Here is a 126,913-nt window from a genome sequence, read left to right on the forward strand (position 1 = left end):
CTGCATTCCTTTTTGAGGCCAGCCGTCTCTTCCTGCTGGCAATAGATTTTCTCAATTTGGCGATGTCTTCTCGCAATTCCTGCTTGTCTGAGCGGAGTTTGCTGATTTGCATCCTTCAGGTTCTGAATATCTGTCTCTCTCACCTGCTTCCGTCGGTCCTGGCTACTTACGCAAGTGGCTTAACGTGGTCCATCATCTTTGCGGGCCGGGAGAAGGTCTTCTCCTGGTCGGTACAAAAAAAATGCATTGCGTCTTTTCCCAGATAAGGGGAAAGAGCTCTGGATCTGGAGATAATTCGCTCCAAGAATACTTTAGGGAGGGGGTGTCATTAGCAGACTTGACGATGACAGCACTCAAAGAATAACGAAGTTGAAAAAAGTTTAAATAGATTTGCTTATTATCTCTCTTCTATTTTCTTCTTATAGAATTATATAATGAATAGAGTTTCATATTATATTAATTATTCCAATAATAAATTGTGAGATCTACTTAGCCTATTACTAAAAGGCAAGTCAAGTAAAAAAGAAAATATTAAGAAATATATTTCTCTTATAATCTTAATATTAATATAGTCTATAAGCTAAGAAGTATATTATATTCTTCTAGAAAAGTAAATATCTTTTAAAGAAATAATTAAATCCTTTATTAAAAGCCCGAATATTAAAATACTAAACTCGAAAGTACTTCTCGAGATTATTAAAATAAGAGAATATATAAGTATACTTTTATAAACTTGCTTCTTTATTATATTACTTATGAAAAGGATAATAAAATACGGGATTTATTAGTTATTCTTTTAATTTTATTATAGTAGTAGAATTTAAATCTAGTTTATGGGGGCTATTAGCTACTTTTTTAATTATATTAGAGTTATAAAATCTATCTTTTAATTAATAATTATTTGCCGGCTTTTTATTACTTTTATATTTAAAATAATAATATTTTTATAAAGAAATTTATATTATTTATAAAACTCGATATTTAATTATATATTTTGCTTTTTTATTTATTTAATATTATAATTATATGTTTTATAGCTATTATATACTTTCTATATATAATATACTAGGCTATATTAGATTAGACTAATTCGTATACTTATCTAGTATTTATATACTTATATATACTTCTCTTTTTAGTTTAGTATTATTAAAATAAAGCTATTATAACTTGCTTTTTAAGACTAAAGCTTAGGCCTTATAATATTTAATATTTTATATAAATAAAACATTTCTTGCCGCTTATTAAACTATATAAGGTTTTAAATAAGCCTAATTTATTATAGCCCTATAAAAGAAGCCTATAAATAAGATATTTATAAAAGAACTATTTATTAAGAAAACTAAACTAAGAAGAAAAGAAAGTCTCGAGTTAAGTTCTTTTAAATATTTATAGTTTCTTGCTTATAATTCGGCCTAATAAGGCTTAGTATTCTAAATTTCTTAGAATATAGCTTTCTTTAGCTTTATTATATATAATTATTATATAATTCCAGATACTAGATATTAAGCTCAAATACTAAATATTAGATATTAAATATTATAGAATTATTATTTAAATTATTATAATTCTCTATTTTATTCTTCTAGGCTTATATCTAGTTAATTGGCTTTCCTAATAGACCTGGTTATTATTAATTAGTCAAGTAATAGTCTTATAACTTATAAGAAAAGTATTTCAAATTAGAGGCCAGATACTAGTTAAGGTTTTTATTATATCTAATCTAACTAATCCTATATAAGAGTTTATTTTACTTTGCTTTTAATACTAGAATATCTTATATTTTATATTCTCGGTCTATTATTATTTAATTAGTAATAGTAATTCGTTTTTCTGGCCAGATAATAAATTATTAATTGCCTTATATAAATAATTAAAAAGAAATATATTATAATTTTTAATATTTTCAAATAATTCGATTTTATAAAAGTTCTAATTTAATATAAAATTAGATAAAGCCCGGCTATTTAATAGTCTAATTTATAGCTAAAGAATTATATCTTTTATTTTTTTATTAATATATATATTTTATTTTCTATTTTAAAATCTATAAAATAATACTTAATATTAGTATATTTTTCTATTTTCTTTTATATTTGTTTTCTATTTTCTTTATTTCTTTTTATAATATTTTTTACCTGGCTAGTAATTTATTAAATCTTTATTTTATTTAGCTTATTTTAAGATATAGTTATTAGAATTAATTAGTTAAAAGAAGTTTATAGAAGTCTATTATTAAGGGATTTATATAAGAATATATTAATAAAGCTATATAAAAAATAAAATAAATATAATTAATTATTTCAATTATTTTAATAATATATAATATATAAATATAATTATGAATTAATATATTAGTTTATAATTTTCGTTTATTTATTAATTTATAAGTAATATATTATTAATAACTTTAGTTTTATATTTAGAATTCTATTAAATTTCTTTTAAAATACTAATATAAATTACGGATTATAATTAGAAATAATAGAAGCTAAAAGGCTATAATAATAATAAATAATTTAGAAATATATCTTTATTATATCCTTTATTATAATTGTTTTATAATAAGAAATAGAAATAGCTTATTTACTTAATTAGTTAATTATAATATATATAATATTATAGCTGGGTTTCGAGTTAGATATTAACTTGAAATCTATTATAATATATTATTATAAATAATTCGGAACTAGTAAAGAATAAAATAAACCAGAAATCTTATTTCTTAGAATATTTATTTATTTATATAAGTAATAGTTATAGATATATTAAATAATATTATATTACATATTCTTCTAATAATACTATAATTATAATAGCTTATATATCTTATTTTTATTAGAATATATTATAAAAACTTATTTATAATATAGTAATAACTTATTTTTTATAATAAAGTTAATATTATTTCATCTAGTTTATTTATAGAGAACTTATAAAAAAAGGTTTTATAATTATTTTATAGAATTTATTTAATTAAAGTTACTATTATTATTTTAGAGAAAGAAAAGAAAATTAACTTTAATATTAAGGTTCTAAAATATTTTTAGATTAATTTAATTTTAAAAGAAAAAGGCTTTAATATAATATTCCTCTTTTATTCTATTTTATTATATAACTTTATTATTTTAATATATTAGAATATTAACTTTTATATTCTATTTATCGGATTTATATTAGATAATAAAATAGTATTTAGCTAAAGCTTTAGCTTATCTAGCTTATTTATTAATAAGCTTCTTTATTATTATAAAGTATTCTAATATATAATAGTTTATATAAATCTAAATTTAGTAAATAATTCTTTAAAGTTCCGGGTATTATTAATCTAAAAACTATATAATAATAAGTATTTCTTTATTATATATCTTATGATTATATTTTATAAATACTATTATCTTTAAAAAAATTTTTTATAGAATATTATTTATTATTACATTATTAAAAGAAAATACTAGTAATAATACTATTCGAGATATTAGTTTTAATTATTAATTATTATTCTAGATTATAATAATAGAATAAATCTAATAATATAAAATAGGCTTTAAATTTCTTAAAAGTATTCTAATAAATCTTATTAAATAAAAAGAAAATAATTTTATTATAATTATAAATAAACCTCTTATAGAAATTATAGAACCTTAAAAAGACTTATATTTCTTTTATAATTCAAAAAGCTTTCTAATTCTTTATAATAATAATCTTTTTAAAATTAACTTTAATACTATTTATAGAAATAATAAAGCCAAGATATTTTATATATATAATATAGAATTCGTATTTTTTAAGATCTATTTATAAGCCTATATTTTAAAGATATTAAAGAATTTTCTTTATATAGAATTTATATTCTAATTTATTATTAGAATAAATAAAAATATTATTAAAATAAGCTATATAAAAGTTATTGAAATAATTAAATAAAATATTATTTATATAATACTAATAAATAACTAGTTTATTAGTTAATTCGAAAAATAAAACCTTATATTTATATATTTTATAATATATATAAAATATTATTAATTCTTTTAATTTAGAATTTATATAGATTTAGTAAAAAGCCTATTAGATATTAAGCTTTATAAAGATTTTGGCTCGGCTAATTTTAGCTAAGATTTTATTAATAAAAGAAAGAAAATAATAGTTTTTATAAGTAATCTAGTTAAGCTTTTAGTAATTAATATTAAACTATAAACTTTTATTAGACTTTCTTATAAAAAGAATAGAGGTTATAAATAGTAATTAGTTAAAAATAATAAAGCCTTTATTAAGATTCTTTAAAAGATATTTCTTTATTTTCTTTTTTAATTATATTTTATAATTATATAATTAAAAAAAAAAGATTAAAGAATTTTTTAGAAAAGATATTATTAAACTTAATATAATATATTCTGAAATAGTAAAGTCTTTAATATTAGCTTTTAAAGAAAACTTTCTTTATTATTTAAAAAAGCTATTAATCTTATAAAAGCTTATAATAAAGGCTTTATTTTTGAATTATTAGAAGTTATAATATATATCTATAAAACTAATACTAGTAATCTTAATAATAAAAGCTTCTATTAGTTTTTTTTTTATATATAGTTTCTTTTAATATAAGATATTTATAAAATAAATAATATTAGCTAAAGAGTTTTTAATTTAGTAATAGCTATTTTAAGTATTTTATTTATAGAAGTATTTAATCTTTAGTTTTTAAGAAATAGAAATAACTAATACTAGTTAGGCTCTTTCTTTAAATCTAATTCGGAATTAATAGAATTATATTTAGAAGTAGTATTATTAATAGAACTAGTATATAAAGAGAAATTAATAATAAAGTTATTTTCTATATTATAATTCTTAATAAAAGCTTATTTTCTAATAGTTTATTATTAGTTCTCTTTATTAAATCTATAATTTCTGGCTTTAATATTTATTTAATAATTAGAATAAAAGATATATCTCGAAATAGAAAACAAAGTTTTTTAAAATCTAGGAATCTCTTATATAACTAAAAGTAATAAAAAGAAAATCTCGGGTTATATTAAATATTAGTTTCAGATATTAAAAAGTAAATTAAAATATTCTAGGTATTTGTAGCCGAGAATAAGATTATAAAATCTAAGCTTAAGAATTAATAAGGAAATATTATATTATTATTTCTAGTTAATAATAAGATATATTCTTAAGAAATAAATAATACGGGTTTCTAGCTTGTTATTATATTTCTTAATACTAATAAATTTAAGTAAATACTAGAACTTAAAATATTAATAAATATAAAACTATTTATTTCGGAATTAGTAAAAAAAAAGACATTAATTAAATATCTATTATAAAATAAGCTATAGAATAGAATTAAGTATAGTTCTTTTATTAACTAATTTAGATTAATTTCTATAAAATTAATTTCAAGTTTATTTAAAAAAAAAGCCTTTTTCTAGATATTCTTATTTCCTAATATATTATTTATATTAGCTTTTATAAGCTTATTATCTTTTTCTAGTTTCTTAATATTAGTAATATACTTTAGTATTAAATAATTATAGATTATATAAATAGTCTAGAAATAGTTAAAATAAGTTAAAATAAAAATAAAAATACTTTTTCTTTTAATAACTAGTTTATTAATAATTAGAAACATTCGGGCTAATATAAAGATATATAAAGTTATTATATAGAGCTTAAGAGTAACAAATATAAAGACATTAAAAATAATAGAAATTAGAAAAGAAATAATAGCTCGAGCCTTAATATATTTTCTAAGGCTTTTATAAAACTATAATACTTTTATTTCGGAATTAATTAATAAAGCTATATAATATAAATAATAAAATATATAAATATAATAATACTAGCTTATAAGTTATTTTTAAAGAAGAAATATTAGCTTATTATATAGCTTATTAAAATAGTTCTATAAATAGATCTAAGCTTTATTTATTAAATAAATAAACTTGATTTTAAATTTATAAAAGATCTAAATCTTATTTATTTATAGTTTCTTATATTTATATCTAGCTTTATATATATAATAAAAGTTAATAAAGTATTTACTAAGATAATTAATTATTTCTATAAATATTTCGAAAAAATTAATAATATTAGACTTATATTAAATATTATCTTTTATATAATTAAAAATATAATATATATAAGTATTCTTATTTATATAATAGTTTATATTAACTTTGAATTTATTAATAATTTGAATTTACTAATAATTATAGATTAGGTTTTTATTATTATTAAATTTCGAGAAATCCGGAACTTTTATAAAATAGAATTTATTATATTTAGGAACTTTTCTGGCCGGATATATTTATTTAATATAAGGTATTAGAAAGTTAAATACTATATTATAGTATTTAAATTAGAAGTATATATTATCTAGAATATAATTTCTATTAATAAAATATTCTCGGGAAATTTTCTTTATATTAAATAAATAAACTAAACTAGTAGTAAAGCCATTTAGGGTTATATAATTAGTTTAGGTATTTATCTAAATCTTAATTTAAACTTATTATAATATAAGTATATTAAAATAAATATTAAATAAAATAAAAGATTCTATTTTAAAAGTATTTTTAATACTAGATATAAAAAGAAAAATTACGAGATATAGGTAAAGATTTTTAGAAAAGCTATATTAAAGAATTAGATATATATAATTTATATATAAAGAATTATTCTTTAGAAATAAATAATTATTTCAGAAAAGATATTCTAGAGTCTTTTTAAATAAAAAAAAAGAACTTAATTTAATATTATAGTTCTATAAAACAAGCCTATAAATAAGATATTTATAAGAGAATTATTTATTAAAAAAACTAAACTAAAAAGAAAAGAAAATCTTAAATTAAGATTTTTTAAAGATTTATTATTTCTTACTTATAGCTTAGCCTAATAAAGCTTAGTATTCTAAATTTCCCAGAATATAGCTTTCTTTAACTTTATTATATATAATTATTATATAATTCCAGATACTAGATATTAAACTCAAATATTAAACTCAGATATTAAGTATTAGATATTAAATAAAATATAGAACTATAATATAATTTATATTTGAATTTCTTGAGCTTTATTAAAATAATAGCTTATTTTTCGAATTCATATTTAATTATAAATAATAAAAATAAATTAAAAGCTAAAAAAAATCTTATATTTATTAATTTATTTTAAATATATATATTATTTTATAGACCTTATTAATAGTTTTATTAAGTAATTTAATATATAATATTTATTATAAATTATTAAATTCGAATTATATTTTGTATTTTTAATTACTTTAAATATAAAATAGCCTCAATTTTTAATTTTTATATTATATTTTATAAGGCGTTTTTAAAGCTTAATATTATATAAATTAAATATAAATTTAAACTTTTATAAATTAATTAAATATATTAGAGTTTATTTATAATATTTTAGGTAATTAATAGTTTATACTAAATTATTTCTCTATATAATATTAATATAAATAGCTTAATAATTTATATTAATAAATACTACCTATAGTAAATTAAAACCCGGTTTTTATATTTATTATATAATATTTATACTAGATTTTATAAGATTATTTTTATATAATTATATTTCTTTATTTCCCAAAAATTAGAGCTTGCTTTTAGCTTTTCTTTTTAATAAATTCTTCTTATATTAAGAACTACTAGTTTGTTTTATATTAAAGGCCTGGCCCGTAATATTAATATATAATATTATTTATAATTTATTTAAAAAAAATTAAAATTAAAGTCTTTATTATATTTATTAATAAATCTCTTACTAGTAAATATATAAATATAAAAAAAGATAAGAGCTTTTATTATTCAGCTTCTATTTTAAAGCTTATTATAAATAATAAAATTCTAGTTTTAATAAAAGTCTAGTTTTGACTAATATTAAAAATACTTATTTAAATAATATTTTAAATATAATTTTAATACTTATTAAAGCTATAACTAAATTATAAGCTAAAAACTACTTTATTATATATTATATTATATTTGAAATATATAAAATATATAATAAACTTGAAATTTTTAAAAAAGAGTTTAAAATAAATCTTTTTTTAAATTCTTTTTATATTATTATAACTAGGCTTCGAAAATATTATTCTAAAATAAATACTTTAAATAATAAAAATATAGCTTTATATTTAGTTCTTATTTTTAATTCTTATATTAAATAAAAAGAATTAATTAGTATTAGTTTATTTAGTAATATATTTTTAAATATATATAATAAATTAATAATTAGTTCTTTAATTTAAATTTAAATATATCTTAAGCTAAATCTAATTTCTTGAATCGAAATATAGCTAATTTCGATTCTAATAACTTAGATATATATATTATTAATTTGTTTTTAAAAATAGAAAATAAATTAGTAATTTATTTTAAAGAAAAACAAATAAATAAAAGAATAAATAAAATTTATTTAAATTCTATTAAATAATTATCCGAAATTTCCTTAATATTCTTTAATATATTAGTACTAATATATATATATATATATATAAATTAAGCTATTAAATTATTAGAAGTTTAATATAGCTAGATTTTTTATTTTAGCTTTAATAATTAGAAAATAATTAGAAATTCAGGCTTTCTCGGCTTTTAATAAAAGATTCTTTTTCTAAAATACTTTTATTATTATTAAATTATATAATAAATCTAATAAAAGTACTTTTGAAATAATATTTTGCTTAACAAGATAGAAGTTATTTAAAAACAAATTAAAGAAGGCTAAAAATAAAATAAAAAAATAAAAAAAGAAGAAAAAGAAGAAAAAGCAAGATTTTAAGAAGAATAATTAGTTTATTATTATAGAAAATTAGTATTTAGCTAGTTTTATATAAGTTCTATTTATTATTTATTATAGCTACTTAATAAGTACCTTAGTTATTTAATAATTATTAAGTAAACCTTGATTTTATTAAAGTCATGTAATAACTACTGATAAGTATATACTCTTCTCTACTCAAATTTTTTGGGAATTACGCTACTCACGAATATTCATGAGTAGTATGAGTAGTGTGAGTAGTTCTTTGACACACTGCCCACTCCCAAGAACTATACACCACCTACTTCAACTGTCTCGTTAACTCTAGCCCCATAGCCGTATGCCAAAGCCTGGAATCAACCTTTTTCCCCTCCTCTGAATACTTCACAAGCCTTTTATACAACTCCCCCAGCGGAACAACCACAACCTCAATATCCTCGCCCTCTTCCAATATTTGCTTCGGCATTTCCACTTCTCCTTCCCCTTCAACATCCACCTCCACGGTAACAACACGCATATTCCCCGTGCTCATCCCCGGATTACTCACCACCGTAGGACTGCACCCAACCACCTTCCCCTCAAACCCGGTTTCCTCCATCAACTCCCTCAGTGCTGCCACCTCAGGTGACTCGTCTTTATCAATCAGTCCAGCAGGGAGCTCCACACAGATCGCGTCGACCGGGGGTCGGTATTGGAGGACGAGGATGGTGGACGGTTCTTTGCCACGTGATGATTTGAGCAGGGCAAAGATGGCGACGGCGTCGATGCCGCTGGCACCGCGCGTCTTGCGTCCGCATGCTTCCCACGTTCGAGGCACGCCACGGGAGTCCGTGTAAGTGAGGTGGAGGAATTCGATCCATTTTGCCGTGTTCGGAGGGAGGGGCGTGGTGGATGTTAGGTGGGGGGTCGGCATTTTGGCGCGTTGGTGAATGTGTTGGCGATGGGAGGGAGAGGTAGTGGTGTGGAAGAAGGTGAGTTGGTGGCTTTTGCGACGGAGGGTTTAAGTCTTGTTGTTGCTTTGGCAAAGAGGGTTGGCATGTTGTTGTGATGAAGATGAATGGATGAGAGGAGGTAGTGATAGGGCACGTCGAGCAGCTAGTTACTCGATCTCCCGCTTAAATGCACGGCCCGCTTGAATGCACGCCTTACTAGAAAACTAAAATATTTAATTATTAAATAACCGTAAATTATATTTATAAACGGTAAGCTATTATAGAATTACTAAGTACTCTATTTCTATACTTTATATTACTTTTATAACAATTTCATAATTTTACTAATAATATTTATACTTTTTTAAGAAATAAATAATTTATTAAAAAGATTAATAATTTTTATAATAATAATAAATCTTATAAAGCCTTTATATAATTTATTTTAAAATAATATATATTAAATTTCATAGCTTAAATATAGCTTCTAAATGCCTTATAAAATAAGAAATATAATTTTAAAGTTTTGATTTTTTAAATATTAATATAGCTATTTCTTTAAAAGTTATATATATAGTTACGAGATACGAGATACGGGATATAGTTATATAACCTCATATCCTATTAGTAACTCGACTAGTAGACTAGATCCCTTTAAGCTTAGTAGATTTAGGAATTATATATTAATATTATAATACTATAATTCTTATTTCTAAATAATAATAATTTTACTAACTAATATAACTAGTATTTCTATACCTATATAATAGTACTATGTATTACGAGTAAACTAATACTAATTAGTTTATATATATAGATTAGAGAAGATTTTAGATTAGTTCTAAAAGTATTTAGTAACCTAAAACAAATCTAGTCTATTTTATATTAAAGGAGGAAACTACTTATTAACTTTATAAAAGTATTTAGTAGCCTACGGAAAAGATACCTAGATCTTACTAATTAATAAGTAGTTAGCTATTTATCTATCTATTTATCCAACTTCTATTATTCTTCAAAACTAACTTCTTTTGGCCCTAAAACTACTTTCTTAGAAACCATCTTTTCTACTTATATAATACCCGTATTTATAGGACCCTCTCTCCGGAATATATGCCCTATATATGCCCTTAAAGCTCTTTAACTACTACTTCGATTTTACTATTAAAAATCGAGTCCTTCGAGCTTTAGACCCTCCCGGAATCATAATATTTCACTTCCTAAATTTCTTGTTATAGACGAAATATTTACTTTAATATCCCACCAGGCATCTGGCATCTTAACTACTAGATATCTGGTATCTCAATAACCAGGCATCCGGTATCTCAACCAGGTATCTAAACCAGGCATCTGGTATCTTAACCAGGTATCTGGCATCTTAACCAGGCATCTAAACCAGGCATCTAAACCAGGCATCTGGATACCTTTACTACCAAACCCTTTCCACGAACCTACCACGAACTACCTTACCTTCAAACCCCTCCTGCCACGAACTATATATACATATATACTAGAGAGAACCTGAACTCGGTTTAGTATAGATGCCGACGAGGGAAAGGAACTAATTAAGAAATAAGAGAATAGTATTAATCCGGTAACTATAATAAAGGCTAAACTTCAGAAATATATAACTACTAAGATATATTAGTATATTTTATATAAGAAAAGTAATAATAATTTATAGGATCTATTTCAGAATAACTTTAAAAACTTTAATACTATAATATATAGTCTAATTAACTATATACTTATATAAAATCTTCGAGCCCAACTTTATTATAATAGTATTTATATTAAATAGAATTATAAAAACCTTACTATTATATAATTCTTTATTAATCTTATCTAAGAAAAAATAAAGAATATATAAAATAAAGCTAATATTATTAATAATAATCTAATTAGAATAGATCTTTTTCAGGGACCTATTATATTAGTTTATCTTATTCTAGATAAAACTAGATATAAGGGAACTAGATAATCTTAATCGAGTAATTAAGCTATTTATTTACTTTTTTCAAATTAAGGCTATTTACTATTTCTATCTTTATTATTACTAGTATTACTACTAAACCCGAACTACTATTAATTAGTATCTATTATTTCTGCTAGGAAGCTTATTAGGGAAATAATAAAGATATATTCCGAAATATAGAAATATAATAGAACTAATAATAGTTTTAATTATAAACTTACTATTTTCCTTAATATTTACTAATATATAAAGCTTCTAGAAAAGATATTAGTAAGAGCTTTTCCTACTATATTAAAGGAACTAGTATAAGACTACTTCTATAATAACTAGCTCTCGAGCCATATATATAAAAAGGCCTATATAAATATCTATAGCTTCTTTAAAAGCCCCGGTTTCTATTATTGAAATTTAGATAAATAGAATACTATTACCTTAGTAATTATAATAGTAAAGAATTCTAAAAAGACAATATTTAAGCTTATCTAAATACTAATTAATAATCTATATAAATTATAGTATAGCCTTATTTCTGTCTTATAAAATATTAAATTCTTATATAATAAGATTATTACTTTCTATTAAGGCTTACTAGTATATTAATATATAATCTCGGATTCTCCTAATAATCTCGGCTAGCTTATTAATAAGCTCTAATTATCTATTACTACTTATAAGAAAAAATAACAAATTATTACTAAAACCTATCTTATTAATTAATAATACTATTCTTTAAATTCTTTAAATTACTATCTGTCCGGAAATTATTAATATAGACCTAGCTATAACTTCGGAACCCGTAATAATTATTTCAAGTCTTATAATTATAATAATTATATTCTAAAGTCGTATTTTATATATAAGAAACCCAAATACTATTTATAGAAATATATATTAGAGAAATAAGAGGCTAAAAAGGCTTAATTTAAGAATAGAAATATTTACTAATTTAGATTCCGAAATATTTATAACTTTAATAAATACTTTAGTAATACTTATATATAATATATTATTAAATTTAAAGAAGTAAAGAATAATAAAAGTAATAAGAATAAACTAGTAAGTAATGCTTTTAAAGCCTTACTAATAGAAATAAATAAAGGAAAGAAATATTATTCTAATTTCTATTTTATTTTTATTAAAAGCTTTTTAGCTACTTCTATAGCCCTTACTTCTACTATTTCTATAACTAATACTTTATAAATAATTTTGCTTCTCTTTTCTTTATACTAGATAATAGGTAAAAACTATATTTTAAAGCTTATTAAATAAATAGAAAATACCTAGATATTTGTAATTAATAATATATTAAAATATAATACTTATTACTTTTATAGAATTATAATTAATACTAAAGCTTCTAGATTCTTAACTACTAGTTCTAATTAATTCCAAGCTTTATAGTAAACTAATAATAGTATTAAACTTAATAAAACTACTAAAGATTAAGTTAATATCTAGTTTAGTATTAGATCTATATTCTTTATTAGATTTATAATACTAAGAATACTAATTAGATAAGTATAATTCTATATTATATTTATAAAAACTTTATTTCTATTTAGTTTAGCTAATATAAATAAGCTAGGAGTTTATTTAATAATCTTACTAATTATCTTATTACTTTTAATAAATGCTTTATATTTATAGTATAATGTTTTAGATATGTTTTCCTGCTTTAAAATATTATTTTATAAAGCTTTATTTCCGAATTCTTGCTTTCTTATAGAAATTAAATTATAATATCTGTATTATTATTTTAGTTATTTATTTATTAATAAGCTCCGAAATATACTAAAATAAGTAAGCTATAATATTAATATAGAAGCCCTTAAATATCTTATAAAATACTATAAGTAATACTAGAAATTTAGATAATTACTAGAATAATTCAAGTTTAATCTAAGAAATAATATTAGCTTTAATTACTTTATTATTATTAATATTTTCTATATTTCCGATAAGTCTATACTTTATATTATTAATAAAGGCACTTAATATTAAGCTAGCTAATAGCTTTAAAATATTAGTATATTATATATTTGAAATACCCTAAAGTAATATTAGATTAATACCTATTTAGGCCTTTTTAATTAGATTATAGCAAATATTAGAAAATAGTTTATTAATAAGAAGTTTACTTAGCTTGCAAATATTGTAGAAACTAAAATTAAAATCATTTTTATAAAAGCTTATAATTTCTTCGGAACTATAAAATACTATTATAACCTAATTTAATATATTTACTTTATTATTATAGCTAAAATTAATAGAATTAATAAGAATATTATATTTTAAATAGCTTTTAAAACTATTAATAATTTTGCTAGACCTAATAGTATTATTCTAATTCTTTTAGTCTATAGTACTTTATCTCAAATAACTAAATATAATATCCTATTACTAATTATATTATAGCAATTAGTAGTACTTAAGAAGGCAATAGTAGAAATTCAGAAGTTTTAAGCTAAATACCAGATTATAAATGCCCTAAATGCCCGAAATAGTTCTAGTACTATTAATATTTATAAACTTTCCTTGAATTCGAATATTCTTATATAATATAAAGGAAATACTAGTTATAGTACTAGTTACTTAGTTCTCGTATTTTGCTGTTTTTACTATAAAAGTTACCTGATTCACTTCCTAGTTTTACGGTAAAGGCATTAATTTCACGTAACGCCCAATTAGCACCTAACTAATTCGAGTCTTCCGTACATTTTTATCTCTTTATATAGCGCTTATAAGCTAAGTTTATAGGTTAATTCAGGAGTAAATCCTAGGAATAATATTAAATTGTGATTTTATACCTATTTTCGCTTAATTATACTACCTCGTATCTTTACCTTTATTAAACCTTTCCTATATTACTTTTAATTTTAATTTCAAGGTAATAGAACAATTAGAATTGTTTGAAATAGTCTATGTTTTAATTCTTAGATCTAGTTCTAATATATTTTCGTGGAATAATAAGTTGGTATTTTTACTAACTTTTAGTACAATTTACTTAAAATATAAGAACTAAGTAATAGTTACTATAATCTAGTAATTAGAATAGATTATATAAGCTAGTAGTTATTAATAAAGAAAACTATATACTAGTTCTATTATATAGTAATATTACCTTTTACTTAATCTCTATAAAGCTCTTTTATATAAGGAATATTAAGATTATTACTAATAGCCCCGAACCTGAATCTATTTCCGAATTCTATAATAAGACTAAAGATAATATAGGTATAATTTCTCTTATTATTCCTGTTATTTTACTAAAGTATAATAAAGAATACTCTTATAAGAACCCGAATATTATAGTATTCCTATAAGATAATAACCTATATAAGAACTCCCGTTAAATTAAAGTTATTAGTTTTCTAGAAAAGAGTATATTTAAGATTACTTCTAGATTTCAGGTATTAAAGAAAATATATATCTTTAATTCCCGGTTTATTAATAAAATTAAGAATAAAGACATAGAAAAAGAATTTAAGAAATTGAGACTAGTTATCTAGACTTATAATAATAGTAAGAAATATATAATATTAATATAATTATTTACTATTTAATATATTAGCCAGAGAATTATTCTTAGTATTACTATTATAATAATAGATATTATAGAACTATATTTATATAATATCTTATAAGCTTATATTTAATTAATAACCTTATTTAATTATAATTTTTATATTAATTTACTTTATAAGCTTATTAAAGAACTAAATCTAAATAATAATTTAGTTCTAAAAGTTATAAAACTATTATATAGTATACCGGAAGCTAGGAACTACTAATTTAAGACTTATTATTCTTATTATATTAATAAGCTTTCTATGAAATAATTAACTTATAACCCTTATTTTCTCTATAATAAGTAATTCTTCGGAATTATTAGCCTTTAAACTAATAATACTTTATTTATTAAAAATAATAATTTTATAAAACAGAGTAACTAAAGCTTTAAGAAACTAAGTTCTTAGCTAAGAAGTATAAATGCCTTACTATTAATTATAATTTCAAGTTTAATAAAAGTATTATTTATATAAATACTACTGGAATTATTTTTATATAGAAATACTAATATAAAAACCTCCGAACTATTTCTATAAAAAATATTACTATTATAAGTAATAGAAGTACTATTTATTAAGATCTTTTTATTAAGAACTAATATATTACCTAATATACTAGAAAAATATATATTATATTAGTTTATTAACTAGAAGCTTTATATAACCTATTAATTATAGCTTAGGCTATTAAATTCTCGGAAACTAATATAAAAGTACTTAATAAATATATTTAATAGCAAATTAAGAATATTACTAGAGAACTGAGATTTATAAAACTAATAAAGAAGTTCTTATATTTAATTATTTTTATAAATAATAGAGATCTCTTTTCCTAAATCAAATATATTCTAGTTCTAGTAAATAAAACTAGATATACTAATATTATTTACTAGTTCTTTACTAAATATAAGAAAGTTATTAGAAGTATTCTAGTTTTAGAACTTTATAGTATAGCTTATAGTTTTAATATAGGCACTTTAGTTAAATTTATAATTAATAAAATACTAGAAATAGAACTACTATTAATAGTCTATATAAATTCAAAGTTATTATATAAATGTCTTATTAAATTAGGAAGTACTCGAGAAAAGTATCTAATAATTAATATAATATATTTCTATTAGATATATAAATAATAAGAGATTATAGAAATTAAATAAATTAAGAGAAAATCGAATTCTATTAATTCTATAATGAAATTAAAGCTAATAAATGCCTTTAAGTATCTAATTAATATAAATACTATATAATTAAATATAGAGAAATAGATTAAGTATAAATAGAATAGGAAATAAATATATAAAATAGGAAAATATTATAAGAGAGAAAGTTATATATAAAAGGCCGCGGCCTTTAGTATATAACTAAAACCTTAGAAGTAATATAAATATATAAAGTATTTGGGAAATCTGGTACTAGACCGGATTAGGGAATTTATATATAATTAGTGAGAAATACTATTTTTCGTGTTTTTAGAGAGTTTCTAGTATTAGTATAGCTATTTCTTTAGGAGTTATATATATAGTTACGAGATACGGGATATAAGATATAAGTAATAAAATATAAGTAATAGAATATAAGATACGGAATATAGTTATATAACCTTATATCTTATTAGTAACTCGACTAGTAAACTAGACTTCTTTAGGCTAAGTAGATTTAGGAATTATATATTAATATTATAATACTATAATTCTTACTTCTAAATAATAATAACTTTACTAACTAATATAACTAGTATTTCTATACCTATATAATAGTACTATATATTACTAGTAAACTAATATTAAAAAATTAAGTTTTAATTTTAATTTTTTAAAATAATTACTTAAGAGTAATTTATTTTAAAAAAAATTAATTAATTCAATTTCTTTAATACTATTTATAAAGAAGCTTAAGCCCTTAAAAGTCTAAAAAATATTTATTATATATATGAATTTAATTTTTAATATAAGTTTTTAATAATTATTATAATTATTTAAATTCTTATATACGAATTAAAATAAAAATAAATCTTAATTCTTAAATATAGTTCTTAATTTATAGAAAGCCTATATTATTAAATAAATTTAATAAATACTTATTTTATTTACTAATTTTAAAACATATTAAAAAAAACTATAATATTTTAATATTTTAAAGATTAAAAATTAAATAAAAATATTTCTAAGTTTTTTATATCTTATATGAGTAATATAAGTAGTTTTTTTAAATTTAATTAATAGCTTTTATATAAAACTATTATTATTTATTATTTTATAGTTTTTAAAAAAATTAAAATTTCAATTACTTAATAATATATAAAATATAAATTCTTTATATAAATATATATGCATTAATATATAAGATTCAAAAAAACTTAAATTTTTATTTTTAGATATTTTATTTCTAAATAAACTAATTTTTAAAAATATTTTTTTAAGAAAAAAATTACGTCTTTTATAAGCCTTTAAAATAAAGTACTTATATTTACGATATTATTACTTTTAAGGTTATAATATATAACTATTGCTATTTTTATATATTATATTTAAAAAGTAAGTTTTTTTATTAATTAATATAAAAGTTATAAAGGTATTAAAACTATAAGTTTTCGCGATTTTCTATGCAATTCGGCCGTGCATTTAAGCGGGGCGTGCATTTAAGCGGGAAATCGAGTACGTGAGTCGGGAAAGGTGGGATTAGTACAGGGCGCGAGTCAGGAAAATTAATATAACAACTCGAACACGATAAACTAATACCTACCTATAGCAGCAGTAGTTTAAAGGTGGGTCTTCAGATGGGAAGGATGAGTAATATCAGCAAGTATTGAGGTTCATGTAAGGAAGCTACCGCCTAAGTACGCCAATAAAGCCAAAGCTGTCGGAAAAACTAAAACGCCCCCTCCACCCTTCCGTTAGCTCAAATTGTTCGCTCGGAGCAAGTATCCGGTCTTCATCGATGAGTAGAAATAGAGCATGGCGAAATTCCTGTGGCAAAGCTCAGCCAAATCCGAAATTCTATCACTTTTTATTATGATATTTATGCAGGTAGAAAGACATTGTCTCAATTACACATTCCCCTTCCCCCCTTCCGCAACTCCTTAGAAATGTAAATTCTTGATCCTCGCTCCTATCATCCTATTTTTCTGGAGATGAAAGCCGATGCTGAGTTTCGATGCACACGATGGTCCAAACGCCGCGTGCTCTTGGACTTGGAGCCTTCTTGCTCCTTGTATTTGTAGTCCACTGGTTCTACAATTCTTCTCTGGAAGGGACGAAGCTTGGACTCTGTCCAGCACCAGAGAACCATAATTTGGTTGCCGCAGGTGAAGATGTGTGCCCGCAAAGTTGCTTAAAAACGAATTTGGAACTCGAGAAGATATTGGAAGTGCAGCAGCTTTGCAGTGGCATCTGGAATTTGAGAAGTGGCGATGCTAACGAGAACACTGGAGAGGAGGATAATGGAGAGGAAGAAGCAGGAGAACAATCCATGAGTACTGCACAGAGAATCAACATCAGTGAGGAGCAAGCGTCTCAAGCGACGGGAGGGCTGTCGAACTACTCCCTTGGCGTATTGGATGGGAATCTGAGTGATGTGATGAACGAAACACTTGGAGTGAGCCCTCACATATGAATTTCGAATACGCAGGCTTACTTTGGTGCCCTAGTTCCAAAAAATTCTTCTGGTTAACCTCCCCGAACGACATGATAAGCTAGATGCTCAAATCGTTTCGTCTTCAATCACAGGATTCGAATTCGAAGTCATAGCAGGAATAAGTGGAATAGACATCTCTGAGGCATCATTACCCCCAACATTCGACCCTAAAACGATCAACGAGGGAGTACACACAATTGGAGCATGGAGGGCGGAATTGAATGCAGTGAGAACAATCATTAGGGAAAGATTATCGTCCGCTTTAATAATGGGTAAGGACACTTTCTTCTGCGCGACCTTGGTTGCCAAACAGCATCTAATGTTGAAACAGAAGATGATAGTGATTGGGATTTGCACCTGAAATATCAACTCCTTGATGTTGCTCGGGGGAATCGCTTCCTTTCTCGCCCCAAAGACAACCCTTCTGCCGAAAACACCGAAGACGAGCCACAAACAGGAAAAGACAGTGCCTCAAGTCCAACCCACTCACCATACGGCGCGAACTGGGACATCATCTGGCTTGGGCATTGCGGAAGTCATTCGGACCCTGGCACACGCCGCTTCGTCCTCAAGAACGACCCAACCGTGCCTCGAGAGTCAGATATACATGTCCCAGCTGGCTCGCCGGAGCCGGCAAGTTTGTGGAAGGAACCCGGCACTCGAATCATGTATAAAAGCGGCCACGGCGTATGCAGCTGGACATATGCAGTCTCATTTATCGGAGCACAGAAGCTTGTCAATGCTATGTCTATCGAGCCTTTCAACCAGGGATTTGATCAGGGATTAGGACGCCTTTGTAGTAGTGGTATACTAAGGTGTACGCACATATTCCCCCCAATCTTTGGCGCTCATGCACCGGCTGGCAGTGCCAACCGAGAGAGCGATATTACGGGACACCGGGCTGGGACCGAGACAAGAGAAAGAGGACGAACGCATAACGTTTTGTGGAGTACGAGGTTGAATATCAAGAATATTTTGGAGGGAAAGAAAGTTGAGGCGCAATGGGATGGGATCCCGGATTTGAAAGATGGAATGAAAAGGGAGTTTATAATGTGACAGGAAATGAGGGTCGGATACACGTTAACATCTCCTGATTTTATTTCATGCTTGGTGTTACAATTGTTCCATTCCTGTCTCATGCTCCTTTAAAAAGTTGCAAGAGGCATGCCTTGTCAGAGGTACCCCAATATTATTTCCTTAGCTTGACCCTCACCTTATAAAAACCCTGCACAAACCAAGGAGTCGTAGCGATGATCTCCGGGCAGTTCGAATCCACAGTGCCCACTGTCCGCAATTCTGACAACCTTAACTTACACTCATAGCGAGAGCTACACTTCATGAAACCTCATTAGGGGAGTGTTTCAAAACTCAGGCTTTGAGCTTCTTCTAGCATGTTCTATCAGGTTAAGATCAAGTAAGTAAGGTGGCCAGTCGGAGGTATCTATGCTCTTATCCTCAAATTATTTTCTTAACCTTATATAATACATATATCGGGGTATTATCTTATATAAAATATAACTTGCTATTATAGTATTATAATACTATTATATTAAGTACTTTAATATTAGAAGCTATAAAGTAATTAGATTTCTGTAATTCAAAGTTATACTTTCTTATATAAAAATTAAAATAATTTCTTTTTTTCTTGAAATAATTTAAATTATTATATAATAATTATTTTCTTTTATATATATATATAGTAATAAATATAATTTTTTATTTATTAAATAATTTATTTTAAACTAATATATTAAAAAATAATTAAGGTAAATAATTATAATTTAATTATTAATTATTTCTAATTATTATATTAAAACTATATATAATAAATCTCGAATAGTAATTAAAGAAATTAATAACTCTTATATATTATTATTATATTACTAATAATATTACTAATAATATTATATACTTTAGGCTTATATTTCTTTAATTATATATATATATATTATTAAAGCTTCTTATTTAAAAAAAAAATTAAATTTTATAAAAGAAACAAAAATTAGTTTAATACTAAATCTAATATTATAATATTATAATTTATTAATTTACTTTATTATTTTATTATTTATTAATAAATATCTTATAAATATAACGAAATTAAAAGTTAATTAATTTCTTTAAAAAAAATTAATATATTTCGAATTTTATATTATTATATTATATAATAAAAAAATAAAGAAAGCAAATAAAAGTAAAATATTAATTAGTAAGTTTATTATAATAAAATAAATATTATTTTTATAACTATATATAGTATTATATATTTAATTAAATTAAATTAATTAATATATTATTTTAAATTTAAAACTTCTATTTATTTTTATTTATTTTTATTAAACTTTTATTATTTTATTTTTTAATATTATTATTTAAAGCTTTAAATAAGTTAAAAAGTAATTACTTTAAATATAAGATTTAATAATACTTATATATATATATTTATATCTTTTTTTAATATATAAATTATTAATAATATATAAATTATTAATAATATATAAATTATTAATATTATATTTAATTTAATTAATTATAAAAAAATAAATAAAAAAATAAATATTAAAAAATAAATATATTTATTTATTATTATTAAATAAATAAACTTTTAATTAAAAAAATTTAATTTGGTTTTTCAAAAAGAAATTCATATAATTATATAATTATTAAAGACTTTAATTTAAAATCTCTAAAATATTATAAAGGTCTTTAAATAAAGAAATCGTTTTATTAATTTCTTCTTTTATATAGCTTATAAAACAGTTATATTAGTAAGCTATTAATTAGTAATAAGTAGCCTTAAACTAGCTTATAGCCTTTATTTCTTTAAAGCAAGAGTCTTTATTTATTACTATAAAGGCCTTGGTTATATACTCTTTATTATTTCTTAATTTAGGTAGTATTTTGAGAAATAATAAAAGTAATAAAATAAATATTTATATATTAGTATAATTTATATACGAGATCTGGGCCGCTTTACCAAAATTAAAGCCTGGCGGCCTTATATAAGCTTCGGGGCTAGTCTTTAATTTTGCTCTAATCTCGATTCGAGATTAATTAGATATCTTAGATATTTATTTAAGGGATATTAGCTTTACTAACTTTAAATTCACTTTAAAAATTCACTTTTTAAAGACTAAAAATTTTCTAGATAAGCTAAATAAGATAGGTTTTAATTTCGAATTTCAAAGCTTCTTTTCTTTAATAAATATATATATATATATATAAGTTAATTCTATATTTACTATAGGCCTATCTCTGGCCTATAATACTTCTTATAATTTATAAAATGTCTTTTTTCTTATTTATTTCTGCTACTTTAGTAATACTAGTACTAGCTCTAGTTATAGCTCTAGTTTTAGTACTACTACTATTACTACTACTATTATTACTATTATTACTACTATTACTAATAGTAATAGTAATAGTAATAATAATAATAGAACTAATAGTAATAATACTAATAATAGTAATAATACTAATAATAATAATACTAATAATAGTAATAGTACTAGTACTAGTACTAGTACTAGTCTTACTTATCCTACTTATTTTACTTGCCCTGTCTATTTATCTAACCTATATTATAATAGTATTTTCTTTATTAGCTCTATTATAAATACCTGTTTTATAGCCTAGCTATATTACTAATTATATCCGGCTTACTAATCTAGAGGCTAAGCTTAGCTAATTTATTAGTTAAGTTTATATTACTAGATATATATATTATATTAATAAGTCGGGTATATAAATAATATATATAATTATAGCTAGTTAGTTTAGAGAAAGCTATACTAATTACTATTATAGTAATAAGAATATCTATTATTCTTTTTATAAATATTTTTTATATCTATTTACTAATCTTTTATAAATTATAACTAATCTAATAAATATTTATAAATATTACTATTACTTTTTTTCTTTTTCTAGTTCTAGTTCTAGCTCTAGCTCTTACCCTTATTACTACTAGCTTATATTCGCTTTACTAGGTTATTTCCGGTAGTTATATAAGTAACCGGATTACTTCTAGTAAATTATCTTTATATATATATATATTTACTATAAATTATTATAGATTATAACTAATATATAAATAGTTTATTACCTTATTATTTCTTATTACTATTACTTATTTACTTTTTCTTAGAAAATATACCGTTTTACTAAGCTCTATAAGGAGCTAGTAGCTTTTTATAAAGAAGAGGTAAAGATACTAAAGGAAAAGAAATAAATAAATTATTTAGTACCAGAGATAGAAAAGGAAAAGAGAGAAAAGGAAAAGAAAAAAAAAAGAAAAAAAAAGAGGAAGAGAAAGAAAAAGAAAGAAAGAAAGAGAGAAAGGAAAAGAGAGAGAAAGAGAAAGAAGAGAAGAAAGAGAAGGAAAGAAAAAAAGAGAGAGAAAAGAAAAGAAAGAAAAATAAGTAAAATAAGGAATTATAAATCTTATAAAAAGTTATTTAGAAAAGATATATATTTTTAATATCTAATAATATAATATTCTTAGTCTATTTAAGCCCTAAAATATTTAAAGTAATAATTATAAGTTATTTATAAATAGATATAAATACTTATAAATAAATATAAATACTTATAAATACTTATAAATACTTATAAATACTTATAAATACTTATAAATACTTATAAATACTTATAAATACTTATAAATACTTATAAATAATTATAGATTCCTAAATCCCTTAATCTAATTTATAAGGCTATCTAGTATTTATAAAGTACTTATAAGAAATAAAATACTAAAGTAAATTAGCTAAGATTTTAGAATAAGTTATATTAAGTATTCTAAATAGGTTTTTATATAATAAAAGAATACTTAAGCTTTTTATAAATAATATACGAGAAACTTCTATATAAAACTATTTATAAATAAATACAGGTATTTATAGGTTTAAACTAATAATATAAAAGAATTAATCTTATAACTTATTAATAATTATTATAAAGTATAAATAAACCGAGAACTATTTCCGGAAAAGAATAATTTCTAGACTAGTATTTATAATAAATAGCTTAATCTATAGAATTACCTATAACTGGCTATTAAAATTTCCTCTAAATAAGCGGGCCTTAATATAATATACCTATAAGCTTATAATTACTATTTGGGTTTTATTATATAAATCTTTTTATAAATATAGGTTTTATAAAAATAGTACTAGAGTTCTAATCTTAAGAGTAAGCTAAAATAGTAATAAGAAAAAAAGATTAATATTTTATAGCTATTTTATAAATAGCTTATATAAGTTATTACCTAAAGACTTATTTATATTTAGGAAATCTACTAATTAGTATATTTGTAATTAGCTTAGTAAATATCTAAAAATATAAATATTAAGCTTTAAAACTATAATATTTAATATAATTAAGAGATATTACTTATAGAAGATTAATAGATTTATAATAGTCCGGAAAAGAAAATCTAAGAAATAAATATAATTAATTAGATCTATAATTAATACTAGCTAGTTTATATAATCCGGAATTACTATTATTCTATTAAGGTCTAAATTATTAGGTAATTTACTAATCTAGTAAATAAACTCCTAACTATTCTCGCTTTTATAAATCTATATATTAGTTTATAAGTAGAATTACTTAAGCTATAACTAAATAAATAATTATTAAAAATATATAATAATAATATTTATTTATAAATTATATAATATAATTAGAAGAATCTAAATAAAGTTCTTATTAAGAATTATAGATATCTTTCTAAAAAGAATATTATTTATTATAAATTATAAATTTACTAAGAGCTAGTAAATAACCTTAAAGTAATATTTATATTATATTAGTATCTTATTTTAGATAATAAGATCTATAGACTAGAGAATTTATTTAAAGATATTTTATTTTATAATAGAACTTATAAACGATTTATAAAGCTTAATTAGAATTTTAAATTAGAAATAAAACATATATTTATTTAGTAATAAAAAAGTTATAATATTTATAAATATTATATAAAAAACTATTTATTCTTATTTATAAAAGTAATAGTAAAGTACCTTATATAAAAATATCTTACCTATATTTCCTAGTTCTTATAAATAGAAATAAGCTATTTATAGATCTGATTTAATAGCTATAATAATTTTTATAAAGTATAATTATTAATTAGGATTAAGCTAGGCTTATATTATAACTATAAATAATATCTAGTTCTCGAGAATATATAATATAAATAAGAAATAGTATTTACTAATCTAATTCCAGATAAAAGACAGGAGCCTATAATCTATAAGTAATTACTACTAGTCTATAAGCTTATATATAAGTAAAAAGAGGCTATAATTATAATATAAATTAAGAAATAGAAATAGAAAATTATTATTATAAATAAGCTAATACTAGAAATTATTATAGAAATAGTATTTCTACTAGTTTCAGATTACTAATAGGTCTATAATTAGCTATTAGTAAAGGCTAGTTAAGAATAATATTTGTAAATTACTTATAGATATAAATAAAATAGCCTTATTAAAATATTAATACTATTTCTGGTTATTTTCTACTAAGCTATAAATAATATAGGTAGCCTAGTATATTAGATAATAAATACTCTTAACTAAATATAGATTTATAAAGAACTATAAATAAGAGCTATAAATAATACTATTTGCCTAAAATAGGGCTATAGTAATATATATAACTAATTTGGTTATTATTATTTTACTAGTAATATTTTTATATATAAGTTTTTAGAACCTATATAAAATAAGTCAGAAACTTTAAATATAAGTATTACTAGTTATTCTTATATATAGTATTATATTTAAAGAAAGCTATTAAGATTAAATAAGTATTCATAATTTTTATAGCTAGGGTTATAAAAGAGATATTATTCGGAAAATAGACTATTTACTTTCTTTTAAAATAGACTATAAAATACTAAATAGGAAAGAATTCCTAATATATAAAGAATTTAAATAGCTACTAAATAGCCTTATATAGACTTATATAATAGATATATATATATTAGGTAATTTTATTATTTATAGCTATAACTATAATTATTATATAGTTTATTTCTTTATATATATACTTATAAATATATTTAATTACTTATACTAAAATATAAATCTTAATATTAATATATAAGTAAAATTTCCGGAAAAAATATAAATTATATAAAATAATCTAGTAATTATTATAAATAATTTCCTAGCCTAAAAAGCCTAGTTTATAAATTATAAATATTTGTCTATTATTCCGGTAATAGTATTTAGGATAGCTATTCTTATAAATTATAGTATAGTTTATAAAAGCCTTTGGGAATTTCTTAAAATATACTAATAGGCTATAAGCTTTTTTATAAATTATATACGGAATTTATATATAGTTTTCCCTATATAGACTATAAGTTATATTACCTGTAATTAAGGCCAGGAACTTACCTATAAAATTCTATAATAGATCTAGTAGCTTAGTATATATAATCTTATTTATATATTTAGATATATTAAACTTTTTAGATATTTATAGAAATAAGAATAAATATAAATATAAGAGCTCTTATTTCTAGTATTTAATTATATAAATATAGCCTATATATTATCCGAAAATATAGTTTTTTAAGTCTATAAAAAGCTTTTAGATCTTAAATTGAAATATATAAGTAATTAGATTTAGCTAGTATATAGGTTATAAGCTATATAGCTTCTGAATAATCTCTAGCTATTACGGGTTTATTATAAAAGTAATAAAGAAAATAGGCTTTCTAAAATAATAAATAATAGTTATTAAATCCTGGAAAAGCTATTATATAAACTAATTTCTATTTATAAAAAAGAATAAAAGAATAAATTACTAACCTAGATTAGCTACTAAAATATTCTTATAAATAAAAGTATTTATTAAACTATTATATATATTTATACGGATTTTATCTTAGTATAAATAAAGCTAATTAAGAAATATAGTCTTATAAGTAATAAAAGCATTTATAATATATTACTAAAAGAGCTAGTAAATATAAAAGAAAGAAAATATCTTATAATTACAGATATATAAATGAAACTAGTAAAAGAACTACTATTCTAAATAGGTCTATTAATAAATATAACAAGTATTCTATAGAATTATCTTATAATACTACTCGTATTTATTATATAAAAAGAGAAATATATAATAAAGTAATATATATATTATATAAATAATAGTTATCTAATAAAATTATAGACCTTAATAACTAGGCTTATAAACTATAAGAAAAATATTATATTAATTCTTATTTATAAACTTATCCGGGAGAATTCCTACTAGTTCTATAGTTATAGGAAGGTTCTTATAATAATAATCTGCCCTAGACTAAAGAATTAGATATATTTATAAACTAAGGAAAATTCGGAAATAACTCATTTAGCTAGCTAATTACTTCCGGACTATTTTATAGATTCGTATAAAGAAATTATTATAGTTTATAAGTATCTTATAAAGGCTATAAAGAATTATATAATCGAGTTACGAGTAGTACTATACCCGGAGATTAGTTATATAGTCTAGATTATAAAAAAATAACTAGATAAAGGCCAGAACTTATTATAAGCCTGGCTTTAAAAGTCTTTAGTAATAAAAGAGCTTTTTATAGATCTAAAAGTAGTAAAGACTATAAAAGAAATTAGTATATATGTTTTTAGTATAGCTTATAAATATAAAAGCAAGTATAAAGTTATATACCCTTATATTTTAATAAAAGCTATAGGCTTATAAATTAATTTTTTTTAAAAAGCACTTATAAAAAAAACAAAAATACTTGTAACTTTATTTATTACTATATTTCTTTTCTTATAATAGAACTCAAATTACTAATTTATACCTATAATTACCTCTAATATCTAATATCTTATTATATAATTCTTATACTTAATATTTATTAGGCCAAGATTATAAGCGGGCTAGTCCTAAAACTATAAATAAAAGCTAATAGATAAGATAAGAGAAAGAGGAAAAGAAATAGCCTTTATAGGCTAGCTATAAGCCATATCTAGCTTATTATAGGTTTAATAGATCTACTTTCGAGATCGAGAGTTATTATTACCTATAAGAGGCTATATAGGTCTAATACGGGTCTATTAAGGAGCATTCGGATTAATATCTATAAGAGGAAAGCGCCTTATAGCCCGTTTGGCCTAAAAAAGATTAGTAATCAAGTATATAAATCCGGATATTCGAGAGAAAAGAAACCTTATATTATAAATATATCCTATACGAGTTTTTATTAAGATTTAGGAGAAATCCGTTATATTAAAAGTATTATTTATAACTATAATAATAGTATAATAGGGAAGAATTCATATATATATAATTATAGGCTAAATAAAAGGCCAAGAGATATATAAGAAGTAATAAAGAACTTTAGTATTTCCGGAATAAGTAATATATAAGAACTTAGGCTCAAGTTTTAGTATTTCTTATATAACCCGTTTTTTAACTAGATAGTTCAATTATATAATAGTATTATATAAATAAGTTTAGGGCTACTTTACTAAAATTATTAATTAGCGGCCCTATATAAGCTTCGAGGCTAATTAATAATTTTATTCTAAACTTATTTCAAGTAAGTTTAAAATATAATAAAGGCTTTTAGCTAAGTATATAAATTAGATACGGATTTTTTATAGACTCTTTATAAATAGTATAAAAAGAAAAATAGCCTATAAATATATAAAGTTAGTTATAAGTAAATTAAAAGCTAAATAAGACCTTATAATATTTCTAGATATACTATATTACTTATATAATTTATATTAGGGAATAAAAGAATATAAAGCCCTGTCTATAAGATTACCTATAAGGCCGCTATATAGAACTAGCTATAAGAAAAGACTAGTAATTATAAATTTACTTCTATTATTTCAAATAACTAGCCTTATAACTTATTAATAATTATTATAAAGAATAAAGCAAGTAAAAACTATTTATAAGAAAGTATAAAAGATAATTACTAATCTATAAACTAGAGCTTAATTCATAGAATTATTTATAACTAGCTATTAAAATTACTATTTAGTAGCTATACCTGAATTAAAAAATTTCTAAAGTTATATATTAATATTTATAACCCGTTATAAAGCCTTTCTTATAAATAGAGATTTTATAAAAGTATTATAGGTATACTAATTTTAAGTTATAGCTTAGAGAGAAGTAGATCTAATAAATAGATATTTTATAAAACCTCTAGAAATAATTCTATAATCTTAGGATTTGCCTTAATTATATTAGCTAAATCTATTATAAAATATATTTATTTCTAGCTAGAAAATATATTCAGAATTATTTAGTTAAGCTTATAAACTATATTATTTAAGGTTAATAGAATTACTTATTTACTAAAGGCCTAGTGATTATATAGGGCCTATAAGAGTTACTTTTATAAATAGATATAATTAATTAGGTCTATAACTAACTAGATATATGAAATAAAAAACAGAAGTATAATTCGCCTATTTAAGAACGGGTTATATAATAAATTACTAATCTAGTCTATAAAATCTTACTCGAATAAATTATTACGAATCCGTATATTAATCCGTAATAATAACTAATAGAGCTATAGCTAGATCTATATCTGCTATAAGTAGGCCCGTATTATATTAGTCTATAAATTATATAAGACTACTAATAAGATCTAAATAAAGTTTTTCTTAAAAATTACAGGTATTTCTTTAAAGAAAATATTATCTATAACTAACTATAAATTAATTATTAGTTAGTATATTACCTTAAAGTAATATTTATATTATATAAATACCTTATTCTAGATAATTAGGTCTATAGAATATAAGAGAGCCCCGAGCTAGCTAGTTTTAGTAATTATACTTATAAATAACTTATTAAGCTTAAATAGAATCCGGAACTAGAAATAAGATATATATCTATTTAGGAAAAGAAAAACTATAATACTTATTAATACTATATATAAGACTATTTTATCTTAGCTATAATAATAGTAATAAAAAGTCTTATAAAAAAACGTCTTACTAGTTCTACTAAGGCCTTATAAGTAAAAGCAGGCTTAGTAATAATTAGTATTTTATATTATTAATAATAATTAATACTATAATTATAAGATATTAATTATATTAATAGTATAATTAATTATTTAGTAAGCTAATTCCTATATATATATAATTTTATTTCTTTTCTAATTCCAGAAGATTTAGAAGTTTAGTAAAGTACTATACTATATATAATAAAGAAAAGGCTTTCTATTATTTACCTATTTAAAAAAAGTATCTAGAATTCTAGTTCTTTTCTAGTACTTAAGGTACTTTTATATCTTAATTATCTTGGCTTCTAGCTATCTTCTATTTTAGCTTATTATATAACGAGTCCCTAAAAAGACTCTTTCTAGTTTATTACTTATTAGTACTATTAAGAGAATATTAATAGCTATATAAGAGAACTTAGGCTAATATTACCTTTATATATCTTAGTACTATTATATAAGGGCCTTCTTTTTACTAGAATTATATAATTCCTCTATATTAAAATCTATATACTCGTCTCTACTTACTAGCCTAATAGCTAATTAAAGGGCTAAAGCAAGCTAATTATAAGTATCGAGTACTTCTGGCTCCTAAAAAAAGCTAGTAATTAAAATAATTAGAGCTTATAGCTCTTTATTCTAATATCTTTCCTAGAGCTTTTTTATTTTTAGTAGAACTAGCTTTATCTACTTCTTTAGCTAGTACATTTTAATATATTTCATATAATATATAGGATTTAGAATTAAAGTAGTAATATAAATAAGAGATATATTTGTTTTTATATAATACTTATTAAATACTATATATATAATATTTAGGTATTAAAGGAAATCTTGGTTTTTTTTATTCTTTTTCTTTTTATATTTAGCCTATAAAAGTTAATTAAGTAAAGATAAAAAAGAAAGAAAAAAGAAAGAAAAAAAGAAATAAGCTTATAGTTATTTCTTGCAAGTATTTAATTAAAATATCTATTATAAAAAATATAGTATTAATAGATATAGAATCTCTCTTTATAATAAAAGTAGCTTATAAGAAGGAACTAAGGAATTCCTTAATTATATAAAGCTTTTTCTAGTTTAAGTAGCTTAAAAAATCTAGTTCTAGCTCTTTCTTATAGTCCTAGTAATACTTTTCTATTATAGGCCTCAAATTAAGAAATATAAAAAGTATATTATACTAGCTATTTTATCTCATTTAATTATTTATTAGAATTAGCCTTTTTATAAGAGCTTTAAAAGCTATTATATAGCCTAGTAATTTATAAATATAAATAATAATATTATATACTTGGCTAAATAATCCCAAGAGCCTAAACTTGGCCCTAATTACTTCTTTATCTATAAGCTCTCTAGTCTCTTTCTGGCTATTATATAATTCAAGCTTTTCTATTCTAATTATATTTATAAATAGAAAGGCTTAAATAATAAGATTAATAATATAGCTAATATAGTAAACTTGCTATTTCTTTATATTTTACTTTCTATTATATAACTCTATTAAGAAGGCTTAAATATATTAATAAAGAATATTATTTAAGAAAGTATTATTAATAATAATAGCCCTAAGCTTTTATATAATACTATAATTCTTAAAAATAGAATAAAGAATAGAGAACTAATTCTCTTTATTATAGCCAGGTATTCTTTAGAGAATAAGAAAAGCTTTTTGTCTCTTATAATTATATATAGTAAAGTATATATAAATTACTAGAAGAAGTAATTAATTTAGGAAAATCCAAATATTAAGTAAAATATAGATAAGTAAGACTACTAATTAAAGAGTCTTTTATATAATAATCTTATACTTTCCCTAAGCTTCTTTAACTTTATTATAAACTCTAGAATAAGAGGTTATAATCTTGCCCTTATAAGCTCGATTTAGGACTTAGTAAAAGGTATAAAATTCCGGCTATTTAATAAGAATAAAAGACAGATTTCATATAATAATTAGAGAGATTAAAGTTTTAGTAATAACTACTATATTAAGGCAAGTTCTAAGAATCTTATTATTAAATTCCTTAATTCCATTTCCCTTTTTAGTTTAAGCTTTATACTAAAGTTATTTAAGTTACTAGTTTATAGTAATTTGGCTTTTACTTTTAGCCTTTAATATTATAATTTAGTAATAGTAGCTCAAATAATTCCTTATATTTATTAATATTTATATATTATATAGTTTAGTTTTATAAAAAATATAATAAAGAATATCTTACTTAAGATTATCTAAAATAGAAATATAATAAAATTCCTAATAAAATACTCTTAACTTTAATATATCTAGAGTACTTAAAGTAAAATCTACTAAAACTAATTATATAAATAATGAATCTGGTTTAAATAAAAAAGATATTTTAATAATATTTTTAGAAAAAATCAATATATAAGGCAAAGAAAATAAAAAGAAGAAAAGAAAAAAAAGAAAAAAAAATAGAGAAATACGAAATAAAAGTAATAAAATAATTATTTAGTAATTAATTACTAATTAATTATAATTAATAGCTAATTAATTATAATTAATAGCTAATTAATTATAATTAATAGCTAATTAATTATAATTAATAGCTAATTAATAGTATATATAATTAATTACTAATTAATTATTTAGTAATTATTACCGAGTCTAAATAAAAGTAAATAGTCTATAAATTATTTATAATTACTATTATAATTATCTAAAAGTAAGAATACTAGTTTATATTTAGCTAGATTTATATTATAGTTACTAGTAATATCTTATAAGTATAATTAACTTATAAATTAGCTATATAATAGCTTATAGTCTAGTTAAAGGTATTCTCAGGTAAGGTAATATCTATAAATATTTACTAGAGATTTATAAGACTAAAACCAAATAAAAAAAGGCTATAATTATAATAAGAATTAACTAAGAATAATAGGAAGTTAATTAACGGGTTATAGGCTAGCTTATAGGCCAAGTTATTATAGAAATACTTCTTATACTAGTTCCAGATTATTTATATATTTATAATTAGCTACTAGTAAATATTTATAAGAAAGAATATTTATAAACTATAGCTAGTTATTAATAAAATAGCTTTATTAAAATACTAGAATTATTTCTAATTATTCTTTACTAAGCTATAGGTAATATAAGTAATATAATATATAGAATAATAAATGCCCTTAATTAAATAGAGCTTATTAAAGAATTACGGACTATATATAACTATTAATAAGAGCTATAAATAGAACTACTTATCCGAAACCAAGCTATAGTAATAAATATAGCTAATATTATATCCTTACTTATAGGGCTTCTATATCCGGGTTTTAGTAACCTATATAAAGTATTATAGAAACTTATAATAAAAATACTAGTAGCTATTTTTATATAATATATTATACTTAAAAAAAGCTATTAAAATTAAACGAGTATTTATAGCCTAGTCTATAATTTACTTAGGTAAGAGGTTATTTATAAAATAGACTATATATTATCTAAGAAAATAGATTACTAAATACTAAATTAGGAAAAACTTCTAGTATATTAGATATTTAAATAGGTACTAGAAAGCCTCTATAGGGCCTATATATCGGGTTTAAAAATATTAGATAATCTTATTATTTATTTCTGAGACTATAATAGTTATATAGTTCATTTCTTTATAGATATATTTATAAATATACTTAATTACTTATATAGAAATATAAATCTTAATATTAATATAAAAATAAAACTTCTAGAAAAGATATAAGTTATATAGAATAATCTAGTAATTATTATAGATAATTTCCTGGCCTAGAAAGCCTGGTTTATAGACTATAAATATATAGCTATTATTCTAGTATTAGTACTCGGAATACTTATTCTTATAAATAATTATTATAGCTATAAATACTTTAGAGAACCTTTTCTAGTATATAAGCGGAACTATAAATATCTTATAAACTATATATAGGGCTTTTGAATTATTTTTAAAGCTATATAGTCTATAAGATATCTAACTAGTTATTATAATTATAAGTTTACTTATAGGATCCTATAATAAGCCTAGAAGCTTGGTATAAATAACTTTATTAACTAAATTAAGAATTAAGAAAATAGCTTCTTTCCTAAGAAATAAAAGTAAATATATATATAAGAGGCTATATTTCTAGTATTTAATTATATATATATAGTTTATATATAGTTTAAAAAGGTAATTCTTTAGATTTATAAATAGCTTTCTTATTTTTAATATAAAGACCTAGTAAAAGAAATCCGGATAATTAATAGCTTATTACTTATTTAAAAGATAATCTATAATTTCAGGCTAATATAAGTTAATTATAAAAGTAATAAAGAAGCTTAGCTTACTAAAATATTATATAATAGCTATTAAGTCTTAAAAGAGCTATTATATAAAATAATTACTATTTATAAAGCTTAATAAGAGAATAAAATAATAGCTAATATTACTTATATAAATATTCTTATAAATTAGAGTATTTATAAGTCCTATATATATATTTGTATAGATATTTTACTAATATAAGCAGAACTAGTTAAATAAAGTAATTTTATAGATAATATATATATTAATAATATATTATTAAAAGAAGTAACTAGTATAAAAAAGCAGAGAAAAGACCAAATAAATATAGAAATAATATTAGTAAAAAACTCGCTACTTTAGTTATATTTACTAATAGGTCTTATTATAGTCCTATAACTATAAACTATAATACTAGCCCGGGTTATTATATAAAAAAATAAGATATAATATTAATTATATATACTATATATATAATATTAATTATATATATTTATAGATACTTATAGCCTATTTTATAAATTATAAATACTAGATTATAGCGGCTTATATTTATATACTTATTTGGAATAAGAACTATAATTTTATTATTTATTAGAAGGTTCTTATAATAATAATTAATATCTAATTTAAGAATTAAATATATTTATAAGTTAAGTAAGATCCGGAAATCGGTTTACTAGCTTATAAGATACTTATAGGCTATTTTATAGACTATAATAAACAGATTATAATTCGTAAATATATTTATAAACTATAAAAGAACTATATAATCTAAATAAGAGAAGTTAGTAGCCTATATATTAGTTATAAAAAGCGGATTATAAAAGAAGAGCTATATAAAAAAAAGTTTAGTATATAAAGCAGGCTATAGTAAGTCTTAGAAATAAAAGAGCTTACTATAAATCTGAAAGTACTAGATCCTATAAGAGAAGTTAATCCGGGTATTCTTCTTATAGCTAATTAATATAAAGGCAAAAGTATAATTATATATCCGGATATTTATCTAGAAGGCCCGGTAAAGCGGGTTATTACTTATAAAAAGGTAAGAGAGATATAGAGAAGGCTTATAAATTAGAGGAAGTATTATATTATCTTTCTTATAATAGGCCTTAAAGTAATTATCTATATAGCCAAAATAGAGGGCTCTGCAAGCTATATAGTAACCCGTAAGCAGACCGGTTATATATACGGGAGCTGGCCGGAAGCGGGAGAGAAAGGCAGGAGGCCGTATAGTAAGTAGGTCGGCAGGAGGGTCCTCTATAATATAAACTGGGGCCATAACGGACGGTTAACGGATCCGTCGCTAGCGCCATAGGGCTGGCTCGTCCGCAGAGACGTCTGTAATTAACCGTTATTATCGCCGGGAGGGAGGAAGGGCATTTGGATTAAGTTCTTGCAAGGCAGGGCGCCACTGGGTATAATTAGTAGCTGACCGGGCCTATTAACTGGTTAGTTAAGCCAGAAAAAGGAGGAAATACAGACTTGATAGTAATTATAGCTCTTATATATCTTAGCCCGTTCCGTAATAAAGTCAGAAGCAGGCCGATTTTGCTTATAGGTAGTACAAAAGCGGGAAGGGTCCATAATATAAGTAAAAGGGAGAGTAATAAAGGTAAGAGTAATAAAGAGAAGAAGAAGAGAAAAGTAAAGTAAGGCCAGGGTTTTTTTTAGTATTCCTTACGTGACCTGTATTTTTAGGGAGCCCCGAGAGCTAGCTAAAGCCTTAAGAATTCCCTTTCCCTTTTCCCGAGTATTAAAAAATCGTAATAAAAGCCCCTTGTATTTTAGAACTACTAAAATTACTTGAAAGATACTTGAGCTTCTTCTCTATAATCCTAAGCTAAGCCCTAAGAATTTGGACGTAATCGCATTCCGATGCGCGATTCCCTAGAAAGAGAAGATTCTGGTGTTCCTCACGTGACCCGTATTTTTCAGGAAGCCCCGGGAGCCAACCGCTTAAGGGTGGTCCAAACGTACGATAATATAAAGAAGTGAAAATATAAAGAAGTGAAATATAAAGAAGTGAAATATAAAGAAGTGAAATATAAAGAAGTGAAATATAAAGAAGTGAAATATAAAGAAGTGATGACTGGTGGCTATCCCCCAGTGAGCGTGCTAAGCGAGAAACTAGGTGGGAAGCGCCGAATGATTGCCCGAATCATGGGTCAAGAACCCCCCTCATTGGCAACTATCCTGCGCTAAAGCCTCGACGACAAAACCATGCTCTAGAAAAGACTCAATACACGAGCATCCCGGAAAATAGAGGGTCGAACTCGTGTTATAGATGAAGAGATCCGCGCGCATACGATTGATATGTTTGAATGGCGGCCGCTGTAGATGGACAAGGGGCGGGTAAGAATATAGCGTGAACCATCCAGGGAAACAGACTGCCTCCTCGCAGCATATACCCCCGCCACGCATCCATCACCTTTCCACCTTCCTTCGCACATCGAATAGCTTCTCTAGTACCTCCACACGGCAATCGCATATCTCCAAGATGGCAGAAATCCAGGAGCCCACCAAAAAAGACGCTTTCACTCTTTTCGAGGAGATCCAGCGCAAGTTCCCCGGCGGGACTCTCGGAGATGATAAATGGTACTTGGTTACAGTGGGTTGGCAGACCTCAATAGACAAACCTTATTGACATCTACCAGCTCTCTGCCCTCGTGGGAGTCGAACCCGAACATGCCGCCCACCTTTACACCTATCTGATCGACAAGCCCGAATTCTCCAGCTCTGAATCCCGACAGGCTCTCATACGACGTCTGCGCGAAGTGTTGGTGAAGAATATATCAGTACAAGGCGTCTGCAAGCCTCTCGAATCATTGTTCTCGATTGCAAAGATTGAGCGGCCGGAGGATAAAGACTATTCGTTTTCTCGGTAGGCGGGATGATCCAGGGTACGGACGAGGCTGATATGTTACAGGGAGGAATGGCAAGCGGGGCCAGAGAACCTCGAAAGGGGGGAAAAGTGGTTGAAAACAATTTATGCCGGGAATTTATCGACAACTACAGGGCCTTTCAAAGCTCACAAGGACTTCGATTTCATATCGAGGCAGATCACATACGGATTCTATCTTTCGGATCATAGTATTCTTGGGCCTTTGGATACGGAGTTGGTTACATTGGCTGGGATTATGATACAGAATCTGCCATTGGAGACGGCTTGGCATCTTAGAGGGACGAGGAGAGTTGGAGTGAGCGTGGAGGATGTAGAATTGGTCCAACAATGCGTAAGTAAGCTGCAGATTAATCAAACTTTTCTAATGACTGCAGGTCGAGATGGTCGCGAAGTACGGAGGTGCTCGATTACACAAGATCCCCCGAGTTGTAGATATCGAGCATGAAGTTACAGGATCCGACGAGGCTGAATAGCTTTAGACAGGCTCGGCAACGATTGCTGAGCAATCGATTAGTAATCGATTGTGTGCACTATTGATTAGCTATCGATTGTAATCGATTGGTAATCGATTACTAAACGATTATTACCCCGCACCCCACGAAAGCTAAGCACTAAATTTTTAGTACCTATAGCCTATAATTTAGCGATCGTAGCCCTAAAATTTAGCGATAAGCAGCCTATAATTATAGGGCTCCCTTTTCCTCGCAACCCACAAGCCTCGAAGCTCACTTCTCACTTTCTCTCTCCACTTATTGCTTTTTACTTTTATATACTCGCCCTCTTAACCCCTCCCCCATTAAAAGTTGCCAAGCTTATGGGCCCAAGGCAGCCAGTGTATGGGAGGGCTAGTAGGAGACTAGTGGATTTGTACTATATTAAGGGGCCTTTCCCCGCCTTTAATAATGAGAACCAAGGCTTTTAACTACTTGAATTTAATATCCCCTAATCCCCCCTTCTACTTTTATACTTTTATCCGATCGGCTGCCGCCAGCTTTACACTTTACGACCAATTATATGCGCAAAATCGCAGCAAATCAAAACGCTCAAACCCAAATTTCGGCCTTCTGATTTGCTCGATTTGCTCGCCTTAAAGTGCACGGTCCAGTGTAAAGCTGGCGGCAGCCGATCGGATATATATAGAGAGAGAGAAGAATTAAAGAGAGAGTAAATATTTTAAGTAATAGTAAATGCTGAGAGAAAAGGAAGGAGGGGCAGTAATATGTGAGTGCGGCCGATTTTTGGTAGGGTAAATCGTGACAGACCCCCTTACTAGTATGGACTATGTCTTACCGGATGCAGGAATAGCTATTAATATCATCTCAATAGTACTAACGAGCGATAAGCCAGAGGGAGTCTTTTCAGGGGCTTGTCGTACGGTAAGCTACCTAGAATAGGGGGCAGCTTGAAGCCGAGACAAGATGCAGGAGTACCTTAAGTACTAGAAAAGGAGCAGAGTTCTAGATACTTTCTTTAAATAAGTAAATAAGAGAGAGCCTTACCTTTATTATATATAGTATAGTACTCTACTAAACTCCTGGATCTTCTGGCATTAGAAAAGGGGTAAAATCATACGTATGTAGGGATTAGCTCGCTAAACAATCGATTGCACTATCGATACAATCGATACCTTACGATTGTGGCATCGATTGTTATCGATAGTGCAAAACGCCAATCGTTGCCGAGCCTGGCTTTAGACTTAGATTACAGATCTGTTAAATAGACAAATAGATAGCTGGGCTTCAAAACACCCCATTCCCTGGTTTGTTTCATTCTGGGGGCAGAAATTACCGAGGCCGATAGCGATCCTCTTGCCAAAATCCCGAAAAAATATCGCATACGGAAGGCTTAGTTAGGGGAAGTCAAGTCCATTGTCAATTGTACAGAATCAACTACGAAAGCGTGAGGCCAGATATAAGGTCCACGAGTGCGACGTGCTTGAAAAACGCCAGCCGGCAGCCTTAAGCTGTCACTGTCAGGCAGGTACTACCGAGGCCCTTAACCCCTGTACTGCCAAACCCCGATTTTTCATGACATTGCGCATTCGCACGTTGCACTTGGATTTTGAGATTTTTAAAATAAAGCAATTTTTTAAATTCCTATTAATTCATTAAATTCTCTATTAAATTCTCTATAGATTTATAAAGGTTATTTTTAAAATTCTTATATAGGTAATTAAATTTATTAAATAAAGGCAAAGAAAAGTCGAGGCCGTACGAGCCTTTGGTATACGAGCCTTTGGAGTATACAAGCCATTGCGGCCGTTTTGCGGCCGCTTTACGGCCGCTTCGCTTAAATCTTACTAGGATTTTCCCAAAATCTTTCTCTTATATATTAAGCTTATTAAAACTCTTATTACTCTTATAATTATATAAATTATAATTAATATATATATAAGAATTTAAATGGCTTTAAAAGGTTAAGAACTATAAAAGTTATACTTAAATATCTCAAGAACTTAGAAAATAGCCTCAAATTTCTAAGCGAGAAAATAATATTAAGAACTTCAAAATTTTACAAATAAAAAAATTCTGATTAATCTAAATCAAAGAAAATACTTAGAAAAGTATATAAGCTATTTGCAAGCTTATAAATATCTTATACTATGAGTAATTTATTATATAAGAAGTAAAAAGTGAGGAAAAAGTCAAGTGCAATGTACGCAATGTCGTTTGCAATGTTTTTTTCGGGAGTTTTGGCAGGAGCATTGCTATCGACCTCGGTACTATCAATGAAGAATCGATTGGCTTAGAATCGTTGCCAAGCCTGGTCTCACCCAACATTTCTCTATTATCCACAACAAGGCTTCGATATAACCACGCCGTCTACTTAAAAAAATCGAAACTGAAACGAAAACATCACTTTCCGTCATGGCCCAAAAAACGTTCCGAGCCGGTTTGGAGTTTATTGTCGCAACTCCAAGCAGCATTGGAGACTTTCGAGCTCTCCCTTTAACGCGAGACCAAACGGTTGAGATCGTGTAGCTCATAGGATCTGCAGGCTTCGCCCTCCAGAGATCAAGAAATTATTCTACTCATGAGGTCTCCTATAATAGATTGGGCGTGAGTTGGGGCGAACTCGTATTTGTCGACAATGACCTCGCAACTACGGGATGGCCAGATGAACACATAAGGGTAGCATTGACAACTGCCGTCTTACCTAGCAACAACCACTCTGCATACGTGAACCGAGAGGTCAGTGACTTGACTAAAAGCAATTACAAAACTTCCTTCGACGATCTATGCTTGTTCAAAGTCGGGATTGCTACAGATGGTTACTAAATAGCTGACGAAAGACTTAAACAGTTATTTGACTTTCCTTTGGAAATTTTAATCTATACTAGATAAGCCCCATCTGCACTACGTCTGCGGCAGCAACGGTGGAAGACTAAGACGGAGCCTGGGTGATTTATGCCTATGCCCAAATCGCTCATGCCCACTGTCACGCAGGATTTAGAAAGCTAAGAATGCAAGCAATCAACTGCCCGCTGGATGTGAACTGGAGGAGATCCCGGAGACCCGAAGTGGAAGCAAGGCCGTCGGTTTAGTAACTCACGATCATATAAGAACTTCGGCTATTTCAACCTTGAACCGACATATCTCTTACAACAATCAGGCTCAGTCTGGAGAAGATCAAATGCCATCCGGAAGGATGCTTGGCTCGAGGTCTGCTATGCGATCGTGTTGAAATTGGTACGCTACCATAGCTAGCTTACCAGTCCTTCTAGTACCAGGTTCAACCACTAATTTAGGGTTCTCCACCCTCATTTGTCATGCGTCACTCGCCGAGCTTACCAAGCTTACTAGTATATCGTCATTTTGATTACCTTTGATTTATTAGCTGATTAATAATATATCGGAGAAAGCGGGCTCGGTATTACCAGTATCGCCGAAGGGTAATGGGAATAAATCCCTTACTTTGGACACTTTTCCTCTGTTTCTAGAACTCACTCTCTTGTATCTAGTCATTCTGCAGACTGTTAACCTCCAATATATCGATCATTTTCCAATAGATCGTCCGCTTTATTTTATACAGTAATCCATTGGCTATCGAGGAAGTCCTTTCCCGCAATATGGAAGAAGCATCCCACTCACCAGAGCAACTTCTTGGCTGCCACACTTGGTTGATTTCTTTGTAACTCGATTCAAAGACAGCGCTGTCTACAAAGTGCTTCATGCACCTGACGAGCTTCTGCAAGAGATGAGTCCCCTGGCTCTGTTGGCTTACCGTTCACACCACGAAGCCCTTCACGCACCGGACGAGGTTCTGCGAGAAACGGATCCAATGGGTCTCGTTGAGTTACCGTGCTGAAAGGCTTCCGCCTCTGGCCAAGCTTGATAACGGCTGGGTTTCGGTGGTTTACAGACGCCGTCGTTGAACACCGAGGAACATTCCCGAACTTCTTTTGATTTAATTCAATATCATTATTCATTGAAACTTTTGTGTATAAACTTACGTGAGCTTTGAATTGTTTTCCTCCCCCGTGCTGTATTAATATCTGCAGCGAGTAATATGTCTTATGCTGTTAATAAATGGCCCGCGTCATGCTGTGGAGCTAGAACCTACAGAGCTTCATAACAAGCAAGCTCACATCGAGATGTCCAAGTGAGCGGTTCCCATTTTGCCTTTGGCCCTGAGCTGTTGCTGCTTTTGCCTGAGCCGAGTGAATGTTTCTGAGCATGGCTTGAGCACATGCTAAGTAAGCTTAAGCATGAACTGAAAAGCTATTTTGACACCCAGAGGGGCTCGCTCTGGCTCCCCTAAGGCCTGGTTACACCCCACACCCCTCCTCCTCTCCTCTCTAAGGCAGTCCTATTTTGTCCCCCGAGAGGGAGTCCTCTAGAACTTATTTTAGAACACTAGAAGAATTTGAGAGTACACTATAGTAAAAGAAACTTGATTTTTTTTAAAGACAGACTAGCTAAGTTCATTTGTATAATAAGACTGATTATTTAAAGCTCGGAGCTATAAGGTTATTGAATACACGTGGTACTAGTTATACCCGAGGAGAGTCTCAAGAGCGAGCGCCAGGCAGCATACAGTGGCAATAATACCTAGTTTATTCCCATTGCCTCTCACGCGCACGGCTGAATTCGTCTTAGAAGTACTCGATGCTGTCGAACCCCTTGCACTATCAGAAGCCTGGTGGACCAGGATGAACATGTCATTAACCGCGACCCCGACGTATGAAGTCGCTTCCGAGGGCGGAAACGAGGTCGTCACTGTTGATAGCGGTGCCGTTGCGGTGATCGTTTCGAGGCCCCCGGTGATGGTCTGTCCAGCAATGGTCCATGTGCCGTTTACGATGCCCACGTCGCTGTCGGGTAGGAGTCTCTCGCAACCAAAGGTCGGACTAAAGACCGAGCTCGGGAGCGTCGAGTAGCACGCACCACCGATGGTCGTGTAAGAACTGGAGAATACTATTAGATCCTGTGCCATTGACAGAGATGAGCATGAGCTGCTTGGTTGGAGGGAAGGGTGCGAACCTAGGGCAGCACACGACGGCAGTCTCGCCAGGGTCAAGAGCTTCCAGGAAGACGTCTAGCTCTGGCTCGAAGAAGCCACTTTGGTAACCGGTGGGGATCGCAGCAAACTGGTTGAAAGCCCCAGAGATGCTAGTCGATGTCGGGTTGAGCTTGGCTGCCGCACCAACGGTAGCCCAGCCGGAAGGGCAGACAAGTCCCGGCGAGTGATAGACGATGATCATGCCAGCAGTTGGGTTGCCCCCTTCTCCGGAAGAGTCGATGGACTGAATAGCGGAACCGGAAGGGTTGCAGTCCGCCGGTGGGAGCCATTCGCATTGAGCTTCCCATTGGAGAAAAGTTGGGTCTGTCGCGGCACCGAGCATGGTCTCATAGGCAGTGGAACATGATGCTGGTGCAGTGAATGTTGTAGTCAGCGGGCCGTTGTTTGTTAGGCTATAGCCTGAGAGGGACGTTGCTGTCGGCATGGTGTTTGCGTGCCAAGACTTCGAAAGAGAAAATGGACAAGCCGATGTTGAGCAGAAGGGTCCCAAGCCTGACAGGGAGGGGTTGTAGGGGCAACGGATAAGTTGTTTTCCAAGTAAGCTCGGAGAAATTCTAGTCCGCCTCCTTCACGTTGGCTATCTCCTGACATAAAATTAAGCGTCGTGCTTGAACTGTGCCTGAGCCGGCCGAAGCAGAAGCGGCGCTGGCATCGTGTGAGAAAGCGTAGTGTTCCGCCCTGTTCGTCGATACGAGCGATCAATCAATCAATCTGGCGTCCCGATTACAGCGCCATCCTTAATAATCGCCAAAATTGCGTTTAAAGCGAGTGAGGTATAAAACTCCCCAAACGTGCTCTCCAGCTACTTCTATAAATTGTCACTTCTGAATTGCTGAACTACCACCTTACCAAATCCTCTTGAAATTGCATATCCATCTTGGGAGGAATGCCTCCTGTCCGTTCCTCGCGCCGCGTAAGCGGCAGATTACTACCGTCTATAGTGTGTTTCACGACATGAATTACGCAGCCCCCTTTTTGGCAGGTGCAAACATCCCGTCCGGTTTCGTTCCTCGGGGACTTTCACATATTTTGCCGCATCATGTCTGCATTTTCAGCTAGCCACAGAAGATAGTTAGAGAGATTGTGAACGTGGCAGTGCCAATGATATAAAAGGTTGGGCTGATGTTATTTGCTCTTTAAGTGACGTTTAGGCGATGCTTTGCGTGGCGTTAGAAAATTGGAGAGACAGCATGCATTGTTTCCACCTTGAGATCGCCACTTGGACGCGGCTTATGCCAACGATTAAAACGTAGAATTATGGGTTTTCACGGATTAACGTCATAGTGAAGGGTTCTCCAGAGTTCAAGCTAGTCGTGCTGCCGCTACTCTAGAAGATGAATTGCACGCACGGAACTACATTCCCGGCTTGCATTTCTACTCTCTGTCCTTTGCGCTCCACAATTTCCACGTCACCTCTCGTTGTCTCTTCTTTTCCCACAATTAAATATTGGCAGATCCTAAGCAGTGGAGCTGAATAAGATCTTTTGGCCATGAGGCGGGTTTCTTCTCCAGCCGGAGAGCAGGTCGAATAACCGCAATAATAAATAATTCTACAATCTTTATTGAGTTACTTCAAGATTTCAATTTAGTTTTAATCACAAACAGGAGTCCCGGGTGATCAAATTACCGGAAGAGGCAATATCGAAAATACTTCACTCCGAGCTATGAGCGTTGGCAGAATAACAACTCTACTCTCTTGGCCGCTCACCAAAAAAACACAGGAAGCGTGGCAGAAAAAGTTGAATCGTGTGATTGAGCTCTTGAGATGTGGATTGTTAGTTTGTGAAAGCAACGAAATCAGTGCGAAAAGTTGGCCGTGTCAATAGCAACCACCTTCCCACCTTCCACCTCAGTGCCGTTGACAGGAGCAGCCATACCTCCCGAAGTGACAAAGTACAGAACATCAGCATCCGATGTAGTCCTCCCAAATTCGCAAGCCGTCCCGCCAGCCAAAGTCAGCTTATCAATGCTCCCACCGGCAATAACAACTCCACCAGCAGCTTTTACCACACCCAATGTGTTGACGGTATGACATGTCACCCAGGCGTTCCCCTTCCTATCAAAGACAAAGTCATCAACAATGATTTCTCGTTCCAGCACCTCGACTGAACCAGAAGTCTTCCCTTCATCATCAATCTTGATCCGACAGAAGAATTGCTGGCCCGTGTTACTCCAGTAAAGATAACCGTCACGGATCTTGACTCCATTGACACCCATGGGCATCGATGGTGGAGGCGGGGATTTCATCTCTTCGACATCAATAAGTTTCTCGACTTTTCCATCATTGACGTTGAGCTTCCAAACCACCCCGGCATCCGAGTCTGCGATCAAGACCGTCCCGTCTTCTTTGGAGAGCAATTCGAACCCATTCGCAAGTCCGCAACCTGGTAAGTAGGCGATCCTCTTGACCTTTGGTTTTGAACCTTTATCGAAGCTGGTCAAGTCCACTTCGAAGACCTGGTAGGTATCCGCTCCACTCGACCAGGGTTGAAGAGTGAAGTTGCCGCCCCCAACATAGAAGACATCCTCCTTGATTTCGATGATGCCAGTCAATGCCGATACTTCGTCGAATTTGTGGACCAGCACCGGCCCGTCTGGATTGGATGGCTTGATGAGGTAGAGCTCTGGAGTCGTCAAAATAGTAAGCAGGAGATCACCATTAGAGCGGACAGCAATGTTCTCGATCCACGTGGGGAATGGGAATTGGTGAAGCACTTTGGACGGCAGCGCGGGATCAAGAAAGAGAGGTTCAGCCATGATGAAATACAAGAGTGCTTTGAAGCTGATGAGTGGGATTGGAAGGCGGACTAATGGGTTGTGAGATGCTGGTACTGCAATGGTAAGGCCGAGGCGTGAGTATGAATTGTTGTGCTGCAACGGTGATCTAACTCCGCTACACCTTGCATGGTAGAATCCGAGAATAGCTTCTGGTAAGCCACATTCCATACATGTGACTTATACGAGCCATTCTCGGACTGCATTAAGCCGTGTGTGATATTCATGTCCCCTCATTCGTTCGCGATGTTCAACAATGCAAGAGTCTCATTGGAACGCCAAATGATGGCTTGGCCAATTGAAGCCCCGCGATCTGGAGCTGCAATGTGACACTGGGATATTAGGAAGTGTGTACGACAATACTTATTGCCGTGAATGGTCCAGGACCGTGAGCCAAGGGTGGTTTTCCGCAAGATAAATCCTTTTCACAGAGGTAGTGATTTGTAATTAGGGGCTCATCCTGCTGTTTGTTGGGCTTCAAAGGGCAAGCTACTAAAGAGGGTACAAGCGTGCAATTAAATGTAAGGGGCGGACATCAGGAGGCCGTTGCAGAAGGGGCGCGCGGCGATAGTAAGGTAACGGGGGGGGCTCATTGGCCATGGCCCTAGGCAGGCACCAGCATTCAATGACGAGGTCTTCAGCCTTGTGGAGATACTAACGAGCTGCATACCTTTCGGGGCAGGAGGAGAGGTGCTGAAGGCAGGACGAAGAACTCCGACTAACCGATGCCCCGCACCAAAACACGCGAATTCGCATTTCGCCCCGAACTTTAATAATTAATTACTCTACAACCACTTATCCAAATAAAATAATATTAAATTACAGGGTAGAGTTAATTGAGATCTTGAACTTATATAATTCAGTTTTTTTGTCTAAAGCGTTATAGTAGCGTAATTATATATATACTCGTTTTCGCCTATACTACCCCCGATATAACTACCTTACTAATTTGGGCAATTACCTCTTGCTATACTACTACCTTTACAGGGCGCCTAGCTTTAATAGGTGCTTTCTGCTTAGTTAATACTACTAGAGTAGCTTTTTTTGCCTTGGGAGTAATAGAAACTGGCTGCTTCTTTAGTGCTTTCTTGGCGGGCTTATTAGCTAGCTCTAGGTCCTCTACTAATTGCTTCTAGATAGCCTTAGCCTCCCTATCTGCCGTTTTTTTTTGCCTTCTCCTATTTATTTCTAAGGGTATTCGCAGCCCTTTTAATCTTTCTTTCCAATTTAGCTTCCTTCTCTGTAATTCTCAGTCTTTCCTTCTCTTCTTAATACTCTCTAGCCTTAATAACCTTTCCAGAAGAATAGTAATTAATTAAGCCCTTATTTGCCTCGCCAGTAAGATTCAAACGAATGCCCTATCGACCCTTCTTCTTTTAAAACTCGATTACTTTATATAAACCTCGATTTTCGTATTTCATAACAGAGACTCATATGGCGAGGTAAAGTATAATTAAAAAAATCGTCTTAACCTTATTAATTATGGGTTCTTTATTATATATTTAATAAAATCGATGAATCGATTTTGCAGACCTTAAAGGGATATAATCCAGATGGTTTTTCAGGTAATACAAGTATAGGGCGAGTAATAGTCTTAATAATAAGATTATTATTAATTAGCTATATCCCTGATTTGCAAAATACTAATTAGATATTCTTTTCCGTAAATGCCTTATTTCAAGATCTTTTAAACTTTGGCCAAAAGAAGCTTTTACTTATTTTAATAAGCCCGCCCGATTTATTTATTATTATATTAAGTTCCCAAGAGTATATAGTTAATAATAGTTAAAAAAGTCCGATATTAAAGAACTAAAGCTAATAAGTTATATATAGAAATAAAATTAATAAAATTATACTATATTAATTAGCCTAATTAATAAATACTATATTAATATAACTTAAATATCTATTAATAATAAGAAGACGTTTTTAAGTTATATATAATAGTTTAATATATTATTTAAATATATTTTAAAGCCAAAATAGCCTAATTATATTATTTAATTATTTATTATACGAAATTATAAAATAAGCTTTTGAATTAGTTATAACTTTATTAACTTATATACTTATAAGATCTTCCGATTCGCCTTAATATATTAAAAGCAATAGTATTTGTTTTCTAATTATAGATATATAAGCTAAAATACTAATAAATTTACGGCTTCTGTTTTATTTTAATTTAGAGATTTAATCCGATTCCAGAATAGCTCTAATTATAATTCTTTTTAAAGATTACTTATATTCTATTAAGAATTCTTTTTTATTAAAGTTATATATATTTTCGGCTATAATTCAATATTTTTTAATTACTATTATAAGCTAATAAAGCAGATATATATTAATAAATACTTAAATAATATATATATATAAAATAATAATAATAAAATAATAAATTATATTAAAAAACTATTAAAATATTAGAGTATATTTAGTACTAATATATAAATTATTAATATTTTATAAATAAAGGCTTTCTAGTCTAATAGAGTAATATTTTATAAATTAGCTAATCTAGTTTTTTCCTAATATTCCTCCCTTAATTTCCTCTATAAAGTTTTTAATAATATAACTAGTTAGTAATATTCCTTAATTAATAAGAATATTAATTTAATAAATTAAATACTTCTCTTATTTAATAGTTAATATCTGAATAGCTATAGCTATTCTATTATACGTTATGTAACCTCGCGTTATATGCGTGACTCGACTAGTAGACTAGTTCCCTTTAGGCTTAGCAGATTTAGGGATGGTATATTAATACTATAATATTATAATTCTTACTTTTGAAAAACAATAACTTTACTAATCTTATATAAATAGCATTCTATAATTACGTAATAGTATTATATATTACTAGTAAACCAATAGTTAAATATTAGTACTAAAATAATTTCGCTTTCTTTTTTAATTTTATAAAGTAATAAATTTGTTTAAAGATAATATTATAATTATATTTAAATTTCCTAATTATATTAGTATAATAAATAAATTTCCTTCTTTGAATTATAGCTATTACCTTATTAATATAACTTGATTTAATAAATTTAATATATATTTTAGTAATAATATTAAATATATTTTTTATATATTTTAATATAGAATATATTTTAGTACGGAACTTTAATTATAGAAGCTCAAAGCGAGATTATAATAATATTAGTAGAAGAACTCACTAGCTAACCATTTATATCTCTTAATTACCTATTTCGAAAAAAATTAATTTTTAATTATATCTTTATTATAATTATAAATCCTATTATATGTTAATACTTTATAGTATTCTCGATATCTAAATAGCTATATATTTATTTTAAACTAGTAATATAGCTAAATTTGCTTATAAAATAATAATTTTATTATTATTACTTTATTATTAAATCTCTTATTTAAGTTTACTAAAAATAAAATACTAAAATTTTATATTTTTTTTTAAAGTATTAGAAAAATTCTAAAAACTTCCTGAATTATTATATTAAGGTTACTAATTATAAATATTTATTTAAAGTTTCGATTTTATATTATTATTATATTAAAAAGAAATAAATAATTAGGGAATTTAAATAATTAAGAAATGAATTTCTTTATTTTATAAGTAATTCTAGTTATATTATAAAGTTAAAATAAATATATAATTATTAAAATATTAATATATAATAGAATTTATAATTATAATAAAGATATAATTAAAACTCGATTTCTTTAGAATAAGTAATTAGCTAGTAAATTCTTCTAATAATTATCTAAATTATTTTTTAAATAAGAATATAAAAAGTATTAAAATTATTTTTTATAATTTCTTAATAATTATTACCTTAGTTAAAACAGTAATAAGCTTAAATTAATAAAAGTATTTAAGGCTTTTTTAAAAAATAAAAGAGCTTTTTAGTTAAAAGTAAATTAATTATATAAATTAATATAAAATAATATTAATTTACTAATTATATTTCTAAATCTTATTAAAATAGCCTAAGCTTCTAAAAAAAAAATTAAGAAAATATCTGAGGCCTTTTTTAAATAAAAGAACTTCTTAATTAAAACCGAATTAATTATATAATTTAATATAAGGTATTTTTGATTTTTGATTTTAGTATAAAATAATATTAATTTACTAATTATAATTTCAAATCTTATTAAAATAATACAAGTTTTTAAAGAAAGTAAAAAAACGCTTATATAATTTATTTAAGTTTTATAATATTATATCTAGAAATATAATTTAAAAGTTATTTAAAAAAAAAAGATTAAAAGAATACGAAAATTGAAAATCGAAAAGAATTGAGAAGTTAAGCTTAGTAAAACTTAATATACAAAACTAGAAAATTGTATTTTTGCCCGATTTCAAATAATTTAATAATTATAAGTCTAGAATAAAATTATAATAGCTTAAATTAATTATATTAATACCTTTATTTATTTTAATTAAATTTATAAAGTTCTATTAATAAATAATAATATAATTAATATAATTAATATTATAAATATAATATTTTTAATTCTTTTTATTATAAGACCGGATTTCTAGACTTGAAAAGCAAGATAAAATAGCTTAATTCCGAGAATTCTAAATTAAAGAAAGAAGCTCTTAAGTATAAAAGCTTTAGTATTATAAATACTAGCCTAGCTATATATATTATTATAGTTATATAATACTAAATTTGCTAGTAAAGTAGTAAAGTATAATACTATAATAGGAATTTAATTATTATACGAATTTCGGACTATATATAGATATTAGATATATAAGTAAAGATAAAGAAAATAGGAAGCTAAATAAATAGAAGTAATAATTTTAAGACTCTTAATACTAGTAATAAAATAATATAAATAGTTAAAAATAAGGAATTCTAAAGATTAATATATTAGGAAAGCTAATTATATAACTTCCTAAACTAGTATTAGTATATCTAAAAAGTAAGATATATAATAGTAGTTATAAAATAAAAGAGAAAAATCTCTATTATAATACTTTTTATATTTATATTTAAAAATTTTTAAATAATTATTAGAAAAATATATTAGCTAATTACTTATATTTTCTAATTATTTATTTTAAAAAAATCGATTTTTAATTATATTTTTATTATAATTATAAATATTATTATATATTAATATTTTATAATATTTTTAATATTCTAATAATTATATATTTATTTTAATCTTATAATATTATTAGAATTATTTATAAGATAAAAAATTCATTTTAATTACCTAAATTCCTTATTTCTTTTTATTATAATAATAATATAAAACTAAAATTTTAAATAAATTTTCGTAATTAATAATCTTAATATAATAATTCAGGAAGTTTTTAATATTTTAATAATAAATATTACTAATAAGGCTTTAGTAAGGCTTTAGTAAGTTTTAAAAATAAGCTAAAATTATAAAATTATAATCTTATAAGTAATTTTAGTTATATTACTAGTTTAAAATAAATATATAGCCATTAGAATATTGAAAATACTATAAAGTATTAATATATAATAGGATTTGCAATTATAATAAAAGTATAATTAAAAATCGATTTTTTAGAGATAGGTAGTTAGGAGGTATAAAGGCAATAGTATAAAGTATCGGGAATACAAGGCATTAGGAGACTTTCAGGCTCTCTAGTATACAGATCAAGGTAGCAAACTCACTATAAGGTCCTATATTTCCAGGCCCTTTCCCTAAAAGCATATTTACGCCTTTAATAAGGGCTACTATACCTTTTCAGGGCTTCTTCCCTGTACTTATAAGGGAGCCTTCGCTAAAGGGGCCTATAATAGTTGCTTGTTTAGTATCCGAGCGCTATAGTTACTCTACTAATAGCGCTATAACCCTAGAAGATCTACTTACCCTATGCGAATGTCTTATAGCGCCTCTTTACGTAGATTTAGGGAGTACTATCTAGAGTTATAGGGGCTTATAGCGAGCTTTTGCCCTAAATTCACACCCTGTAGAGCGCTGAGGGTCAAAATGCCCTGTATTCCCGATACTTTATGCCGTTGTCTTCGTATGGGCGGTTGGCCTGTGGATTCTTCTACTAATATCGCTGTAGATCTTCATGAAAAGGTTACCTCGACTTCAAAACAACGAGTAAGTCTTGTGTATGGTCCTCGATGAAAGTGCCCCAATGGCAAGTATTCGTTTTTGCCAGTGGATCATAGGACGCGGGCGTCTTTCAGCCCCGTTGAATCATTCCTGGCTCACTCCGAGGCTTGTGTACCCTCACTGAACATGTGGTCCTCCGAGCTCCCTTTCTCTTCAAATATTTCCACATTGACAATTGTTCGCCAAGCAAAATCACCACACAGGTTCTCTGCCAAAGACTCACCCCTCTCTATGCCTCCCACCGATGGTACTACACCCATCGGTGACCCTTTCGATCCGACACTCTGCAACAACATCTCCCGCGGCAGCGCAGCATTCATCCTCGTCGCTCTTGCCCTTGGCGCACTTACCCAACCTCCTGGTTCCCTCCTTATTTCTCCATCAGTAAGACACCTGCGAATATGGCGCCTCTCACCCTTTCTCTGCGGTCCCGAGGGCTTGACTATTCTCTGCTCTCTCGTCCAGGCCCCGTTCGCTCACATGTCCCAACGGAAACGAGCATTCGACATCATGGCAAAGCGCACAACAACTACAGATGGTGACACGAGATCTCTGGTGGAAATTTCGCAGAGGCCAAAGCTGGAGTTGATACTTCCGATGATGTTGCAGATTGGAAAGGTGTTCTTTTTGCGAGCCTCGAGGTTTACAACCGCGATGGCTATCCTATATTGGATAGATGGGGCTGTGGTGGAGTACTGCCACTGTTAGGTCTATTTCGCACCTGTTACCAACGAAAAATCTAGGTGCAGACAGACAGGACAAGTAATAGATACTGGCGATTCGATCTGTGCACGGGATTTGGATACCTAGGAGATGCCCCAGGAATCTCGACATGTTTGCAAATTATGAGACGCCCAGGCCATGGCCGCTGATCATTTGGGCATTAGCAGTCCTCCTGCTGGAGCCATTCCCCGCATTGCCTCCCTATGTTTTTCCCTCCATCGCGTTAGCTTCTTTCTCTCTTGCCGCTTTTCCCTTCTTCCTTGGACTCGTCGGTGGGCGCTCTCTGATCTGCACCATTTCATGACAGTTAGATGGGCAGTGTTTACTGCTTTTCCTAGTCCGTTTTCATTTGGGCTCCTGCTGGTCTATTTTAAGTTTGTGTACAAAGAGGCCGGCACCTACCAGCCTGCATGGTTAGATTGGTTTGGGTAGTGACTTATCGTTCGTATTATGGGTTCAAATATCACAGCTGTCAGGCTTTGGGGGTACAGCGGTGATGCTTCCATTTCTGTATGGAGGGAGAATTTGGCACTCTAGGAGCAGAACCCTTAAACAGTCACTCAATCTAGGCTCACTGTCCCCCCCCCCCCCCAAGACGACCTTCTATGCAGAACCAGATTCTTGCCCGAGCTTCTTCTTAATCCTTTCCTTCGCCATATTTCAACGCCTTCCCCGATTTGTCAAAGCGCCTGAAGAACGGGCACTCTCGTTGACTCTTGTGCCAACATTTCTTGGGACCACCTGGGCATGTGGGATTGCAACAACCTCCTAACATGCATTCTGACTTCTGACTTCAGCGCCTTTCTGTTCTTCCTCCGAGTTCGTTTGAAACTCGGTTGGTTCTTGGGCGGCTCTTTGGGTGTCTCCATCCAGGGTCTGGCCTTGCGCGTGGTGCATGAAGGGGATATGATGTTTAGTAACTTCGATGCAACTTGGAGATTGTGAAGACTCTTCTGGGCGTGGAACTCTATTCAAATATTCCCCCTTTAGGCACATAGCGTTGAATGTTCTCAAGACCATAAGTAATCTTCCAGTCACCATTCTGCGTATTAGAAGAGGCAGCCTAAGCAATTTTACCCCATATGATAAACACCGGCTCATTGTTTCCTCCCATATTCACATCACTGAGGCATCTAAGCTTTACGGCAGCCACGATTCGTCAAAGATATCCAAGCAAATGCCACAGTTACACAAGCGGGCCACTCTACCTTCTAAGCGAATACGAGACTCCTGCGCCTTCACTGCAAATCCACTTTGATGCCCCACAGTTCAGTGTAGTTACACAGAACTTCCCCACTTGAACCCTCGAGCTTTCTCCAAATTCTCTGGCCACGTCTCATTATCTCACATCTTAACTAGGCCTGAATCTGAATACGTTCTTTCTGACTGAAGAAGCAACGAAACAAAAATAATCGAGAACCAAATCGCTCGAAATGAAGGTCTTGATCCTTACGTTGTTTCTCCTGGGCTGCAGCTCAGCAATCCCGATCACTAGCCCCGATAGTAATGGTGGAACCCATCTTGGAGCGGATGTTGCGCATTTGGACGGTATTTCGTGGGCTTTCTTTTGTTCATTTTATGATAATGTCTTCGTAAGTAAGTCAATTTCTAACATTCAATCACTAATCGGTGGCTTTAGCTGAGCCGGATGCTACTGCTATTGAATACGGTCTCTTGAGATGAGGAGTATGAGAAGCTCCGAGCACAGCAGAGTGCTGCACTGATTTCCTAAAATGGAAGAATGGAATGGAAAGCTTTACGGGTGTGGGTAGGTCACAAAGGGTGGTTCTACTAGAATAGCGTAAGCACAAACACTTTGAGCGCTCAGATTTGAACTTGCAATAGTACTGATATTCCCCCCTTTAAGTTTGAATGATGACCTTCCACAAGTTCACGACTACCACTGTACTAGAATATCCTTATACTCGCACTTCGATTATTTAATGCCTTCCATTTCTCCAATATCCCCTTCAAAGGTTCATTCTAGAACAAACAATTCACCTCAGAAACCCACAGACACTGATACCACCAAAAACAAAAGCCAACTAGCTAAACATATCTTTCTAAACCCCCCTACGGAATTCCCAACATGCCAGGTATGGCGCAGTGCCCAACTTGATGTTACTATGGGGGGATCTAGGCCGAAGAAAGTTCTGTCCGCGGTGCCAAACTCCCCTCGGCCTGCCATTCCAACTTAATGACCTAGCCCCGCTGTCCAGGATTGGATGGATCGTATCAACGGAGGGTATAACTTGAGACAGAGACTACGTTCGCAGTTTCCATACTATCATGACTATCGATGATTGGCAAAGATGGCCATGTCTAGGGAATGGGACTGGATCTCTGGGGTTCGAGGCCTTTGGTCAGGAGTTAGATAGAGAATATGTACGAGACAAAATCTTTATCTAGTGATTAATATGTGAAAGCCCTGTGGCCTAAATATAGACTCAAACTGTGCGTTTGAAAGCCAGTCTGTGATATATATTCACGTGTCAGGGAGGCAACAACCGGCTTATTCAGCACCCTGGACATTGTAATGTTGTCTCTAGTCATACATCGATGCAATGCCTTCTCGTTCCCAAATATCATTTAGTTCGCAAATTCTGTGGATCATGGTTCACTAGTTCCACATTAGTTCTGACTTCTAAGTATAGAGGAGAAGCCGTGAACTATGAAGGTTGTGACGTGGCTCATTTGAGTGAGAATGTTCTCACCATGAAGGAAATGAAGTTCTCTCGTGCAGGAAAAATCAGTGTGTCAAATGAATAGAGTAGAATAGAATAACGGCCGTTACTCTTATTTTATTCATATATTATTCAAGTTATTCATGAATAATCATGAATAATTCGAATAACGCACGTGATCCGTGCACGTGATTGAGCTAGCCTAATCGGGTAAGGCTTCCGGGGGGCCCGCACCTAGCGCCACCTCGCTACCCAATCAGGTGGTAGTGGCGCTTGGTAAGCGGATCGAACTTTAGCGATAATCAGTTTATATATTATAGAAAATCTGTATTTAAGTAGCCTTATATAATTATTAGCTTAGCTTATATAAGGCTGCTTAATAAATACCTTAGTTTCTTTTTTTAAATTTAAATATATGTCAATTTACTATAATTAATTGACTTCCACGTGACTTCCACGTGGTTATTCATGGTTATTCATGTTATTCATGAATAATTAATCTATTTTACTCAAATTATTTAAGATATTCGTTACTCTTATTTTATTCAAGTTATTCATGAATTATTCATGAATAACTCGAATAACTTGAATAATCCTTTGACACACTGGGAAAAATTAAGGAGCATAAAAAGGAACTTAGGGAAAGTAGTCAACATGAAGTGTTATTGAGGTGACAAGCCTGCATAGATGCTCATGACCTGGAAGCGCTTCGAGATGACATCCTGTCGATATATTACAAATATTCAAACCCCGTTCGGTAAATCCCAAAGGTCAATCCTTGGAGGAGAGTGTAAGGTAGAAATACGGCTGCATTCGTTCCAATCTCCGTTTTCGGTCGACTACTTACAGAGACGCCTAGGGGTTGCTTGTTCAGATCTCATCCCAGGCGTTAATGTCGAGGAATAGTAAGAGCCGCGAGTCTCTATACGCTTGAATCTCAATTCGACCTTATTTCTCCGCTTTCTTATTCCTTTCAATACCAACCTTCCTCGTGCACGTGACACGGAATGCATCCGGCGGATGAGTAAGTGGTACGGTCTGCACCACCCATCTCACCCGGATCCCCCGTAATCTTGCTTTCTGGGGTAAGACATTCCGAATTCAAGGTGGAAAATCCAAAAGTGTAGCAATGGGGTGCAGAAATGGAGTGAAGAACGCATATTTACGCTTTTCAACCGGGCTTCCCTAACCCCTAACATTAAACCGCCAAAAAAACCATCGAACATCAGCAACGATGTCACCGGCTCGAATGGCTGACTGCGGCTGTGGCTACGGCAGCCCAGGGAAATCAACCCGTAATTCGGAGAAGATATCTGGAGCGTCACTCTTTCGAATCGACATGCATACCCACATCATGCCTCCAACCCTCCCAGATCTCTCCCCATTCTCTCCTCCCGACTCACCGCGACCATGGCTCCAATTGAAACCAAGTCCCAAGGATCCAGAAAAGGTCGATATGTATGTGGGCGATTCCTTTTTCCGAACAGTGGAACCGAATTGCTTTTCTGGCGCTACGAGATTGCGAGAAATGGACGAAGCAGGAGTGGATGTCCAAGTTCTCTCCACGATCCCGATTCTATTCTTCTATGACGAAGCCCCTGAACCAGTTACAATCCTAGCGCAGTATTTAAACAATCATATCGCCTCCTTATGCAGAGAGTATCCCGGACGATTCGTAGGTCTGGCTACCGTTCCGCTTCAGGATGTAAATGCGAGTGTGGAAGAGTTGAAAAGAGCGGCACGCGGGTTGAGGCTCGAAGGGGTAGAAATCGGGACAACGATTGGAGGCAAGAACCTCGATGATCCATCTCTAGACCCGTTCTGGAGAGCATGCGAGGAGCTGGATTTCCCAGTCTTCGTACATCCGCTTGGGTACTCGCTGCAGAAGGAGAATCCGGAACGATGGGGGAAGTATTGGGCAAGTTGGCTGGTGGGAATGTAAGTTATCCCTTTCTAAATCATGTCAGAGAGTTGATGCTAGAACAGGCCGTCCGAGACGGCATTGGCGATCCTTAATCTGACATGTTCTGGGGTTCTGAACCGCTTCCCAAACCTCAAGTTCTGCTTTGCTCACGCAGGCGGCTCTTTCCCCTCCTTGCTTGGTAGAATCGAACACGGTTATGAGTGCCGTCCCGATCTCGTCGCGCTCCACGCAGGTGGTATCTCTCCGAAGCATCATCTGGCTTTTGGGAGCAACATCTGGATTGATAGCTTAGTCCATGATCCTGATTTATTGGAGTATATCTGTAAGAAGATTGGCAAGGATAGAGTGTTGATGGGGAGTGACTATCCATTCCCACTAGGGGAAGTACCTGTTGCCGGGCAGATGTTGGCCGAGGAGGAAGAGCTTGACGGGTTTCTAAGTTGGGATGAGAGGGCTATGATGTTGGCAGGGAGCACGATCAATTTTCTTGGTCTTGAGGACGCGTTTGGAGGTGTCTTCATAGAGAGACTGGAAAAGTTTCGGAGGATCAACGGACTGGATAGGAAAGGGAAGAACGGAGTGGCCACACCACCGACGACCGGAAACCCTGGGTTTTCCACCTTGTCATCTAGCTGAATGCGGTCTGATTTTGGTTCATTTTGAGAAGTTTGATGTGCAATCGGGTGATTTGTAAAATCGACATGAAGCAATTTATGGCGGGCCAAGTATACAATGAAGAACAAGCATGATGATGATGATGATGATGATGATTATTTTCGTCCGGGAAAACTAGAAGAAACTAGCTTTCCTCTAAACCTCCCATGGGGTATGGGGACGTACTAAGCTTATAGGATATTTATATACAGAGTCCTACTTGTAAAAGAAGCCAAAAACCACGAGGGGTAAAAAGACATCCTCTATAAGCAGCCCCGGGTCCCTAATCCCGCGGTGTTTCAGTGCCCCCGTAAACCTTATAGAAAGCATTTCTAGTATGAGCGAACATACCAAAGGCTTGTAACTATCCACCTCCCCGGCCATTTGGGGTGGCGATCAGATTCCATTCAGAGCACTCCAGGTAGCCCAAAGCTCCCTTAGACAAGTGCATCGACGCCACACGAAGGCGCAATACCAAGTCTCCTCTACTTCTCCCCCTCCCCCCTCCCCTCCTTCCCCCTTCCCACAATCTCTCCCTCGTATCTGCCACGTTGCATTATCAGGCCTGCCTTTGCAGGAGGATTCCTCCACCATATAGCCCCCTCAAGAGAGTAGGCAAGTCGAGTAGGCCACGGTGTCCACCCCGATTTCCCTCCGCAATATATATAGAACAAGTCGTGCCGTCGCGTGTCGAGGAGAAGAAGGAGGAGGAGGAGGAGGAGTCGTAGAGGATCGTCGATAAGGGAAAATCTCTTCGTGTGACGCTGTGCGAGCGTTCGAAAGAAGCATCGCTTTCACAGCGTATCGATAGTTGACTCAATCTTGGCCCTATGCTCCGGAGAGCATAGGTTGACAGCCTGCACCACGAGGAGGTGTTGAGTCGTCGCAGGCCCTGTGAAGAACAAGCAGAACGATTCAAAGACGGAATTTTTGTACGACACCTTTGATAGACGGTCATGCTTTCATGAAAGCTATGGCAATTTTATTCCTCCCTATCTCAAGATTCCCCAACAACAATAGCAGTACACTTAATCTCAACGCACAGCTTCTCACTCGGCAATGCCGCGACCTGTACTGTCGTCCTGGCTGGGGCTCTATCCTTCACCGGGAACACCGTATTCCAAACCTCATTCATGCCAGAATAATCCTTCATATCCGTCAAGAAAACTGTCGCATCAACGACATTTTCTAGCCCCCCTTTCCCCTGCGTCGCACCCTTGATAATCGTACCAATGTTCTCGAGGACCGCAGCAGTTTGTTCACGTATGTCGAGGGTGAAGGAGCCAGATGGTGAAGTAGTGCAACCGGCATAAGTGCCGTCACCCCTACGAGAAGAGGTGCCTGAGATGTATATAGTCTTTGATGTAGAAGAAGCGTGAACGGTGCGTGCGTGGGGGTAGTTGGCGAGACCTTGTGCGGACGAGACGGGGAGAAAATAGGGTTTGCCGTTTGTGGACATTTCGGAAAGAAATTTGATTTGGAAACAGAGGTAAGAAAGAGTGAGGGATGCAAGGCTGAAAAATATTTTCAAGGGTCTGATTCTTGCTGGAGGAGGAATTGTAGACGAGGCTGTGAGTGGATTGTGAAGGCGGCGAGAGTGGGACACGGATGCGGATGTCGATCGCCGGCTCGCTTAGCTCAGCGAGTAAAAGGGGTATTTTTGAGGCGCGGACCGAGGCCTGGAATTTCTCATCACGAGTTCTTTGGGAACGTAAGTATCTAACAAACGTTCTGCAAGGAATTGTATACGAGTCCTTGAAGTTTAATCTTGTTAAGTACAAACATTTAGAAGTATACTATAAATTTTGTTGAATTTTCCCTGGATACCTCTTGGAGTTGATGCACGATAAGAGTGGTACGGAAGCGGACCGGAGATCCTCCAAGATGGGGAAGGTGGGGTTCCACAAAGTCCCATCACGTGTCTAGTACAACAACTCCTCTGCTCTTAGCCACGAGTCAAACGAATTGACATATGCCCCGGCGATTCGAGCTTTTGTTTTCACTCGGGAGATTCTGCATCAGCATCCCTGGAAGTACCCCCACCACAAGAAGCATGGCTTCCCTACTCTGTTCAGCATTATGGGAACGCAACACCCTGGAAAAAGCACACAACTTTCTCACAACCTGGAAATCCTTCCCTCTGGTACTGGAAAACTATGTCTCCAATACTTTTGCCTCTAGTTCTTACTTCGAAAACATCCCATCTTTCAACCCCCAGACCGGTCAACTCTACGCTCATGTCCCACTCAGCACGCCCGCAGCCGTGGACAGCGCCGTCCTGGCTGCTGAAGCTGCTTTCAAAACCTGGAGTAAGACGACTCGAGCAGAACGATCCAAGTATTTGCAGAGGATTGCCGCGTTGATACAGGAGAATCGGGAACTGTTTGCAGTATGGGAGAGTATTGACCAAGGCAAGACGTTGGAGCGAGCGAGGGTGGAGGTTGATAGAGCGGTTTCCAATTTCTCGTAAGCACTGCTTCGCCGCCCTTTCAATATAAGTACCTCATGTTGATTTATCAGTTTAGTTACTTTTCCACTTATATCTTGCACGAGGAATCATCAGTCAGGATGATTGATGGTGTGGCATTAACGTATGAGCACCGATCTCCGGCAGGGGTGTTTGCTCTGATCTCTCCTTGGAACATGCCTCTCTACCTCCTTACTTGGAAAATTGCTCCATGCCTTGCTTTTGGGTGTACAGCGGTAGCCAAACCAAGTGAAGTAACAAGCATGACCGCACTCTGTGAGTTTTATCAACTATCAAAACTATAGAAACTGATGCCCACAGTACTTGCGGAGGTAATACGGCAAGCCGAACTCCCTAGCGGCGTTCTGAATATTGTCTTTGGCGATGGAGCAACAACTGGATCTGCGTTAGTGAAGCACGCCAAGGTGAAAGGAATCTCCTTTACCGGCGGAACGGCAACAGGCATTCAAATCAGGAAAGATGCCGCTGCGCATATCTACAAGCATCTGTCTTTGGAACTTGGAGGCAAGAATCCAACACTTGTCTTTGATGATGTTGATTTGGAGAAAGCCGTCGCAACCGCCGCGATGGCTGCATTTGAAAATCAGGGAGAGGTAATCATCTCCTTTTCTTCGCTTTGGGGTTAGCTAATGATGCAGATTTGCCTTTGTGGATCAAGAATATATGTTCAGTCAACGATTTATGAGACTTTTGTGAAGCAGTTTACAAGTTTTATTTCAGAGAACTACAAACTCCGCTCGAAAGTCGGCGCAGTAGTTTCCTTGCAGCACTACCAGAAGATCCGCTCCTATTTGCTCCTCGCAGAGAAAGAAAGAGGAACCTTCCAACTGGGCTCAATACCCGAAGAGTATCCAAAAGCAGGATACTGGATCGAACCCACCATTCTGACTGGAATAGCAACAAACAGCAGGATTATGAGAGAAGAGATTTTCGGTCCCGTAGTGGCAATTGCACAGTTTGAAGGTGAAGAGGAGGCAATTGAGTTAGCCAATGATAACCCGAATGGGCTTGCGAGTGTACTGTTGACGAGAGATGGGGCGAGGATGAGAAGGGTGGGAGAAAGAATTGAAGCGGGGCTGGTGTGGGTTAATTGTTGGTTGGTTAGGGAGCTTGGGACACCGTTTGGAGGGATGAAGAATTCGGGGGTGGGAAAGGAGGGGGGCGCTTATTCGAGGGATGTGTTTACGAATGTGAGGACGCTGCATTTACCTTCGGTCTAGAGACAGAATTCATCATCAAACCTGTTACCCAGGTTACGCCAAGAAGTTGAGCTGAGTCGAGCCAAAGTGAGTACTGAGCAGAGAACAGCAGCCATTTCCCTCTTATCTCGGAGCAATCGACCGTCCCGTGACCAAATCCAAAGCCCACCCAATAACAATCAACACTTTCTGTCTCCACGTCCGTGTCCAAAGGAAATTCTTACTCCTCCACGCAATCCAAGCCTGCGGGCCCGAGTAGTCCTTCTTCCCGCTCACAACGCCATCATTCTGCCCCAAATAAGCCACAATGGCCGCCTGCTGATACCGAAACTCCCTGTCTATTTTCCCATTCAGCGCCTTGGCAAGATACTTTGCCTTTTGACATTCTACTTCTGCGGTGGTAGGCAAGCGGGCATCTTCGACGTCTGCTGCATCTCCGATAGCGTACGCCCCATCCACAAGTTCCGAAGAAGGAGTGTAGACGCGTAAAAAGGAATCGGTGAGGATGCGTGGATTCCGAGGTGTTTTCTTCACAGGTAGAGAATCCACGAGGGCAGTGGATTTATTCCCCGTTGCCCAAATTACCAACCCCGCACTGATTTTCCCATTTTCTTTAGTGTATAGACAATTCTTTTCAACTCGTTCGATATGACTTCCTGTCAGTACTTCGACGTTCCGTTTTGTGAAGCTTCCTATAGCGTAATCCTGAGGTTTTGTGTCGAAGCCCGAGAGAACTTGATTTGCTACGTCGTGGACGGCGATGCTGACGTAGGGCTTCAAGTGAGGGTAGAGTGAGGCATACGAGCTGGAGAAGAGGTCAGAGAGCTCTGAGGATACTTCTACTCCGGTGGGACCTGCACCGACGATTACAAAGTGGAGGAGGGAATGCTTTTGGGCATCGGTAAGGCCGGAGATGGAGGCTTTTTCGAAACAGTCTTGGATGCGGGAGGCGATCTTCATCGCATCTTTGGCGTTGCGGAGGAAAACTGCGTGTTCGGATACGCCGGGAGTATTGAAAGTATTGTTCGTGCTCTTGGAGGTACGTTGTCAGCCATGGCTTTTCCATCCAAAGGAAAAAATGCCTACCCCCGGAGCAATAACCACAATATCATACTGTAAGACGAAGTCCTTCACACTTAGGTCATCAAACGCCGGAATGCACCTCACGGTCTTGGCCTTACAATCGATGCCCTCCACTTCGGCTTTGACGAATTTAATCTTCTTATTTGTATGTCTAATAGGGGTTTCCACAAGATTGAACTCATATAACCCACATGCAGCGCTTGCAAGAAGGGGTGTATATGGAGTAGTTGTCTCAGGCGAGATGACTGTGATGGAGTGTTTGGTTTCGTCAAGGGAAGTTGCTAGGGTTGAGCCTGCCCAGCCGGAACCGATGATGATTACGTCCTTTCGAGGAAGCCATTTAGCACCTTCATTCGAAGACATTTGTAGCTGATGGGTGTATGGACGTGGCCAGGTGTTTGCTCTCGAGTACGTTCATTACTTGAGGTGAAGTTGGTGAAGTCTAAGGAAACCAAGACAGGATGACGTATCACATGCAGGGGATGAGGCTAAAGTTCGCTTTGACTGGTTCGTAACGCCGTAACCCCTTTCATCCCCGAGATTGATTTTTATCTTCTTGTTTGTACAAAAGAACATCCCGGAAAATATATATTCAGTATCTAACACCTTTCTCTAGCAGCGAAATGACTGTTTAGCAAACCACCCGCAGTTAATCTCCCACTCTTTACTCGCATCCTCTAACCTAAATTCGAGCTTTCGAAATAGTTCTGGAATGACCGTGACAACTTCGAGCACGGAAATATTCTTACCAATACAAGCGCGAGCACCGCTACCAAACTGGAAGAGGAAAGTCAGGACATAAGTCCATAAATATGTGCGAGAGAGTTTATTTGAATGAACTGGAGCGAATTCACAGATAACAGTGCCGTGTCCATAGCTGCAGAATTCAAATCGCCGCTTTCAAGCCACCTCCCAGGTCGAAAGACTGCTGCGTCTAAACCATAGATATTCTTATCCATGTTAATAAGCCAAGAACTACAGCCAACGACAGACTAACAGATAATCAGTCACACCCATAATAAGAATCACAGGCCGGAGAGACTAACTCCAGCAGGAAAGAATTGTCCACAGAGGACTGCGCCCCCTTGAGTAATGCTTCAAGACGTAAGCTGTCCGGTTCCAGGATGAAGACGAAGCGCTTCCTTGATGACAGCCATAAGATATAGCATTTTCCGTCCTTCCTGAAAGGTAACTGGTGTTGAAACCTTCCCCAGATTTCTACACTCTCTGGTTTCCTGGCGAAGTTTCTGTGCATTTTCTGGATGCTTGATCAAAAGATAAATGATAGCGCTCAAAGCGATGGCGGTTGTGCCTGATATAGCTGCAATGTTTGCGCCGACGGTACTCTGGATGTCCCAGTCATCGACCCTGCGGCGTCTTTCAGCTTCAGTAATTTGTCGAGGAAATCGCCCTCGACACCAGAAAGCTTCCCACTTCTCCGATTATAGATTTCCTTTGTGATGAAGGCACCCACCCCGCCAAATGGGATAGGTAGTCTGGCTTTTGCGGCCAAGTATGCCAAGGGAGCGTGTAATTCTGGGAAAAGGCCGACGCGAGAGCCGTAAATCATAGACTCATGAATTGCACTCAAAATCCCGCGAGGATCGGTCTCCAGTCCCATGTATTCGAAGGATTTCCCAATCTTTAATGCGATGAGCATGCATTCAATGGAATGGGGGGACACGACTGGTGCTTATCGAAATCTCCCCAATAACGCCAAACGCGTATTATTGCATCCATTACGGTATGTCAATGACCCTGCGGGGTTCTTACAAACTCCTCCAACTTGCCACAGAGTTGGTGGTTGCATATATGGACGAAATGCTCGTATAAAAGAAGTGCCGACAAGGAATAGAGTGAAGCAACCTTTCGACGTTTTAGTGAATGGCTTGCAATACGGAGTATCTCGTTCCGAAAACATGTCCAACCTGGTGATATCTGGGTATCCAAAAGCATAGTAGAAATCTGACTTGACAAATTTCGATCCTTGGCCGTAGATGGTCTTAAAAGCTGCAGGATCCGTCATACAATCGACACCCCAATTGACACCGGGGGGGAAGATAGTTTTACATTTTCCCGCCACCAGCAGCCACCATCGTGTGTGAGGTTATTTATGTTTCCACACTGAGGAGGATGAACCACTTGACATCGTTGCCCCGGATAGAGGATTTGAAATGAAGATGAGAACACACAGCTTTCCTCCAGTACATCGACACCATGGATGAAGGCACCACTTCACTGGATGATCTCAAGCAGTATATTCAGCTCCCTATCTTACGCACAATGCCCCACCCACCTCTTCACATCAAAATACAACCTCCCAACCTAAACTCCACCAATGCCCTCTAAATAAAGACGCCGTCAATGCCCCCATTCCCCTTCACCTACCAAGCAATCTTACTCACCCCCCTCAAATCATCCACATTGAGTATATCAACACCCTCCCTAATCAGCACATCCCAAACGTGATTCCTCATCCCCAAAGGCCAAGCCGGTAAATCCCAATACCTAACCTTCAACCCCCTTCGATGCGCGCCCCTAATCTGTCCGCGAATAATCCTGATTTGTTTCGGATTCAGTCTGCCACGCCAGATTCGCCCGACTGATTGTCCGAAGGAGACAGATGCGTAGTAGGAGTTGAGGGGCGTGAATTGGGAGTCGGGTGTTGTGCCGCTGAGGCCTTGGCCGAGGTCTTGGGTGTCGGAGGGGGAGGTGGGGTTTTCCTCGGAATCAGAGTCTGATGATGAATCAAGAGGGTCAGAGGAAGAGCCGGAAGGCCAGTCCGTCGTTCCAGGTGCACCGCGGCGAGGTTCCCACATTGTTTCTAATGGAGCGTCGAAGAACGCATCTCGGTATGTAGAATTTGCGGTCAGGATATCGAATGGCGTGTTCCCTGTGCCTACCACCGTTACTGGCCTTATGTGAACTTCCCCATCCTGCATGAAGGAAAGCCAGCCCCGTTCTCGGAGTGGCTCAAGCTGCTTCAATACCCAAGGCCATGTCTCTGCACCACCCGTCTTGACATCTATGAGCAGCGTCACGGTCTGTCCAGAATCAACATCAAATACCCCATGATCGGTGCCATTGTAGAAATCTGTCCTCGGGTTCTGCTGCTCGAGGATCTGAACCAATGGGTTGACGTATAAAGATTGGAATGTCCGATTCCTCTGCAAACTCGCAGTATTATGCCCCACGTATAACTCGTTGTCGAAAAGCCAGACGTCGCTTTCGACGGATATACAGCCTGCTCGGAGGGCGGAGAACAGAGGAACGCGGCGCCAGTAGTCGTTATGCGAGTGGCAGGGTATGGGGAGCACGTCGCGCGTGAAGTCTGTGGGGTACCAGGCCAACCCTTCGGTACCACTGCCTGGACGTCCCCAGTTCTGAAGGTAGCTGTCGATGTCGGAGGACCAGATGAAGGTTGCGAGGACGAGGAGGAGGTTGAAGGTTAGGAGGAGGGCTCTGCGGGTGGGTTAGCAAGCTGGGGGACAGGAACGGGGGATGGGGCAAGAGAAAGGAAGAATGGACATACAAAATACACAATCCACTAACCCCCCCAAAAACACAACAATTATACCAACCGCCATTCCTCCTCCGTCCCCTCTTCCCGCTCCCAAACAATCCCTCCTTATCCAGACTCCCCTTTCTTCTCTCTCTAACCGTCATGCTATCCCAAATCCGTGTCCAGCCCCTTTTCCTCCTTTGTCTCCTCTCAACAAAGCCATCCTCAATATCCTCCTCCGTGTCAAACGACTCGCTCGGTTTCCTTAAATACGAATTCGAAGATTGCGAAAAGACCACATCATCGTCGTTGGTCAGGTCCTCGGGTTCTTCGGCTGGGTCGATTACGTGGTATGCGCCTTGCGCCTTTGCCATTTTGGCGCTGCTCTGATCGGCGAGTCTTGGCAGGGTCCAGCGGTGGCGATTGGGTTGCGACGGGTCACGAACAAGATGCCATTCGGAGATTGACAGTTTCGAGGTGAGGGATTGAGTGATCGTATGTCTGGGAAAGGGGAGAGAGTCGATAGAAGGGTGCTAGGCCTGGAAGAGGGACTATCTGGTCGAGACGCGCAGCAGAATGTCACTGCCTTCGTCTGGATCGCTGCTGCTTCGACGGTTACGAATCGTGTGTCATCCGCGGAGCGAGAACTAAGCTGTATAGTAAACATAAATAGAAGAAGGATTGGAGGAAGAGGAGACGGGAAAAGCAGAAGGGAGGCACGGTATCAAATTGTTTCTCTGGGAGCCTAGAGGATGTGCTTGCGCCCCCATTGATCTTCTGGGCCCAGACCCTGTAGGCACACACGTGCGGTGATGCAAGGGTCGCAGGGGCTGAGATGGTGTTGGAGATTTGCAGAGTGGGGAGCACTAATAATGGGATGGAGATTTCCAACAATGGAGAAATTAAATTGAGCAGAAATGAAGATATACTTGAGGTCAATTGTCTATACATTTTTCGATCAAAGCTAAAAGGAAGAGAAGTTGTAAAAAAGAGAGGCAAGAGAATCGTCAGTTACCCCGCTAGTGCAGCGCCAAGACCGCCCATCTGAGACCCTGGAGAAAATTATCGTTATCGTTGAAACCTCATCAACACCACAAACCATCCCACAGCACGGCACCAACGCCTCACAATGCCGCACAAACACACGCGCAAAGGCGATGCAGACAAATCGACGTACGCCCCCTTCCCCTCCCCTCCTCTTCCCCATCCCCAATTGCTAATCCAAATCCCCAGAACCGACCTTCCACCCACCACAATCGCCAGACCCCTCCCAACCTCCAAATCCGCCAAAGAGAACGGCATCTTCACCTCCGAACTGAACAGCACAGGAAAGAACAAGAAGCGGAAGCGGAACAAGGATGCAGAAGATGATACGCCGAAAGCGTTTTTGAGGCTGATGGCGTTCCAGCAGGGGAAGAAATTGCCGAAGGGGTTAGATGATGGGGTGAAAGAGAGCAAGGCGGCGAAGAAGAGGAGGGCTGCTACGGAGAAACAGTCCAGCGAACCCGCCGAAGATATGAGAGTGGAAGTGGGGGAGAGAGCAGAGGAGAAAGAGAAGGCGGAGGTCCCGACGATTCGACCCGGTGAAAAAATGTCTGCGTTTTCTGCTCGTGTGGATGCTGCGCTGCCGGTTAGCGGGTTGATTAACAAGGGTGCGAAGGAAGGGAAGGATCCGCTTGGGTTGAAGGTTGGCAGGACGAAGACGGAGAAGAGGATGCATAGGATGTATGATGAGTGGCGGGCGGAAGAGAAGCGGATTCAGGAGAGGAAGATGGATGACCAAGAGAATGCGGAGGAGGAGGCGATGGATGAGGATGGGCAGGTGAAGTGGAAAGTTGATATTGAGGCTGTGAAGGATAAGGCCGGGAAGAAGAAGAAGAAGAGAATGGGGAAGAAGAAGAGAATGGGGAAGAAGAAGGTCCTTGGGGAGGTAGAGGATGGCGAAGATGATCCGTGGGCGAGGATTAAGAGGGATAGAGGCGAGGGGAAGGTGGGGCTGAATGATGTTGTGCAGGCGCCGCCTACGTTTACGAATGTCCCGAACGAGAAATTTAAGGCTAGGGGCGCGAGAGTTGAGGTTGAGGATGTGCCGAGGGCGAGTGGGAGTCTGAGGAGGAGAGAGGAGTTGGGGAATGTAAGGAGGGGTGTGGTTGAAGGGTACAGGGCGATGATGAAGGAGAGGGCGAAGGGCGAATAGATATTTGTGGTTAATAAGGTCTTTCCAAACGAAGTCTGCGTCGCCACGCTGTGAGGACTGATAAAATGACAGTTCAAGCTAGTTGCTCGGTGGTTAGTGGCAAGGTTGGGAAAATAGGTCGAACAATCTTGTACTTATTGAAAATGGAAAGCTCTATTTATGGAAGTCAAGTGGCCTCTGCCGCGGCAGAACTGGTAAGACTGCGAGAAAGCATAAATACCTCCGCCGGATCCTCGTTCACACAACTGCGGCACCTGCTCATCCAATCGCCTTCTTTAGTCAACCCGAATCTACTCAACCTTCGTCTAATCCCCTTCTAGCTGCCTATGCAGCATACAAAGCGTCCCAAGTTGTGCATCTGCGAACACTACTCGCGCAATTATGGTTGTTTCCTTACATTGGAATAGTTGACATGATTGGACATTTGAAGCGGACTGAAAGCTTCGACACCCTCTATTAATTGGCATTGCAAGAACCGAGCTGGAGGGTTACATCTATTGATGCTTTTGTACATAAACTATCTACGGCATTGATTGAAAAAAGGCTCAGGAATTGCTAGTCTACGAATACTTACGTTTACGAGATCAAAAGTCCAACTGGTTGCTAGAATAATACATACCAGTGATTCTTGAGATTGAAAGGTCCACAAATTGGCGTCCAATAATCATTCGTGTTCCCAAAGCCTGGATGATTGAAAGTCAACAACTTGCTAGCACAGCTGAATTTCGCCCACAGCAACGGCTCGAATTGCCCAAATTTGAATCCCAGATTCACGTCCTCATCAGTCTTCTTCTTTGAATTCTCTTTTCTAGCAAATCGACTCGAACAATGCTCGTCACATGATGCGCAAGGCCAGCCTCGTGCTAATTGGGCGCTAAGCGAAAGCCTTTTCCGAGTCGACGTCGACCCCGCAGCCTCAATCGCGAATCCTAACAACACGATCTCTCACGATCTCTCCAACGACCTCGACACCCACCACCGCAAAGCTCTGCTTTCAAAGCACACATACGATCTACAACAACCCAATCCGGCATCTCTTGATGTTCAACTTCAAGCTTTCACGATGGCTACGATCATGGATACCATGATCGCAACTGTCCTCAACCTGGTGCAGGCTGCTGGCCCTCAAGGTGAGTCGCACGACGCTTCGTGGACCCATTTTCCACCACTTTCGCGACTTCTCCTCCCAGCTGTGGCTTGCATGGCCGTGGGGCAGTTGGCTTTTACCCGCTGGCTGGAATGCAAGGGCGCGCTTCTGGCCCAGTGGCCGTGGCGCACTCCTTTTTTTTTTACATCTTTTTTTGAGACGCGGCCGCGTCGCTTTCGAGGCGAATCACGTGGAGATCTTCAGGGGGAAGACCTCCTGCTCCCAGGGCAAGGGGACTGGCGACGACGAGATGCGCGTTGCAATGGACGGTGCTGAACAACCTGAGCAGGTCTATCGATCCGAGAAATCTTCGACGGTTTGGCAAGTGAATATCTGGACCATCTGGACCCTGCTAGGAGAGATGCAGTCTGGAAGGAATTCAGGGCGCAACGCAATATCTTCATCAAAGATCCGGAAGGCAAGGAGATGCCAATCAACACCACGCGGTTCCGTATGATGAGCTTCACAGAGATGGAGTCCGACAACCTGAGTTGCACACAAGTCTTTCGCGAGGAGCTCCCGCTCGCAGGAATCAAGAGAAAGTCAAGCTTCGGCGAAGAATCTGCAGCCAAGCGTCGTTCTCCATCGCCCACAGTACCGCCCGACATCGCGAAGTTCGTGCATCCACTGCTAGCTCCCAGAGCAATCTCTTACGTATCCCCATACTCATCGCCTTATGCTTCGGCGCCCATCCCACAAGTTGCAGTCCCTGCACAGCCCCCGACAGTTCCTCAACCCTTATACAATCCTCTTCTCGCTGCGCATGCAGCATACAAAGTGTCCCAAACTACAACACCTATCGCCGCTCAGCCATCGATGTCTGGATATGTACCTCTTCCTCCACCACCCCATGTCTCTTATCAACCATATGTACACGACGGTTCGACTGCTTGGTCAGACGTCCTCGCCCCACAACCTATTCCGAAAGCTCCCCAGCCCCCATCGTCTCCAGCTTCTCGACCAAAGAACCGGAAGCCGCGTAAGCGCCGAACCCCAAAGCCGCAAAACCAAGAAGGCGATACTCAACCAATGGAGTACGAAATGTCAGAAGACACCACCATCAATAATGAGTATCCATTGCAACCTCTGGTCTTTGCCCGTAAGAGAAGAATGCCCCGTCAGAATCCCGAAGAAAGGCCGAGCCAGAAGCCCCGACAGAATCATCAGCCAGATGAGGACTTCGCTGCAGAACTCGCACAAGCACAAGCTGCTGTCCTGCCTGAAGGTTCAACTCGTCTTGCCTGTATATTCAATGGAATCTGTGGACACCTGGTCCTGTCAAAAGACCTGTCCGTGTTGGAGTTCATCCAGGCTCTTCAACCTACTTCAAACACCCCAATGCTTGTCTTGCCCATTGGCAAGCTTGCCGAAGAACCCATTACATCTACGAAGGGGTCCGATCCGATGGAGCTTCGCATCAAAGCCACTAACGACAAGAAAGAGAAAATTACATACAGCTTCACATTTGTCGAGACTGGTGTGGAGCCCGAGCCAGCACATCTCATGCGCCATCAGATCATCACTGCCGTGCTTAGTGCGGAGTTTGGACCGGACGATGATCTTCCTCCAGTTGGTGATGTCTACGGTTCTGGAGATGTGCAACCGAACGCCGCTCAGAACTCTAAGCAATCTACCAAGCCGGGAGATTCGCAACAGAGCGTGGATGATGAGTTTGGACCAGACGATGATCTTCCCTCGCCTAATGATTTTTCCGCGCCTGATGATCTAGATCGGGTGCAACTCCAGCAGCAACAGCTTCAAGAAGCCCTAGCCCGGAAGTCCCGAAAACCTAAGCAATCTGCCAAGCCGGGGGATTCGCAACAGACGGTCGAAGATGAGTTTGGACCAGATGGTGATCTTCCCACCCTTGATGATCCAAATTTTGCCCAGCTCGTGCAACAACAGCAAGACCTCCAAGCCCAACTAGGCTCTCTCTATGGCTCCGGAGATCCACAACCAAGCGCCCAGAAGCCCGAGAAGTCTCAGAACCCAAAGAAGACGAAAAAGGAAAAGAAGTACGAGAAGGTCGACGCTTCCGACAAACCTTACATGTGTGCCAATTGTGGGAAACGATGGATGCAGTCTTGGGGCTTGGATTATCATCTCACAAAGTCCAACTCCCCTTGCAATCCTAATGCCGATATGACCGCCTACGAAGAGAAAAGGGCGAGAAGAGAGGCACGTCATGGTTCGAAGAAGTCAAATGGAGCAATCAAGTCTGGTTCGCTCGACGACCCACAACTATCCGCACAGCAGCAGGTCGGAGAAGGAGGTCCATCAAACACATCTCTTGATAATGAGGTGCGCGTTGAAGATGGTGACCCCCAAGTCGACTCGCCGTCCACATCGGAGGACATCCTACCTCAGGACATACCACTTCCTCCCGAGACGCCCAAGCCGAAGCGGCGCCAGCCATCAAAGAAGCAGGCTGCCAGTGCATCATTGCAACGCGAGCCACAGGTCAGCGAAACTGAAGAGCCTCGCACAGAGAGATCTGGTCAAAAGAGGAGACAGAGTGAACGGAAGTCCAAGCAAGCCACTCGTGCGCAACGTGAGGAGGCCGAGCAATCTGATGCGTCTGCAAGCAGTGACGATTCTATCTTTGAATGGGCTCAGAAGTACAGCACAACCGGTGTTGAGCGACCTCGCAAAGGTCGAGTTGTCAACAATCTCACAACTACTCCTTCCAACAAGAAGATGTACAAGGCCTTGCCCTTTGAATCATTTGCACTTGGAGAATTGGTTGATCAGATGGCAATGCATAATAGCATGTCTAAATTGATTGCAGGCGTTCCTGCTCTGGAGGGTATGGAGGAAGTAACTGAATCATCGGCCATCCGACATTGCGAGGAGATCCTACTGTCTGTCGTCCAAGGAAACGACGGGTTTTTCCCTGGCGACATGGCCATCTGGATTGGTTTCGTGGACATATGGGTGAAGACTTTCGGCTTCGCCATGCCTAGAAATGACGTCCTTCCCGAATCCAAGCTGTGCAGCAAGACTGTCGATCATCTCATTGAGACCAAGCGACTTCGTTGTGTGGACTTTACATGGATTGACTCCAAGAAGCGAGAAATCACCCGCACCATTCTCATCTTGGCTGGATCCCAAGTCGACTCTAAAGCGATTGACGCACTCAAAGCGCTGATTCAACAATGCTACCCCGACCTCTACGTACCCCCGCAGTTTGCACCCCCCGAGCCCTTTCTCTCCAGATTGAACGCACTTGCCACGCGCAGACTCCCCCAAGCCGAGCGAGATAGACTTCGCAGAAAGGAGGAGGGAGCCGCATCGTCGGACCCAGATCCCCCCCCACAGATGATTGGTGACGAATCTGATGATGATTTCGTAGTTGGCGAGGCTGAGGAGGCGGATGAGGACGCAGATGAAGACGCGGACTCCATGGGGGATGAGTTGGACAACGAGGGCAACTGGCAGGATGACGATCTGGACCTCGATTCCGACGAAAAGAAGCCCAAGAGGAAGACCAAGAGAAAAGGCGAGAAACGGGGTGACGGACGGGCGAGACAACGAAGCCCTACGCACAACAAAGCAATCTCTGAAGGTCTGCGCCGAAACTGGGCCACCAGGAAGGCCAAAAACCCTGATAGCTTCTTTCCAAAACGGAAGAGCCGAAACGTGGTGAAGAAACTCCTAACTGAAGAAGAAAAGGCCCAGCGAGCAGAAACTGCATATCTGAATAAGCGATCCTGGGATGCTCAGCCAGCTTTCATGCCCAATCCTGCAACAGGTGCATGGGATCAAGAAACCGAGCAGAAGAAGTCGAGAAAGGGTGTTCGCCACATACCCAAGCCGAAGATTCCTTATCCCATCACCTACATGCAGGCTAAGGATGGTACTTGGTCACTTCAGCCCTACGGCCATGGTGCCCCGCCCATTCATGCCCGTCCGTTGCGAAGAATGGATGAGGGAGCTTATGTGAAGCGCGCTCATCGAGACCACCGCCCGGTTATCTTTCCCAAGAAGAACCGCATGTTCCTACCTGCGAACCCCCCGAAGGCTCTCCTGGAGCAAAATCTGCTTACCCCGGCACCCTATTCCGGGAGCATCTCCAGAATAACCGGCAAACCAAAGCGCAAATACGCCCGCAAAAACCAACCCGCAAAGAAGCCAACGGCGGCTTGTCGCACTTTATCAAAGGTCACCGGAAAGACGGTTCGCCCTTATCAGCGCAAATTCCCAACCTTTGTTCCAGATAACTCAAAGGACACGAAGAAGCGAACCAAGAAACCCATCAATGAGGCGAACATCTTGAGGTTCTTCGAGCCCAAAAAGTTGTTACCTGGCGCACCAAGAAATGTTGGCCTCGAGTTCCTTCCCCCAACTTTTGGCCTCCCTGCCTCATCATACAAAGGACCGTCTCCCGGAGTGCACCAATTTCAACCCGATTACCGACGCCTGATATTCATTGCGCCGAGCATTGTTACAGGAGGTGAGGATCCCCACCGTGGATCTTGGACCGTCGGTTTGTGGCGCCCTGTCGCGTCTGGAAGTTTGACCCTCACTTGGAACGATGCCACTGCCTTCGACCTGGAGTCGCTGCCCGTTGACAAGCTAGACTTCGGCCGTGACGATCATTATCGATCCATCAAGCAGCCAGCTAAGAGGAGAGGAGGAAAGCCCCGACCTACATTTACGCTTATACCCCCCAAGAAGCTCACCAAAGGAATGAGATTCAAATATACACGAGCCCTCACCGCTCTTCCCAGCGACTTTAAGGATCTTTTCGAGGATGCGAAGGATGCCACCAAAGAGCTCGGGGTTCAGATTGGCCAGCCCAATCGCGCCGCGCAATTCAACAGACGAATCAAAGGGTCAAAGGCGATCTTGTCTCCTCGAGACGAGAAGCGACTCATCCTCACTGTGGCCACTATCCGCACTTTGACGGGTGGGGTCACCGCCCTGATTGATTGGGTCCTTGTATCTCAATCCTTCCAGGATTATACTTGCAATTTCCTCGCGAAGTACTGGAATGGCCTTCAGCGCTCCAGGAGGGATGTCATTGAACGCTTGATCGAGGATTTCCAGAAGGCTTTCCTACAAGCATACCAAAAGAATAAAGTTCCTAAGATCGACTACGACCGTCTGACGGAGTATCAGTTCCACCAGCTCGTCAAGTGGGCTCTCAGAAACAAGAACATTAACACCTCAATGACGACGAAACAAAACAAGATTCGGGAATCCAGAAATCTGATCGAGGGCAAGTTCAGCGTTACGGAAGTTAGTCCGGAGGCAAACGAGCGGCCCTGGAGAGACCAATTCGACAGTGAGAAGACCGCACTTTACAAGAAGATGGATATGGCAGTCGCTGAACCACGGTCGGTGCTGTCGATGCCGAAGGAGAGTCCCAAAATGAGCAAGGATGAGCTTCAAGTGATTCGATCTTGGGTCAGAGCCGTAGCTGTAACACCACCAGAAGACTATGATGCCAAGATTGCGCAGGAAAAATTGCTCTCCATTATCAACGGGGAGAACATCAACATCCAGAAAGAGAAGATCAAGCACGTCTTGACAATTCTGCAGGAGCAAAAAATCCTTCTGAGAGCAAGCAGGGTGCGAAGACTTTTCGGATGCGTCTTTGAAGTCACTGGGAAGTTCCTCGAACCGTTGAACAAGATGGATGTCCAGGTAGAGCAAGTGATCGATGCCGCCATGGCAAAGTGGTACTTGGACCAGCGCTTTTGGCTAGACGAGCCTGTTCCGCACAACTACTTCACCACCGCAGGTTGGATGCTAGCTGTTACCTCGATGCAGGCTATGGGTGATATCCACACAAACACGAAGGTGTGGCCGAGCCAAGGCAAGAAGATGGGAATGCTCGACGGCGGCGGTTACGAAACAAGACAGATACCCAAAGAGTCCTATCGATTCGACCTCTTCCTCAGTCCCAGGGAGGGCTTCTACGTCTACGACTGCGACAACGAGACCCTCAAGAAGTTCTTGGAGGCGGAACCTCCGCGTGGCTCAGCAGCGGGCGAGCTCCCGATCTGGTGGGGCATCACAGGCAAGCTCAACCGAGACATCTGGAAGAGAACTTTGTGTTCCATAGCCTCGCTCATGAAGACCAGATCCGGCATCAACATCGAGGGTCTCAAGCAGCATTTTGGCTACACATTTGAGGAGTGGGAGTTGCGCCTCGTCATGGAATGGGGCACGGAGCTCGGCCTTTTCTACGGCTCTTACCCCAAGCAGATCGAGGGGTGGAGACTTGGTTTCTGGTGGTGGCTCCTGCTCGGGAGGCTGTTTGATGATGGGGTTGCGGTGGGGAAAGGGAAGTAGGGGGAGGGGTGAAGGAGAGGGGTGGGGGGATGAGATGGCGGCGATGTGGTGTGGTGCGAGCTGGGATGATAACGATGACGAGTGTATGATTTGTACAATTTTGTCTGATTATTTTCTTTTCTTTTTCTCTCTTTGTATGATTCATGATTGACGATACCGGTAGAGTTCAGATGGAAGATAGAGTGTACATGCATGGGGGGGGGGGCGTTTCTGTGTTTTTGTCCGATTAGCCACGGCGTTGGGACTTTGTCTGCTCGGATGATACCCGGTCATGGCGTTTCGAATGTCCCGTCAGTTTTGGCGTTTGTGATGGCGTGTTCTTTCCCTTCAAAATGGCTCTTCATTGGGTGGATCTCTTTTGGGGTGCCAGATCCAAGATAGAGACCCTTAGCCCAAATGTGTGTGTGTGTGTGTGTGTGTGTGTGTGTCTGTTTCATTTGGAGTTTGAGGTTGCTGGCGGACGTGGGGATGAAAAGAGAGATATTATACGAGTTGGTGGTGGTTGGAGGGATCGAGAGAGAGAAAGAGAGATGATACTGGGGTTGGTAATGGAAGTGGGGATGAAAAGTGAGAGACATTACGCGAGTTGGTGGTGGAAGGTAGGATGGAAAGAGAGGATGATACCCAGGTGTGCATTTGTTAGATCACAATTAGAGCAGATAAAATGCAAGAAGGCATTTACAACAATTCTTCTGTTCCACCCCCAATGCTATGAACGGTTTGAAGTCCTTTTTCAGGACGAGTGTCACGTGAAAATTGCTAGCCTGGTGGTAGTGATTTTTCATTGTTCACCGAAGGGTGAGCGAATACCCCCCCACCATATCGTATTCTCAATGTCCGAGTGGCCTGTCATCTAGCATACCAGGGGCGAAGAGCTTTTTGGATCACCGAGTTGGTTCAAGCTCATAATTGGACAACCAGCCGAACTTTCCGCGAATGATGTGGTTAGGAGAGGGGGGTAACCGAAGCCCCTAAGCAGTTAGCCTTCCCAGCGGTTCGCCATGCTGGTGCGGGCTACTCTCTTAGGTGCTGGCATCGCCCAAGTTGAAGTGTTTCCAAAAGGTTCCGCGTCATCGTGCATTCCATTCACGTTTCTGCGGTGTGAATATTTCATTCAAAAGCAAGTTGATTTTGGATTTTTATTGATATTCTGAGATGTTGAATCGTTATGAAATTGGGAGGCCAGCCACCAGGGCGTGCAAGTTGACCTGACGTCGAGCGACGCACGCAGACTTCTTTTAATGAAGTGGAAATGGTAAAAAAAAAGTCAAAGGATTTCTCCCTGCAATAAACAACGGAAGCCCCTGATTGATAAGTGGAGGCCATGTTGGTCAGCACTTTCGAGTACTGAGCAAATGAAGTGGGATGTTTTCGGGTCCGAATTTGAGCATGAATGACTTCGTTCAGCAGCATCTTTTCCAACTCAGCAACACCGTTGCTATGCTGCATCAATTTCCATGAGTCTATTCAAAATATAATCAATTATTATTGATTCACTAAACATCTGGCAGCAGGTTGTCGTATATTCGCAATCGTATTGAGTGGTGCACTTACAGGATCTCCAGGTTGTGGTTTTGGTTCGGGTTGAACATCCGCACCATCCGACCCGTGGTCCAATAACAAGTGGCCTTGGAACATCGCGAGAGCTTCAAACTCGACGGATTAGGATAAAAGTGAAGTCTGCATCGAATTTTGGTCAGAATTTTTTATTTGATACATCGTTCGGCGAGGATGAAAGGAGTATTATGGCGTTGGTTTTAAACTGCTTCGCAAAAATGGCGGTAAGGAGGGAAGGAAATACATCCACTTGCCTCCACAACTACAGGGTCAAGTCAACGCACCTTTTAGAAGAATCAAGTGTGTCCGAATCGTTTTGAAAGTCTGAGAAGGTTGCGAAGAGAAATCTTTTCGAGAGCAGGTGGGCGATGGGCGGTTCATATACTTGTCACCCATCTTTCGCCGCCTCAAGGAGCCAGCAGAGCCCAGACCTCCTCATGATCTCTCAGTCCACTCATTATCAAGTATCCAAAGGTAGCGCAAATTGAAGAAGTGGGTTTACGTTGCCGCCATAGTGTCCTGAAGATACGGGCGATCTGGGAGTACTCAAGCTGTGCGCTATCGTCTAACACTACACAGAACAACATCAAGCTAGTGATGGAAGCAGGAATTTGGTGGTGTCATTACTTCTTCATTTTCCAGAGAGCAAAGACTGACGTTGCAATCCCAGTCGTTGGTCGATCTGTGTGTGCCCTTCGTGGACGGCATTCCGGGGGTAATCTTCTCGGAGGACAAGAGTTTTGGCCGCTTCAGTGCATTGCACACTGTATTCTCGCCTGAAACTGAATGAAGCGCTGCGTGATCCCTGTAATGAATAAATAATCGGCGTAGTCAACTTATTTTGGAAGATAACGGCTCTGAGTCGCAGCTAACACCACACAAATATGTCTGTTAAGGAACTTATGGGATGGGAGAAGCACATCAAGCTTCCACTGTGGCTATCAATCAGTGTAGGGTGAGCTGCTCTGCGTTTCATTCTGAGAAGCAATCTGAAAATGCCTGGAGAATCCAAAGTTTGGTCCTAAACCGTGCAATCGTACAACTTCAACCACAATTATATTTCCCAGTTCATTTGACACTTAATTTATTCACGGCCACCAGGGCACCAGGGCTCAGGAAATTTAAATACCAAACGTGAGTGGGAGAGTTTTGGACTTGCAGTCCGAAGATTATCCACACGTGCAATAGCTCTAAATGCAAGATTTTGTAATAGATCCGCACGATGTCTTTCAGTTACGGTCCATACTTTCAGTGTCCAGCATGATATCTTGTTCAATTACGTAAGGGTACACGCATAGTTTCGGTTGTGAGGCTAATGAAATTGCGAGTAAGCAGCGCATATGCCATCAATTTCTGAAGTGTACTCAAGCAGCGTCAAGCTACGAATGTCTCCATAATGCGCACCAGCTACCCCTCAAGTAATGACAAGCCCCAGAACAATGACTAACCTTCACGTATCTGATGCCATCATAACCTCAGAATCTAATAGAATTCCAAGATATCAATCCTGGTTCAAAGCAATATTCCCTTCGCAAGCATTGAAAAATTGATCGTGTCGTGTCACTATGGTAATAGCTTGCTCGTTTGACGGTTTCACGGACGAACTCTCATCGCTCGCAGAGGATTAGTTCTCTTTCGATGAACGAGAGATACCGGAGCCAACTTGAGGTTTTGGGGGTAGCACAGTACTTTGCGAGTCAGTAGAGGAATGATAAGGGCAAAGGAGGCGTAGGGAAAAGATGCACCTACACTACCGGTATGCCCTCGATCTTGAACGCCCAATCCAACGCCCAATCTATAGCCTCTGTACCATAGCCTTTCCCTTGATACGGCTCAGATATGGTGATGGCCAGAGTGCCAGATCGATTATGACGTGAGCTGTAATGTGCAGAGAGACGAAGATAGCCAATCCGCACAGGATTTGCAGAGTGCGCAGGAATTTCACACTCGGATGGAAGGCATATGGAGACGGATAAGAGCTCTTTGGTCCACTCGGTGGTAATTTTGAAGCACTCTGAGGCAGGGGTTTGCATCATCTCATCGTGGTACTGAGCGTAGCTGGGTGGGTGTTTGAGAATGTCGTCCTTGGTATCTTCGAGGGCGCGGTAGACGAGGCGGGAGGAGCTTAAGAGTTTGTTGTATAACATCCTGGAGTCTGTGGGGGAAGGTGAGGGTGCAGAGGAACGTCGTCTGCCCTTAGCGATTAAAGCAAAGAGTTTCTTGAGTTGAGAGTAAACATTTGTATTAGCTTGGAGGCAGCAAAGGAGGGAATGTGGAAGGCAAGAGAACAACCTGGCTAGTTAGTTGTGTAAATAAGTCATGTTGGAATTCTCTTCATGATTGACATAATAATGAATGCATAAGTGCTTCGCGAATCACTCCAGGTCTTCCAACGTCACGAGCGGCGGCAATGAACTCACATACATTCACTCACATGTATCCTTCGCTGGAAGAGCCTTCTGGCATTCCATGATTCATTTCACCGATTTAACAATTAGCACCTCAAGAAACAAGACTTACGAAATGTCCCTGAATGTAACGGTATCCATTTCTCATCCTCGTTGTCGTTGTGAGTGCCACCGAGGATATAAGATCCCATTTGATGCTACCGTCCATACTATGGATAGACATTGCGTGGGACATGGGGGGAGGGGGGCTTTTTGGGAATTCTATACATTATACATGAGGACAGTGTGTCAAATGATTAGATTAGATTAGATTAATGGCCATTAACCTAATCTAATCACGAAATATACTCATTAATCATACTCTATTCACGTATTAATTAGATTAATCTGATTAATACACACGTGATCCTACACGTGATCGTGCTAGCCTAATCTGGTAACGCTCCTGCCCTCTCTAGCTCTAGCGCTACACTAATCAGGTGCCGCAACGCTTAGTAAGCGACCCGAAGCTAAATTAAAAAAGGGCGAATATAGGAGAATAACTAGTTTATTATTATTGAAAGCTAGTATATAGCTACTATTATATAAGCCCTGGCTTAGTTTAACTAGGGCTACCTGATAGGTGCCTTAGTTATTTAATACTTATTGAGTAAATAGTGATTTACTATAGTCACGTGACAGATTAATCTGATTAATTATTCTAATCTAATCAAAAAAAATCTGAATTACATTAATCATAATCTAATCACATTAATTGATTAATTAATTGATTAATTTGATTAACGTGATTAATCCTTTGACACACTGCATGAGGATAGCGTAGACTTTCACCGGGAACGTGTATCAAGACTGTTGAATTGGTACTAGCTTACTAGTCCTTCCAGTACCAGGTTCAACTACTAATATTAGCTTCGCCACTCTAATTTATAATGGTTTACTATGGAAGCCTATGGAATAGCTCACTATGGAAGCTCAGGGAACGCTCACTAATATATATGAGTCATCTGATTTATAATATACTGGAGGAAATCGCCACCCACTAGTGGGTATATAAGAACTGTACTTTAGATTCCTCCTCTCCTTTTTTACTCTTCACTCTCCTGTATCTAGTCATTTTACAGATTGTCAACCTCCAATATATCGATTTTCCATCAATAAATCGATCACTTTCCAATAAAGACCCTGTCGTATCTTGAGTCTGCTTTTTGAGTGAGAATGTACAATTTTCAAACTTGGCGGAACATTCAGATCACTTGCTTCTCCGCACTAGAGGAAACTACTCCTATCAATGCCTCCTACCATTTATATCTCTAGAGGATGCGCAGCCAATCCTGGATCCGCCGCACTCAGCTTCCCCAATTGATGGAGTATTTCCTCTTTCATCGCCATGTGTAGCTAGTACTACATTTATGTGGAGTCAGATGGTTCGAGACTTGAATGTCAATTTCCATATTTGCTGCCGAATCTCAAATGGAAGGTCGGCAAACGTGATACGCGGGGGCTGGGCGGGCGGTGGGGGATGTGGATATTGCTGGTTGCTGATGTTGTAAGTCAATGATAGGTGTGTATCTATCGTCATCAAATATTTGAGTCGTAAATGCAGTGGTGAAGCGAACGAGAGATGCGCTGAGTCAAAAAAGAAGCTGGAGCCGGGATGCCGCTGTCTGAACAGTGTAGCTTTGCCCCTGACTTAAGCGAATCCATCAATTTTCAATCTCAATCACCCTGATTTTTTTCGACTGATCCCGTAGATCGACAGAATTTGGTCGTATATCCCTCGCACAATGCATATTTGTTCTTCTTAGTCTAAACTCTCCTCAACACCTTTCCAGGTCCAGAAACGTAGAAGACCACGTGCTCGTCAAGAATGACGACCCGAATACACCAAGCGACATCTTCTCAAACCAAGGAAATTGTCACATAATAATCGCCGCCACTTGAGCGATATAAGTGTATTGGTCTTACTTTATTCTTGCGAACTCAACTCCTCGACATTCTTAACAACAATTTGAATCGCATCGAACTTTGTCATTTCCTCTTCAATTTCCTTTGCTTTCAGTCGATACGTCTCATTTGATAGCACCTTCTTGACAGCCTCTTGTAATTTCTCTGGAGATGGCTTGTTTGTTCCCAAACTGACACCAACACCAGCCCACTCTGCACGAGCAGCATTCTCGGGTTTGTCGGTAATCCCGGTGGCTGTCACAACCGGTAATCCATGGTTCATCGCATGCTGAAGTCCTCCATAGCCTCCATGATTGACGAAGACATCTGCGTGGGGGAACAGCTCGTCGTATGGGAAATAATCAACCACTCGACAATTGTCTGGAATGGAAACCTCGGAGGGCAGTTTTGCTCCTGAACAGCCGAGCAATACCACCACAATCACATCTTCGTTGGCGAGACCTTGCATCGTTGGAACAATCAAATTTTGGTAAGGGATATTGATCGTTGTGCCCCCACATACCACCACAACTGGTTTCTTCGATTTTGTAACTTCTCCCCACCATTCAGGGTATTCAACTTTCGTTGAGGATGTCAGCCGATGCCTTCCTTTTGGGAGACTGCCTGCAAACTGAAAGCCTTTTGGAAACTCAGACCTGGGATATTCAAGACCTGGAACACATAATTGTAGGTATCGATCCGGTAGTTGAACTTGGGCATCCAGCACATGATAGCGAGATGTTGTACCGCCTAAGGACTCGACCACCCTTTGGAACTTTTCATCGGGTACCGAATATGCACCCTGGTAAAGCTCTTTAATCGCCGCTGCATTTCTCTCGTGGCTTTTTGGGGTTGGATCATATTTCAATCCAGATCCGAATGGCGGAACTTCAGGACTAGACAACGCCAGAGGCTGAATTCCCACAGAAATGACACCCAGTGGTCGCATCCCAGAACCCATGAGGCTCGGAAGTGCACCCCAGAATGTGCATTCATGAAGAATGATCACCTCTCTATTTTTCTCGTTCGCCTCCTGCAAGAATTTCTGAATTCCTGCATGTTGATCAGGAATCATCCCAACCTGCACATGTTCCCAAACTGTAGCATTGAATCCCGGTCCAGGTGGCTGGAAGAAGTCCTTGTGCTTCTCTTGTGGTATTGCCATGAAAAGTGATCGCTCAGTCCAGTCTGCCTTTCCTGGGAATGGAAGGAAGGAGGCACCGATGGCCTCCGTTTTCTCGCGACAAGTGGACCCCGTGTAGATTGTTACTTCGTAGCCGCATTCAATCAGGCCTTTGGATATTGTGGCGATGGGTCCGAAATGGCCATCTTGGTGGAGGCAGCAGGCTAGGATAAGAGGTTTGGTTGTTTCTACCATAATTACTGATCAACTGATGAAAGTAGATATGTGTCGAGAGAATGGCCGGAGTAAAAAAGGGTTCTTAGCACATAGTGTGGGATTTATACATTGTGAGCTGCGGCGCGTGGCAGCCTTGTGGCTGAGAGGGATCGCGCGAGACGGCCCATCATTGAGCTGACCAAAAGAGCGTATTGGTGGATCTGCATGGCGTCTCTCATATCACACTCGGCTCTCGCGGAAGGTTGGCTCCTCAGCCAACCAAAATTACGAAAAATATCGGCGCAGTGGCGTGAGAACTTATGCCATGCAAAGCACATTTCAAAGCGGGCTCCTATTCCAAGGAAATTGACTTGTTGTGTGGTCCCAGCTGGACGGGCTGCAAGATAGGGGTAAGCACTTGCGTTAAAGACAGCCATTCAACTCCTTGCTGACATCAGATTTGTTGCAGTGTTTTGGAGGTTGACGACTTGATTTTTCAGCTCACGCGGGGTAAGCGCTCTATATATACATCTGGTATATAAACTACAGTGTACCAGCGTACACTCAGTTCCAACAAGATTTTGGCCAAGTCTAGGCGAGAGAAAGGAGCAGACCGGATCCCGAATCAATCGGACCAAGTATTTTTGGTATTATTATTTTCGCTAGATTGTTAAAATCATTCAATTCAAGAATATGTGAAAAAGTAAGTTTCCGCAGCCTTTCATTTTACGCTTCAGTAGGAGAATTGCTGTCCATTTCTTGCCTGTTGAGGCACTGGTAATCCGACTGTTTCTGACATGACACATTTTGACAGGATTGCTCAAAAAGGAGGTCGACAAGTAAACGGAAGGCAGGTAATCTCCAGAATACAGCAGCAGGTTGAGACGTACGTCGCCAACTCTGTAGATTTGCGAAGAATTGTGGAGAGACAATTTGAAGGACTGAGAATGATTTAAAAAAATCCCGGGTCAACTGCGAAGCTCATTGTTCTTCTTGTTGCCATTAAAAACCAGAGAACCGGCTTGCTTGTTATGTGATACCACCGGAATGTCAACGCTGGGCGTACTTGACCAGCGCCGCCTTTGCTCAGCCCAGCTCAAGAACGGTCATGTCTTCTCAGGTCTACTTCTCTCTGCTCCACCACCACTAGTTATATAGTTATTGTGCCCAAGATCATTCTGACTCCATGAGGTAATTACAATAACTAATAAAAATAATTAATATAAAACAATCTTAATTTCAACCCGGTTTATCCCGGGAGAGGTGAATCATAAATTAATTAAAACTTGGATTATATCATATCTATAATATACTGCTTAAGGCCAACTTCCACTACAGAGACTTCAACATATTCGCTATTGTCAACTTGAGTCTCTGCGTCCTCGCATAATTCTATACGAAGATCACGGCATAAAGTGACGGGATTAGAGCGTATTTGTGCTTTAACAGCAGTTCGGTGTCTTTTTCTTTTTTTAAGCGAACTCGGTCACTAAATAACCCTATAATTCTAGGCCATTGCCCTAAAAATACGCTAAAAGGCGAGAGCAAGGGATATCACACCTTTTTAGGCTTATCCCCTATACTTATAAGGGATACCTCGCTAAAGAGCCCTATAATGATTACTTATTTAGCGTCTAAGCACTATCGTTACTCCGCTAGTAGCACTATTTACTCCCAAAGATCTTTTTATACCTTGCGAGTGTCTTATAGCGCCTCTTGATATTTGCTTAGGGGACATGGCCCGGAGCTATAGGGCTTTACTGCGGTCTCAACCCCCTAAATTGTGCCCTGGGGATGCCAAGGGCCCAAAGGTCGCAAGGCTCCAACCTCTCCTGTGATGTGGCAGGGAACATTTGATCTTAGTCGGCCGCTCGCGGGAGTTGGAGACTAGCAAGCGTGTGCATCAGCCCACTGAAGAAACTGAAATCAATTGAAATCGCCCGGCTGTAGGACTCCCATTACCCGTAGACGTCGAGATGTTATAAAATCATGGGGCTGAGCCATGTAACGTCGTCACGCGCACGGAAGCGAATGTGTTATGATTCGATCAGGTAGACAAGGCAGTGTTCTTGACTTCCTCAGGTCTTTAAACCCTTGTACTGAAGTATGAGGGTTGAACTTTTGACTGACTAGTACATAATGTCATCAAAATGGATCTATCATGTGACATACAATAACGGTAGAACCCAAAATAGTTCCGGAAGGATCCTAGTCGGAGTCAAAATGGGACCCGCCTATAGAGACAAGACGAGAAAGTGTAACCGGGCTTCAAGGGAGCCAAAATGAGCCCCTGCGGATACTAAAATGGCTCTTTAATGCTAGCGCGTTCTCAGGCGGTGCTTAGGAATGCTCACCCATATATCAGGCTAAAGCAGCAACAGCTCAGCTCCAGAGCCGAAATGGAAAATGCCATGAAAATAATCCCATACTGAGCTCCCTGTTTCAGTGCTAATCCGTTTCTTTGTTACTCCACTAGCTATTGTTTCGCTAAAAACGTTGAGAGTAGACTGGTCATCCCAGAGATTCATCGTTGAAAATTCAGTGAAGCGCTTCTGCAGTGCGCCCTTTATATTCAAAGAAGAAAAGGTCATCTTTTTATAAGACAATTTTCAAGTATCAATGTGGAGCTTAAAAGGAAGCGTTGAGTTTTTCAAGACAAAATACACATACGAAGGTATAAACGTGGGTTCCCTCGCTCTCACTTGTCTTACACAACGCCGCTTCTTCCAAACAAGCTCTATTCAAGCCTCCTCTGTTTCAGCGAGCAAGTTACCTTCCCTCAAAACTCATCAAATTTCCGCGAAAAATTCACATCCCCCTACGTCAATTACGATAATCCCCAAAACGAGCAGTTCAGTACATTTTAGACTCATCTATTTGAGGATTGAGCTGCTGAATACGCAGCAAATCACGGAATCAACTACAATAAAGATGGTACAGTCGGTGGTCTCGCCCTCGGTACGTAACATCTTGATAACTACGGAGTATTCTATAACCTTTTCCCGCTCGAAGATTTACGAGGCAGCAACAGTCTGAACCTTTCGTTCTTTTGATTGCAACTCATATTGGTCGACGAATATCATTCGTCCACTTCAACGTCGGCAACACCGACCAAGAGAATTGCGTATTGCGAGCAAGGCAGCCGATGACGAGGTCCGCATGGGGCATGCTCATGATGTTGGTCTTGACACCGGCAGCACAATCATCCTCGCTTCTCAGAAGATCAGCTAGGAACTGGGCTCGAGCCACCCGTGGACAAAAGCTTCAAAATTCTGGTTCCCATAAAGCTGACTATCAATGTAAGCGAGCTAGGCTGGCCATCCGCAAGCCTCTATTCGAGAGCGTATTAAGCCAACATCCAGGCCCAAAACCCCGAGCAAACAATTTGCGACTATTGGAGTTGTTCTCCGAGTTCCATTGCATAACGGACGTCCGCTCGTGGATCGGTTGGAGCAATTGGTACTTGGCTAGATCAAATCTGGTCGGAATTGGTGTGTGGAGGTCCCGAAGCAGTTGACAATCCGAGCTCAGCAGGTTGCACTCCACAGGGCGGCTGTGGAGGCATTCGAGCGTGCTTGATTGGGGAAACCAGAGCTTCACCGAAGGGGTTCTGAGGTTTCTCCTAAGTTGGATGCAAGCAAAGAGATGTTCAACGTAGCTAAAGGAGTTTTTTGAGATATTGCAGTCGTTTGCCAGAGACGCTAAGTTCACTAATTTTCTGCAGAGAAAAAAGGTCTGAACGCCAAACATAAATAATACTACCAACGAGTTGAATAAAAATATTTCCTGTAATAGTATATTAAATAATCTAATTAATTATTATTATTGGCCAGTAATTATATTAAATTGAGTCAAAACCCTAGTAATTAAATAACAATTAATTATTTACTTAATTTAATTAAATAAAATTAATTATTGGGTAACGTGGTATTATATAGTACCAGCGGTTATATTCTCGGTTAAATCGCATAAAACCGCATTTTAATGCATTACTCTCCCTAACCTTCCTTTATATCTACTACTATTATAGCTTACATTCGCATTTCCTTTAAAAAGCTAAGTAATAACCCTCCAGAACAGAAGTAATTAACCCTATTAAAGAGAGGATATATTATTAGACGATATTCTTTAGATATAAGTCCTATATTTATTACTACTTACTATTTCATATTTAAATTAATAATTCAATTAATAGTTATATTTGTACTATACCGGATCCGAGAATATAATTTACTCAAATCTGATTAGCTAAAAGTTTATATATATTATAATTATTAAAAGCTTTTTTAATATATATACCTATACCTAAAGAATATATATAAATAAATCTGAATAGCTATAAGTTATACTTTTAAGAATAATACTATATATAAGTACTTAGCCTTATATAATATTACTAATTAGTATATAAAGCGCCGTTTATATCTTATATAGGTATATATAGCTACTAGGCTTATATAACATTTATAGTATTAATTTATAATATATAAGAAATAGAGTTTATTTATATAAAGTAATAAGTATTTTATAAAATAGAAATAAAGCAAAAATTAAAAGTAGTACTTTTATATACTAGACTAGAAGTAAAAAAGGGAAATAATTTAGCCTATAATATATATAAGAATATAAGTATTATAATCTGAAAGTGCTTTTAGAACTATAAAAGATTAGATTTATATATAATAGACTAAGACTTTAAATTCAAGAATATAAATACTTTATTAGGTTTTATTTATAAGTTCTTAATATATAAATAGTCCTATAATATAGAGAACTAGATAATAATACTTATATAATTCGTAATTAGTTTATTATATAAGATATAAAATAGATTAATTAGTTCCTATATTCTTTTAATTTTAATTCAATTAAATATATCTAATAAATACTTAAGAAACTATTAATAGAAATATATCTAGAGCTCTTTATAAATTATAAAAAAAGTAAATAGAATAGAGAGAATATAAAAGAGGCTTTAAAGATATATTAAGCTATAATTTTAAAAGAGATTTTTAATAAGTTATATATAAGTATAAAATATAAAATTAATAAGTATTATATAAAATATTAAAGTTATTTTTTATTATAATTAAAAAAAAGAAATTATAATAATTAAAATATACTATTATATATATAAATTCAATTATAATTAATAAAAATTTAAAGATTTAAAAATAATAGCAAAATATAAGATATAAAATAAAAAATACTTAGTTAAAAATATAATTAATACTATTATATATAAATCTAAAAGTAATATAAATGTTATAATATAAAAGTAAAATATATTTTATTTTATTTTAAATATTACTTTATTATAATAAGCTTAATAATTAGTATTTCGCTTTTATTTACTTTATTTATCTTTATTAATAAGTATTATAATAAGGGTTTTAGCTTTTTAAGTTATATAATATAATTATATAATTTATATATATATTATATTATTTTCCTTTTTTGGAAATTAATTAATTTTTACTTTCTTTATATTTTAATTATATATTATTTAAAGAAAAAAAAGAGAATTTATTACTTATATAATAATTAAAAATATTTAATTTTATTTAGTTTAATAATTAAATTATAATTAATTACTTAAGTATTTTTAATTATATTTTTAATATATTGTTTTATATACAGGCTCTTATTTATAATAAATATTTTATTTATTATCTTTAAAAGCTATTTCACTTTTAAGTATATATATTAGGCCTTATATATAAGAAATTATTTAAAAACAGCCTCTTCTCTCCTTATTCAAATTATATAAATTCTCTAATCTTTAATAGAATTTAATTTACGGAAGATATATTTGAGTCTTTTCGAAGTTTAATTAATTAAACTTTAATTTTTACTCTATATTAGAAAAGTTATATTATTTCAAAATTAGGCCTTTCTATTATCGAACTGGGCCCACGATTGGCCAATCGCTCGTATTAATGAACAAGGGGGAAGAACACCTTGTTTGGGGAATCGGCAAAAAAAAACTCTAAAACGTCAACACCGACCTAGAGTCTCTGCCAAATGCAGCTTCTCGTCGACCAGTCCGAACAGCTGGTGATTGATGAGCTCAACCCGGGTTGAGGCCGGAAAACTAGTATTCCAGCTCAGATGACTGCTCGAAAGCAGCAGTCTGAACTTGAAGATACATTCATCAACGTTTGATATGGAGCGGTGGATGAATCGAGATGCCCGCTTATTGATTCAACATGCATGGTTGCCGGCTAGGGATGGCATAAGTATGGTTTTAGGAAGACCAATATTGTATGTATATAAAATATGGGTTCTAGACCAATATTATTTATTATATTGGGTATTTTTAGACATTATTTCCAATTAGGCTAGAACCTGCTCCCAACTAATAAAATTACTTGAAACGTGTCACGTGCAGACAGAATTTCGCACGATGATTCAAACTTCTCTTTCTTAATATTATTAATTAATCAGACCGTCCACAACAATGCAACCATGCCACCTTTAACTAATCGGAATGCTACGCACGCTGATCGATATACGCCTGCGCAGTTCACGATAATTTAGCCAGCAGTTGGTTGCGGGTTTCGAACGCCTAAGAGCCAGTGCAAGCACTGATATTGCATAAGCACCATAATATTAGTATAAAAATTATGCATATAATATTGGTAGACCAATATTATATACATAGATTGTGTATTTTTTTCCAACCCTATTGCCGATATAGTTGCCGGTATGGTTGCCGGCATGCATAGCTAGCTGTCTTGCTATTGGATCTGTTGGTATGGCTTGCGCGGCATGGCGGATCGTGCTTGGAGGACAGAAACTTCAGTAGCAATTTAAAAATACTGTTTTCTTTTCGGTTAAGCAATTTCCACCAATATTAAGCAAGAACCCAAGAACGGCTCATCCCGCAAGCCGTCTGAGACTCTGAGTTCGATCTTACAGGCTCGGGTATTGCTTCCGTGAAACTTAGTCATGGATCACCACTTTGTGTCGGCCGGCTCATTGCTCCATCGGGTTGGCCAGACCTGTGCGGAGTCGTTACTTTGTGCTGGCATCGCACCTACCACCCAATCAGCATAATAAAGACCGAGAATTGAAAAGTTCGATGAGGGACGTCTCTGACTCTCTTCTTCAACGACTGACCATCACGAATATGACTGGCTTCTTAGCAGAACTCAGCCCTACGGCGCTTGTCCTTCTCTTAACCCCCATCACTTTGATCACCTATTACATCCTCTTTGCTCCCCGCATTGAATTCCCACCCAAGGCTCCTAAGCAAACTTCAGAACAGTATCCAGTGGTCGGTGCTTTAGCCTATTTCTCCGAGAAATGGGACTTTTATCGAAGATCAAGTCGTGAAAGTCCTTCTGGAAACTTCAGCTTCTATCTCGGGAAAAATGCGGTTGTTGGTCTTGCTGGGGAAATCGGAAGAGATGTGTTCTATAATACAAAGGAGTTCGGGATATCACAAGGGTAAGTTTTTACTCCACTCGAGGTTCCCATTCCTTGGTGAACCTCACCCTGCTCAGGGTGATAATTAACATGAGCAAGCCAAGCTCTAAATCCTCGAATACCTGGTCCTCCCGAACTCCCAGGGTTTCTAGGAAAGGCATTATCCTTGGACGATGACGAATTCACTCCCATCTTTCTCCGCTTTCTCCGCTCAATCCTCACCACGGAGCGCTTCTCTCGAGGTAAGAATATTCCTGACTGGCTGGATTGTTACACAACTGATGCACGTCCTCCAGATCTGCCAGTGCTGGTTCACGACGCCAAAGAAGGATTACGCACATTGGCCACTTCTTCATCCACCATTATAAACCCATTCGATGTCTTATTTAAGGTTATATTCCAGCTCACTGCGCGTGCACTCTGTTGCAACGATCTTGCCGACCAAACTGAACTACTTGATAAGATAATACATCTTTTCTTAACTGCTGGCACCAGTTACAATCCCAGAATCATTCTGTTTCCGTCACTTATGAAATTATTAAGTCCTGCGTACTGGAAGCAAATGAGCGCATCAATAAGAATGTACATGCTCGTTAAGGGTATCTTGGATCAACGAAAAAGATCGGCAAAACGTGATGCCGATCCGCTGCAACATCTGATTGACCAGGGAACAGCTGATGCAAGCATAATCCAGGTAAGGTGGAAACCCTTATGCTATGGGTCCTTAGCTGCTCACATGTTGTACTTAGATGTTGCTCACCGTTCTTTTCGCTGGGATCGAAAACAGTGGCAAGTTCGCAGCCTGGAACCTAATTTATCTCTCCCTGAATCCAAAATGGAAGACACAGGTTCTTGATGAAATAAAAGCGGCTGTAGCGAAGTACACAACAGATAGAACTGCGCCCTTGATTGAGCAACTTTCGTCGCTGCCTTTGGAAGCTTGGGAAAGAGAGTTTCCAGTCATCGATATGGTCTTAGCGGAGACAATCCGACTGCAATTACAAGGAGTCCTATTTCGAAAGAATGTCGGTGGTAGCGATATCAAGGTCGGCGATGAAATTATCCCAAATGGCGCTTATGTGGTAAGCCTCAATGAACGAGCAATACTTGACAAAGACTGTGACTAACGATGGGCTAAACAGCTCTATCACAACGCTGATGTTCACCTTGACCCGTCAATATACCCTGACCCTCTCAAGTGGGATCCTTCGAGACACTTGCCAGGGAACCCAGAAAGCAAAAAGAAGCGAACGGAGTTTCTTGGCTGGGGTGCAGGAAAACATAGTTGTGGTAAGTTTTTCTGTCCTACTGTAAGCGTGGAAACTGATCACTTTCTTCACAGGTGGAATCCGAGTAAGTCTACGCGTAGTGATTTCCATCTCACAAGGGACTAATATACTTTCGGTAGTTCGCAAAGTTCGAAAACAACATTGCAGTTGTTTCATTCCTTGCGACATACGATTTCGAGCTCTGTGATGAACAAGGGACAGTACTAAAAAATGGTCCTGAGTACAATGTTAACAGTCAGAGCTTCTCTCAACCGGACAGTCCGGCGTACCTTCGGATTTGGCCAAGGGAAGAAATCGGTGAAGGACTTCACGAACAGTGCGGCTAGTCCGTTAAACACATTGTTAGAGAGTACTATATTTAGGGCATGGTTAACAACTCACGGTGAGAGACGTGATCGAGTCTTGTGAAATCGTTGAACATAGCGGAAAGATACTCTAGTCTCAATCACGTCTCTTCTTCCTGTCAAACATTAATGAGAGCAGCCTTTGCCAAAAAAAGAAAGAAAAAGGTGGATCTATGTTGATCTGCTAAAAGAGTGTGCATTTGGAATTTCGGATTGAGAGCTGATGTTGTATCAGCGAAGGGAGGAGCATTCCAACGCAAACCAAGTCTGACGTTGAATCGACCAAGAAAAGCAGCAGAAGTAAATTGGATCACCTCTTGTGTGCGACGAAGGTACCCATCACAATAACATACAACGAGATGTAGGTGAACATGAAAGCTGATCAAGATCGACAGTCTATTACTTCGTACTATCAGCAGCCTCCAAGACATTCACAAGCCAATCCGCCCCTCATACACCCCAGCCTCAATGTCAATTCCAGCAAGCCATACTCGTCCCTTCACAGACTGAACTCCAATCTATTCCCCGCATAATCCCTCGCAAAGAATCTCGTCGGGTACTCTACCCCTTTCGCTCCTGTACAAAATTAGCTTGACCCCCTTCACTCGACCCCATTTCCGCTCAACGCACCACTATTCACAGCCCCTGGCTTGTCAACAGCCATCGGTTTCCCCTCCCCTCCCTTTTCGTAATGCGCCCATATCCTCTCCCTCAACTCATTCAATGTCTCCACATTCTCAAGTTTAAAGCATGGGTGGCGGGAGGCGGTAGGTTCATTGGGAACAGCAGAGTTGGAAGAGATGTGGATTTGTTGGCCTCTGGGGGTGATGTCGAACCTTGTTCTCAGTCAGTCGGATTCCTTTTCCATTCTTCGATGAAAGTGAGTGGGTTTGAGATGAGGGGTAGCGTGGCGAGGAAAGGATTTGAAGTGAAGAGTGGGGGGCCTGAAGCAGGGGCAGGAAGGGGTGAAGGAGACCGGAAGAAAGGGGAAGAGAACATACCACGCCAAAGTGTCCTTCTGTAGCACCGGGACAGCTACTCTCGTAAAGCCAAGCGTGTTACCGTAGAACTCAGCTGCCTGCTCGAGGGTTCCGGGTGGGATCGTGAGGTTTACGTGTGCGATGCCGATAATCATGATGTCTTATTGTGTGAGTTCTAAGGAAAAGAATAGGTGATGAGAATGAGAGAAGATGAGATGAGGGGGTGTGGATGTCACGATGGGAGCGATGTCGCCAACGAGGGGCGGCAGGTGCGGGAGGTGCGGGTTTGGTGGGTAAACTTTGACGCGGTTCACGTGACTTGGATCTTTCCCCTTTTGATCAAAATCTCCTTAAGCGAGAGCAAAAGGGGTGAGCAGCAGCAGCAATATATGGTGTCAGTCGCGGCGTCGATGACATTGCATGTTTGCCCGTTCTGGTTATTCAAAAGTGGATGGAGCCAAGCTTAGTTGGCTTGCTTGGCCAGGGCTTCGCAGGAAAGAAAGTTCCAGCCATGTTACCGGCGTGCCCGGGACATCAAGTAGAGCTAGCGCATTATTTGGGCACTAATATCACGGTCTTATAAGCCGTTCCACGCTCCTCTGATTCGATTAGGAATGGTCTTATACTTAAAGAGGGTCTTAATACATCGATCCTACCAAAGTGACCTAGTTTGCTATCCTCTTTCCTAATTAAGCAAGAGGGCGAGGACGATGTGACTGCTGATTAAAGGGTTGATTCTAACTAGCGGTTTGATGCTAATATGGAAGAAGAGCAAGATATCGAGTCTGATTTCGATGATGTAATTGACAGCGATACGGTCTCTGAGGACGAGACTATGTAGAAGTGCTTTTATTATTGCTCAAGCACTACGTTTCCTAGTAATTCTGTTTTCAATATACATGCCTAGTTTTAGGATGTGAGATATTGAACCAGGGCCTAAAGAGAGTGCTAAAAATTAAAGGTTGACAATACCGTGAACTATACGAACCGACCGACCACGTAGCTTAGTATTATTGAAGGATCATGGTCTTATATGAAGTGGGCCCCACAGCTAAATTCCTCGGGGAATGGTCTTGTATTAGAGGGGGGGGGGGGGGGGGGGGGGGGGGGGGGGGGGGGGGGGGGGCTAATGCTATTGGGGTGGGCTTATAACCCAAATAATAAGGTAGAGCTGGGTCGAATGCTAAAATTTGTTAAGCCCATAACGACATAATCCGAGGATTAGAGTGGGAAGCATTAATCGTCAGCCGTCCAACGACCCAATTAAACTTTTTCCCTCCACAGTGTGAGAAGGAATTCCCCGATTTCCTCGCTGAGTTGGTCCCCTTGAAGCCATCAATTAGTCTCTTCTAACAAATGTCGCGCTATGCATGTGACAAGGTAAACCCAGTCTGATGTTTATCTCCCTACCAGGTAAATGGGGTATTTACAGCACCTTGTCTGCCAACACGTCGGGCAATCTCTGGCACCTATTCACGAAGAACATATAGAGAACAAATGACAGGAAACCATTAAGGGAGCTACAAGGTGGATTTTAGAAGATATTTTTCGTGGGCCCTGGTCACCATATTCATAGCCACACCGATCCATTGCCCATCGTACCCAATTCGATTTGCCAGTGCCACAAATCGCACCCAAACTCCCTCAGCCTCCACAAACGCCCACCTCAACACCTATCCCATCGAGACACCTAACCGTGCGGACAAGTGGGGCATACAAGCATCGCAGCGGACACGAATTGGAAATTGAAGCACGTCGTATCAGTGACCGAGGCTCCAGTAGTGGTCGGCGCGTTGCAACAATCAAAAGTTTTGTAGAAATTGACGAAATACTGGTCGGGCGTGCCAGCACCGCCAGTAAACGTGCCAATGGCGTCCGAGAGTAATTGGTCTGTGATGACACATTGCAGCATCTGTACAGCTGAATAAGAGGTACTGAGTGGTGTCAAATCTAGTGGGTATTAGAGATATTTGAACTGAGGATCTGGATTTGGAGGGGGCGAGTCTTACGTTGGAGGGGAGACCACTACAGTGGTAGAAGTGACTTTCTGCGTGTAGATCGAGGTCGGAGCCGTTGTTGTCATGGCAGTAACGCCAATGCATGAGCAGGCCGAAGAGTATCTGACGCTGCCAGAGCAAGCGGAAGCGTAGGCTGGGATTCTGGATGGAGCGGCGGTTTGCTGCCAAGGAACTATCATTCCCCTATCCCGTTTCTTCGTGACAACCAAGCACGTTACAGTGGCGGCTGTGGTTGTGGTAGTACTAATCTAGGAGATTAGCAGTGATTTGTCCCGGATGCATGACATGTACATGTGTGGCAGCTGGCGTGACCGTTGTCAAGAAGTAGGAGGAACAGTCTACAGTGGCACTTCTGGTCGTGAATGTTGAGGCGGTAATGGCTGCACAGCGTTAATATCGAGTCCCATGACCAAAAAAGTAGGTAGTAACATCTCAGGCAGTTGTCGTGCGGGCAGTCTCTAGCATCCCAGGCTGGAGCAGGATGAGGAACAGCTGCCGCAACACCTTGTAAGAAAAGAGTACAGGTGACTGGAATGGCGAAAATCATGGCGACTGATGGAGTTGATAATATCTGTTTAAGATTCGAGAGATTGGAGAAAGGCGGCAGATGTTCTCAAAGTGCGGTAAAGATCGACGGGAAATTTTCACTCTCTGATGGCTGTTTATATCAGTATCAACAGGGACACCGCAACACTCTGTGATGACCCAGGGGTCGAGGCTACATGGTTGACAGCTGGGAAGGGCTTCAAAGGAAAGGATCACTTACAATCACGACCATACCTTGAGACGATTGGATCAGAGGCGAAGTCGCCTGAAAACTAATAGCTGAATGTGACCGCGACCAGAAACTTCCAATGACCTTACGAGCTCAAAGCATATGCGGACCTAGGGTAGCATCGGCGGCTTCAAAACAGCACCTGGAAAACAATAGCTTAGTGCGAAGAACGAACCCCTTCGTGCAGCGTGGGTTAATAATATTCCACCTTGCGAATGTTTCGCCTTGGTCGAAGCTGAAAGGGCGATAAGCAGCACACCTTGCAGTTATCCTCCCTGCTCTTGTGGGTCCTGCATGCGGATACAGTTGGGACAAAGTTGTACAGTGAGGCGATATGCAGCACGGTCTAAAGCTACCGACGATGCTACCTGAGCACAACAATTTTCAAACACGACGCAAACCACGCCGTAATTTGAAATCCTGCGTGTGAAAAGAACAAAATTCAAGGCGTCTCATTAAACTGGACACTCTAGTTGACTCAAAGAAGAATTGGCTGTGCATACATAACACGAATATTGCTACCCCCTTTCGCTCACTTACTGATATGGCTTGGCCGAACCCGCCGCTTACCCGAACTTTCATCCCATCTCAGCTTTTGAGCTCCTGGAATTGGTGCCGGGTTTTGAAAGAAAATAAATAAAAAAGGAAAAAGAAGGACCACTGGCCGAGAGGAGAAGGACAGGACGAGGTAAACAGAGTGGTGTTGAAGAATCAGAGTCACGTGCGGAACTGCTGTTCTTGACTGCCGGTATGTCAAACCAAGGGCAATGTCTCGCCAGTACTTCCTGCTCTGGCATCTAGATGGTTGCTATATCAGTGCAGGAGTTCGAAGAGCGGTTTAGCGAGTCCCCAGGCGAGGGTGCCGATTTAAACATCGCGGGGCATATTGCCAGCCGGCACATATGTATTGTTCAAAGAGAGCAGAAAATGCCGTTAAAAATTGCGTTTATTGCCTCCGGGTCGTCTAGGAATGAAAGCAGTGGGTAGAAAATATAAAATCCGACACTGTAAACGCCTGCACTTGCCACTAATTCAACTCATCCACTCACACGCCAACACGACTCTCATGCCGAGACCTCTCCACCCGGATACCATGATCCTCCTCTTCCAACATGCTCTCCCTATCACCTGGCAATTGAATGGCTTTGTCGATCGCCACTGGTAATCCTCGATGCCGACCCCGCAACATCAGCGCACAAAGCACCAGCTTCCCAGAAGCATGCCATGCACCGCAGAAGCTGTAAGCCTGATTCGGCAAACCGATACTGAGTCCCACGCAGCCATATGCTGACACAACCTCGAAGATGATGCTGAAGATGGAGTAAGTTATCGGGTCCTTCTCGTAGCTGTCCGTCTCGATCCAGATAATGAGTATCATGCAGGCAATGACAAACCAGAGGTCATGACCAAGTTGCCTCTGAATCTGTGTCCGGACGAAGTACATTCTCATTTTGCGGACAGAGTTGGGAGTGCGGAATTCTTGTTCTCGTTGGTCCTCCTTGATGTCCTGAGCATAAATGCCCAGAGACCTCTCCTCGTAAACATTGGAATTGCGCATGGTGATGACCACTGGGAAAGCGGAAATATACATCATCATGATATATAATGCCTGTAGACCAACCGCCAACGAGCCGATGGGGATGATGGCAAAGCGACTTGATCGGACAGCCAAGGATTGAAACAATCCATCGAGAAGACGGTATCCGATTGGAATGGCTGTTACCAGAGGGTTGTTGCGATTTAGTATTTCGAAGCCCGTCCAGTCGATTGCATTGAAAATGGCGAGAATGAAGAATAGCCACCAGGTTTGTGCGGAGGGAAAGAGGTTGGTGTAGACTCGTCGTGGGTATCTCAGGACAAAGTCGATGGTTTCTCGCCAAGACCTATATTGATCGTTGTTCGGAAGAAGGTAGAGTGTTGTCCTGAGGATTGATCGTAAAAGGACTGGATATCTGCGGTCATTAGCTGAGTCATATGAGTTGAGCCAAATTGGATGATGTACGCGGTATTTCCAGCCAGCATCAAGATGCCCATTACAGACAGGAAGAAAACGGATCTTTGGAACGGAATCTGGATGCAATCAGCGGGCAGTATGAGCAAGGATATGATGAAACTTACTACACTGGCGTCCAACAACGACATCCCGACATTATTGAAGCTAGCAATAGCATAGAATGTTCCTGCCCACCTGTAAAGTGTCAGAAGGATTCACGAGGGAAGTGGAGAGTACGTACCAGGGATTGACGGCGTTGGCAGCTGCAGCACTCTGTCCTTTACAGGACATATATGTACCAAGAGCAATGCATCCAAACAGCTGCCAGGCGACGATGTAAATGGGCACCACATAGCTGAGGAGTCGCACGGCTTGGTATTCAACACATCGAATGTGCTCCCTTTCTTCGAATGACAGACTGTGAAATTGTGCGTTCCTGTCGACGGTGCCACGCCTGAGATGTCTGCTCTCTTTGGGCCATAAGGGACTGGAGAAACATCTCGGATCTTGTGCTCCGTTCGAAGATCGAAGTGTGTCATCGTAGTGGTCATGTGTGGATTGTGTTGGACTGATTTTATCCTCCGCTTTGCTACCCATCGATGTGAGGCTCGGGTCAATTCGAAGACGGTAGTTGTGTGAACTATCTGAGGATTGTGAGTCAACGTTCAGTGCGTAGAAGGGGAACGTACTCGATGCGCAGTGAAGGGTTTGCCTCGGATGCATTGCAGACTCCGAGTTGGCAGCGAAAGAAGACTGCCAGGTAACCGGTTGCACGCCTGTAGAAGAACTGGTCTTCTTTTTGCTCTGCTTATCCTCTGCAACTTTTCTGAATCTCGTATGGAAAGCATGCTTTCGAACGTGGACCACGAAGGCGCTGACGAAGATTGGGTTCCCGAGGATGATATGAACGAAGATTATGCACTGTTGGAAAGTGTTCAGGCTGCTGAGATTGACAGTATTTAACCCAGCTTGGGTCGTTGCGGCAACGATCAGAAACAGGGAATCAACGTATGAGACATAGCCACGAGGAGTCGACAAGTGCCAGAAGATGATGGATGATACCATGCAGGTTGTGATGATGTAGGCCCAGTGAAGTAGGAGGAAGGTTGGTCGAGGCAGATATCGTCTAAGTCGATGGAGAAGATTTCGAGGGATTGTAGGTCTGAAAGCCTTCAAGATGGTCGCTGCGCGTGTATATGCGGTGGATGTATTGGGCATCTTTGCATTCAGGACGCCCGGAAGAGAGGTCGGAGGGCGCGAGACATTTGAGGGAGGAAGAGGCTCGAGGAAGAGGATTTGAAGAAGCAGAAACAAGATCGACACATCTCAGATGACATGGTTTGTGTATCTTGCAATGGAAGGAAGGAGCCTGGGAACATCATCGAGGAATCGGAAGTCACGATCGACCCCCACGACGTACTTGAGTAACATCATGTAACTCGCCCTGGATCATATGGTGACAATGGTTGATACCATATGTAAGGAATATAAGACCAAAACAGTCGAAACAAAGCTTCCGCTCGAGGTTATCGCGTTTTCTTCAGCCGCTTGGCAGCAGGAGAGTAACCTCTTCACTCTCCCACATCTTTCACACTTGCTGAGCCCAGGGACAGGCCCGTCACTAACTGTACCGAGACCGAGAAGCAGGAACATGTAGGAACATGGAAACTTACTATGATTTGTAGCATGACCTTTGCTGTTGAAACGTTGATGGTGGAACAGAGCGGCGGAGGAGAGAAGTTGGGAAGATGCAGCCTCAGTCGACAGGTCATCTCGGCTAGCCCGCCCGGCCAGCCCAGCTCACATTCTAACCGAAAGCTCCTCGAAACACAAAAAAAAATCAACGCCCAATCCCCCCCCCCTCTTTCCTGCGAGTTAAAAAAAAAAGATAAAGGTTTGCATTAGGTAGCAAACGCAAAAGACAAAACGTCGCGAGCAGGATTTGAACCTACGCGGCCGAAACCATATGATATCTATTGTCTCAGAGGAGAGTTCGAGTCATACCCATTACTACAAATGTTAGTGACGGTGCTTTGTGGAAGGGTGGGTGTAACATACACCACTCTGGCATCGCGACGGAGTTTATCAAAATTTAGTCTTATTTGAATACATACAGCTTGAAACCTAATCTGCCAGCTCTAAAACGGCACAACCTCGGGAGTGAGGCATGAACCCTGTGGATTTTTTGGTGATGTCTTTCATCTGAACTCTGAAGCTTTGCAACAGCATTCAGCATTGAGTTTGCACAAAAATTGCGATTCAGCACAACGACATGCGATTACCATAACATCCTCCACACCTTCAGTCCCACTGCTCGCTACATCTGATCACTCTGCAAGGATGTCGCAATCAACCCCCCAGGCTCCATCACAGCCTCCTGCTCCATTTGACCGCGCCAAACTTGTGCGTCCTCTAACCTCCACCATCCTCCCTTCACCTAACACTCTGCAGATACACAACGTCTCCCTCGGCGCCTTAATAGCCTGCCCAATAATCATCCTCCTCCCACCGCGAAAACTAGACATCTACACGCTCGCCCTCCTGTCCGGGACGTTCGCGGGCGGCAACCAGCTCTCAAAAGAATACACGGGAACGTCTATGTTGCAGCGCTTTGGGAATCGGCTTGAGAGTGTGAGTGGGAGAGAATTACCGCCGAAGGCACAGGAGATGCAGATTAGGTTAAGGGAGGAGAAGGTTCGTCGGGAGGAGGCCCTAGCAGGTGGCAGGGGCATTGGGGGGATGAGGAGGAAGGGAGAGGAGTTGGCGGAGCGGGTTAGGGTAGAGAAGGAGCAGAAGCAGACGGAGGACAGGAGTTTGTTGGGGAAGGTTTGGATGGGGAATGAGGGTGAAGATTGGAAGGAGAAGAGGGAGAAGCGGGAGAAGGAGGCGCTGGAGGAGGGCAAGGGGTACGGAGGCTTGATTATGGACCAGATTTGGGACGTGTGGAATTGGGGGCGTGATAAGACGGAGGAGATTAAGGAGAAAGATGAGAAGGTTGTTGAGGAGAGGAAGGCGGAGAAGGCAGGGGGAAAGAAATGAGCAAGATAGCTGGGATATATTCTGGAACGACGCCGGCACACACTCTCACGGGTAATATGATGGCTACATGGGATGGTCAGGCAGACAGAGTGCGGTCGGGACTCTGAAAGCTGGTGTGTGATAGGTTAATTTGGGCTATAATGTTTATATGCATTGCGTGGAGTTCGGGTCAACATGCATCGGTGTCGGAATACGGTTGATTGGACTGTTCTCTACTTGTACAGTAAATTCACGTGCAAGAGGATTTAAGATCACAATGCACAAAATACTCTCCTCACAACCTACATAAACCCCTTGATTCTCGTCTTGGACTCGCCGCACAAGCGAACTGTCAAGAATTTGCAGCACCATCCCCCGCCCACCCCTCCCTCGGATATATAGTTAATTCATATGGCGGCTTACGCAAATTGTTTCTTGATCTGGGGTTATCGGATTTCAAGATGTGGAGAAGGTTTGGAAGAAGGGACCAAGAGCGTTTTGGTTGCGGAAACACCAGGGAACCCAGCTAGCTCCAACCCCAGATGCACATGAGGCCGTCTATTTCGTCATTTTAAACGGTGGTTCAGGAGTTGAAAGCGTCTGGTTGTGGTTCTTTAGTGAAGGAAGAATTGATGAGTGCGAGAGGCGTTTAGACGGGTGGGAGGGGTGTTGCATTTGGAGAAAAGTCCTTATTTTAGTCCATGTAGCTGCAAGCAAGAGAGTGGAGCTATATATTGGAAAGGCGGAAAGATTGAACTTGCGGATGTTTGCAAAGAGGAGAGAAGAAAGAGTCTTCGAAAACGGTATCTTTGTCCGCATCTGGCTAGCGCGCAGCCTTCCCCGCCAAAATTCCCCAGCCTCGCGGCAAAAAGTTCCCTGCAAAATATTTTTCTCGAAATCACCTTCAACACCACAACCTCGACCACCACTCTTCCACCTTCCGCTATTTCTACCATGGGGAAAGGCAAAGGCAAGAAAGGTCGGCACGAAGCCAAGCTCGCCGCCAAAAAAGCCGCCGAAGTCCCCAAAATCCCCGGCGCACCACGGCCCGCGAATCCGGTCAAGAAAGCGAAGAAGCTGCTCTCACGCGAGAAGAAATCCGCAATCAACACCAATCCCCCTGGACCTGAAAAATTCCCCATTCCTATGGGGCGCCCGAAGCCATTTACGAAGAGCCCGCAGCATGCGAAGTGGCCGGCGCTGTTTAAGAAGCACTTGGGGCTCATCGAGTCGCATATCCGGGCTCTGGATCGCGTGATGCAGAGCATGAAGAGTGAGATGGGGCAGATGCCGGAAAAGGAGCGGATGGAGTGGGAGCTGGGCGAGAGGGGCAATTGGAGGGCGATTTGTGAGATGATGGATAGGGCGAGGGGGGTGCTTGCTGATGCGCGGAAGGCAGCGCAGGGGATTGTGAGTTCTTGGTTTCATGAACGGTTATGATGTGTTGCTAACCCGATCTGCAGCTACCTGCGAAGTCATTGAAGGATAAGAAGGGACTTGGTGTCACAGGCACGAATTTCGAACCACTGGGGCCGAAGCTCGCGGAGAGGGCAGCTGAGCTGGGCTACACGAAGAGGGGGAAGCTAGGGAGGGACCCTGATGCTGTCAGCTCAGACAGTGATGGCGATACCGAGATGAGCGATTCCTCTCTTTCGAGCGACGACGACGATGCGGTTGTGGAGGGCGCGGATTTCGTTCCGCTGAATATTGGCCAAAAGGTACCCCGATTCCCGATTGTGGAGGATTCGGGCGAGGACAAGAAGAATGAGACGGCTGCGAATGGAGTTGAGCCAAACCCATACTTTGTCGTTGATACCAATCCTACGCCCGTTGTTTTGAATGTCAATGGCGTTGGGAAGGAGAGCAAGAAACGAGCAAAGGAAGAAGACGGCGAGGGAAAGAAATCAAAGAAGGCAAAAAAGGAGAAGGATACCGCTCCCGAAGCTAGACTTGAACCTGCCGAGCCAGAAGTCGACTTTGCCGCACTGGAAGCCAAGTTGCAAGCCGAAGTTGAAGAAGCAGAAGCGGCCAAGGCACAAGCTGCTGAGTCATCCGAGGACAAGAAATCGAAAAAGAAGCGGAGGCGTAGCAGTGATGGCACGGGGGGAGTAGTTGAGAAGAAGAAAGCCAAGAAGGACAAGTCAAAAAAGGTTGAAGATGCGCCTGCCAATAGCGCCCCCGAGCCCTCCCTGACCGCAGAGGAGACAGCTGCTAAAGAGAGTGGAAAGAAGCGAAGACTCTCCGAGACGGCGTTTGGCGTTGAAGTCGTAGAGAAGAAGGTCAAGAAGGAGAGCAAAGAAAAGAAGCGGAAGGTCGATGCTGATGGAGCTGATGTCGACGACGGCAAGAAGAAAAAGCGGAAGCATAAAGTTGGCTCTGATTCCGAGTAGGCGGGGGGTGGCTTGTACAGACTTGATTGCTTTACGATACCATGGTTTTTCATCTGTTGGCTGGACGGAGTGGCATTGCTGGTGTATAAAAATTAGAAGTGCTTCTCTTCCACTTGCTTCCGCTCGATTGTGTTGATGTAGGAGGGTGCCATTGCCCTGCGTACATCCCACCAAAACTGACCCCAACTACCCACGCTTCCCTTATTAATTTATAAGGAAAATGAGGCTAATTCGACTAACTACTCTATAATATGCTCCCTAGAGTTTTCCAAGAGATATAATCTTATTTAGAGGGTAGCTATGGTGGGTTCTTCGCTAGGTGTAGGCTGAGCAAAGGATCGCGCTCTTCAAGCTGGGGATGATAATCAGTCTTAGAGCTATGAATGCCCGCCCTCTCCAGCAAGAGGGCATACAAAGAATTCGAGTTCTAGGAGCAGGAGTCATCAGAGGTGGCCTGCAAGCCGCAAGTACATCTGGCCTATCTCCTGTCAGGTGTTTGTGATTTCGCTTTTTTTCTCCTTCTTTGCCTTTGTCGTTCCCAACTGTTTATACAAAAAGCTAGTAATTCTCGGCACTGAACAATCTGGATTGTTGGTTTTCGAATAAACGTAAAGAAATTGTAACTTGTCAAGTGATGTGGAGAAATGATAATTACTGCACACGAACATGAGATCAAAATCCCTTAATACAAGGCTCGTTATGACTCGAGAAAATGGACAAAAATAACAGACTCAGGAAAAAAGATCTCCTATCCCTCGAGCCCCGGTTTTCCGTCGTGCTAGGCTAATCCGGCAATTTTTGTGGGAATGAAGCTCTCCAGCGTCTCCCTAAACCTCTTATCCTACCATCCGCTCCTCTTTCTTTTTTCAGCCTCTCCACTCAAATCCATTCCGTCAGATTTGCCCAACTCTCTACCCAGGGGGTCCAACTTGAATGGATGGAATTGAGAGTCTGTTTCAGACTCTCTGCATTGTTCTAAAGCATGATTGATGAGGAGAGGTTTCCCAGCTATGCATCGGTAAGTGCTAGTCAGATTCAATTACAAGACCGAAGGAAGAGGTGCTCGCGTTAGCTTATTTATGTAGAAACAACTTTAACCTCCATTTAATCAACCTGAAAAGGAGAGGTCAACTTGTATAAGGTCCTAATATCCATACGTATTGCCATGGACTCTGCATCAGCTGTAGGCACAATCCATTCTTGCCGGCCCGTCATTCCCTTCTCTAAATGCCCCGTGGAGAGATCCGCACTGCCAACAAGTCTATAAATGTCTCTCACTTCTTCCTTGCGAAGTATTGCTACGACATTCGTTCTGTCAAACTGGCATACAAGGTCCCCTTCTGCAGCTTGCGTTGGTCCGAGGCCTAGTAGGAGACCGCTTCCTAGAAATAATCGAGCTGTGGGAGTCGAGGATGAGAGATCCAGTTTATCCTCCCACGAACGACCTCTTGCCATGTTCAGAGCGTTTTCTTCGGAAACCTCCAAAGCAATTTTCTCAACAGCATCTTGACTGAGGGGCGAGCCCCAAGCCCCGCTTAACAAAGTTCCAGATGATTCAAACACCAAGGGATTTATGGAACGGACGTTCGTTGTAGCAGTTCCCAAGTTATGGAAGAGAACCTCTTCATATGCTTCATTTGCCTTCCTCAGCCTTTGTATGTCAACTGACGAAGAGTAGCACTTCCCAAAGCTTCGCTTCCACTCCTTGTATACTGCACTCGATGAATAGAGCTCGTGGAATGTTGGCCCCATATGGAGGATCGTTCCACCAACGGCGCCAACTGTCAGAACAATCTGAGCTTGATTCATGCGAAAAATTAGCGTCAAGTCATGCCCAAGAAGTCTTTAGACTAATTGACTGAATCGCACCACTTTAACAGCCTTGTCGTGGCTGTTGAGATCTGCAAGAAGTGGGCGCTGCCTGTTGAAGAAATTGATCACGTCCAAATAGACATCAAACAATGACTTCGAGTAGTTTGCTTCTATGCTGCCGTCTTCGCAATCATGAGCCAAGCCCAGAAACCTGTAGATCTTATCTCGCGGTTCGTGACACTTAGCATACCGGAAATCTTCTAATAGAGTTTCTAGGCGGTTGGAGTCACCATGTCTGTCTTCACGCTTCTCATTGAGAGTCTCTATCAAAAGGAACTTGGAATTCCAGTCTTTGAAATGAGAAATCACGGGGAAAAAGTCCTCCCATGGAATGGTTCCGTAGCCTGTACAAACTGCCAGCCTCCTCGCGAGCCCAATCTCCTGGACAATCCAGACTCTGTTCCAGTAGTCGTTCTCGAAAATCTATTGTTCGAACAAGCGCAAACCATCTGGATTAAAAAGTGTGTTCGATGGCGCGATCACTGAATAGGCCTCGTCCCAAAAAAGTTCGAATTGTTCAAATCTGGCCCTGGCAGACCAAGCCAAATTATAACACACTGCGCACGGGTGTAAATAAAGTCCATAAGGCGCACTTGGCTTGTGCGTTCTTGAAGATTTTGCTGATCAATGCAGATTGCATCTACCCAAAGCAAGAACTCAGCCCCCCGTTCTAGACGTTCGTAGAAATTAAACAGGGCATCGTACAGATTTTGCCGAATATCAACTACAGCCCCGTTAATTGCGATGGTCTTCGTTATGTCCGGACTACCCCAAGTATATGAAAGTGCTTGGTATTTGGGCATTGTTGAGAACTCAACGTTTATCATTTCGAATTGCATAATCTCGGGCCCATGGTTGAAAGGCGATGAAATGTTGCTGTTAAAGACAAGGAGTCGAATACTGTCAACGGTAGTATCAAGTGGCTGATACTCGTATTTGAAGCTTGGTGCTGCTATCTCCGGAGTATCGAGCGGCCGGCTAGAAGGCGCTGTAGACGCTTCCCCTTGCTCCATCGCATACCGCAAATGACAATACTATGGGATAGTATGATTCGCAACGGTATTCGGAGGAAGAAGCGTAATGTAAACCTCTAGTAGCACTGGCGGATGACGTGCAATTTGCTTTGATAGCCTTGACGAGAATGAACCGTCTCAAGCCTTGAACTCGACTGAACGACAGACGGAGTCATCGAGTGGCATATCGTGAAAAGAAACCTGGCCTTTGGGTCCTGCGCCGTATGTCAATGTTGAAAAGTTCCTTGTTGATTGAGATGGCGAGGCGTAACGATGGTCGGAAGATGGTCTTGACTGACCGAGTGCATAGTTAGGCAGGCGCTGCCGATTGGTTGACCCTATCGACGAAATGATTGGAAAGGTTTCAATTTCTGCAGCCTCACACCTTCACTTCTATGTGGGTGATGTTGAGTGAAATCGGATGACAGAAGAAATTTGAGAAACTAGTTCTTACGTTTTGGGGGGTAAGGATTATACTACGAATTTGCAATAAAATCCGTTTAGACTATTCAAAAGACAAAGCAGGTACCCCGTTTATTTCAACTAGGACACTTGAAAACAACAACTTCTCCTTATAAATAACACTTTTTCTCGCAGGAATTCTTTTGAACATTCGAGACTTTGTGTTTTGATTTGCTTAGCGATTTCAAAATCTTGCAATCTAATTGTGTTGCGTTTTTGAAGTGTAAAATTGAATATACTAGACTATATATGTTTTTGTGCTGTTCTCAAGATTTAGTAGAGAGGGGGGGGGGGGGGGGGGTTATAAAAGTAACCGTTCTAGTAGTTGTCGCAACTAGGTATTGATTACGAAGTTACCCTCCCCCCGAGCAGTTTCAGAATTAAACAAATTAGTCAGGCGGATTGGGAACACTTACATCAGGAGGAGTAGTACTAGTAGCCGTCACGGCTAGCACTAGAATTGAGGGAATAGAACAAGCGCTTGATACTAAGCAATAAGGAAGTGGCTTAGATTGAGTGAATTTAGGATAGGGGTCGAGGCTCTTGAGGTCTCCTCCCGCTCGTCACATTCTTTTCCCCTCCCTCATGAATCCTCAACCTGGCATCATCAAAGCTTCCCTCAGAGTTATGACTCTTATGGGAATAGAGAACCCTTAAAAGCTATTCGCGACTAGCTTTTAAAACGTATAAGAAAAAGCGATATGTTATGTTAAAACCCCTTTTTTATTATAAGGAGCTCATACGTGGCAGTCTCCGTGTTCGTGGCCGTAGTAATCGTCTATAGCTAATATCTATAACTATAGGGTATATAGACGTACAGAGGTTAAGCAGACCCTTAGTCGTCTCACTTCCCTAGTAATCACTTCACACACCATCAAGAAGCAGCATGGCCATTACACAGTAAATTACTCTGCCACTTACATACTGTGTCACATGAATATAAACGTACTGAAATTACTCTGCCTCCTGCCGGCAAAGGTATTACTGTATGTCCAAACCATCCCAGAGCCCTTCTATATGTTTTCGCCGCCCTTTCCTTTCCCGTCCGCCCAAAATAGATGAAGAAAAACCGGAACAGAACCACTAATTCAGCGGATAAGGATTTGCCGGCGTACTCGGCGGATTCACAAGACTGCCCCAAAGATTCGCGCTAACCAGCGTATTCTGCCCATTCATATTCGTATAATCGGCCGTGTTGCCGGCAGCATTGCCCTTCATGGCAATACTCTGATTCGCGCACACTGTTCTGTGACTGACAGGAATATACAGCTTCAAAGCCTGTAACTGAGTCGGGGCTTCGATGAAGGTTGCGGTGAGCCCCGCTTCGACGTGCCACTCGAGATGGCAGTGGAAGAGCTGGATGCCCGGGTTGTTGGCGACCCAGCGCAGGGTGACGGAGCCGCCGGCGGGGACTTGGATGGTGTCGCGGCGCATGGGAGCTGCTCCTGCTGGCGGGTTGTAGGGGAACATGCTGCCGCCACCAGAGCGGCCGACGAGCTGCATGTTGTGACCGTGCAGATGGAAAGGGTGCGGGTTGGTGTCGTGGTTCTCGAGGAAGATTTCGACGACGGCGTTGTAGGGGACGACGGTAGGTGTGGTGTGCGTACCGTAGATGGTTGGATCGTTGACATTTGCTGCAGGCGCGTTCATTGCGGTGTAGAGGGTGGGCACCTTGGGTGCGACGTAGTCAACGGCGTTTATTGTGCCTCGTCTTTGGCCGTTGGCGTTGTTAGTGAAGTCGACGGCCCAGGAAAGAGGGAGTGTGACGGGGCCGAACTCGGGCGTTGCATCTAAAGGAGTGAAGATGGAATCGTCGAAGGGCTCGGGAGTGATCGTCAATGGTGGTGGGAGGCCATTGGCAGAGTTGTAAACAAGGAAAGCAGAGACCTAGGAGACGTTAGGGAAATCAAAAAGACTTTACACAACAGTCACTTACCTCGGTGTTGAAAGTAGCTGGAATGAGCGGAGGGAAGAACATCCCAACGCTCATCGATGCTTTAATGGCAAAGTTCTGCGTGCCAGTCGCCTTGGCCTGGATGATGACACTGTATCTTTGCGCAGGAGTAATGAACAGCTGATCCTGTGTGCACTGAGAAGTGTAAACTCCATCTATCTCTACAATAGTCATGCTATGTTGATCGAATTGGAGATAAACTGGCGTGAAGGCTCCCACGTTGATAATTCTGAATAGGTACTTCTTTCCTGCTACCATCGGGAATTGAACGTTCTGCGCTTCGTTGATTAAAAGAGAATTTGGAACAGGTTCCGCCCCGTTATTGTCATTGGCATTGCCCAAAGACTGATAGTAATTGATCAATGGAGGTGCTTCTGAGTGATATAGATCACTGATCGTCATCACATATTCTGTATCAACCCGGTATGGCGCATTGACGTCTTTGACGATGAGTGGGCCTCGGAATCCATCAATGTACTGTCCACCAATGTGAGCGTGGTACCAGTAAGTACCAGGTTGGTCGACGATGAACTGGTAGACGAATGTTCCGCCGGGCTGGATGGGACATTGAGTGACCATCGATGGCCCATCCGCATAAGTCGTGTTGATCTGGCGAAGACCATGGAAATGGATCGCAGTCGACTCATTTCCAAGGTTGTTCGTAACGGTTAGGACGACAGTGTCTCCTCTGTTGACACTGATTGTAGGGTTGGGCCATTGTCCGTTAATGCCGACAAAAGGTCTGGCGAATCCATCCGGAGCAGCTCGTACCCAACCAACACTCCAAGTGAATGATCTTCTTGCTGGATTTGGAGTGGCGACGGGCGCAAGAGCCGAGGGGCTTGAGCATACCGCTCCCGTTGCACTGGTTACGGAGCTAGATGTTGTGGAAGTCGTGGCAGGAGCGGATGATGACGTCGATGCTGTGGTCGCTGCAGAAGATGAGGTTACTGATGAGCTCGAAGAATCACTTGATGAAGCTGAAGAGGACGTACTACCTAGTGCACTTGACGTCGAAGTGACCGAAGTGACCGAAGTGGGGGTTGAAACAGTTGAGCTCGTCGAAGGTGCTGAGCTTGATGTTGAGGATGTTGTCACTACCGAGCTACTCGAGCTAGAAACAATGACCGGATTAAGGTTGTTGTACATCGACAATTTACTCGCACCGCCACACTATCCAATTAGCCTGGAGAAGTACGAACACATAAGATAGACTTACAAGTTCATTCGTGTTAGCCAGACAGGTGTCCACGCAGCCAGATGTAGTTGGAACACTTCCTGCATTAAGAGTGTTGCCACAATAACCTATAAAAGTCAGTGAATGCCATAGTCGATTTTAGCAAAACCCTTACATTCTCGGTGAAACTCGATTCCAAACCAACTGTAATTTCCGGGAAGCGCAGAGCACTTTGCGTAACAAATCTCGATTGTCATGTTATTGTTCGCGTATGCAAGGCCGCTCAAAGCACGGCCGACAGTGGCCTCGGTGTAGCAACCAACGTATGAATACGTTCCGATTGTAGCCAGGTTGGTTGGTCCCGTTGGCTTTGCAGAGGTCGTTGTGCTGGTGGAACTTGTTGGTGCTGTCGAAGTTGTGGAAACAGTGGAGATGGTGGACACTGTGGAGACCGTGGAGGCCGTGGAGACAGTGGAAATCGTGCTGCTTGTGCTTGATATTGTCGAAGTTACCGAACTTGAAGTCGAAGTAGTGGACGGTGGGGCTGAAGAGGTGGTTGACGTCCCTTGTTGTGCATTTCCCTGCATGGAGAAAGTGATGTAACCCCCATTATCACTCCAGATCGTAAGATACGAGGCATGGATTCCGGTCTCTCCGGGAGAGAACACCAGTGGCACAACGATTGAAGTACCAGCAGCCAACGTAGAGCTCAGAGCAGGGAAACTTGACGAAGTGTATCCATTTCCGACGGTGGATGAAGTGATGTTGACGTATGTCATGCCTGCGTAGTAATCCTGGTAAGCAAAGCCTGTGAATGTCAATGCAGTGCTGCCGAGGTTCGATAATTTGACCCAGCCCTTTGACTGAGATGGCGATCCACCACCAACAAACACACCACCAAACGAGACCGAAGTCGCGTTGACAACCAGATATCCTTGTGAAGCAACCGCGGTTCCGGAAACACTTATCACAGTATCTTGCATGTAGCCAGCAGGCGCTGTAGCGAACAGGTTGAGAGCACCACCAAGGGCTCCTGGAGACAATGGAGTTCCAGATGAATTTTCGTAGGTGATAAGGTTAGCATCGGTCAAATTAAGCGTAACTGGGAAAGAAAATGTTCCCCCGGAGGGCACCGATGCTGGGAACGTTGCAGGTCCGACCTGGAAAATCGTCGAAGCAAGACTTGGACTAGGTTTCGTAATGGCAACGTTTGCCGTGCAGGTGACTTGGATGGTTGAAGTCTGAGTGACCATCACATTGCCGAAGGCGATTGGGTTCGGACTGCACGTCAACGGCGCGCTCAAGGTCTTCCCGCCTCCTCCTGTAACCATCATGAGGGCGCTGTTCCTAGTAACATAGACTTTCCCATTCCCGAATACAGCACGCTGATATTTATTGATTCCGTTAGTGGTGAACGCGTTGGGGAAAGTAATCGGTGTCAGGACGCCATTGACAGGAACGGCATTCCATGCGCGAAGACCCCAAGTACCGTCGGCTACCCAAACAATTCCAGTCCCAGGAGCGCCGTTGAGACTGGTGACGACGGGTACTGATTGGCCGTCGAGGAGGAGGGCTGTCTTCCCAGCTTGTGTAAATACTGGCTTTCCGTTGCTGTCACGACTGAAGGAGTACGCATACAGAGAGTCGCGAGTAGAACCGGGGGTGGGTACTATGCTATTTAAATAGTCAGTATTATCAGCAAGAAATCAAAATCGAGCTTACTAGATATAACCTCCTTCCAAGGGATAACTAGCAGGGCCACTCCTTAAACCATTACTTAAAACTATCGTTTGAAGAACTCCTAGATGTTAGAATACGACTGACACCTCGAATTCGAAGTACACACCATTATCTGCTCCAGCATTTCCTACATGGCATTAGTATTTGTTCGAGACTTCGGTCTGGTGAAGAACTGACCTCCAGCGAAACCTCCCAAATTATCCGCGTTCATGAAGTAGAGTTTGCCGTCCTTGCCCCCTGCAACGGCGATCCTGTTTACCCCATTGCCATTGAAAACCGTCGGATCGAGTAGAGCAATGCCAGCTGATCCGAAATCAAGATCGCCTCCATTGTTGCTGTCATAATTAAAGGGCTCGAAGTAATCTTGCTGCTGCAGAGCGCCCGTGGATGGATTGACGGCCATATTGACAACTGACTGTTCAAGTGTGCTCAAGTAAACCTTCCCGCTCGCTGCTTTTCCATTGGATCCACCGTTTGCACCAGCGCCACGAGAATTACTAAGAATTGTTAGATCGCAGAAATGGTAGGGAGTAGATAAGCATACCCAGTAACGAAGAAGACTCGGTTTGTGTCGGCTGCTATTCCCTGCAGAAAGTATGAGTCCTTGAACTTATTCATAATCCCAGAAAACACCTACCATTCCACTCTGCCAGATGCCTGCCTTACCACCAAACTCCGTTGTAACATCGAGATCTATAGCTTGGCCTGGATATGATCAGCATTCAATGATTCTGACCTGCGTTTCGGGCCTGACTTACCAGGACTGGCTTGCATGGCTTGGATATTCGTAATACCAACGCCTGGAGTTTTGCTAACTGCCACAAGCATTCCCGTGTAATTCCAATGGTCACAGTGGCCACCAAAACCGGCGCTGTTAGAATCGAGAGGTGAGTAAAGCTCAGGGCAATGGAGTTATAGAGGGGGACCCACACGATGGTATTCCCAAGCATTGCCAAGCCGGGTCTCTGAAGGACAGTCCCGCCAAGGAAGTAACTAAGCTTTTGTAAACAGCAGGAAATCCCCGGCTCTTGAAGGATTGTTTACCGAGTAGGATCGTTGTTGGCAGAGTGGCCGTCAATCAAGACAGGAAAGCCACTCGCATCAGTCAGCGACGGAAGGTTGACGGCGTACAGTTGGTATTGACCTGAAACTGTTAGCGAATTCAGCAAAGCAAGAGGGTTCAGTCCGTACCAGCGAGAACACCCGCTCCATTCGTGACTCCAAGGGGCCCAGTGATTCCTGCGTAGACTGTCAGCTCCCTTCATATCATCCCAGGCATTCACAAACCTCCTTTGTAACTCTTGGAATAGAAATACATGATATCGGTATTCGGGTCAATGATCGGCGTGCCGATGATTCCCACCGTACTCGAAACATCCCCGCAATTGGTGTCTGTTGATTGGAAAGGGGGGAGGAGGGTCCGGGTCTTGAGCAGAGTACCCGTGTTTCCATCGTGAATCCGGATGATATTCTGGTTCGACACTGTGATCACAGATTCGTTTGCAGCCCCGTTGAATGTGTAGACGAGTGGTTTTGCATAGAACACCTCGTTCAGATTGAATGACAACTTCCACCCAAGTGCCAAGGAGCTTGCCACCGCCGCTGGGTCCATATTATGATTAGGCAGGTAGCCCGATTGCGGGGGATCCTAACAGTTGTTTAGCATCTTTAAAACATTACTTCGCAGCCGTTGACGATACGCACGGTATCTTGAATCGAGTCGGTCGGTGCATAGCAGCGGATGCAGCTTGGCAAGACTGCCAATGCCAGCCCCACCAACCCCTTCCCGGTTAGCCACCTCATGGCGATTAACTCAAGAGCTTCGAAAAACGAGTGTGGTGAAAGGAAAGACAAGAAAACAATCGCTCAAAGGCAAGTCTCAGGAGGAGAAGCTGGGGGGAGTGAAGTGAAGATAAATTAAAAAGAAGAAGCTTCGAAGAGCTGGACATGGCGGATGTATGATGCATCTTAGAGCAGCAGTAATCCCGTGCTTAGGTACGAGTGTCCAAGGTACTGATACGCCAACAGAAATACGCCTCACTCGCAGGAGCCAGGAACTCTATTGCCAGTGACAGTCTTGTACTGCGTAAGTGGCCGCCTCGCGCCACACACAGCAAAGCTGCCATGTTGCTTTGGGAGGAAGCTGGCCAGGAGCAGCCTAGCGCCGCCGCTGGCCAGAAGCACTAGACCGCCAAAAGGGGCAGCTCGCGTATGGTACCTGGCATATCGAGCCTAGCCGGTAGGGGGGTCGCAACCGCGTGACAGCCAGGCGCTGTGTGTGGCTGTTGTCTCCCCCGAGCTCCCTATCGGGGCTCACTACTACCCCCCCCTTGAATACTTACAGTGGGTCCTTTAGTAACGCTACCCTGAAACCTGTTATCCCCCAACTAGGAAACATCAGGTGTTTTCCAGAATCGCTATTGGCTATACACCCTTGAGATGGCCAGTGCTTGCTTGGGTAGTGTTATCCTTGGGCCCACTGTAAGTATTCAGGGGGGTAGTACAGTAAATTTACTACCTGCTGCAGCTCTGTTGGGTCCTGCAGGAAGCAAACTATCGGATTGTTTCGACGAGGCCTCATAGGGCAAGATATTCGTCGGCTTCGAACAGTCCAGACTCGGAAGTAATAAATTCACGAATCCTGCTGCCAGCGCAAACTACGTAAGAGCGAACTTTGGAGCGAAATGTATTGGAAAGTAATCGATTTATTAAAGGAAAATCGATATATTGAAGGTTGACAGACTGCAGAATGACTAGATACAGAAGTGAGTTCTGGAAACAGAGGAAAAATGTCCAAAGTAAGGGATTTATTCCCATTACCCTTCGGTAATACCGGTAATGCCGAGCCCGCTTTCTCCGATACATTATCAATTAGCTGATAAATCAAAGGTAATCAAAATGACGATATACTAGTAAGCTTCGTAAGCTCGGCGAGTGACGCATGACAAATGAGAGTGGAGAACCCTAAATTAGTGGTTGAACCTGGTGCTGGAAGGACTGGTAAGCTAGCTATGGTAGCGTACCAATTTCAACGAAATGGCCGGCTTCCTATCAGAATAAGGACAAGGCTTGCCTTTGGGTAGCACTGTAGTCTGTAGCACAGAGTCGGTTGGCATCAGCATTGCGGCAACCACCCTAGCAGCCTTTGATTGCGTCCAGGAATACAGGTAATCTTTCCTTTTGATTCTGTCGATTCCCGACTCTACGCATCCTAGAATCCCATCCACTTCGTGATCGGACCTCGAAAACTAGGCCGAGTCCCTCCATAGTGCCCCTGCAATCACACCCGCTGTCAAGTACAGTAGATCAGCGCAATTTAAGCTCCGTAAAGTCTACACAGTAAGACCACGAGAAGACCGTATCCCCTCGTCTGGTGAGATATTGGCTCGCGAGCGGCTGCACGCGAATATCCCCTGTTCGGTCAGAATAATACGTAGTACAACCATTTCCTCCATTAAGCCATCCGATTTATGCGGCCGCTAGCGCTGCCAGTGTCTCACCGGACGGAGGGACAAGACATGACATCACCAAGATTCGCGATTCGTTCCCCCTGACGATCTCAGCCGCTGGCGTGGCACAGGGACATCCAACCCACCAAAGTCGACCCATCTCCATCTCCATCTCCATCTCCCGAGCTGCGGTGCCCCAGTCTCTTGCCTCTTGATGCCACCACCTTCGTGTTCAGAGGAGTACAGGACGACTTGCTTTGCACTCCTCATCTCACAAGCGGCAGGGGTGTCCAATCGCCAGAAGCATCTCTGCCGGCCCAAGACTTGGGCGTGGCTTGCGCAAAGCTGCGAAAATCTTGCGCGAAGGCTTGTCGTTTGCGCCTTGGCAGCCCATGGCTGCAAGGGATACTGTAGCCGAGCTGAAGAATGGGAAGCTAACGAGAGTTTATCAAAAGGGTACGGGACATGGGATTTTGCCATTGCCCTGGCTTTCTTGAAGAGTGCCGACTCCTGAGATCGGAATTCGGATGGACTGGGAACAGACTTGCATAATACTTGTGTTCCACTGCGCACAGCTTCGAAATAGTGAAACGTGAGAGTAAGGACAGTTCAAAGGTACGCTTGAATCGAACAGCGTTCCAGTGCACATGGAATGATTCGGGGGAAACGTTTAAAGTTTTTCCGTTTCTTCCAGGGCAGTAGGGCTATTTTAAGCAGATCTCCAGCCCTCCCTGCCCGTCCAAACACGGCCCGAACCCCTCCTTCTGTTTCCCAAAATACGCGCACGCTCATTCTCATTGCTACGCAGTCGTTCCTCATCCTCCACGCCCCTTCAAGACCAATATCAACCTCGACGCCTTCCCCCCCCCCCTCAGCGAGCGGAACACCATGCCTTCTGTCTTGTGAAAATCTCCACCTCCGCCAAAGACAATTGTTATCCCGGCCGCCGACGCAAGCGCTTGGGGTCCGGGACTTTGCGGTTCAGGCGCTGGAAGCCACAACGCCTGGAATGTCACTGGAGGCCCCTAAAATTGGAGAGGATGTCACTGAGATTAGCGCCAAGCATTATAATTCCGACAGCCTGCCTCTGGATACGAGAGAGCAAAATACTTATTGTACGTTTATATCGATTCAACAGAAAGATGCATGAAAGGGGGGGGGGGAATCCCTGCGCGAAAGTCCACAGAGAAGCATAGAGTTCAAGGAAGAATTGGAGGAGATCTAGAACATTGGAAATCCCTAGCGACGGCGGACTGAATTGACTCTGAAGTTGCAGGATTGCAACTGCGCCTACTTCGAGGGCATGTAGATTGCAGAGCAGCGCGCGGCAGCAGTTTTGGAGGTGTGCCTGCGATTGAATCTGGAAGAACGTCGAAGCAGGGAAAGGGGAGAAAGGGGCATCGCCAAATAAGCGAGCGAGAGCCAAAACCCGACATCAAAGAGTCCTCAATCCACACAAAGAACCTCATGGTACAGCGTCTCCAAATAAATATATGGGGACGAGCTGCGCTTTTCAAATGATTACAGAATCTTTCCACACGTGAGAAAAATCTAGGCACAAAAAACATGCATCGTGGTCGAAACTCCACAGCCCCTTACTGCGTACCCACTGCAAGCTTTCTTACCCTCAATGCAGTGTTAGCAAGTCGTAGAAACTTCTCAAGAAAGTCCGTCTCATCCCTCACTGCCTCGCAAATGCCTCTTGTGTCGATCTTCCGATTAATTTATAAATACTATCTAGTCGCAACTTAATGCCTACCTATTCTATCTACTCGCCTTACACTTTTCATGCCTTCCTTCCCACAGAGGCGGTTGCTACAAGGTACCAACTGACTAACAGACACCGAGTTGCCCCTTTTGGCTCGTTTGAGACACTCCTTTGAAAACCTAAAAACCAGATGATCGGATACACCTCTCCTCGGCCATCAAACCCTCAAGTTATTTCCGTCTCAAATCACATGAGCACGGTCATATTTTATGCACGCATGCAGTCGTGATACGGATGGAAGCATACTCGCCTGTCATAATTATCGATTTGGCTGGCTGCTTATGCTCCAGCTGAACGGTGGGTGGGAGGTGGCTGCAGATACGATATTGCAGCCGTAACCCCGCATTTACCCCGCCATTTTTCCACCCCAATAATTCCTCTTCTCGGCCATTTCACCGCTACAAAGATCATGGGACGCCAAGTCAGTACATTAACTATTGGAAAATGGGTTTTTCTACAATGGAGAGCTGGGATGGAAAGTTGAGTTGAGCTTTAATGGTAGGGTGAGCAGAGGAGTACGAATGGTGGCGTTGCCCCGCAAACGCTGCTGTGAATTCTCGTAGGTCAAGTTCTGCATTTCAGTTGTCTACCAACGTACCTGGTCTTCCACTAAGTGTCGGTAGCTCGGCGCATAGTATTGATTTTCAGAATGGTGCTTTGAAAGTTCGTATACGAAGCGCGGTCTGGCTCCAGCGCTATGCAATCATTCAATCACCAAAAGTAAGTTATTTTCGTACCCATTGTCACTTTCTCACACGTGTTTTTCAAAGTGCTGAATCCCGTTCAAGGCATTAGCATCTTGGGAAATCCAGGTTTTCTTCGAGTTGTCGGCTACACTAACATCAGCTCCATTTTAGCAGGAACTGGAAGCTAAATATTTCTCTATGTCGGGGCATACCTTTTAATCCTCGATCTTTTGTTATAAAAGGTTTTCCACTCAAATGTTGGGAGCTTTCCCGTTTCTCTCATTTCAGCAACTATTAATACCGAACACCATGGAGAAGTCTCAGCCAAGTCAGTGCCGAGACCGTCTCAGTCTTAATTTCTCCGCCGATCCAAATCCCTTAGTATGCTGGCTCATGTTTGCTGACACGCTCACAGCTAGGATTACAAAAGATCTAAAATTGGAAGGGAAAACACTTGAAGACGACAACAATGTACCCCACCAAGAAAGAAAAAGTCTAATGGACCTGCAAATTGCAGCACTAGAAGTTCTCTCCTATGCACCTTACAACGCTCTTCTTCGGCACAAACCTTTCCCCTCAAAGCTGGAACAAGAAGTACCCGAAGAAATCAAAAAGCGACCAAGTTTCCTCGCTCCTCAATTTGGAAAAGGAAGAGGAAGAGTGACCAGGACATTGTCACAAGGTCAAGGCGTTAATTGACAGAGTGTATGGTCTCTCTGCAGTGTATACCTACAATTTCCCTGAAGACTTCTGACCCTCCACCTAAAACGAGGTTTCTATACACGTCATTGGTTCCCGCCAAATAAATTACAAGGAACAAGATATACTATTACATCCTTAACTCTTATTTAGGCACGGAATCACTGACCTTCAAGTCTAGATTTTGAAGGAATGATTGGCATCTTTCGATATCGCTTCGAACTCATGGAAATGGTGGATCGATACCTTAAATTTCTTCAAATTCCCTTCCCAAGGGGACAAAACTGTCGTCAATATGACATTGAAATCTTCAGGCTCGCTCGTCCCATTATCGATCATGAAACGTGGGGGAAAATAACGTAGAGCAGAAATGAGACCTTGTGCCCACTACCATATAAAGCCGGTGCTATAAAGCTATATTAATCAAGCCTCTGGACTACTTCGATGCTGCTCGGCAACCAAATCAGGAATATCGTTTGATGAGTGTTGCAAAAGGATTCAGCAGCTAGCAAAAGCATTTCAAAACGAGTTGGATCGTTCGATAGCTTGTCTTAAGGCTCTGCCGGATGTGAAATACAGAGCCCAAAAGGTTTTCTAGCTTTATCGAAAGAATTTCCTTTGAAAATGCAAACTTGGCGTTCATCTGGGCCAAGAGAAATTCAGGACTATCAAACGCATGGAACCTGTGTTGAGTAGGGAGAACTCGAGTAAGATGAAAGGACTCTCCACATGCCCATGAAGGGAAGCAGAAATCCATAACTTACAGAAAATAACTAGCCCTGCGACTGGGCTGGTCCGGGAAGGGTTGTGAGGGTACAACGAGAGATGCTGGAGAGAAGAAGGGATCAAGGAGAGATTCTTAGGTTGCAGGGGTTTGGATCACTGGAGTGCGAAAGACAACCAGAGAAACTGGTTTCAAGAAGCATGTTGCTGTCAAATTTTAAGCAGTTGTCAGTCTCTAGCCATCGTATTTCTTGCACCTGCCTCAAACCTCCAAGGTAAACTTTTGCTGTAAAGCTTTCCCCAAACCCTTGTTCTTCAACGAAGTGTGCAAGGCTCCCTTCAGTCCCTTAAAACACCGCAATATCAAATCCAAATTGGTGATATACTCCTTCTCGTAAACCGTCAGTGTGATATCCATCTCATTGAGGAGGTTCCCCAATTTCAGTGTTTTAAAGAGCTGTAGTACCTTCTCCAAGAGAGAATTGCCACCTCGGTTTCCCGCTGTTTCTTCAGTGAAGAAGACCCATGTTCTGATTTCTTGTTTCCTCAACCACGGGGAAGAAGGCCATCCCCTTTATTCATCAGAGGCTGGAAAATTAGAGACATTTTGAAGTGAAATGGGACAGGAAATTCGAAAGCAAGGGATGCGGGCTTCTGTGAGCTTGAACTACTAGCGGAGGAGGCTGCACCGTGGCCAAGTGACTGCCAGTCTGTGAATTCTTCGTCTGGAAAGGGAAAGAGAGTGAGCACAGAGCACAGAGCATAGTAATAATTCCACAATTTGGAACGCGGAAGGGTCTATAAAATCTTCCCGAAAGTGGCTTGTCACTGACCCGCGGTGCATTGGAGGGACTGTCCGAGGACTTCTTATTGTCAAGGCTGAAGACCTACAATGAAGATCCGCAAATACTTGGCTATTATATCCCCTCGCTGCCTCAAACTGTTCAATAGGATATGAATCACCCTGCGTGACAGTTTAGTGCTGTCGGAATGGAGATTTGTAGACAATAGCAGCTGGCTCTTCAAGCCAAGGACTTGAGAGCGTGTATATACATGGTAGCGTTGAGCTAATAAGCTCCAGCTTGAGTGACGTGTAGGAATTGAGAAACTGGTACAGTGACGAATAGTAAAGTTACTTTCAATTGCCCTGCCAGATAGGTGCCTTCCCTTTTCAGTCATCTAGCCCTCCATGGTCTCAAGATCCTCATACTGCCTCTTGATCGACAAGAGGATGTACCTTCGTTCCTCTTCCGACGCCTCCTCCCATTCCTTGAATCCCTGCACCATTTGTGCTTCACTAACATCCTTGTGCTCGTCGATTCCTCGGGATGTCTGAACTTCTTCATAGATACCTTTGGATACATATCCGGCCAAGCCGACAATCCCTTCAACATGCGTTAGCTAGCCCAATTTTACGTGAGAACAACTTCCTACCTGCAGCCGGTTTGAAAACGGCTCCTCCAAGCCCCTTCCCGAAGCCCATCAATCCGCCCATGAAGCCGCTTTCCTCCGCTCCTTTCATGGGCTGGGTAACGAGCCCGGACATTCCATCCCATAAGCCATAGCCAAAGCTCTATGCAGCGTCAATATAACTCATTACAATAATGGAGGAAAATCGAACTCACCTTTCCGGCGGCCTGGAGCCCACTCTGCACATCCGTAACCTTCTCCAACGGCCGCACCGTATCGTCACCATACATCTTCGGAAGGTTATGAAAGCCACGAGCTACGTTATGAGTAATATCCATGGGGGCCTTCAATCCAGCGCCAAGGATTCCAGTCATGCCTTTGTTTGAATCCTTGGCGAACTCTGCAACGTCCTTGTGCACTTGGTCATCCTCTTTCGCCTCAAGAACTTTAGCAAGTAAAAGAGGATAGTCCCCTACCCGCTGGGCAATGGTCCCGACTGCACCGAAGGTAGCCGATAAGGCGCCAGATAAGGGATCGGCAGGTCCATCATCGGCCTTTTCCTGGGCGGCAGGATCGTATCGAGAGGAGAGTCAGTTCGGCAACGCAAAGGTGAAATATGAGGACCTACACTTCGAAGTCATCATAAGTGAAGACTCCTCCTTTTACAGCAACCGTGGCTTCAAGGGCACTGAGCTTCAGAGGCAACGCCTTGACTTGCCAAACCTTTGGACCGTGAGACGCCGGGCGACTATCAGGCTTGAGCAACTCCTCACGCTCAAATGCAAGGTCGGTATCAAACTTCTCGGGGGCTGGGAGATCAGATTCTTCAATGGACTGATGAGGCTCTTCTCGCATGGCTGCTGGGGTCACTTCCGAGGCAAGGCTTGGAGTCTTCTTCATAATGTTAGGCGCAGCGGAAAGCTCACTCCTTTGGTCGATAGAGACAGCGCGCTCGACTTTCATCGTAATCTTGACGTCTTGAGCGAATGATCGATGAAAGTGATGAGGACTGGTTCAATGTTGGACGTTGACAATGTGGAGGTTCAAGGCTGTGAGGTGTCGGGCTATGCCCCGCAGTCAGCCTTGTGGCTGTTGGTTGGCTGGATACACGAGGTGGTGTGACTTGCACGTGCCAGACACTGCTATCTTGATTGGTATTTATTTTGATGTTCCACAAGTTTTGCTAAGCAGGATTCTGTAGTTGTCTCTTATCATTTCATAAGTGCTAGTTGATATCCCACTAGATGCATATGAATGATATTGGTTCCGAACTTCATCCGCCGCTCATACGCTGCTTAATGGCTACCGAAGCAGACCAAACCACGTATCCAAAACACAAAACTCCATGTCGTAACGGGGACAAGACTTTATAAATTTGATTATAATTTAATGCAACAGTGCCTAGCAGAAAGTACCGTTAATGACGGCTCGAAGAGTGAAATATGAGGAAACAGTAACCAGGTCTTCAATTATTCTGGCTTACCTTCTCTTTATGTCTGATAGAAGTGCTTCTGGATCATAAGAATACCCTAGGCTGTAGAAAAATTACAAGTGGGTAACTATTGCAAGCAGATGCCTCTTCTGAGTTCAAAGGCTAATCAGATCCACTCCAGCTTTACCGCTCCTGTCGGGGTGTCCACCTTCGTCTTCAACGTGATCATCCTCTAACCCTCATCTCACTAACGAGCGATGCTTCCACATAACCGGATCCACGTTTCTCATTACCATAGCTAACATTATTCTAATCATGATTTGACTGCGGGGTCCCCGATTTCTCGGCATGTTTTTCATTACAATGAGAGTCCAGCTAGCGTTTGTGATCACCCTCGCCTGAATTTCAAACACATTTCCTCGGCCTCTAGGCAAACTCGCTGCTATTATTGACATTGCCATTACGATCGTCAACTGCTCTAATTCTTATGGCTCTTACTTATGCCCTGCTAAGGAAGCTTCTTAGTACGAGTTTGGGTGGTGCAACGATTGCTTGTGTTGAATAGCTCTGTATCTTACTCGCTTTGGTTCTTCACTGGGATATCTTGAGAAAGAATAAAATGATCGACAGCCAAGCAGCGCTCCTTGTGTCAAACCCAGTCTCGGAGCAGCCTGAAAAAACTGGACCTTTCACCCATTATTTACTAGGGATGGTGGGGCGGAAAGAGCTGGCAAAGAGGGGATATCGGTATATGTATCAACGGATCAGTGGGATATTCTTGGGAGGTGATGTCGAGCTTCTTGTACGCAATGTGTGTACAAGTGATCGATGTTCACATGGGACTGGAACCCCACGTTGTAGGCCTCACACTCATGGTTCGAAATTGATACCCATAGTCAATTTTGTTGCCCTGGTCGCGCGCCAAAAAGGTAGGACAAAGGAGTGCGTAGGCTACAAGAGGCCTATAGCGAGGTATATACTAACTAAGCTAAGATGTTTTTTCTTCTTTCGGAGATTGTCTTTAGAGAGGTAAATTAAGATTAGAGGGCCGAGGAGAGAGGTTAAATAAAGTAAAACTAGCTAATAAAGCCGACATTAAACTTTTAGCCCTTATTTAGTTATTTTTATTCTCTAATAATTTTATTTTCAATTAGAAGTAGATATTGTCTCTTTTAAAGACGAAGAATATAAGGGGCAAGATGGTCAATCTTTAAATAGCCGCAAGGGCATCAAATCCAGCATTAAACCCAATACTTTTGGAAAGTGGAAGAGTGTAAAGGCCAATATTAAACGAGTAAACTAAGTCTTTTGTTAGCTATAAGTGAAGAAGGCGGATATGAGAAACGTCCAACCTGCCGGGAGTGCCTGAACAAGCTGCATATACTCAGTGTCATATAACCGCGCATGACTTGCCAACCTTGAAAGTTCTTACTGACTGTTGTGACTGCCAGTAATGTTCGCGATTTCTGACTGGTCGTATCGTTTGGTAGATCAAGCAGTATATTAACGGATCTAATAAAATTGCCCTTAAAGCCCCGTGTACACTTAGAGGATAATGTTTTTGAAAATTCCCTGCCAAACCCGAGCGGCCTTTTCTCGTTCGCAAGACTGTTCAAAGCAGCTTAGGTGGTGCTTGACATTTAGGATTGAGACGATTTTTCAGCCAACATTATGGCCCCTTGAGGTCTTGTGTTAATTACTTGACCCGCCTTGGGTGAACACGTATAGCATGCGTCTCTTACAAGGAACAGTGGAACACTTTATTTTCTTGGGAGAAGAAATCTTCGCGCCTCCGCGCGTTAGAGTATGCAGACCACCAGAACGTATCCGCAAATTCCAACTTATAAGGATGGAAAATCCTGCATGCAGTAAATTGTAAGTTGTCCAGCATGACCTCTTTGGCGTCTTGCCCTTTGGGAGTTTAATATAGAACCGAGGCAGAAAAACGCTGTCACGAGGAATAATGAGCAGGCTTCCAACTTTTGTCCTCATAACCGCTTTCTTCCGGATGTCAGGGAAGTTAATTAGGGGATACACATCCTCGACTCCACATACTGCGTCAGTGCTATTTCCTATCATTTTGAAACCAAGAGATCTTCTCACAATACTGTGCGCTCATCGCAGTAAATCTAAAGCAGCCATATATGTCCCTTAGAAAGGGTAATTGAAGCCTTCATAAAAACCTCTTACCTCCTAGACCCTTGTGCTCCCTACCCTGCCCCGCTTAGTGTGTCAAAAAAATAATTAAGTTAATTAATTATATTTAATTAAATAAAATTTCTAATTAATTATAATTTGATTACTAGGGTTTTGACTTAATTTAATTGAATTACTGGCCGATACTTATAATTAATTAAATTATTCGACACACTGGCCCCGCTGCCCACGTCCGGAACACCAATCACTACACTTAGACATATTCTAATGAATCTAGATAGCGCATGAACGGATTCTCAATCGCTTGCGTGACTGGCAAGACCGGATAAGCTTTTCTGGCATTCGTGCACCATTTCAGTACTCCCACGGGTCTCGAACACCTCTCGGTCATTACTCACAGCTCTTCACACAGATTTCTGAGATTAGCACTGAGACCGAGCATCTAGAGTATTGCGCGTGCACAATATGTATTTTCCATGTGACTTTGCTTCGCTATGGGTATGGGAGGGACTTATCCGGGAGCGCAAGCCACCACCTGCTCCTTCACTATCGCTCAACGCAGGGTGCGCTTTGAATATTGGGCCTGAAAGAAACAGCACAATTAAATATGACGTTTTGTCCCGAGATAATGTTGAAAAGGGAGACTTTGTATCTCGCTTTTTGCGCGAAAATAAAACCCTGGGTATTTTGTTATTGAGAACTTTAAGAAAAGTTGCTGTACTGAAGCCGTACGGAATTGTGTTCCGGAAAAGTGACTGCCTCTCCGGTCCTTGAGCTTTTCCGCACGCAGGGAAGGGGTGGCTGCTGCTAACGATAAGATAAAGCAGGAAATATAAAGCCACTTTACATCCGTCCACTAAGAACTCCGGCTTTCCACCAATTGTGTGCTATCCCTGAAGTTATGTTTGCTTCGGGAGATTTCTAAGATGAGTTGCGGGGTACGGGGTGTTTGGCTGACTGTCTTTTCCGGGGATCAGGGGTGGGGATGGGAAACTGGCACGGACCATATAATCTGGATAAAAGGACCCCCTTAAAATCCCCAGCTCAAGTTGAAAGCGCTTTCTGCAGATATGAGGAGCTGCAAACCCTTTTCTTGACAACTTTCTGACCTCCGCAAGTCACCCCCTCTTATGGACTTGAATATCTAAAACCTTTTTCTCGACCACTTTCTGGACACCTCAAGCCCCCCCAGCGTCCATTTGAATATCTAGAAATCGGTGGCGGATAACCCCAATCCCTCAGCAGCATGGCGGAGAAAGGCTTTTTCAGGAATCGCCGCTTGTACTTCCTGGCCTTGACTACGTATATGGGCTCTATTCTCTTCGGTATCCCATCCAACATCTTCACATTTGAGATAATAAAATGCTAACAGACGACTCGTTAGGATACGACACCGGTGTAATGGGTAGCGTGCTAGCCCTCAAAAGCTTCAAAAAAGACTTCGGACTTCCTACCGACAGCACCGGCTTTGCCAATGCCCACAACGCCCAAGTCTCCTCCAACGTCGTTTCATTGCTTACTGCTGGCTGTTTCTTCGGAGCCATCGCAGCCGCCTTCCTCAATGATCGTTTCGGACGCCGCTTCACCCTCATGGGCTTCTCCGTCGTGTTTCTCATCGGCGCGGTGGTGCAAACCACAGCCCATCACCACATTGGGCAAATCTACGCAGGGCGCGTAATAGCCGGTCTTGGGGTTGGAGGAATGTCTTCTGTGACTCCCTTATACGTATCTGAGAACTGCCCCCCTAAGATTCGTGGCCGGGTCACTGGACTCTTCCAAGAGTTCATCGTCATAGGAGTCACTTTTGCATATTGGCTCAACTATGGCGTTGCACTACATGTTCCCGCAGGCACAAAGCAATGGCGCATCCCAGTCGGCATTCAAATCATCCCCGGCGCTTTCCTCCTTATCGGGCTATGCTTCTTGAAGGAATCTCCACGTTGGCTCATGAAACAGGGTCGCTATAAAGACGGCACCGCTGCCCTGGCATACATGCGATGCACCACCATCTCGGACCCCGATATCCTCCAAGAAATCGCCGAGATCCGCGCCGCCATCGAAGAAGAGTTGACCGAAAGTGAAGGCGTAAAGTGGAAAGAGTGCTTGAAACCCGGAAACCGTAAGCGCTTCTTCATCGGCTTCTGCATCATGTTCTGGCAGCAATTCTCTGGCACGAACAGCATTGGCTATTACGCACCGCAAATTTTCCAGACTGTTGGTGTCTCGAAAACGAACGCGTCGCTATTTGCAACGGGCATTTATGGGACGGTTAAGGTATGCACTACGGCTGTCTTCCTGTTTATAGGCATCGATAGGCTGGGCAGAAGGAAGTCCCTCCTGTTTGGCGCCGCGTGGATGGGCACCGCTATGTTTATCATCGGCGGCGTGCTGCACGCTCACCCACCTACAAACGTCAACGTCGTCTCCCACGCCTCTATCGCAATGGTCGTCTTCATCTACCTCTTTGTCGTTGGCTATTCCTGCTCCTGGGGTCCCATCCCATGGGTCTACCTCTCTGAGATTTTCCCCACACGTCTCCGTCCCTACGGTGTCGGTATGGGCGCTGCCACACAATGGCTCTTTAACTTCTGTATCACGGAGATCACACCAAGCGCTATTAATCATTTAGGCTGGAAGACGTTTTTGATGTTTGGGATCTTTTGTATGAGTATGGGGACTTGGGCGTTCTTTTTTATTAAGGAGACGAAGGGGAAGAGTTTGGAGGAGATGGATGTACTGTTTGGGGTTGTGGACGAGAACACGAGGAGGGAGCACGTTGAGCGTGTATTAAATAAGGGGGTTGTGACGGCGGAGACCGAGATCGAGGAGGGGAATAAGGGGATGAGTGTTCAATTGGAGAATGTCGGTGTAAAATACTAGAGTGCTAAGCAAAGTACCCTATTTGGCGAGGCGGAATGTTTGGGGGGACTGGTGATGGAGAAGTAGAGGCGCATTATTACGAATAATATTTTTTAATACTCTTTTAAGGATTGGCTCTGGGTAAGTCTCGGAGCCAGATTTTTGACGGATGCCGAAATCCGCACTTTTGACGACTATTTGACAGCCACAGTAAAACTACTGGTTCTAGCCGACTTGGAAATAATATGCGTTGAAACTCACAGGCCAATGTCTTGGTTGCGAACACATGTATGACAAACGCAGCACCGTCGTCAGATACGCTTTTCTTTCGCAAATTTTGCTCGCCAGTCCCAGTCTTATAGAAGCAGATTTCATTTACACTGAGGCAATTATGCACAGGGATTCAAATTGGCATGTCACAAATAGTGCGACTTCCCACCATTCACGCGGGCGGTACCGTGGTGACTGGTGAGATTGATATGAAGAGAGTTTTGTGGACGCTCTTCACGGTAGACCGCTGGTGCACTTCAGGTCTCTGAGTACTTCGACAAATCAATGATATGGGACGATCTACTGGTCTCCCAATGGACGAAATTAGGTTTCGCAACCTGACAATTAACCAAATTGCGGTAGACATTCCTTGTAAAACCC

The 126,913-nt window shown here is 38.8% G+C and overlaps 27 protein-coding genes across 27 annotated transcripts; 11 read left to right on the top strand and 16 right to left on the bottom strand.

The window, feature by feature from the left end:
- Positions 1–8,902: 8,902 nt before the first annotated feature.
- K444DRAFT_600560 (uncharacterized protein) lies at positions 8,903–9,852 on the bottom strand. Its single transcript, XM_024878626.1, has one exon. The coding sequence runs from the start codon at positions 9,692–9,694 to the stop codon at positions 9,083–9,085; it is 612 nt and encodes a 203-aa protein (XP_024730034.1). The 5' UTR covers positions 9,695–9,852; the 3' UTR covers positions 8,903–9,082.
- Positions 9,853–18,903: 9,051 nt separating this feature from the next.
- Positions 18,904–19,946, top strand: K444DRAFT_542182 (glycosyltransferase family 25 protein; the record flags this gene model as incomplete). Its single annotated transcript, XM_024875856.1, has 2 exons — positions 18,904–19,162; positions 19,222–19,946. Coding segments are annotated over 2 exons (984 nt in total), but the record flags the coding sequence as incomplete, so codon positions are not given.
- A 16,504-nt stretch (positions 19,947–36,450) lies between these two features.
- K444DRAFT_619800 (uncharacterized protein) lies at positions 36,451–37,786 on the top strand. The gene is made up of 4 exons (XM_024881578.1): positions 36,451–36,786; positions 36,833–37,059; positions 37,105–37,411; positions 37,455–37,786. Exons 1-4 carry the CDS (start codon positions 36,676–36,678, stop codon positions 37,551–37,553), a joined length of 744 nt encoding a protein of 247 aa, XP_024730036.1. The 5' UTR covers positions 36,451–36,675; the 3' UTR covers positions 37,554–37,786.
- Positions 37,787–41,987: 4,201 nt separating this feature from the next.
- Positions 41,988–43,073, bottom strand: K444DRAFT_572773 (uncharacterized protein). The gene is made up of 2 exons (XM_024877371.1): positions 42,564–43,073; positions 41,988–42,487 (listed from the first exon to the last, which is right to left on the bottom strand). Exons 1-2 carry the CDS (start codon positions 43,025–43,027, stop codon positions 42,070–42,072), a joined length of 882 nt encoding a protein of 293 aa, XP_024730037.1. The 5' UTR covers positions 43,028–43,073; the 3' UTR covers positions 41,988–42,069.
- A 1,253-nt stretch (positions 43,074–44,326) lies between these two features.
- K444DRAFT_619802 (uncharacterized protein) lies at positions 44,327–45,453 on the bottom strand. The gene has a single exon (XM_024881579.1). It carries the CDS (start codon positions 45,358–45,360, stop codon positions 44,401–44,403), a length of 960 nt encoding a protein of 319 aa, XP_024730038.1. The 5' UTR covers positions 45,361–45,453; the 3' UTR covers positions 44,327–44,400.
- A 6,147-nt stretch (positions 45,454–51,600) lies between these two features.
- On the top strand, positions 51,601–52,182 carry K444DRAFT_704932 (uncharacterized protein; the record flags this gene model as incomplete). The annotated part of the gene is made up of 1 exon (XM_024888093.1): positions 51,601–52,182. The coding sequence occupies one exon, from the start codon at positions 51,601–51,603 to the stop codon at positions 52,180–52,182; it is 582 nt and encodes a 193-aa protein (XP_024730039.1).
- Positions 52,183–56,075: 3,893 nt separating this feature from the next.
- On the top strand, positions 56,076–57,555 carry K444DRAFT_619803 (amidohydrolase 2). The gene is made up of 2 exons (XM_024881580.1): positions 56,076–56,819; positions 56,868–57,555. The coding sequence occupies exons 1-2, from the start codon at positions 56,131–56,133 to the stop codon at positions 57,439–57,441; spliced, it is 1,263 nt and encodes a 420-aa protein (XP_024730040.1). The 5' UTR covers positions 56,076–56,130; the 3' UTR covers positions 57,442–57,555.
- Positions 57,556–58,456: 901 nt separating this feature from the next.
- K444DRAFT_542207 (YjgF-like protein) lies at positions 58,457–58,918 on the bottom strand (the record flags this gene model as incomplete). Its single annotated transcript, XM_024875862.1, has 1 exon — positions 58,457–58,918. One exon carries the CDS (start codon positions 58,916–58,918, stop codon positions 58,457–58,459), a length of 462 nt encoding a protein of 153 aa, XP_024730041.1.
- Positions 58,919–59,293: 375 nt separating this feature from the next.
- Positions 59,294–61,469, top strand: K444DRAFT_619805 (aldehyde dehydrogenase). The gene is made up of 4 exons (XM_024881581.1): positions 59,294–59,925; positions 59,985–60,202; positions 60,248–60,540; positions 60,586–61,469. The coding sequence occupies exons 1-4, from the start codon at positions 59,513–59,515 to the stop codon at positions 61,165–61,167; spliced, it is 1,506 nt and encodes a 501-aa protein (XP_024730042.1). The 5' UTR covers positions 59,294–59,512; the 3' UTR covers positions 61,168–61,469.
- K444DRAFT_600578 (FAD/NAD(P)-binding domain-containing protein) lies at positions 60,870–62,653 on the bottom strand. The gene is made up of 2 exons (XM_024878627.1): positions 62,233–62,653; positions 60,870–62,178 (listed from the first exon to the last, which is right to left on the bottom strand). Exons 1-2 carry the CDS (start codon positions 62,590–62,592, stop codon positions 61,270–61,272), a joined length of 1,269 nt encoding a protein of 422 aa, XP_024730043.1. The 5' UTR covers positions 62,593–62,653; the 3' UTR covers positions 60,870–61,269.
- A 768-nt stretch (positions 62,654–63,421) lies between these two features.
- K444DRAFT_201279 (uncharacterized protein) lies at positions 63,422–64,006 on the bottom strand. The gene has a single exon (XM_024870994.1). The coding sequence runs from the start codon at positions 63,887–63,889 to the stop codon at positions 63,521–63,523; it is 369 nt and encodes a 122-aa protein (XP_024730044.1). The 5' UTR covers positions 63,890–64,006; the 3' UTR covers positions 63,422–63,520.
- Positions 64,007–64,613: 607 nt separating this feature from the next.
- On the bottom strand, positions 64,614–65,895 carry K444DRAFT_542308 (uncharacterized protein; the record flags this gene model as incomplete). Its single annotated transcript, XM_024875870.1, has 2 exons — positions 64,614–65,691; positions 65,762–65,895. 2 exons carry the CDS (start codon positions 65,893–65,895, stop codon positions 64,614–64,616), a joined length of 1,212 nt encoding a protein of 403 aa, XP_024730045.1.
- Positions 65,896–66,226: 331 nt separating this feature from the next.
- Positions 66,227–66,771, bottom strand: K444DRAFT_201284 (uncharacterized protein). The gene has a single exon (XM_024870995.1). The coding sequence runs from the start codon at positions 66,680–66,682 to the stop codon at positions 66,347–66,349; it is 336 nt and encodes a 111-aa protein (XP_024730046.1). The 5' UTR covers positions 66,683–66,771; the 3' UTR covers positions 66,227–66,346.
- Positions 66,772–66,860: 89 nt separating this feature from the next.
- On the top strand, positions 66,861–67,928 carry K444DRAFT_542646 (uncharacterized protein; the record flags this gene model as incomplete). The annotated part of the gene is made up of 2 exons (XM_024875893.1): positions 66,861–66,904; positions 66,965–67,928. The coding sequence occupies 2 exons, from the start codon at positions 66,861–66,863 to the stop codon at positions 67,926–67,928; spliced, it is 1,008 nt and encodes a 335-aa protein (XP_024730047.1).
- Positions 67,929–68,991: 1,063 nt separating this feature from the next.
- On the top strand, positions 68,992–75,375 carry K444DRAFT_636036 (uncharacterized protein; the record flags this gene model as incomplete). The annotated part of the gene is made up of 2 exons (XM_024883948.1): positions 68,992–69,058; positions 69,365–75,375. 2 exons carry the CDS (start codon positions 68,992–68,994, stop codon positions 75,373–75,375), a joined length of 6,078 nt encoding a protein of 2,025 aa, XP_024730048.1.
- A 3,302-nt stretch (positions 75,376–78,677) lies between these two features.
- On the bottom strand, positions 78,678–79,575 carry K444DRAFT_704939 (uncharacterized protein; the record flags this gene model as incomplete). The annotated part of the gene is made up of 3 exons (XM_024888094.1): positions 78,678–79,228; positions 79,367–79,391; positions 79,453–79,575. 3 exons carry the CDS (start codon positions 79,573–79,575, stop codon positions 78,678–78,680), a joined length of 699 nt encoding a protein of 232 aa, XP_024730049.1.
- Positions 79,576–81,306: 1,731 nt separating this feature from the next.
- Positions 81,307–82,662, bottom strand: K444DRAFT_542732 (glycosyltransferase family 1 protein; the record flags this gene model as incomplete). The annotated part of the gene is made up of 1 exon (XM_024875902.1): positions 81,307–82,662. The coding sequence occupies one exon, from the start codon at positions 82,660–82,662 to the stop codon at positions 81,307–81,309; it is 1,356 nt and encodes a 451-aa protein (XP_024730050.1).
- Positions 82,663–89,755: 7,093 nt separating this feature from the next.
- On the top strand, positions 89,756–91,675 carry K444DRAFT_600592 (cytochrome P450; the record flags this gene model as incomplete). The annotated part of the gene is made up of 7 exons (XM_024878628.1): positions 89,756–90,075; positions 90,154–90,296; positions 90,351–90,748; positions 90,804–91,136; positions 91,197–91,344; positions 91,397–91,407; positions 91,463–91,675. 7 exons carry the CDS (start codon positions 89,756–89,758, stop codon positions 91,667–91,669), a joined length of 1,560 nt encoding a protein of 519 aa, XP_024730051.1. The 3' UTR covers positions 91,670–91,675.
- Positions 91,676–91,868: 193 nt separating this feature from the next.
- K444DRAFT_619814 (uncharacterized protein) lies at positions 91,869–92,915 on the bottom strand. Its single transcript, XM_024881582.1, has 3 exons — positions 92,689–92,915; positions 92,318–92,523; positions 91,869–92,263 (listed from the first exon to the last, which is right to left on the bottom strand). Exons 1-3 carry the CDS (start codon positions 92,820–92,822, stop codon positions 92,187–92,189), a joined length of 417 nt encoding a protein of 138 aa, XP_024730052.1. The 5' UTR covers positions 92,823–92,915; the 3' UTR covers positions 91,869–92,186.
- A 3,474-nt stretch (positions 92,916–96,389) lies between these two features.
- Positions 96,390–99,163, bottom strand: K444DRAFT_600598 (TrkH-domain-containing protein). Its single transcript, XM_024878629.1, has 5 exons — positions 98,143–99,163; positions 97,695–98,097; positions 97,579–97,648; positions 97,463–97,530; positions 96,390–97,412 (listed from the first exon to the last, which is right to left on the bottom strand). The coding sequence occupies exons 1-5, from the start codon at positions 98,669–98,671 to the stop codon at positions 96,506–96,508; spliced, it is 1,977 nt and encodes a 658-aa protein (XP_024730053.1). The 5' UTR covers positions 98,672–99,163; the 3' UTR covers positions 96,390–96,505.
- A 506-nt stretch (positions 99,164–99,669) lies between these two features.
- On the top strand, positions 99,670–100,784 carry K444DRAFT_668696 (uncharacterized protein). Its single transcript, XM_024887433.1, has 2 exons — positions 99,670–99,856; positions 99,905–100,784. The coding sequence occupies exons 1-2, from the start codon at positions 99,794–99,796 to the stop codon at positions 100,490–100,492; spliced, it is 651 nt and encodes a 216-aa protein (XP_024730054.1). The 5' UTR covers positions 99,670–99,793; the 3' UTR covers positions 100,493–100,784.
- Positions 100,785–101,374: 590 nt separating this feature from the next.
- Positions 101,375–102,982, top strand: K444DRAFT_668697 (uncharacterized protein). The gene is made up of 2 exons (XM_024887434.1): positions 101,375–101,881; positions 101,935–102,982. The coding sequence occupies exons 1-2, from the start codon at positions 101,426–101,428 to the stop codon at positions 102,859–102,861; spliced, it is 1,383 nt and encodes a 460-aa protein (XP_024730055.1). The 5' UTR covers positions 101,375–101,425; the 3' UTR covers positions 102,862–102,982.
- A 909-nt stretch (positions 102,983–103,891) lies between these two features.
- Positions 103,892–104,817, bottom strand: K444DRAFT_201455 (uncharacterized protein). The gene has a single exon (XM_024870996.1). The coding sequence runs from the start codon at positions 104,668–104,670 to the stop codon at positions 103,966–103,968; it is 705 nt and encodes a 234-aa protein (XP_024730056.1). The 5' UTR covers positions 104,671–104,817; the 3' UTR covers positions 103,892–103,965.
- Positions 104,818–105,260: 443 nt separating this feature from the next.
- On the bottom strand, positions 105,261–105,662 carry K444DRAFT_486196 (HET-domain-containing protein; the record flags this gene model as incomplete). The annotated part of the gene is made up of 1 exon (XM_024873116.1): positions 105,261–105,662. A coding segment is annotated over one exon (402 nt), but the record flags the coding sequence as incomplete, so codon positions are not given.
- A 1,629-nt stretch (positions 105,663–107,291) lies between these two features.
- On the bottom strand, positions 107,292–109,311 carry K444DRAFT_542979 (multicopper oxidase; the record flags this gene model as incomplete). The annotated part of the gene is made up of 2 exons (XM_024875926.1): positions 107,292–108,095; positions 108,145–109,311. 2 exons carry the CDS (start codon positions 109,309–109,311, stop codon positions 107,292–107,294), a joined length of 1,971 nt encoding a protein of 656 aa, XP_024730058.1.
- Positions 109,312–119,260: 9,949 nt separating this feature from the next.
- K444DRAFT_668700 (uncharacterized protein) lies at positions 119,261–120,845 on the bottom strand. The gene is made up of 4 exons (XM_024887435.1): positions 120,443–120,845; positions 120,030–120,393; positions 119,839–119,977; positions 119,261–119,789 (listed from the first exon to the last, which is right to left on the bottom strand). The coding sequence occupies exons 1-4, from the start codon at positions 120,775–120,777 to the stop codon at positions 119,584–119,586; spliced, it is 1,044 nt and encodes a 347-aa protein (XP_024730059.1). The 5' UTR covers positions 120,778–120,845; the 3' UTR covers positions 119,261–119,583.
- Positions 120,846–124,490: 3,645 nt separating this feature from the next.
- On the top strand, positions 124,491–126,283 carry K444DRAFT_600607 (general substrate transporter; the record flags this gene model as incomplete). The annotated part of the gene is made up of 2 exons (XM_024878630.1): positions 124,491–124,728; positions 124,788–126,283. The coding sequence occupies exons 1-2, from the start codon at positions 124,650–124,652 to the stop codon at positions 126,281–126,283; spliced, it is 1,575 nt and encodes a 524-aa protein (XP_024730060.1). The 5' UTR covers positions 124,491–124,649.
- Between the last annotated feature and the right edge of the window lie 630 nt (positions 126,284–126,913).

Source organism: Hyaloscypha bicolor, assembly GCF_002865645.1.
Source record: "Hyaloscypha bicolor E unplaced genomic scaffold K444scaffold_165, whole genome shotgun sequence".
In the NCBI taxonomy this organism is placed as follows: Eukaryota; Fungi; Ascomycota; class Leotiomycetes; order Helotiales; family Hyaloscyphaceae; genus Hyaloscypha; species Hyaloscypha bicolor.

Coding starts and splice junctions, on each gene's coding strand:
- K444DRAFT_619800 (XM_024881578.1), top strand. CDS start 36,676: ATGGCAGAAATCCAGGAGCCCACCAAAAAAGACGCTTTCACTCTTTTC. Junction 37,060..37,104: donor AAAGACTATTCGTTTTCTCG/GTAGGCGGGATG, acceptor GATATGTTACAG/GGAGGAATGGCAAGCGGGGC. Junction 37,412..37,454: donor TAGAATTGGTCCAACAATGC/GTAAGTAAGCTG, acceptor TAATGACTGCAG/GTCGAGATGGTCGCGAAGTA.
- K444DRAFT_201279 (XM_024870994.1), bottom strand. CDS start 63,889: ATGCTCATCGCATTAAAGATTGGGAAATCCTTCGAATACATGGGACTG.
- K444DRAFT_201455 (XM_024870996.1), bottom strand. CDS start 104,670: ATGAATCAAGCTCAGATTGTTCTGACAGTTGGCGCCGTTGGTGGAACG.
- K444DRAFT_668697 (XM_024887434.1), top strand. CDS start 101,426: ATGGGGAAAGGCAAAGGCAAGAAAGGTCGGCACGAAGCCAAGCTCGCC. Junction 101,882..101,934: donor GGAAGGCAGCGCAGGGGATT/GTGAGTTCTTGG, acceptor CCCGATCTGCAG/CTACCTGCGAAGTCATTGAA.
- K444DRAFT_619805 (XM_024881581.1), top strand. CDS start 59,513: ATGGCTTCCCTACTCTGTTCAGCATTATGGGAACGCAACACCCTGGAA. Junction 59,926..59,984: donor AGAGCGGTTTCCAATTTCTC/GTAAGCACTGCT, acceptor TTATCAGTTTAG/TTACTTTTCCACTTATATCT. Junction 60,203..60,247: donor AACAAGCATGACCGCACTCT/GTGAGTTTTATC, acceptor TGATGCCCACAG/TACTTGCGGAGGTAATACGG.
- K444DRAFT_619803 (XM_024881580.1), top strand. CDS start 56,131: ATGGCTGACTGCGGCTGTGGCTACGGCAGCCCAGGGAAATCAACCCGT. Junction 56,820..56,867: donor GCAAGTTGGCTGGTGGGAAT/GTAAGTTATCCC, acceptor ATGCTAGAACAG/GCCGTCCGAGACGGCATTGG.
- K444DRAFT_572773 (XM_024877371.1), bottom strand. CDS start 43,027: ATGCCGACAGCAACGTCCCTCTCAGGCTATAGCCTAACAAACAACGGC. Junction 42,488..42,563: donor GCCGTCGTGTGCTGCCCTAG/GTTCGCACCCTT, acceptor AGTATTCTCCAG/TTCTTACACGACCATCGGTG.
- K444DRAFT_600598 (XM_024878629.1), bottom strand. CDS start 98,671: ATGCCCAATACATCCACCGCATATACACGCGCAGCGACCATCTTGAAG. Junction 98,098..98,142: donor AACCCTTCACTGCGCATCGA/GTACGTTCCCCT, acceptor CACAATCCTCAG/ATAGTTCACACAACTACCGT. Junction 97,413..97,462: donor ATGCTGGCTGGAAATACCGC/GTACATCATCCA, acceptor TAATGACCGCAG/ATATCCAGTCCTTTTACGAT.
- K444DRAFT_668696 (XM_024887433.1), top strand. CDS start 99,794: ATGTCGCAATCAACCCCCCAGGCTCCATCACAGCCTCCTGCTCCATTT. Junction 99,857..99,904: donor CATTTGACCGCGCCAAACTT/GTGCGTCCTCTA, acceptor AACACTCTGCAG/ATACACAACGTCTCCCTCGG.
- K444DRAFT_619814 (XM_024881582.1), bottom strand. CDS start 92,822: ATGATTATCGGCATCGCACACGTAAACCTCACGATCCCACCCGGAACC. Junction 92,524..92,688: donor CAGAAGGACACTTTGGCGTG/GTATGTTCTCTT, acceptor ACTGAGAACAAG/GTTCGACATCACCCCCAGAG. Junction 92,264..92,317: donor GCCAGGGGCTGTGAATAGTG/GTGCGTTGAGCG, acceptor AATTTTGTACAG/GAGCGAAAGGGGTAGAGTAC.
- K444DRAFT_600560 (XM_024878626.1), bottom strand. CDS start 9,694: ATGCCGACCCCCCACCTAACATCCACCACGCCCCTCCCTCCGAACACG.
- K444DRAFT_600578 (XM_024878627.1), bottom strand. CDS start 62,592: ATGTCTTCGAATGAAGGTGCTAAATGGCTTCCTCGAAAGGACGTAATC. Junction 62,179..62,232: donor TTGTGGTTATTGCTCCGGGG/GTAGGCATTTTT, acceptor CGTACCTCCAAG/AGCACGAACAATACTTTCAA.
- K444DRAFT_201284 (XM_024870995.1), bottom strand. CDS start 66,682: ATGTATAGACAATTGACCTCAAGTATATCTTCATTTCTGCTCAATTTA.
- K444DRAFT_668700 (XM_024887435.1), bottom strand. CDS start 120,777: ATGAAAGTCGAGCGCGCTGTCTCTATCGACCAAAGGAGTGAGCTTTCC. Junction 120,394..120,442: donor ACTTATGATGACTTCGAAGT/GTAGGTCCTCAT, acceptor ACTCTCCTCTCG/ATACGATCCTGCCGCCCAGG. Junction 119,790..119,838: donor CGTTTTCAAACCGGCTGCAG/GTAGGAAGTTGT, acceptor CGCATGTTGAAG/GGATTGTCGGCTTGGCCGGA.
- K444DRAFT_619802 (XM_024881579.1), bottom strand. CDS start 45,360: ATGGCTGAACCTCTCTTTCTTGATCCCGCGCTGCCGTCCAAAGTGCTT.